The sequence below is a fragment of the Coenobita brevimanus genome, chromosome 107, assembly GCF_032717465.1.
Source record: "Coenobita brevimanus isolate Jiangsu-jjx chromosome 107, ASM3271746v2, whole genome shotgun sequence".
Lineage (NCBI taxonomy): Eukaryota > Metazoa > Arthropoda > Malacostraca > Decapoda > Coenobitidae > Coenobita > Coenobita brevimanus.
The window spans coordinates 24,501,172-24,622,449 of NC_137060.1; the positions used below are offsets into that span (position 1 = coordinate 24,501,172).

The following is a 121,278-nucleotide window of genomic DNA, read 5'->3' on the forward strand; positions in this document are numbered from 1 at the left end:
TCTGCTATACTTATAATGCTGTTGCTGCTGCTACCACTACTACTACTACTACTACTGCTGCTGCTACTGCTACTACTACTACAACTGCTACTACTACTTCTACAACTACTACTACTACTGCTGCTGCTACTACTGCTACTACTACTACTACTACTACTGCAGCTACCACCAACACCGCCACCACTTCTATTACTACTACTATACTACTATTACCACTACTACTACCGCTACTACTATCAACATACCTTCAGTGCTCTTTCTAAAAATATCAGATTTTGTGTTTCATAATGTCGAAAGTTCTATATGAAGAACACACATCATAGTTTCTTGAGGACCACTTACTGTACCACAAAAATTTTAAAGGTTCTAAATTCGTAATACAGTCACATTCATGGTAACACTCCACAGAAACCGTAATATTGGTCTTATTCACACGCTCCCACACGCTAATCAATGAACAATGAATGAACAATGAACATTTTTTCTTTTTCTTTTCACGCGCGACATCTATCATCATTAGCTTCACTTCTTCACCGTCATCAGTTTTCTCAGAGTTGCAGTTGAGTTACCGGAACCGTATATATAGAGAGAGGGGATAACCGGTAGCTAAATTACAAGATACACGAATACCAAAAAAGCACTGATAGTAGGATTAAAGTCCAGTAGCATATTTTTTTTGTAACGTATCAGCAATTTTTCTGTGGCCAAATGTTTTTGAGTAAAAGGGAGGTGGGACACTATTAAATAAAACTTTGGCTAAAAAACGCACCCACCCAAACATGCATCCCGTCACAAATCAGTCTTTCCCGTAACACATGGGCACTGTAGCGAACCGTAGCGTCCCTGTGATGTACACCCGGGACGGAAGAGTGTACTATTGTAACATGGGGAGAGTACAGAGCACGGGAGGAGAGGAAGACGGTCCAACTTCCACCCCCACAGTCGAACACAACACAACACAGCCCGCCATGGCACGCCCCCGACCTGGTTCGCACGCATAATTATCGGCTTTGCTCTTCTTCCTTCACCTACTGTGTTTATTCTAATTCGTCGCGTTTTCTTAATGCAATAGTTGATAGGCAGGAGGAAACAAAAAAAATCCATATTGTCTTGCAAATGGCTCTTAATCCCTTCCACTGCTGAGGTAGAGGGGGGACGGAAGGGAACGGCGCTCCCTTAGTAAAGAAGGAAAAAAAAAAAAAAAACGTAAATTTTGTCATTATTCTGTGATAGCTCATGATTCCTGCTCGAACTCTCCCTCCCCCCCCTCTCTCTCTCTCTCTCTCTCTCTCTCTCTCTCTCTCTCCATCGATCTGTCTATCTATCTATCTATCTGCCTTAATCCTGGAAGAGGTGGCCACAAACGAATCGTCTCCATGTCACCCTGTACCATCAGACTGCCCCCTCTCCAACTCACACACTCCCCTTACTCACATACTTCTCCACCCAAACCCTTCATCTCATCCGTCTCCCCTTCCCCTTCCCTCTACCTCACAGGCTCACACTCATAAACTCTCAGTCTTCCTCTCCCTCTTCCACCTCACTCACACACTCTCCTAGTCAGTCTCTCATTGTCAATTACGTCTATTGATGTATACCGGCACAGATTTTCGTCCTTTTGCAGATTATTTCACGTATCTCAGTGGCAGAAAAAGACAATGCTAAGGCTGTACATCCTTTCCATAGCACTTCTTCGTGACTAGCATCGTATTGTAGCGTTAATCTGTTGTTGCCACTCAGCACTCAAGATGGAGAGTTGGCAATTTTAGGCCAAGTTGGAGCAGAAAGAATATAGCACACATCCACTTCACAGCACTTCTTCGTGACTAGCACCAAATTCTACTTCATCCTAGGGTAAGTTAGGGACTGCAGCTTATTAATCTTAGCCTGGTGATTATTATTATTATTATTATTATTATTATTATTATTATTATTATCATTATTATTTATTTATTTATTTTTTGTCGTTTAAAAAATCGGAGTTGGAGGTCTGTCTATCTATCTGTTTATCTATTCGTCTTTTCTGTCCATTCATTTATCCAGTTATTAATTTACCTATCCATCCTATCTATTGCTGTGTATGTATCTATTATCTATCTCTTTATCTATCTAAATACCTGTTCATCCTATTTACTGCTATATGCCTACGTACCTGCCTGTCTATCCATCCATCCATCCATTCATCTATTCATCCACCTACCCATCCATCCGTCCATCCATCCGTCCATCCATCCATCCATCCATCTATTCATTCATCCATCCACCTACCCATCCATCCATCCATCCATCTATTCATCCATCCATCCATCCATCCATCCATCCATCCATCTATTCATCCATCCATCCATCCATCTATTCATCCACCTACCCATCCATCCATTCATCTATTCATCCACCTACCCATCCATCCATCCATCTATTCATCCACCTACCCATCCATCCATTCATCCATCCATCCACCTACCCATCCATCCATCCATCCATCCATCCATCCATCTATTCATCCACCTACCCATCCACCCATCCATCCATCCATCTATCTATCCATCCATCAACAGAGCAAGCCTTCCATCTATTGTCTAACGCTGCATCCAGTGAGAGGTGACCAAGACCAGAATTAACCCATTTTATCCCTACTCCGTAAAAACCACCGTCCCCTTCCCACCCCAAACCACCCTCCCCCATAGACAGAGCTAGCTAGGGGACTGATAAGGGGCTGTGTTAGCTTAGATTAGGTCAGATAAGGTTAGATTTGACGGGTGAGGGAGTATTAGGTTGGGTTAGGCTAGGTTAGTCCACTGGGATGAGTTAGTAGTGGTGGTTGAAATAGTAGTAGTAATGTAGTGGTGGTGGTGGGTAGTAGTAGTAGTAGTTGTAGTAGTAGTAGTAGTAATGTTTGACCTGGGTTACATTGTCCTAATACAAGTTATATTGAACAAGTAGCAGAGTTGGCTATAATTCATTAAATATTACGTGAACATCAAATACTAAGTTGAACTGACGATATTACAAACACAATACATATCCTTCACTCCCAGTTGCTGCCAGATATTATTACAACTTTTCTTGCTCTTCCGTCTTTTCCCCATTACAAAAAATTTCATCCTTCCTATCCCTCCTTCCCTTTCTTCCTTCTTATCCCCGTTTCCTCTTTCCGTCTCTTCCTTCTCCTCCCCCTCCTCCTCATCCCCACTTCCTCCTTCACTCTACTTTCCTCCTCCTCATCTTCCTTCTTATTCTCATTGCTTCCTTCCCTGTCGTCCATCCCTCCTTCCCTTCCTTCTTCAATACTCACCCCAGCAGGAGACATCAAAGGTGCGGCTGGTAGTGATCCATTCCGCTCCGTTTTTTCGTCACTTCCTCCGTCTCGGCTAGCCCACACGTCCCTCCCCTACAAATATCACCTTTTTCCACTGATAATCTCGCTTCCACCCTGGCTCTGGGCATTACATTACATTACATAAACATTAAACGTGAAATGTCAAAGTTTCATCTGTTTTCGTCTAAACTGCTAGAAGCGCACTGGAAACGAACTGCCCTTGAGGTGAGCTGTACGGCAAAACTGGTTACCGAATTAAATACATATGGTAAAGCAGCTCTGAGTGGCTACAACTGGCACTAAATGACGATTCTTGGAGCGCTACGTAGCCTGTGATTGTTTAGTTTACACAAGACGCCATGTTGAAGGAGGGGATAAGGAATGCGCTGTTGGCGATTTGAAAATTTGGCGTTTGTCTATACAGCGATCAATCATATTTATTTACCAACCAAAGATAAAGGAGCAGTTTTAGTTGAAACATGAGAAAAGCTGAGCGTGGGTGATTGCGTGATTCTGCAGCTGCCGCGAAAGGAATGTCAGGAATTTTGCGAACTTAAGATCCTATTGGAGTGGAGGTCACCAGCAGTCAGGAGAGCACAACGTAGATCCACAACAATAACTGCAAGATAAATATGCCATAAAATACAAAGTTCACGGGGCATGGAGCAGCGAGTAATTATTTTAAAACGTAAATAAAATGACAAGTTATCTTTGAAAAATGTCATGCAACAAGAACAAAATGCAATAGAAAAAAGCACCAATCCAGCAACATTTTAAATAATGTTCTAGACGATTTTATTCAGTTGAAGGAGATAAATAAAGTTGTGAAGGGATTAATGAAGACGACTTCTAACCCCAAAGTTACCCAAATCGTCTGCAGGCAGCAAAAATAAACTTAAAAAAAAAGGAAGAAAAAAAAAAATCAGAGGGCGAACATTGTCCTTTCCTTCCCTTTCCAGATCTTCGAAATTCTTATTCACCCAGAGATGACCTAAGCTGCTCCACCTGCATAAAGCTGAATGGAAATACCTGAGACACAGCCATCACCACCAAAGATCGAAATAACGAGGAAGAAAGAAGGAAAAAGAAAAACAAAAAGAGGGTTCAGCTCACGTCATGTGCATCTCACTGCAAGCGTCATCCATTCACTTCGATTCTTTCATTTCTTAGCCTCCTCACCCTGAGTTTTTCATAGCCTCCCCGCTATCAGGATTCCGGGGGCTTGAATGATGAGTGGAGTAAGTGAGAGACTGATTAGTTTATGCTAGAAAAACTAAAAACCAGCAGCACTTCTGACAAACTAGGTTCATGGACTGGTGATTAGATTATGAATGACAGGCAGCGTGTTGTGATTAATGGCGAATAGTGAATGGCTTCAAGTAACTGGACTTCCTCAAGGGTCAGTTCTATACGATCAGGGCTTTTCATTATTTATATCAATGATCTAGAAAGTGGACTCGCTTCTAAGGTAGCAAAATTTGCAGATGACACGAAGATTGTTGGCAAGGTGATTTTTTCTTTTTCTTTTTTTCTTTTTGCTCTTTTCGTGCCTTTTTTGCTAGATGATGTGGTGGGTGTGGGAAAGCCTTCCTTTTTTGTATCCTTTTCTCTTAAGATCTAAGGACAATAATTTTTCCGAAAGATAACCTTGTCATGGGCCACTACACCTCCTGTTATTTTTATTTATTATGCAACCATCATCCACTCACTTGATGTAGTGCTGCCTACTCCCTTAGCTTTCTTTTTCTGTGCCTGCCCTCCTGTCTTCCTATTTCTTCTATCTTTCATGTCACTTCTTAATCCTTTTCTTTCCATTGCTGGTGGCTTTACATTGAGTGACAAGCCAAATGGTTTCCTGTAAGCCAAGAAACCATTTACAACGCTGGGTGGTAACCATATAACCAAACCATACGTGCTCCCTACGTGTCAACAAGTGGGTTGGTGGAGGGTTGGTGCCCCTCCCTGTAAAACAACTAACTCAATGTCAAATGGCCACCCTTTAAGGGAATATGGTGTCTGGCAATAGATAGATAGATAGATAGATAGGCTGATCCAGTAAAGAAGAGGTTGAGGGAGAAAGGATTATATATAAAAAAAAAAGTATGTGGCCAAGTTAAAATGGATAGTTGTACAAGGGGTTTAAACATCAGACAGTTCTGAAACAATCATGACCAAAAATAAGTGAATATATTATAACTAAGAGTTGATGGCGTTACCTGTGTATGGGAATGCCAGTGACTGACCTTTAAGCCAAAGATAATGGTGAACTAATGGCATGGCACGCAGCAGCACTGGCCAAGTCTCCACAACTGAGGGGCAAAGGTGGGGCCAACTCGTATTCTGGGGGGGGGGGAGGTTACTCAGCCTACTATGTAAGTGTGTAACAGATTAAATGAGGGAGAACGGTCGATGAGGGAGCAGTCTGTCTTCCCCCTCCCCCTCTCCTGTACCTATGCAACCGATGGGACAGTATCGTATGAATTAGCAGAACTAAGCAACGCTTGTACGATGACAATTTGTGGGTTAGGACAGCTGCTGCACCCACGACTTAAGTCTGACCCAGAGTACAATATCTTAGTAACGCCCTGCCTTCGAAAGAATTTCTGTAATTAATGACCCAGACACATGCCTAGCCTAACCTAGATGAGAATGTGGCATTTTCAGAGGTTAACCAAGTAGGGAATCCCAATATTTAGGCATGAGCTTTACGAATAAGAGTTGGTAGGAGAAGCATCGCACGCTTAACACCTTCTCAGCAAAATCCAGGTACAACTAGGGATCCTTGGGTAAAACAAACCTTACATCGAAGGTCTGTGATTTTTAGGATTGGAGTGTGAACATGGCGGATGTTTTACTTCAGGGATTATGTGCATAAAAAAAGCGCTCTAATATTTAATTTAGGCACTATTTGTAGCTCCTCGAATTAATTTTTCATAAAGTAATTGACAAACTAATTTGAACTGACATAAATACAAAGCATATGAAATAAAAATAAAAATGATTGGTATAAAACATTATGCCAACCAAACCACTGGCATTGTAATTGTAGTCAATTGTTCTCATAGGCTGATGCCATGCCTTTGTGATCTCTTATTGTTTGCTTTACTTAGACATTTAAGAAAAAATTTAGCATATGACGAAAGTTATGGCACAAGATGTGCTACACACTGGCCAAAATGTATTGACAGTTGGCTAGCCTGATAAGAGCAGGGTGGCATTATTTCGACGATTCATATCTTTATACTTTTCGCCACTTTTTCTTTATACAACTTTAATAATAAATTCGTGGATAAACTATTGCAGAGTATCATAGGTTAAAATAGTTTAATTTTGTTTTATCTCGTTTTTTTCCAATTTGAAAAATGTTAACAATATTAGCCAATTACTCTGGCGAAACAGTATTATGACGAATAATTCAAGGTTGATGGCGGCCATGTGGTGGTGAAGCGACGCGGGAGTCGTTTATTTTAAAATCCTACCCCTCTCATTGTTGTTGTGGCGATATTTGTGATTCACTGCCGACAGAAGGGATCAAAATGAACTACGATATGATATTACCAGCCATGGCGGGGGCGTCGGGGCTGTTTGCTGGCTGTGCGGTGCTCTACAGTAAAATAAGGTGAGGAAGTGGATTCATGTTGTGGCTTTATAGTGGTTTCACAGATGAATGTTGATGTTAATGGTGATAAGTAAACCGACAGTTCAGTGTGTTGGGATGCAGGTTTGATTTATAATACATCTGTCTAACGGTTATTGTTACCCAGCTCCGGTCCGTCAGATCAGGCAGACCCGTCGATCGCATGTAAGCAGCTCCCATGAGGTTATGCCATAGGTTAGGTGAGTTGCACCGTTGATGTGTGTGTGTGTGTGTGTGTGTTGGTGTGGCAAGTGCTGTGCAGTGCTCTGTCATGTGGTATGTTGTGTGGGGCCATTCTACATGTTGGGTGTCATTTGTGATGACATTCAACCCAAATCTCAGCTGATAACGATAGGATAGGAGGGCAGGATGATGTGTTGCTGGAAGCCAGGCTGGATGAACTAGATTATCTCTGTATGAATACACCTCAGATAGGGATATATGGTATGGCAGTATGTTTGAGGTGCTGTATTGCCCAACATGTGAAATGAGTATTGTTTTTAAGTTAGGTTTTTCTTCATGGCTAGAGTTGGAATGTCTGGGGGTGGGATAGTATTGTAGGAGGTTTGATGATGTTTGTATGGTGGTTGTTTTCTGTGCTTATGTGTTTTGTGTGATTGTTATGAAGTGACAGGGATGTTGTGTATATTGGCATAGGATGCTGCTTAGAACTGTTTGCCTCTTATGTCAAGGGAAAGGAAGAACTTTGGTTTACAACATTGAAAATAACCAAATAGCAGGGTGGTGTGGAGCCTTCTGTGGTGCCCCTGTTCGCCATGAGAGAACGTCAGTTAACTGTATGGGATGACCCTGCACGAGTGATTGCTTGCCTGTGGTTGATGTGTCTGCATGGCCAAACAGACCAGGATTATTTTGCTATTACTACTATTACCACAATTACTACTGCCACTACTACTATAATGGATAAATCCTTCCGTCCCAACCAGGCCTCGTTTCCCCGTGCGAGTGAACTGTTGGTTTTGCAACAAGGACACAAAGGTGGAGTTCCGTTACCTGGACAGTTGGATGTGCCCTTCTTGCCAGCAGTACAATGGATTCACTGAGGTAATTTTTGTTGTGTGTGTTTTCCTTTTTTGGTTAAATTCTGGGAGAACTCCAGTGCATATAATTTACAGCAATACTTATCAATAAACTATACCCAGATGAGCTTAGCAGTCAGTACCGTATAATAAGTTTTGGAAGATGTTAATGATAAAATCTGATTAGTTTTACATGCAACCAGCGACAAATGTATGCCTGTCATGGTGGGCTTTCAGATTGAGTTGGTGGAGGGTCATACGGTTACGGATTGTTTTGTCCTGCCGGCCCAACCTAACAAACCTAATCTGACATAACTTAATCTAACCCATCCAGAATGATGTGGAGACAAATGGGTTTGGAGACAATGTCTCTGTTGACCTCTGCAGGATGACACCATCAGTTTAAATAACTTTACTGCTCTTAGTATCATATAAGTTATTTCCATGGATTTCATTGTAAATAAATTCCATAATTGTTAAACTAAATCCTTGTCATAAAATTATTAACTTTAGATGATGAGTGCTCCCCTAGACTTTGTCTCCTCTCTCTTGCTTGTGAGGGATGCTTTTGTGAGGTGGCAGTGATTTGGTCAGGCAACTTCGCTGTGTGGTTACACAATTGTCCCTCAACTCCTTCTGTGTCCCCCAAAAAGTGGATAGCATTCTGCAGGAAATGAGCAGCCTCAGCCTTCAGTCCACTGGGTCCTTTCCAGATGATCGGGATGTCTGTGAAATTGATTTTTTTTTTTTCTTTCTTTCCTTTTTTTAATGGAAAATATCCAGGACCATGAGCTCCACACCAGTAATGATGCTGTTCATAAAGCATTGTGGTAAAATATCTTTAAATTTATTACCGTATTGTAGAACTAAGATGAGTGAATTATTGTGGCCTATTTCACTGGGCACTGTTGATAATTTTGTTGCTTTAAAGTTTTACCTGTTTTTGTAGTCCACCCACCTTGTTTTGGTTAGGGTGATAATGATGAGGGTAGTGGTAATACTGATGGTGTTATTGCTGGTCATGTTGATGGTGCTGGTGATAATGACTGTCATTTGTAACATTTCCCTAGGATGATGGTGGTGGTGATTTTCATCATCATTTGTAACATTCCCACAGGATGGTGACTACAACCGTGACCTGCCAGCACAATATTGCGAGAGTCTCAACACACCTCCCCTCAACCAAAAGAACAGGCACCGAGGTAGCGAGCCCAGCCTGGCCATCGGCAATGGCTTGTGTCAGACCTGCAACCTGAACCAGACTCTCAAAGTGCGGGCTCTGGGGGACTACACACCCATACACCCAGAAAACTACGACAAGGAAATTGAGGAATATAGGTGATTATTTGGCTGCAGATTCAGTTTATGTCAGTTATTGTTGTTTTGGGCCAAGGCTCATTCCAGCATGACTTGGGTGGACTGCTGCCTGAAACTGCCCTTCTTTTGTAGACTACCATCCTAAATTGGTGGTCAGGAGTTAGTTAAGGGATGTTTGTATGTTAATTGACCCTGGAAACCATGTGCAGTAATTCCTTACTTTTCAAAGGAAGTACAAGTTGGTTACCAAAAATACCGTGAATACTTTCCATGAATTAGGAATATACCCCATATTGGGTATGAGTTTCATTCACAGAGAAGAGTATTCTTGTTGTATCCTGTCAGATTTATTCATATTAGTACAGTCCAGGACTTTTCAAACTGGAGGGATTTTATTTATTCCTACATATCTTTAATAAACTCCATCATTATGAGGGGCATTTCCACAGTTGAGTAAATCATTAGGCAGCAGCAAGAATATGTACAAAGGACATTACTTGGGTTCAGTGGTTTAAAAAAATAAAAATGCGTCATTTCTCCCAAGAAGAGACTGGTAGTAATACAAGTAGCCCTAGGTCCATATGTAATGTGAACACAGTAGACTGCAGGCTGAAGTTGCCCTCTTGCAGTCCACTATCCTCCTGTTGGGAATAAGGAATGAGTTGAGGGATGTATATATAATCTTTGTATTTGTCCACCAGGAAGCGACTGGAGAAGACATATGGGTTGTGTAGGCAGTGTGAGGCCACCCTACACCAGACTCTGGGCAAGCAAGACTCATGGCTGAAGCCAAAGCTTATCTCATGGCGACTGCAGCAGACATCAGAGAACAAAACGAAAATCTCAGCAGTATGTGTATGGAGTAATTTTTACTTATTATATTTTATTCATTCATTCATTCATTCATCATCCAATCCTACATTGTCCCATGAGGAGTGTAGGAACCCGGGGCTAGGCAAGTTGGTCCTGACATTTAAGATGAAAGTGGCCAGCCTCACTTATCCCTGAATGGCATTACATGAACAGTAAACCCTAACCACCCCTTGGTCATAAACCTTCACCAGCTCAATCCTATTGGAGTGCCGTAATTACTCACTAAACCACCAGGCGCCAAAATCTGGTTATATGGTTACCACCCAGCGTAGGAAATGGTTTCCTGGTGTACTGGAAACCATTTGGCTTGTCACTCAGTGTAGAGTCACCTGCAGGCAGAAGGAAGATGATAGAATGAAGGACAGAAAGACAGACAAGGGAGTGTAAAGTAACCCGTAGGCAGAAGGATGAGGAAAGAATGAAGGAAAGGCAGAAGAGGATGGAGGAGAGGAAAGGGCAGACACCCAAGAGCAGCATTACATCAAGTGAGTGGATGGTGAATGCCCCCACCTACCACATGAATGCACTCCATTAATTTAGTACATAAGTTTGATGGTGCATTTTTGTGGATCCTTCCATACTATAAAATCATTGTTGACCCTTTTTCAGGTATTAGTAGCTGTTGTAAATTTAATTTGGCTTATGAGCAACATTCATTCATTCATTCATTGCCAGACTCCATGTATCCCAAACAGGGTGGCCAAGGGCTTAGAGTTAATTGTTTTACAGAGAGGGGCACTAATCCTCCACCAACCCCACTTGACACGTAGAAATTTAATTGGTAGCCAAATCAGTTCAGTACATGGGTGTTTTGTAAGTTAACAGAATAATGTGACAGCATCAAGAGAAACTAAATGGAATGTCATGTGAAATGAATGGGTTATAAAGAGGAAGGGTAAAATAAAAGAATATGGTTTGTGATGTGCATCTGTGACTCAAAAAAAAGTACAGTAATATGGCTTGTGATGTATTTCAGGGCGTGAGAGGCAGCAGTCACCACCGTGCCCCACTCTTCCTTCACTTGCTACACATATGTGGTCTTGCCTTAGCCCTAGCCCTGTTCCTGGCCAACCTGCACCACCTCCAGCACCATTCTGGCGTGCGTGTACTGTCCCTGGACCTGGGCCTTGGCCTGGAGCGTTACTTGGTCACACTACACAAGTTCTCAGCCATCATGGTGGTCACTGGTCTTTCCATGCTGCTCATGGCCATATTTGGCTCTGGTAAAGAGTTGCTGCTGGTGAGTGTCTGGTCTTGTGGTTTTTGTTGGTCCACCACCGCACCCTGTATAGCTTAGTATTCATTAACCCCTAAAACGCGGGTGTTTACAGTCGATCCCCCCCGAGTGGCGGGGTTGTATCGCGGTCTGAGTACCTGTAGGAAAATATTCGCCAAAAATCAGAGATTAACCCTAGAACATTATACTTGGTATGGCAGATAGTACTTACATTCAGCTTTCTCCAGAGACAGGTGTTGAGCCTTCGTGGACTACCCAAGGACTTGTGGAGACTTGCAAATTTGGGTAACCAAATTTTCACTTTCACACCTCCAGCAACCCAGTTTCCCCTCTACCACAGCCTCATTCTGTCACAGTAAACTTTATACTACAACGTAAAGGTAGTTAGGAATCCGTATTTGTACAATAAGCACTGAAAATAAGGCTAAAATCAACGGAGTGTATGGCCGACATGCACTGTGGCGGTGGTCTTCCCGTCACTCAACAAACATTTCCATTTTCACAGCTAAAAACATGTATACTACATTATTTTCAATCATATTACTTCCCAAAAGATCACCACGGCGTGCTTTTTATTCTGCCTTACGTCCGCCACTTTATTCTCGTTCCTGTCGGCCGCTTGCACTGACTGGGAAGAGCTAGAACTCGCCATAATCTTACTTTGAAAGCCTGCAGTAAACTGACGCTAAACAGAGGCAAACCGTGAGACAAAAAGCTAGTGTTACAACTGGGGAAACAAGCGTTTCCTAGTAGCATAAACTGCTTGTGAGAGGAGATCACAGATTTACAGTTCTGAGCGCTCAGAGCGCTGCCATGTATCACAGCCAGGCTGGCCGGGCCGTGGTGGGGGGGGTACGGGGGAAAAACGCGATATTTGGCAACAACTGAGGTCAGTAGTACAAAGGTAAAGTATGCTAGTTGTAGCTAGAGGGTGGGGGTACTGATAGACAATACCAGCTGGAGCCTGCTTGCCCGCGGTTATTCAAAATTTACTAAAATCGCAAACGCGACGACCCGCCGTCCTGCCCTTATGGCCGAGCGTCGCAAACGCGACGATCCGCGTTTTAGGGGTTAATACAACAGTTGTGGTGCCAGTATAACTACGCTGTTCTGATGCCCAACTATAGTGTACAGTCATCACTCAGCTCCTCTTTTGTGCGAAAGGAGAAGGATGGACTGCAGAATTAGGGCAGCTTCACCTTTCAGTCTGTTGGATTTATGTCGTATGGTAATGGTAGGGGGTGTTGTGTATGGTGAGGTGTGGAATGTAACTATGTTCCCTTCTTGGGGCCTCAGAAGCCGGTGATCACTGTTGTGATCTCTGGTGTATCTGGACCTGACCATGATGAAATGCCCATTTGTACAATAGCTGCCCATTTTTTAGTTCATTTTGCTGTTAAAAAAAAAAAAAAAATGGCAAACAAGGTTTTCATTAGAAAGCTGCAGTGTTTTGTACAAGTAACCAGGTAATAAACAGGTTATGTATTGGTGCCTGATGCTTGGCAGTTAGGGCATCCCTGTTGGAGTGACAGTCTGGCATAGATTGAATATCCATGAAGTGACTGGAAGTGTTTTTTTTTTTTTTTTTAAATACTCCGGGCATAGGCTTCACAGCCCGCTACCAAGGCCCAGTAGTCCTTCTCCTTGCCATTCACCTCTACATGTCACTACTTCAGTGCTAACGCCCACCGTCCATATTGAATATGTGCTAGGGCTGTCTCATACAGGACTGGTGTAATGGTATTAACGGGTATTTTTTGACATGTTGGTGGGTCTTATGGTAGATCAGTAAAGTCTGATTTAGTGAAGTTCAAATCCTTAAACTGTTCCCTGCCCCAGCGGGGATGTGTACCTGGGTCCGGTGGGACTGCACCTCTCTACCGATTGAGCCACCGCCTCCCCCATTAAGTCGGGTAAGCTGGTCATCTCCCCAAGTTGTAGGCCCACACACCTCAAAGAGGTTGTGGGATTGGCTGTTACCATTTTTATGCATAGTAGTTAGTGCTTAAACATTACTAATGGCATTGCAGGTGTCTGATGCAGTCACCAGCTTTGTATGGGTGGGGCTCCTGGCTCTGTGTTCCTCCAAGCAACTCATACCTCCCAGTGACTACAACTCATTACAGGTCAGTGTAGGGTTGAGTGAACTGTGTTGCATGCTGTGTTGTCTGCTTATACATTAATGCAATCATACATACACAAATGTTGCCATTCCACCATCTTTTGCAAGTCTTAATGTACCAGTGTTGATGCCTATTAATTAATTTTTTTTCTCCCCTTCACTTGTATCAGTTAAGAAGAGCATTTATTTTTATTTATTGGCTCCAGTCGGATTGAGCCTGTGTAGGTTTATATCCAAGGGATGGTTAGGGTTGATTGCGCACATAAACCCACTCAGGGATGAGTGAGTCTGGTCACCCTTATCTTAAATGTCAGGACCAACTTGCCCAACCCTAGGCTCCTACGCTTCTTATGGGGCAGCATAGGATTGGATGATGGATAGATGTTTATTTGTTTTACTCATAAAGAAGTTGTCATAGGCTTTTTCACCTTGTGGATTGAGGAAAGAGGGTTGATGATGATGACACCCTTGTAACCCCACAGGTGTTGATATCGGGAGTGACATTGGTGTTCATGTTGTGGGTGTCACTGGTCCCTCGCCGACTCCCCAGGACTGCCATGCCTCAGAGATCAGACCTCAATAAGTATGTGGTTGGTTGAATAATGACTTTTGTTGCACTTTTTTTTTTTGGTGTTGCTGGAGAAATTACATCCTCAAACTGAAACTTGTGCCACAGTTAATTCACGCTTGATCCTTTCAGTATGGTTGACAGGGTCATAATTTCTGGAGGGGCAAGGGGGGCTATAGCCCCCCAATGTTTTCTGTATATTAATTTGTCATAACTTCAGCTAAGATTGACGGCTTATAAGGCTGAACTTGAAAATAAAAAAGAAGAAAAACTTGGAAGAGTTTTGTTGAAAATTCAAACGATTCTACATGTGTTTGATCGAATATTTCTAAATTTGATCCAGACTGATAAAACTAAATCATAATACTACAGTACTGTGTTTAGATTTTGATGATTTTATCATTTCCAAAAGAATAAAGGCAGAGTGGTATATTTCAACCTGAATCCTACCAGAGGCGCATACGAATAATCTTGGTATGGGTGCAGCATAGACAAGATAAGTGTAAAATGGCCAAATTATTAAACTGTCACTGTTTGAATTGAAAGTTCAGATTGGCAGAGTGTGAAGCCTTATATTCAAACACCCAAATCCATCACAAAACATACATGCGTCATTAAACATCAACTTTTTGGTAGAGTCAAACTGAAAAATATCGGATGGTCTGTAAACTTAAACACTTTGATTTAATTTTAAGTTTGTAGTACTGTACAGAGATATATACATTTGGTTTTGCCCCCCCAAAATTCTGTTGAAAATTACGGGCCTGGTTGATGATGACAGTGATGCATTAAGGTAATTTATAGAGGCTTAAAAAAAAAAAAAAAAAAACTTCAGTCTCCAAAAGTATTTCGAGTGTTGGTACATTTGGGTATTTTGAGTATTTGTTCAGTCAAGGGACCTCCTATAGTTTGGAGGCTTCATAAACTATCTCGAACAGTTCTTTTCCCACTGTTTATACACCTAGGAATTTTACTAAGGCTTACACCAAACATTTAACTGTAGCTCAGCTGAGAGCATCCGTAGCAGTCAGTGGGTTAGAGTCTGGAATGTTTACAAATTAAATTCATTAAGTGAATCAACTTTAAATGAGACATGCTTTGGTTTTATGACTGAAGATGTGCAAGAAAAATAATAATAATTTCAAAATAATTGTATTGTGAAGAGTGAGCAGTTTTAAGTGTCAGAGTTGTTGCTTCAGCTACTTGATAATCAACATTAAATGAAAACTTTAAAAACAGATTGGCTTTATTATGATTAACAGGCTAGGAATAAAATCATGTTTCTGTGTGGGTGTAATTTATCCATGTGAGTATTTACAGTACTGTATTAGGAAAGAGATGCTTTATTTGTTTGCTCATAGTATAATTAAAATTGGCAAGTCCACAGCATGCATAATCATTCCACTTCAGAAAATGTGTTTACTGCATGAATATTCCTGCTTTCTACCTTCCTCTCTAAATGTAGCCTATATTTCCCACTTTTTTTTATTTTTTTATTTTATTTTTTTTTTACGTGTTCGACTCTGGGCAAAGGCTTCAGGGCCTATTTCTTGGGGGCAGTGACCTATCCCAAGGCCCAGTAGTCCTCCTGCACCTCCACATGTCACCACTTTGGCGCTAACACCCACCATCCATACTGAATACATGCTAGGGATATCTCATACAGGATTGGTGTATTGGTATTAGTAGGGGTATTTTTACGACATGTCGGTGAGTCATCTGGTAGATCAGGAGAGTCTGCTTTTTTTTTTTTAGGAAATTAAAATCCTTAAACTGTTCCTTGTCCCAGCCGGAATTCGATCCTGGGTCCATTAGGACTGCAGGCTGCCTCTCTGCCGATTCCGCCACCGCCTTCCTCAAAATGTAATGAACATAAGCTATTAAATGGGCAGTGCTTAACACAGTTTGCAAAAACTTTACCAAAGTAGTTTATCCAAAACAGTACATATCTGAACTCAGTTATCTGGAGAAAGCTTATACTATTTTACTTTCATTGTTCATACTTAACAGTAGACAGATAATTTGCATAAAGTGCAGTTAGTATTTCTTTTCAGTGTTTCATGTGGTTTTCGTGTGTAGGTATTCTTCTTATGGTCAGGACAACTCTTAATTTTCTTTTTCTGCTAACACCAGGTGATTTTATTTAGCTGAGTTTCTCAGGAGCCCCAGATTGTGGATACTGGTGCCATTATCCATTTTATAGTCAAGCATTGTGTTCCAGCTTACACCAGAATATTCAGACGAGAGGGAATCACAGGAGCCATACTTAATTGGTATGTAGCTCTTATTTTGAGATGGACTGTAATCACAAATAAACTCATCTGGCATTAGCAATATTATCAGTTAAAAAAGAAAAAAATTGAAATTGATAATAGATAATTTCTAATGCTTTTACTAATAGAAGTCTTCCCTAGTCTGGATGATATTGTCTGGTGGTAGTGATAATGTAAAAATATTAATACAGTAATCCCTCTACTATCCAACGTAATAGAGCCAAAGGCATGTCCGGAAAGTGGGCCCCTGGCTCCTGGACTGGTACTTAAAGACCCAAACCCAACCTAACTTTGCAAGCCACCTAAATAACTCCTACCAGACATACATAGCACCTATTTAAGACCCTGTTCACACCAATAATGGACATAAAGCATGAAATAAATGAAAAGGAACCAAAGAATGAGGAATTAGAAGTGACCGTACCTCAGCCAGGGTACTTACAGCACGTCTGTGGCCGCCTTAAGGTTTTGGCAGTAGTGAAAATGCTCTTGAAGCACGTACAGTAATCCAGTGTTGTGCTGCACTTAATTCTTTGCGCTGTGAGTTATAATTGTTTGACACTGCAGGTTGTTCTTAACTGCACCATGCCAGTTTCAACCGCCAATTTGCACTTCACAGTTAATCCTTTGCACTCTAAATTCTAATTTCTCAACACTGCACAACATTGTAAATTCCCGTGTGGTCTAGTGGCGAGGTATTGCAGTTTATTCACTGTTTATTCACAAAAAACAAGCATGTGTGGCTTCCATTGTGATAAGCATCTACTTGCGATTGAAGTTAGGCAGTAACTGTTGGAGTGTTGTTGACGGAGAAACAGAGTTGCCAGATCGCAACGGCCACATTACCAAACTCCTCAATTTTCATACCAAATTTAACTTTTCATTACCAAATTCGTAAAGATAGCATTTATTCTTCAGTAAGCATGGGGGAGAGATAGTAGTAGAATGGATGTGGAAGATGTGCAGATTGGCCTGGGAGGAAGGTAGAGTCCCGGAGGATTGGAAGTCAGGTATAATTATTCCCTTGTACAAAGGAAAAGGGGAAAAAGAAGTGTGTGGTAATCATATGGGCATTTGTCGTCTTAGTATAATAGGAAAAGTGTATGGTAGGATACTTATAGACGGAGTTAGAGAAAGAACAGAGAAATTAGTTGGAGAAGAACAGGGAGGCTTTAGGAAGGGTAGAGGTTGTCTAGATCAGATATTCATTCTTAGATCATTAGTGGAAAAGTTTCTAGAGAAGGGAAAGAAGTTCTATGCGGCTTTCATGGATTTGGAGAAAGCATCCGATCAGCGAAGTTAAGCAACGCTGGGTCTGGTTAGTACTTGGATGGGTGACCGCCTGGGAACACCAGATGCTGTTGGCATCCCTACGTGTCAAGTGGGGTTGGTGGAGGATTAGTGCCCCTCCCTGTAAAACAGTTAACTCTAAGCCCTCGACCACCCCGTTTGGGATACACGGCGTCTGGCAATGGATGGATGGATGGATATGACAGGGTGGATAGACAAGGATTGTGGAAAGTGTTAAGAATATATGGAGTAGATGGGAAGTTGTTGAATGCTGTGAAGAGTACGTACGATGGTGCGAAGGCTGCAGTGCGTGTGGATGGTGAACTAAGTGAATTTTTCTCTTTGAAAGTTGGTTTGAAACAGGGATGTGTCATGTCTCCATGGTTGTTCAATCTGTACATGGATGAGGTAATAAAAGAGGTACAAGGTAGGGTAGTGGATGTTGGAGTGGCCCTGGTGAGAGAGGATAGTGTTTGGAAACTCCCTGTACTGTTGTTTGCAGATGATACTGTGTTGTTGAGTGAAGACGAAGGGGAGCTGCAGGGCTTGGTGGATGAGTTTGAGAGTGTGTGTAGGAAACGGAATCTAAAGGTGAATGTAGGGAAGAATAAAGTGATGGTCTTTGAGAGAGGTGAAGTTAGTGAATGTACAGCGAGGTTGGATGGTGAGGAATTGGAAAATGTGAGTACGTTTAAGTACTTGGGTAGTGTGATGAGTAAGGATGGAGGTTTGGAGGGTGAAGTGCTTGAAAGGGTACAGCAGGGAAGAAAGGTTGCTGGTTCTTTGAAAGCAGTGATAAGAAACAGGGAAGTGAGCATGGAAGTGAAAAAGTTACTACATGACAGTATTGTGATACCAACTCTAACATACGGAAGTGAAGCTTGGACATTGTTGGAAGGACACAAGTCAAGAGTGAGAGCAGTGGAAATGAGTTATTTAAGAGGAGCCTGTGGAGTCACATGGAGAGACAGGCTGACGAATGAGGATATAAAGGAGCGTTGTGGTGTGGATGTGGATGTGATAGGAAGCGTTATGAGGAACACACTGAGATGGTTTGGCCATGTGAAGAGGATGGAGGGTGAAAGACTGACGAAGAGAGTGTATGTGAGTGAGGTGGAGGGTGGAAGAGGGAGGGGGAGGCCGAGGATGAGATGGAGGGATGGGGTGGAGAGGTATATGAGAGAGGGGGGTGTGAGTTGGGAGCAGGGGAGTGAAATGGCGGGGGACAGGGCGACTTGGAGGCGATTTGTTTGTGGCCACCCCAAATGGGATTGAGGCGCCTGGCAATAGATAGATAGATAGAATTATATATACAAGTGGAAATACGTGTAATCACTCTCTTTATAATTAACAGCATGTTGATTATTTTCACCCTATGTTTGCTAGCAAATTAAACAGAGAGAGCAGACAATCCACCATCTCCATCCTGTGCATCCTCATACATGTGAAAAATCCGTTTGGTAATGCATTATTCTGATTCATTACCAAACGAATTTTTCATTACCAAACTGGCCCACATTTGGTAATGAAAAATACCAAATGGCAACCCTGATAGGGGAGGGGGGAGGGAGGAAGAAGGAAAGGTTGAATGGGCCATGGTATAAACAGCTGTTCAGCACTGCGTGGCAATTTCAAATTTCGGGTGGGAAAAAATTAGGATTTTGGGGGGATTTTTTTCTTTTTCTGGCCATTTTTGGGTTCCGAAGGTCCAGGCCCACAATGTCCGGTAAGTGGAGTGTCCGGAAAGTGGGCGTCCGGATAGTATGGGGATTACTGTATATCATTACATATTTACATTGAAGGGATTGATAAGAATGTGTGGGTTTTTACGTACATTATTATAGTACCTTACATATTATGCAGCATTGGCCAATTTAGTTTTAAACTTTTTCTTCAATGATTTATGATTGTACCATTACTAAATCATGCTATTTTGCCTATTGAAATAATGTTGTATAACATGAGGCGCCCCAAACCAGAGGGGCGACCATGCATTTTGCTTATTTTCGGTAATTAGTTGTTAAACTTTGACTTGGCTAATTATACAATGGTAAAATCATACTTACATGCATTTTATTGTTTAGCTTGAAAGTGCTAGCCAAGACAATTAAAATGGTGGTAAATATGACATGTTTAAAGTATATTACAGTTTGGTAATTAGATGTCAAAGCAAATAAGCAAAATGCACAATCGCCCCTCTGGCTCAGAGCGCCTCATATGTTCATTAACCCATTCCCAGTGGTATCACAATTTATATCTTATTCTGACTCAAGCATTTGGCTATATTTAAGCCTATTCCAAGTGACCCATGCACGAACGGTTGTCACTGTAGTATATATACCGATATATATATATATACCTGTATTTATATTTATATTTGGCTGATGCCAGATCTTTACTCATCATAAGGAAATTTGTACTTCTGCAAAAAGGTTAATTGCCACAGTGTTTTATACTTGGTAGTCAACAGAATGGCTCTGTCTCAGAGGCATTTGTAAGGTGTGTTTCAATGTAAAAATTTTGGATGGTTCTTGCCTGTGTGGTGGAGCCAGAATTTTGAAGGATTGTATATGAATGGCTACCATTGACAATGGGAGGTACTACAGTATTATGTGAAATGTGGCTTAAGTTTTGTAAGTGATCATCACTCTTGGGCAGGGAATATTCAGCCAGAAGTACAGTCCCTTGGTGATCTTTCTTCAGCATGACTGTACATAAAGTCAGAGCCCAGGCTGAGTCTTGCATTGTTACAGATCTTACTATCATCATCATATCATCTGGACCTCCTTTCCCACCCTAGGGCCGGGTGAGGAGTAGCAGTGTCCAAACAGTCAAAGTTTGCCCAGTTCAATGGGCCATGCTTCCATTCACTTATCATTGAAGCCCACGGAATCCTGGCTGCATCTCATAGGTCAAAAGGTTTCACCACGTACTATAGCGTCATATCAATGTATACGATAGGCAGTCCGAATGCTGTCCAGTTAAGAAGGGGTGCCGAATCAATGGTCATGCGCTTCTTGGCACAATATTCATCCAGCCAGCTTGATCTTTTGTCAGTCCCTTTGCTTTTTCATATTTCTCTAGTACCCAACAGTATCCAGCAACTGTTGGTAGCTGGTTTTGGCACTTGCTTTAGCTTCTGGTCCATAGAAAACATCAACTGATATGTGGTTTCCCCACGAGGAAACATGGCATAATTTTTTTGTTGTGAATGATAGGATAATTTGTAATTGGTAAAGTTTTTCTTTTACTATTTCCAGGAGTATTTTGGGGAGTGAGTCTTCTAACAGTCAACTTGAAGACTCCCAGTGCACCCTAAATGCCAGTTTCAGTGACGAGCTGGGTGAAGTTGCTCACCCCACCTCATCTCCCTCCAGCACTGCCACATCCCCTCCCCTGCCCCATGACCCCCTCGCCACTGATTTAGATGAAACCCTTGGTAGCCTTAAGATCAGCACACCAATTAAGAGCACCAGAAATATGCAGGACTCTACACTATCCCCCCGTATTCTGTTTGCGGATAAACCAGGGTACAAACTGAATGGGTCATTTTGTAACCAGCGGAATGTTCTGAGTCCATCACGGCTCTCCACGAAAAATATTACACAGTCATCTTGGGTGGCTGGAGGGTACTGGGGTCATCCAGTCAGCCCACAGCGGGACTACCCACGGAATGGAATACCAGTGTTTGGGTCAGCACAGTCCCACCAGTCCTCACATTACCCACTGTCCAGGTCTTCAAGTCAGAGCTCAGGGTTTGTGTCTCTTGGCAGTGGTCCTCCCTCACATAGGACACACCCTCACAGCCTGCCAAATTCACGCATTGGATCTCACTGTGGGGATTATGAGCGAGGTTCGGTTCTCTCCGAGCCAGCCTGCAAATCGTGGAATTATGCTCCTTCCCTCTACCCCTCTGACTCTGCCTCCCAGTGTAGCTACTCCAGATATCGAGGACAGGCAAATGGGGATGCCCAGTCTCTGCACAGTGCAGGGTCACTTTATTCAGAACACTCGCTCAAGAGGTCCCCCAATCCTAGTAGAATATATCATTTTCCTACTGCCAATGGAGATGTTCTAGATAGTTCTGGTAATAGCATAATTAGTACAATAACTAGTGGTAGGGAAGCTGCTAGCAGTTGTAGAAGTCCGTGGTTCCCATTCTTTTTAGGAATGAGCATTGCAGCAAATGGTTTCCTAGTTGCAATGCTCTTCATGCACACTGATATCCAAAGCTTTGTTAGTAAGTTCAAGGTATAGTGAAGCTGCTTGTGGGTTTGATCGTGCTTTTTTCATATCTCAGAGCATTTCATTGCTTTACTCATCCTAAGTACAGATAGTAAATCAATAAATTTTACAGTAAAATGATACTTTCCTTTACAGCAAGTTACAAGCCTCCAATGAGTACAAACCATATACAAATTACCATGACACCAGATTCATAGGCACAATGTTCATTCAGTATAAAACATTCACTTAACCTCTCAGGGCACTTGGTTATTGTCATAGCTTCCACATCAGAAATATTCAGAGGTTTTGGGAAGATCTAGTCAGCAGAGTTGTCTGAGGTCAAGTTTGGTGAAGAAGAAGCTTCATTTCAGTGATAAGGTTACTTCCAAGCCAGTCACAGCATATGGTTGTGGATACTTGGCATCTCATCAGAATCTCTGAACATTTCTGACAGACATTCCACTGGTTGTTTTGTGATTCATGTCTGTGATAGTTTATCATACTGTGTAAATAGCTTTCTGGCAGGTTAGCTTTGGGGGCCGGTTTAACTACAGGATTTAGGAAAGAATTATCGTCATTCCTGAGACCAAGACTGGTTATACATATCCATTCTAGTGGATTGGATGCCTTGTGTGGGTATGGTAGCACAGTGTACAGTAATGAGGTATGAGGAGAGGTGAGGCAAAGAGAAGTAATAGAGAATGAAGTAATGCAGAGGTAGAGGAGGGGAATAGATCCCAGGCAGGAGTAAAGGAGTTTAAAATGAGAAGGATAATAAGATCTCTGGTACAGAATACAAAAATAGTGTACTATTTATGACTGGAAGTGTAATTTAATTATTTGGCCATGTATTTGGGTGTGTTGTAGGGGTATCATGAAAATATACAGTCATCATCTATCATTTTAATACAAGCATGTTGTTGTAAAAAAATAAAAAATAAATAGATAAAAATAAACATGTCCTTTGCGATTACTAACGATATTTCCTGACTGCATTCTGAATTCCTCAGGTTCGGAAGTGACATCAAGTGGTCCAGCCAGACAACCCTTTTAAGGGGTTTTACCTGAGGGGTTGTTGGGGTTAAATGCTTACATAATACTCAAAAATGAAATGACTGGTTACTTACCTTAAATCTCTGGAGTGAATACCCTTACCTCAGCCCCTGCACACCAGATGAGACCAAAAATGATTAGGTGATCGATGACTGAAATGAGCTACTACCTGCCTGGGACCCCTGTATGTTGTGTTTGCAATGTACTGAAGGTATTGGAATACTCATTTATTAGAAAATGTATTAAGTATGAGCTTATGCTTTAGGCCAGTTTAAGGGTTATTTTAGTGTTGCTGTCTATTGCTTTAATATACTGTATGGCATCATATTATAAACCTTTGACTGCTAGAGGTTTCCTTCAGCTGTATAAAGACAAATGGTGGTATTCAGAAACACTGCCATGTAATGATAGCAGTTGAAGCGATACCAGTTACGCCATACTGGGAGGGATGTCATAATTGCTTTTAAGAATGCTTGTTGCCATTTGATAATGTTACTAATGAAAATATCCCAATAAAATGTGAGAAAAAAAGAAGCTGGAAGTCAGAATGTAAGGACAGGTGTTAATTACCCATGGTTGTTAACAGATAAGTGATATCTTTGTAATACACTAAGACTTTGGTATGTCACCTTTTTTTAGATCAGTTTTGCTAAGATCACATCCGTGTATAGAAAAATTAACTGTTGATATAGAAGATAAGTTTCATTGTTGCACTGTGTCCCTGGGTTTTTTAAACACCTCTGCATGGCAGTTTCGACATCTACCTCACCACTGCAGGTCTAAAAGATGTGAGGTCATCACATAGTTATGTTTCCTGTCGGTTTCCCCCATCGTGACCTATTGCAATATGTAGTGATGGGGTTAATACTGCCCATTTTATTGCTCAAGTGCAGTACAGTACAGCATATGTATTTCAGTCCTTTACAGTCACTTCAAAGGATATTTTTCATCATCATCATCATCATCATCATCATCATTTTAATTTCACATTTTATGAGATTCCTTTATGTGAATATTCTGTACAGTTTAAGGATATGGTGTGTCATTAATTATTTTGTACACTTTAAGGGTATTGTGTTTTGTTGACATTTTGGTAATATTGTGGAATGAATTTCATTTTTGTGAAATGTGTGACTGACTGAACAGTAAGGCATTTCAGCTGAACATAGGAGTGGCCAGTGTTCATGCTTGTGTTCAAATGTTAGATCTGTTTGTAGCATTGCAGTTCTGTACAATTTGTTTAGGATTGTGGCTACACTATTCAGATGTGTAATTAGCATACATCAATGAAAGACTGCTGCCAAAAATATCAACATTTTTTGACTAATGTAAATATAATTTTTTTATATGATATCATTGAATACTGACTAGAATGTCCTCACAATGATTGTTTTAAATAAACTTGAGTTTGAGTATAACCAGAACTCTCAGTTGTATCAGCTTATACCCTGTTCACTTTAATTAGTTGTAAAATTGACATCTGTCAATCATGAATATTGATCTGAAACAGTATAATAACTCTACTATGATAGTGGTAAGTGGTGTTGACCATCAACCATTCACCTGATGTATTGCTGCATGCTTCTTCCTTTACTGTTATCATCTTTTGGGCTTGGTTGACAGCTACTGACGTTCTTGTTACCAGGCTCCACGTTGGACACACCCCTATGTTCTTACTTATATTAAGACTCTCCTTCAACTCATATTACCTTTGGTACGGGTCTACAGAACTGACAAAACTATCGCTCACTTCTTTTTGTACTTTCCCCACTCCTACTCACAGCGAATTACTTTGTACCAAGCCTGTACTGGCTGCAGGGAAAACTTTTACCTTCCATACTGCATTGTGCAGGGCTAGGGCGACCCTCCCAGAAGGTTAACTGCCGTACATCTACTAGGTCTCATTCTGAGGAGCTGTGGATGTCTTTGGTCCACTGCTGTGACCTAAGCAACTGTTCATTGGCAGACTCAGTGAAGATGGTTGTGTCATTGTCCTCACCCTTCATCAACACAAGAACAAAATATTCTTTCAACAAAAACAAGTATAAATTACATTTTCTTCATGTACCTAAGCTTTGTTTTTGTGAGGAACAGATTTGGGAAAACCCGCACTCACCTGTCTTCATACTTGCAGCAGTGACTAACAAGAAACATTTGAATTAGTCATAGTTACAATGGAATTAAACATTTCTTAGAGAATCTCCTTCCTGAAGCTGAGGGGTTTATTAAGGCTTTATTTACCCATATCCTTCAGTCTAGTGGTTGTTTTAATATTTCTGGCCACTGCAGTATATACATTTGGAATGGTGAGTGCAATATTTGTGGTAGATGATCGGTAGAGGGTTGAGACTAGACTCTCCTAATTTTGGTGAGGTAGAAGACTGATAACACGAGTAGTTAACATAAAGAAGACTGATAACACGAGTAGTTAACATAAAGAAGACTAATAACACGAGTAGTAAACATCAAGCACAATTTCATTCTAATGGTCTGTCAGTATTTAACTGCCAAGCAACAGAACAGTGTTGGGAGATAAGGCTCTCCCGGCCTCATCATCCAAGATGACTCGTAATCTTATCGATTTTGATTACATATTTCTGTCAGTTCTTTTTGAAAGCCCAAAGGCAATGTCGGGCTACTAGTTTAGACATTCTTACTGTCGAGGTAGAGTATTTCCATTTTTTTTTTTTTTTTTTTTTTTACTGAAAAACTAATGATGCATCTGTAAAGTGAAATAATTTTTGTATTCATGAGATACATGTATATTATATGCTTTAATAGTTATTGACGCAAATGTCGATTATGTTTGGTTATACGTAAAAATTAATAAATGACAAGGTCCACCGCCTTCTTTAACAATAAATATTCCAAATTCAAATTCAATTCACTATCCACTACTCAACCCGACATTAACGACAGTCAAAACCAGTGGTCAAAACTTGCCGATGAAAGAACCTTCTGCTTCCTATCAGAAATTTCGGTATGGAGCTGCATGTATGGGATGGAGAGGCTAAATATGGACTTCCATCGATGGATCTCAAAAGTTTGCAAATGATGGTGAGTTTGTATTGATCATGTAGTCTTTATTTATTTGCATAACAGCAATTTAAACAGCCACCGGTATAGTCGTTTCTTTGGGTCTAGCCTCCAGCTCGCGGACTTTATTTGTTTTTTCCTTTTTCTAGGCGATTTCAGTGAACGTAGGAAGGACCTCGTGTAATAAAAAGGTTAATGAGGTAGCAGTTCCTTCAGTTTGATGTTTCTCTTACACTGAGTGAAATCGTCAGTGGTTGAAATATTGCGATTAGAACAGGCTACGAGACAACCCCAGGCTGAAGGATTTAGAGCCTTGGAAACCGAAGTCAGAAGTTGAATGTATTTTTCCTTTGAAGTTGTACAATCTTGTGGCATTTTTTGTTAATTTGACCTTTGACTTCAAATTACTTTAGTGTTTGTGGGTTTTCTTATCAAAGAGAAATGATGATATTGTTTATAATTGAAGGTTACTTCAGAGGAACTTTTTATGAATCATGAGTGAAGATACTGTATTATTTTCAGCCATGTATGGAATTTTGTATTTTCCAATTGCTCTTTAGTTATAGTTTTATGTATGTGCATATTAAAAGTGCCATAATTGGTATTTTTCCTCCATTCAGCCCTTACTTGATTGGGTTATTTTAGGGGGTGGGCAGTAGTTGGAGCTTGTCTGTATATCTATTCTTGTATGACACTTCTGCTTGAAATTGATACTAATGGAGATAAAGCATTCGCAAGTAAGACATGGATTCAGTATTTGTGTGTTGTGTCACACTCCATGCTTCCTGTATGTTAACTCCCTGTTTCTTCCGTTGATGGTGACGCAACTGTGCAGCATCTTCAGTACAGTAGTAACAATCTGTTAGACTGGCCATGGGCATGTCTTGTACTGTAGCCAATCAACTGCAGAGTTATTCAAAGGAAAATTCCCATCTGATTTTCTGAGTTAGTCTGCCATGGCTGCACCTTGTGGCAGGTGCTTTCCAATTTCAGCCATAATTTTGAAGAACGTTTTTAAAATAATGATGCCGGCATTACTCATACTGATATCTAAGGTATGGTTTGAATTGGTTCTGGTTAGGGCTGAATTCCATCCATCCATTGCCAGACGCCATGTATCCCAAACGGGGTGGTCAAGGGCTTAGAGTTAATTGTTTTACAGGGAGGGGCACTAACCCCACTTGACACGTAGGGATGCCAAGAGCATCTGGTGTTCCCAGGCGGTCACCCATCCAAGTACTAACCAGACCACCCCAAAGTTAGGTACAGTATAGTGCAATTGGGGTAGGGTAATACCAAAAATGGTCAGTCATTAGTCATTTTTTAATTTCTTCTTGTAAAAAACCCAGTTAGGCTCGAGTTGCTTGCCTTAAGGTTAGGTAAAATGGGATCAGGGTTGCTTGATGCCTGAAAGGGCTGGTTTTTATACACTTGCTTTTTTATACTAATACCACTGTAAAGACAGCAGAAAAACGTTAGGTTAGAAATCTTCAGTTTTTTTTTTTTTTTTTTTTTTTTTTTTTTAATGTGATTCATTAGATATCTACCTGCATACCCATTGGAAATGACCACTCTTCCATATTGCTAGGTATTAAGGAGAGTGGCAGTCTCAAAAACTGGTCATTTCTGATGGAAATGAAGGTTACAGTTGTACAGGGCACTTAAAAAAGAAAGGGAAAACTGTATATTTATTACCATACCAGACTGAATGTGGGCTGAAATGAGAAAATAACCACATGACAATGGCTTGGACCAGAAAGACCACCCCAGGCTGAGGGGGTTAAAAGCCATTGAATAATAAGTTTCTGAGAATACTTTACATGATGACAAATTTGTTTTTTCTCTTGGTACTGTATGGCACTAAAATCACTAAGGTTATGATTGTTTATACCGGCAGTGGCATCCTGTAGAGAATAACAGTTCAGTTCGGCTCCAAAACATATTTGTCCTCAAGCCATTCGGGATAGGTTAAAATAGTACCGTATATGTTAGATTATGTTGGTTAGTTTGTTAGATTAGATTCCATTCCATTGCAGTAGTTCAGGGTAGGTTAAATTACCGGTACTTTAGGTCTGGATAGTAGGGAGAAACGCCTTGAAACCGATTAACTTTGGCGCTGAATCAACCAGAAAGCTCTACAGAGAAGACTGCCATTTTGCACCTGCATCTGATGAAGTTGTGTAGTTGATAAGTTCAGAGTTAATCGTATCCTTTACTTTTAAAAGCTCTAACTGTGACAGTTGGGTTATACACTTTTGACAAAAAAAAATTGTAAATTTTATGTATAGACCTGACGTACATTTTCATCACAATTTTAAATGAGAATGAACTGTATACTGGTTGGGTCTTTCAGGCATATGTTAAATTCTCGGGTGCTCCAGTGACCGTCATCAAATCCAGTAACCCATTCCGGTCCCCAACGGGTCGGCTGCCAGTGTTCAAGTGTTCAGAGGGAGTGTTCTCAGAGTTCTCAGAGGTCACTGCATTCCTTCGCAAACAGGTGACCGCCCCTACTGTTAAGTGTTCAGCGATAACTGCCTGCCATGCCTTAATCCCTTGAATCAGACGACACATTATTTTGGTGTATTCTTGTGATGTTCAGATAATTTGTTTTGGCTTAGGAAAGACTTTTTATATTGAAGGGGTTAATGAAGGCTGTAGTTAATCTTACTGGACTGAAAGGGTTAACTTTTGGATGTGTGCAGGCAAAATAAATACTGCTGGTTCATTATAGAGAGGTATGGTATAAATAAGTAAGTAAATCCACTTCAAAATAAATGTATACTGACTCATTGAGCATCTTTAAGTGAAGACACATTAATAGCAGAGCACCTTAATAGGAAGCTACAATGCAGGGAAACCAGCTGATATGTACTTACTGTGATTTATATAGTTTCTGCTGGTACAATAGTATGTTGAATTCAGCTATAAATAAATGCTGAAAAGGTTCATTGTTTTCAGAATTTCAGCTGCGATTATGAGTTATCACCCAAGCAGTGTTCGGAGGTGGTAGCATATGAACAGCTTATGTTGGAAAAGCTCTACCCAGCACTCATGTATCTGTGGTCAGTACTCCATTTACTTTATTCAGCTATTTTGCCTTACTTACCTACTACATCTGTCTGTCTGGTTAGTGTTCCTTATTTTGATTCAGTGATAAAGCCTGCAGCAAAAAATGTTACCCCCTAATTCCAGTGACATATACAGTATTTAATTCTTGCTATTTCCAGGCTGTTTTATTTACCTTTGTGTAACATTTATTATGAATATTGTTTTCTATTTCTGCACATATTTACTGTATACTGTATTAGTTTATTAAGGTGTATACATGACTCAGTGTTCATTGTCACATTTACACCTAAGTACATAAATATGTGAAGAACTTCAAAACAATATCCTTTGTACAAGTTATGTTAGGATAGGTTTTTCAGACTGCAGGGATTAGATGTAACCATCATTGATTCTTGCATAACCAATAATGGCACCTAAACTGAAAGGAAATCATGTATAAATAGCAAGAATACATTGAAAAAATACATCCTAACCCAAGTATATGGTTTAGAATGTACAGTATATATTTCACATTTTATCCTTTGTATCCTTGACAGTTTGTTTAAGATTAATTTTTTTTTTTTTTTCCACTGAGTGTAGACTTTTGGTGTTTCCTGAGGCCCAACATACCATACTCCCCCAAACGTTGTGCAGTGCATGGATTGATAAATCCTGTACTACAGTAGCTACAGTATATCCAACCTGTCCTTTTTTATAAATCTTTTCGAAGCTGAATAAGATCATCAGTATACCAAGAATAAAACAAAAAGTACATCATCGTACTGAAGTAGTGTAATGTTAGCTTAGCCAAGGGTTCATATTTCTGAAAGGGAACAGTATGGGACTGGCTTTTACCACAGTATCTATGTTTGATGACTGGATGACTTTTCTTGTGTGTGAATCATTTCAACTGGAACTGTTGTTCTGCATTATTCTGTTATGTTCATACTGTTGGATCTTACTCTCTTCATTTAGTTGATGAGAAGTATGGTTACAACAAGGCTGATTATTCCAGCACAGGCGTCTTACAACAATAACAGTCATATATACTCCACTAGGTATGTTGTGTTGCAGGTGGGTTGAACCAAAGAGTTACTATGATGTGATCCACAAATGGTTCTTCAGCCACATGCCATTCCCACACAAGCTGTGGTACCCTCGCCGCTACCACCAAGGCCACTGCGACCTCATCACCAGCATGTTTGATGACCCAGATGACACACAGATGGTTGAAACAGAGGTCAGCATGAGAGGGGGAGGGGGGCAATCATTGTAATATAGTTGTTGATGAGGTGTGTGAAAGAGAGCTGGGTATTGCATACTTCATTATCAACCTGTTTGGCAACCCTGATGACAAAGATGGTCAAAACTGAGGTCAGAGTTGGGGGGTTGGTGGTTATGGTTGTTGATTTAGTGTAGCCCAGTAATGTAGCTGGTATGTGAGTGAGTGTGTGTGAATGTAGGAGAATGGGACTTATTACCAACATGTTTAATGACCGACATGATGTACTGATGCTTGAGACAGAGGTCAGCAGTTGGTAGGGGAGAGGGAATTGGTGGTGGTGGTGGTCATGGTTGTAGTGTAGTATGATGTGGTGAAAATAGTGAAAATCTATGTTGTTCGGGATGCATCTCTACCTAAGGGTGCGTCCACACGTGTACTCAAACAAGTGTTGGCAACATGTAAGCAACACAGTAACGAACACGCTGAAAACACGTTGGGAACAGCAACGTCCAGATTGTATTGGCAGCATCATGATGAAGTCTCAGCTGCCTTGTATGGACATACTGTACTTATCCCATCACCTCTGCTGCCAGTGTTCAAAGCTACACTGAAACATATTTGCATACATCTGTCCAAATACTGCTGCAGACATGTTCCTGAACTTGTTGCCAGTTGTGTTGCCAACACGTTTGAGTATACATGTGGATGCACCCTAAACCAATTTTACCTTACTTGACACAACCATAATGTGTGTATGTACAGTATTTTCATCTTATCAATAGAAAAGGAGAGAAAAGTACTGTACCGTATGATTATAATGTTATTTTATGGCTATCAGTTATTTATGCTTTATCCTAATTTTCTGTCATTTCTATATTCCTTTATTTCTTCATATCCTTTTTTGGTAATATGAGTGTGTTGCTAAAATATATATATATATACTGTATACATACAGTACGGTAATACCTCGATGTACGATACCCCTAGATGCGATACCCCAGCTTAACCATGGGGGTAGAATTTGCACATTACCCCACCTAACGATGGCCAAACCCCGGTTTAACGATGGGTTTTGATTTTTCTTACCGATTTTGATGATATTTTAGACTAAAATTGAGTGTTTAGGTTGATATTAAACTGTTTTTAGACTTCGATTAATGAGTTTTAGCCATAGGTAGGGTGAACATTGTCATTTTGGGGTACAGTTTACTAAGCTTTATTTTTTTCCAGACTTATACATGACAATATTCAAATGTTATTTTTTGGTTTTAGTGAGTTATTTACAGGTGTTAGGCTTAGGTTAGCATCCTTGACAGCTGTTATGCAATTTAGATTACCTTTAAACCTGTTTTTGGGCTTATCTAGGTGGGTTTTGGTCATGGTTTGGAGGGAAATCCAAGGCTGGTAAACGGTCCACATTGAAATACATGTTAAAAGTACCCCAATATACGATACCCCGCCTGATGATGGGGTTTTACCTAACCAATTAGATTGTTAAACTGGGGTATGCCTACATATATATATATATATATATATATATATATACACACAGTATATATGTATGGTATACAGTATATTAATGGGAAATAGGTATGTGATGATGATGATGCTTACTGATTTTACTGTATTGTGACTCGTTGGGTCTGGTTAGTACTTGGATGGGTGACCGCCTGGGAACACCAGATGCTGTTGGCATCCCTACGTCAAGTGGGGTTGGTGGAGGATTAGTGCCCCTCCCTGTAAAACAATTAACTCTAAGCCCTTGGCCACCCCATTTGGGATACATGGCGTCTGGCAATGGATGGATGGATGGATGGTGACTCAGTTCATTTTGTGGTCAACAGTTACACAAGCAGGCCCAGGAGTGTCTGACGATGCTGTCAAACCGGCTGGGTGACCGTGAATACTTCTTTGGGCGCTCCCCCTCCACGCTGGATGCTGTGTTATTCTCATACCTCGCACTGCTGCTCAAGGTCAGGACACAGGATGTTGAGCTGGTCAGGGGCAGTGTTATCAGGTTAGATTAGGGTAAAATAAGATTGACCTGGTTTGGAATTGCTGTGGATGGGGTTTGTTTAAATCAGTTTGTGGTCTGGCTAGAGTAGTATGGGGTAGGATAAGATGGGATTGATTGGATTAAGTTAGGATGAGATGGGATTTATTGGGTTAGGTTAAGTCAAGTATGTTTGGTTAGGTTAGGTAAGGTAAAAGTAGGGTATGGTAAGAGTGGAATGGAGAGATCAGGATAGGCAGGGTAGTTTGGCTGTGGCATAAATGTTAAAAAGTCGAGAGAGTAGTCAGATATGTTGATAAGTATATAAGACTACAGGTATTCTAGGTGAGAGCTCATCATCTGCTTGGTAGGTAAGAGAGCTCACCATTCACTCACTTGATATAGTGCTACCTTCAGGTGACTCAGCAGTGAGTGATATGTCATTTAGTTCCCTGTAACTCAGGAAACCATTTAATGAATTGTATGGTAACCTAATAATTAAAAGAAGGATACCTAGTGGTCTGATGGAATAATGTGGTGTAACCAGATATGGCCTGTATGGGGTTTAATTGCAAGGGATGGATAAGGCTTATTGCTCAAATATTGCTAAATCACAGGGGCAAGCAACTGCAAGTGAAGGTTCATGGGGAGTTGTGTTGTTTCAGGTTGACCTAAAAGTGCCAGTGCTACAGAACCACATCAAGGCGTGTCCAAACCTCTCCCGCTTTGTGTCCAAGGCCATCCAGCGCTACTTCCCCTCAGGTTGGTCTAGGCTCGATTCAGTAAGGTCATGCCAGCTTAAACAGGCAGCCCTTGTTGTATGTCAGGGATGTGTTTCTAAATACACTATCACAACTTTATGTGTACATGTGGTGCTATAAACTGAGGAATGAGGTCAGCCATGTTGGTATGAGTGAAATGTTTTTGTAACATGAGGATTTAACAGCAAAAAAAAGGACCTAAAAGAAGTGGCATACTAAGGACATACCGGTACTGGGAGTTCATCCATCATAATTTGGCTGTATATCCCTATACAGACTATTTTGTATAAGTCATTGGTAAAATTAGACAGTACAGTGGTGCTGCTTAACATCCTCTTCATTGCACTTGCTTGATTATAGCATCGTATGTTTGTGTATACTGTATACTCCGATTACAATTCTGTGTACAAGAGGCAGAGATGGTAAGCTAGGTTTAAGTGGATAGAGTATAGTGAGAGAGAACTTTTAATGTACAGTGTATAGCGAGAGAAAACATTTTATAAAAGAGAGACTTCATTATGAGTCACATATTATTCTTTTTGATATTAACACCATCATTTCTTTGACATCTTTATTTTATTGTCTGACCTTCAGATGATTTTATTTAGTGAGGTTTAGTGGGTAATTAAGGCGCTTTGACTGGATTGAGCCTGTGTAGGCTTATAGCCAAGGGGTGGTTGGGGTTTTTGCTCATGTAATGCCACTTGGATGTGTGAGGCTGGTCACTCTCATCTTAAATGTCAGGACCAACTTGCCTAGCCCCAGGCCCTACACTCCTCATGGGGCAACACAGGATTAGGTGATGATGATGATGATGATGATGAGAGAGAATTTTTTGCACTGGAGGAGTTTATAGTCTTATTAATGCCATTAGTATAAGAGGCCCGTTATAAGTAGAGTAAGAGCATCTGGAGATTGCAGAGATTTAGAAAAAAAAAAATGCCATCATATGAATGTGGTTAATTTCACTGTGAATTGCAGAAAATTGTGAATTAGTTCCACTGGTACTGTTGGCCAAAAATATCCACTCACCAGCCATGCTTTTTCACGCCATTAACTTTGGAATATAGTGCTGTGAATTAGACACTATGATACTGGTGAGTGTGATCTATTTTATCGTAGAGTTTATAATGGCCCCAGCATGCCTGCATTCGTCGGCCATGGTCACCTAATGATGCCTCTCCATGCAGCTCGATCTCTTGCAGTCTCCTTCTTTGACCAGATGAGTGCGTCATTGTTGGTTCCTGCAGATTCATAGGCAAATTGTTGAAGTCTGTGGAGAGAATAACAGGAGAAGCGATAGAACTCTTGTTGTTGACTGTACCTTCAAAGCTGATTTGCCAGTTCTCCAAAATATATAATACCATGTTATGAAAGAATTTGTGATCATTTGAAACACATCCCTGACTTCAATATTAGGACTCCTTAACTGCCTCTGACCTGTATGTTATTAGGTAGAGTTTGGTCATATCTCTCTATAACTATTATGTATGTTGTAGTATTTGTGCATGTGTGAAAGTGGGTGTGTGTGCTTAGCCTTCATATTTTTATTAGCAAGGGAGTACACCTGGAAGTTAGGTTTCAAGAAGTAAACCAGATTTGGCCCATAAGGGTTTAGTTTGATGAGAATCATGAAGTCAGAGAATCTGAATACAGAAGAACAATGCTCTTTTAGGAACCTTGTATATGTAGTCAGTCATTGTTATAAGTCAGTGATGGATTCCAGAATATGATAGCTCGCTCCATACAGTCACTGCACCTTTGCTTTATGTTCATTTGCTTATACAATCACAACATTTTATGACCATTTTTTTGACTTTATGATTTTTCATTTTTGGAGGTGGGGCTTATACTATCACTACGATGCCTGACTTTTTTCATTACTGTATATGATTTTTTTTTCACCTTACAATCACTGTGATGGTAAATTCATATACAATCAATTGTTGTACGATTGGCTTTCAGCAATGTATCCCTAGTTGTAAAATGAGTGTGTGCTGTACTGTGAATTGGAAGAAATGGATACGAATTCAACTTTATTGACGTTTTTGGACGTTTTGTGTGTGTGTGTGTGTGTGTGTGTGTGTGTGTGTGTGTGTAATTATCTTGGAACACAAATGCAAAAGAGGTTATGGAAAAAGCCTTTATATAATGGAGACTTATTGCACTGTATTTGTGTATGTGTGAGTGGATGCATCAGTGTGGATCTGTTACACACCTCATCTATGCTGTACTTCTCACATCTCATTCTCACCCGCAATCTTTTCTTCTCTTCCACCTGTCCTCACTTATTCCCAAACGCTTCATATAAATTTCAGTCTTGACGTACGTCCGTGGTTGTAATGAAGAAATATTCATCAGTGGTTACTGAGGGAGATTATTTTCTATTACTAAGCATTCTGTTTATAGTTATTCTATTTTTATCCATTCTTTCTCCAAAGTCTGGATCCTGCCTAACTAATTTTTAGCCGGGAAATAGTATTAGGATGATGATGAGTATAATAAGCTTATGTTTTAAATAACTTCAAAGTTAATATTTTGGTGCAGGTTTGTGTAGATTGGTAAATGTTTTTGAGTATTGAGTATACAAGTGGCTTTGTTTTGGCATAGATATGGGATCTCTGACATCAGAGAAGAGCAATTAGATAGCTGCGGTAACTGTGGACCCCTCCGCTGGCTGCTGGCTCAGCTGAGTTGCACGCTGTGTCTCTCACCATCCTGCTGCCTCAGCTGAAAATCAGTCAACATAAAGAAAAATATTTAATGCAAGGTTCAGTTAGATAAAGTTTTGTTAAAGTTACGGTCAAACTGGGCAAGGGAAATGGAAGAGTTAAGACTGTAATGGTATAATGTAAGAGTTTGTGTAGGTAAATCGGACTAGTGAATTATAAACTTGTTGGGTTATTTTAGTCAGATAAGATGAGTTTAAGTCATTGTACACACACTGCTGTATCAACTGGCAGCAGTTGTAAATCACCTTCTTGGAAGAAAAAAAATAAGGGACTGATGCTTTTGAGACTCACCTTCTGCAGGACATGCCAGGTGACAGGGCGCCATCTGTCCAGTATTTAAATTACAGTATGTATGTGTTCTCCAGTGACAGATAATGACATTATCTGTTCAGTGTTTGTCATTTGTACAGAGGTGATAACATCATAGTGATAAGTAATTCCTTCAGTCCGTTGAGTTTTATAATTCTTTGACTTACTCTCTTACTGATAATTTTTATGACTGTCACAGACCGCCCTGGTTGAGACATTTGATGCTCTTTGCACTCTTTAGTGGCTCTGCATCCACACACATTTAGGTAGGTGACAGACACACCCATAGTCACACCATCACCTCAACAGTGTTTTTTATAACAGCACTTCATTTTAATTGTAGCATGCCTTGTAGAAGTTGACCTCTCGTACAGATTGTGTCTTTACTGTTTGATACCATTGTACTTGCTGTATGAATTGTAGAATAAATGAATTCTTTTATTTTCTGACTCTTCCTTTCCATAATCTGATCTTGTGGCATTCATGCTGCTTGTATTGTGGGTGTCCTGTGTTTGTCCAGCTGTTAGGGTTGCACGGACGTCAGATTATCCAAACTTTTCTGTCCCTACTCAGTAATAACCTTTCCCACCTCTCTGTCTTCTTCCTTCTCACTATTTTAAAGGCTGCTTATGTAAAACTTAAACCACAAAGGAGATTGCAAGTTTTCAGTTTTTTTCAATAATTTCTGAAGCGTACGAGAAATATGATGACGTCATCCCCTGTATGATTAAAATTTTAATCTGACTCTTGTAACTCTCCATCATGTGATCCCATTTGTGCACTTCCAGTGAGTGTACTACATTGAATACTCAAAGTCCTCATTTAAAGTTGTTTTGCACAACCTGTACCACACAAGGGGGAAAAAAAAAAAAAAAGATACCCCTCTACACTGGCCGACTTTGGATTTTTTTTTTTTTCTTCTGGCTAAATGGGCTTAATACATCAGTATAATATCCCTGGCACTAATAAAAGTAATCACCAAAGCCAGAAAGTTGGCTGAATCGAGTCGGGTTGGTGCCACTCTTATGTCTGAAATCTTCGAGATTACTGAGAGAGCAGAGCAGCTGTGAGCCTGTGAAGACTGTCACTCGCCTCCCGCACTCCTAAATTAGTGTTGTAAGCATAGCGGAGAAATGTCTGAGTTAGTGAGATACGTTATTACCTTCCATTTTACTTTGGATGCTTGCAATAACTTCTCAGTGCTGCAGGATGTAGATCTACACCACTGGCATTTCTGGAGGGGACGTAGATCTTCATCATTAGCGCAGTATGGATTGAAGTGAAGGAGCGTTGTGGTGTGGTTGTGGATGTGATAGAAAGTGTTAGGAGAAATACACTGAGGTGGTTTGGCCATGTGGAGAGGACAGAGAGCAAAAGATTGACAAGGGGAGTGTAAGTGAGTGAGTGAAGGGAGGGGAAGAGGAGAGGGAGGCCGAGGATGAGATGGAGGAATGGAGTGGAGAGAGGGGGTGTGAGCTGGGGGGAGGGCAGTGAAATGGCATTGGACAGGGCAACATGGAGACAATTTTTTTGTGGCCATCCCTTACGGGATTGATGCGTCTGGCAATAGATAGATAAATAGTGAGGTGAAGGTTTTATTTGTATAACAGCGTTTTGTGCAACTGATCCCATAGATAGCTTAAGCTATACCATGATCAGCCTGGGTGTGCAGGAAGGAAGCACAACATTATTTAGGATTGATTTGATTTGATGGTATGATGATGGGGTTCTGTTCAAGTCAGAATCTGTGGGGGAGTAAAATTTTAAGTTGTAGGTAGTAATGAGAAGCATACCTGTAAAGAAAAATTACCTCTCCTAAAAAGAAAAAACAAAACAAAACAAAACAAAGAAAGTTTGCATGGTTTGGCCTATGAGGCAGAGCCATGATTTTGGGATCTTGAATGAGTGTCTGGCCCATTTCACTGAGGATTCTGTTGATAGGTCTCCATTTATCGTGCTGTCTCTTTCCTTGCTGTCTGAACCTGGCTCACCCCATTCTCAGATGGGACAAAGATGTCAGGATAGTGGTGGTGGTGGTGGTGGTGGTGGTGGTGATGATGATGATGATGATGATGATGATGATGATGATGATGATGATGATGATGATGATGAACTTTCCTCCATTTGACCTCCACACTCATGCTGTCACCAACATACCACTTTTTCAGCCTCTGCCTCACTGTCCATCTTACCATTACTGTAAGCTTGAGAGAAAACAGCGTGAATTGGCTGTGTGTGTACAGCTGTGAGGTATACAGTGGTGTTGATATCCAAGTGAAGAACAGTGTATGCATTAATCATTGTTTACTTTAGCATGTTTAATTGTCTGTAATGATTATGCTACTTTAACTCCCTTACTACCTGGCTGTCTTTGTTTTTATTGTTCCTACTACCAGGCAGTTTTATGAATCGTAGGAGAGCCTTGATAGTGAAGAAAGTAACCTCCCTCAGTCTGGTGATGTATGTCCGAAATTTAGGGTTGAATGCTTAAACCTTAAATTGCAAAGTTTTTGGTGATTTAGGGAATACCTATGGTTATTAGGTATGGGTAGCCTGCACCCCACAGTACGGAGCTTAGTCAGCAGCCATATAGGAAGGCTAGATATATTCCATCGTCATCACGTACTTCAGAAATTATCATCTGAAGTTTGGGTTTGCATTCCACTTTGCAATTTGAGGTTTAAGCATATGACGCTTACTTTTCCTGTCCAAGATGATGATGGTTTAATTTAGCTTAGGAGAGTCTTTCCTATCTAGAGGAGGTAGATATAGCCTACATTAACAATTTCAGTTTGAGAGTTATTTTCCAAGATGAGTAAAGTTGTCTGGTGATAGCAGGAATAAAATAAGAAAGAGAAAAAAGCACTATTAGATTGAGTGGATGAATTTGCGAGTGGTATACCTACTTATGCATGGTTCTGTCTAACTTCCCTGTTTTTACTTTCCTTGTTAAGATTACCGTGCTGAGGATCAAGCCAAGAGAAGTAAGTACAGTATTTAATATTAACCACTTAAATTTCATTGGTGTCCTTGTTTGTTGATTATTGTTACCTCCAGATTATTTAATTTAGGTGAGGCCGTTGTTGATAAGGTCTTCAGTCATCATTCCCCCCCTCCTCCTCTTTTTTTTCCCCTTGCATTCTGTACCCTAGTTTACCACTCTGTGGTAGAAAATGAGGTGGACTGGTGGTGGTGAGACTGCTTTAAATGGAGGGGTTAGATTAATTAATTTGTCTACAGATGAATTTTCTAGTTAAGGAGAGACTAATTATGCTGGAGGGGTTAGTTTATTTCTGCTACCTCCACATGATTTATATTCATTTCAAGGGACACTGTTTAAATAACAAGGGTTCAGGTGGCTTTCCTTAATGCCTTCATGACTTTATTTATCTCTCTGAGCTGAATAAAATTGTGTGGAGGTAGCAGGAATAAAAATAAAGATTTTCCTGGGCTATATAGGTAGTAGTAGTAGTTGTATGAGAGACTGACTAGAAGAGGTATGTGAGTGAGGCATTGGGGGAGACCAAGGATAAGACTGAGGTATGGAGTGGAGAGATATATGAGAGATGGGGACGTGAGTTGAAAGGAAAGCAGCTAGTGGCTGAGGACAGAGTGGCATGGAGTTGATTCGTTTGTGGTCACCTCTTATAATACACAGACAGACAGATTGGTAAATATAGATCGATAGATAGTAACTGCAAACCCAGACTCAAATGAACATGAACTTGGTGGACTGCATGGTGAAGATACATTCCTGCTGCAGTGCATTATCTTCATTTTGGGGGATAGGTAGGGAGATGTGGGACATTTGTATAACTGGCCAGCAGAGCAGCTTGGTTGTATCAGTAGCACCACATGAAGGCATCCCTCTCCAGCACCATGTAAAGAGGCACATAATGAAATAACCCCTTCTATAAAGTGATGGGTTTTGTGTCTTCTTCATACCTCAGATTTATTGAATTTTTTATTTATTGTTTTCTTTCTTCTTTCTCCATTAAAAAAAAAAAAAAAAAAAAAAAAATCTGATAGTGAAGAGATTATAAACGGACTTTAGTAAGCCCAATTGGTGTGAAAAATCTCCCACGTACGGAACTACAACTTTGTGGTGTTAGTAGGAGTCTAAGTGAAAAATGCCGTCATAGTGAATGTAAGTCCCCCCCCCTCCCAGTCATCAGGTGAAAAAAGGATGAGGATGAGGATGCAGTAGAGTTGATATAAGTAGTACAGTAGTTTGTATTACATTCATTTTGTTGGCTTATATTCTTCATTCTATAACCTCTTGGTATGGGAGAAAGAATATTCCTCCTATATTCCGTGCATGTTGTTAGGGATGGGTAAAAAAGCATGTGGATTTGTTTAGGTAACTCCCTTTTGTGTTTTTCTCTTTTCTTACTTTCTTGGTTTTTGGACTCCACCTTACCTTGTCTTTGGATGGGAAAAAGGATTGGGATGGTGGTGGTGGTGGTGGTACTAGTGGTGGTGATGGTGATGGTGATAATGATGGTTAGGGTGAAGATGAAGATGATGGTGTTGAGTAGGGGGAAGAAAATGATGATGATTGTGGTATTGATGATGATGGTGATAATGATGATGATGGTAATAATGGTAATGGTGATGATGATATGTTATCCACCAGAGGGTCAGCGTGGTGGTGAGAGCCGTGAGTCACCTGGTAAGGATGACGTGCCCAACAAGGGGCGTAACCTGCTGCTGTCTGCACTGGTGGCCATGTCTGCCATGTTTGGTTATGCTATTGCTGCTGGCCTTGTACAGGTGGGTCCAGGAGGCGGTTTTATTGTTATTAAAGTAATGTTTATTATCATTGTTACCAGTAATATTATTGTTATTGTTATTATTTATATTATTAGTATTATGATCATTATTATTATTATTGGGCCATCCGAGGTTCTTTGAAACGACTGAGTGTTGCAGCTGCACGAGGCTTACATGAGGGAGTGTCAGTGCTAACTTTAACATATAGTTGTGAGAGTATCGTGCGGCATGAAAATGAAAAGTCAAGAGTAAGAGCAGTGGAGATGGGACTGCTGAGGAATGTATGTGGAGTACAGAGGTTGGATAGGGTATGAAATACAGTAATGTGATTCGTGAATGGTGTGGAGTGAGGAAGTCGGTGGACTCCAGAATTGAAGAGAGTGTCCTGAGATGGTATGGTCATGTGGAAAGAATAGATAACAATAGAGTGGTGAAAAAGGTATACCAGAGCGAATTTCAAGGAGGAGGAGGTGAGGTAGGCCAAGGAGAAGGTGGAGTTGGAAGTTGGTGAGGCTAAGGAACTGACAAGAGATTGAGCTGGCTGGATGAATGTTGTGAGGAGAAGTGCATGATCAGGGATTTTGGCACCCCTTGTGAGCATGGCAGCGTCTGGATTGACTCAATCGTATACGTTTGTGTGAAGCTGCAGAATGTGGTGAATGTTTTTGGTGTATCCGATAGAGCCAGGATTCCGGGGCTTGAATGATGAGTGAATGGAAGTGTGGCCAGTTTGGATTGGGCAAGTTTGTGCTGTCTGGACATTGCTACTCCTCACCCTGCCCTTGGGTGGGAAAGGAGGTCCGGCTGATGATGATGATGATAATGATGATTATTATTATTTTTATTATTATTACTTCACTCTCATCTTAAATGTCAGGACCAACTTGCCTAACCCCGGGCTCCTCCATTCCTCATGGGGGCAACATAGGATTGGATGATGGATTTTTTTTTTTTTTTTTATTTTGTGTGTGTGTGTGTGTGTGGAAGAAGGAACCAAAGGCTAGGAGCCCGTAAAACAGTTCCTTCCAAGATAAAAAGCAAAAACAGTACAAAAGGGTGGATTATTATTATTATTATTATTATTAATATCCATCCATCCATCCATCCATCCATCACCCAGTCCTATGTTGCTCCATGAGGAGCATAGGAGCCGAGGGCTAGGCAAGTTGGTCCTGATATTTAGGATGAGGGTAACCAGCCTCACTTATCCCTGAATGGCATTACGTGAGCAATAAACCTCAACCACCTCATATTATTATTATTATTATTATTATTATTATTAGTAGTAGTAGTAGTAGTAGTAGTAGTAGTGTTACAGCCAACCCCTGTTATTTGTGGGTTCACTATTCATGGGTTCACTTATTTGCCGATTGTTCTGGGAAATTATTTCAAGATATTTCCTGCTTTTCCTACAGCATCAGCTGTTCCTAGTGGTTCATAAGTGATTTTTTTTCATGTTTTCTGTGAGAAATACTGTCCTATACAGTTAAACTGTGCAGTTACCCTGTATAGGTACAGTATGTGCTGTTCAGCACTTGGCAAACTCTCGTCATCATCATCACATGGTGAGTACAGTGCTGTACACTGTATCCAGAAGTGTTTGTGTATCATCCTGTATTGCCTTTTTAGGAATTATTACCTAATGTTGGTGGTAGGTGGGGGGTGTTCACCATCCACTTGATGTTGTGCAGCTTTGGGTGTCTGCCCTTTCCTCTCTTCCTTCCTTTCTCTTCTGTCATTCATTCCTTCATTCTGTCCTCTTCCTTCTGCCTGTGGGTGACTTTACACTCCCTCATCTGTCTTTCTTTCCTTCATTCTTTCCTCTTCCTTCTGCTTATGGGTGACTCTACACTGAGTGACAAGCCAAGTGGTTTCTGTACACCAGGAAACCATTTACTATTCTGGGTGGTAACCACATAACCAAATTATGGCGCTTGGTGGTTTAGTGAGTAATTAAGGCACTCCAATCGGATGGAGCATGTGTAGGTTTATATCCAAGGAGTGGTTGGGGTTTATTGCTCATGTAATGCCACTCAGGGATGTGTGAGGCTGGTCACTCTCATCTTAAATGTCAGGGCCAACTTGCCTAGCCCCGGCCTCCTCCACTCCTCATGGGGCAACATAGGATTGTATGATGGATGGATGGATGGACTCACTAAAAATTTCAAGTACTGTATATTCTTTATGCAGTCTGTTTCAGTATTGATAAGACATAAATAACTTACAGAATATTAAAATGTAGTGCATAGAATAAACACTGAGGTAGAGTTGCTGGAAAACCCTAGTTGATAAGAATCTGGCCTTACACTCACTCCCAGGTGGACATGGGTGAGGCGCCAGGAGAGGAAGAATACGAGTACGAATATGACAACTACAACGAGGGGGAGTCCAGCGGGGAGTAAGAAGAGTTCTCTGGTGGTGGAGCGGGGAAACACGACAGCACCGCCATGACAAAGAATACTGCACACTCTCACCCACCCACCCAGGCAGTCAGTCAGTCAGTCAGTTAGCTGGTTAGTGTTGTTTAGTATGTGTAGACCTGGCGAGGGTAACTTAACCCCTTCACTCCCCCCCCCCCCAAGGAAGTTGTCTGGCATTATCAAGAGTAGGATGAAAAAGACTTGATTATATTGTAGAGGCTTAACCCTTATTATAGTGCATTTACTCTAATCTGACAAAACCCCCCAACCCCTATAAGCTCAGCTAAAGGCCAAGTGTAGACTGGAAGATTGATTTGGATGCTGACTGAGGAGACTTATTTCTACCTCATGATTAAGTCCCATGAAAATTCATACAACCACAACTTAGTATTCAAGGTACAGAAATGGTCCAGTTCTATTAGACAAAAACCAGCCAACTACAGTACAATCCCAGGTAACCGGGTGGCTTGGGGAATTTACCTTCCCGGTTACAGATTTTTCCCATATTTCTGATTTTCAAGTCAAATCTATACAAAGGCTATCACAGCAGTAAATACAGTTCAGGTACTCACCAGTCACATTAAGGGTTACACTAAGAGATTCCGCCTGAAAAACTGCCTTGTAAACACACACCATGGTCATAACGGACGTGCGTGCAATGTCGAGCAATTTGCAATACTGCAAATTGCACCAGTCCATTGTTTACCGAATTACTGTATTCATTATATGTACTGTACTCATAAAAATTGAAAAATAAAATAAAGAAATAAAAGCTTGAACATTTATTAGTGAACTGATGATGTGTTAAGACTGCACTGTAGAATTATCATGACACCTGTGCTCCCATGTGAGTTTATTTACGTTTCCGACTGTTCTTCTTCTTCCCCACTTGACCTCCATCACTCCACCCCTCACCCGCCACTCAGCTGTTTTGCAGAAAATAAAATAAATGATGTATGTATGAAATGCAGGCATATTATTTATTTATTTTTCTTCCAACAAAGTAAACTTTCAATCTTATTAACATTTATATTCAGCCATTAGTGTTTTATAATGTTTGCCTTTTTCAAGTCTGTTGCATATGTCCAGCTTCTGTTTCAAGGTAAGCACGATACGCTTACGTTTAGTTTGCACTTTAGGCATTTTGGAGTGTACAAATTACCGTCTATCAGAGGAACACAATAGCAAGAGAGCTTGTTTACTGTCTGGTGGCAAAAAGCAGACTGTTGATTTTTGGAGGGTGTGGAGGATGATTGAATTCAAGTAGGGGAAAGAGGGGGAGAGGAGGGGTGGTTAAGAGGATTTGCTAGGGATTTACATTAGCCGGAAATGCTTTCACCTCGCTTTGTCTGACTTCACCCAGCCTCGCGTGACACGATCAAATGGCGGTTTGGCGGTCCATTCAAATTGGCGCACAGTTATAACTTACTGACATTTTTACCAGCCCTTGAATTTTCCCGTTGTTCTGAGTATTCCGTTTGTCTGGATACCGGATAGCTGGGATTGTACTGTATTGGGTCTCTCCTGAACTGAATAAAATCATCTGGTGATACCACAAAAAGATGTGAATTATATCTCTTCACTTCTGTAGTTGAGGTTTTCCCTAAGTCTGAACTGAATAAAATCATAAGGTATTAGCAAGTGTAATTAGGAAACAAAAAAAATTGTCATACTTGAAGGGGTTAAGTTTGATGTAGCATTGACAGTAGCTTGGAGTGAGTATACAGTACAGTACTTGTAGAAATTAGCGTACTGCTGTTGAAGAATGTCATGTTCACTTCTCGATGGACCTTCCATAATGTGAGGGCATAATCAAAGGTGGGCAAGTGGTACTTTGAAAGTACTGTACCAGTGGTAGTGATAGTGGTACTGGCTGAAAAAAAGACCGGTGGTAGCAGTAATGGTACCATTTTAAAAAATCCCCGCCAGTAGCAGTGAGGTACTTGCTAGTGGTACTTTTTAATTTCATTTCCTGTTCCATCATGTCGGTGGGGTTACAGGTTACTGGTTCTTCCTGCTTAGATATCTTCTTCTGCAGGAACCAGTCCATATTATTTTGATGATATTTATAGAAAAATCACAAGAACTTATGAAAATCAGATGCCTCCGATGACATACTGTATTTTCTCTCTCTTTCTCTCTCTTTTTTTTTCTTGCTTCCAGTGACATGTTTTCAATTTTCTCTTGCTTCCAATGACATATTTTCTATTTTTTCTTGTTTCTGATGACATTTTCTATTTCTTCTTGCATCCGATGATATGTGTTTTTAGTTTTTCCGTGCTGCTACCGAATTATTATATTCAGATAGAGATAACAGCTTAGTAATAAAGGAGACAGTGAAGGCAGTATCTAATCCTCTCAGTTCGACAACCGTTTTCTAAGCTTAAGCCATCAGGAAATAATAAGAATAAAACAGAAAATACATCATAAGGCTGCATGGGTTATTTCAGACTAAAACCGGATGATAGTGTTCAGTTGGGAGAAATCCTGGTAGGCATAAAAGATTAAAGACGTTTTACTGAAAGGTTAAAACATGATATTACTGGGGAGAAGGGGAAAGAAAACAGCAATGTGTTTTTAGAGTGGGTTTGTTGTTTTTGTATCTGTTGTTGATGAATAGATTCTGTTACTGTTATGGAGAAATGCAAGTTTTTTTTTGACTAACTAGCTAATGTGTTTTTAATGTGGACATGTTTGAGAGAGAAGGTACTATCATGAACACTTCTGATGAAATTGTGAATTTTTATTAAATGTTTAGTAGAATTGTTACTGTATTAAATGATGTGATACTCTTTGTTATTGTGTAATTGTAAAGAATGAGGCATACTTTTTATCCACTGCAGTGTAATATGCTAGGTTGGTAAGTATTTGCTGTGTCATATTGCAGCACTTAAAGAGCAGCCATCAGGCGAAGAGACCTACCCATCCTTGAATTATTTGTGGTGTCTTAAATGTAATGTAACATATCATAGCATTAACCCCTTTAATATGAGAGCTGAGCAGTGTAATATTGTCTGGAGATGGTATGAATAATATGTTATAAGAGATCGTCATGCTGAAACAGTTAACCGCATCATCGTGAGAATGAATGCTCGGCAGCGAAAGTCCCGTCACCTCTCCCACTTCTTTGTCCATGAGCTTTGAATGTCTGATGATTCTGCAGCACTGATATGCTTTATGTGGCCATAGATCAGTTTCATCAGTGTCACCTGCCTCAGATTCCAGAGGCTGTGGTCTGTAGACAGAAAAGCAGGAGACATAACAGGACTTTAGATGGTGATAATAAATGTGGCTGTTACCAGATGATATTGTCCAGCCCAGGAGATGCACATGAGTGTAGAGGTTAACTTCTTAAGTCTGATTTTATTCTTGCTGTTTCCAGGTTATTCTAAACCTCACCAGAGGCTTTTTGAATGAAGGGGTTGGATGTAGTAGTAATGTGGATCAGGGTACAGTAAGATTGTCATTAGTTGTGTTGATGAAGTTGTTTGTAGATACTGTACTGTAGATGGAGACAGACTTTAGCACAGCTCAGATGGAATGGAGTGATGGAATATAGTGCCAGTAGCCAGTTTGTGCTTAAACTCATAATTTCATTGACATAGCAGGCTCTAGCATCACGTTCTCGGAAACCTTTGAATATCAACAATTTGCAGGAACATCATCATCGCAGCCCTTATTCTCACCTAAGCCATATGGTAAGATAGGATACAAAAACAGAGAAAAAGAAGCAAGGAAGTAGGAAATCAATAAAGCAGCATTCCCCCACCCCCCCCTTTAAAAATCTCTGCATATGTCCATGTGTCACCCACATAGTCATTTGTATGTAATTCGAATGAGCTTTTGAAATCCAGGCTTTACCCTACTCGCATAAATACCCTAATCAAGCATATTAGTATAGTACCATATACCATATGCAGAAATAAACTGATGAGGAAGAGGTGCTAGGGAGCTATAGTGTTGGACAATTAGAGTTTGAGCTAAGTGCCAGCAAAATGCTGCCTTGGCTGATACCTGTGCTTTTGGCTCATGATTTAGGGATGATGAGGACAGCCAGAAGTGGAAATATGTACGTAAGTAGCAGCATTGTGCTGGGAAAACATTAATCAAAACAGAGCTTTAAATGAGGAGAATCTGTGTCATGTGGAATTATGGAATCAACAGATCCTGTCATTATGGTCACCAGTAGTAACCTTGTGTGTAAGGAAGGGCATTAGAGCTTAGTTTAGGAGGTTCAGATTTTCTTGGAAGTGCCAGAGATCCAAGGTTTGAACTAAAATACTGAATGAAATAAGCATAAAGATACACTGAAGGAGTCACTTAGAATTACTGTACAGTACATTCCTTTCAGTTGTACAGATCTCTCTGAAGGTGATTAACCCCCTCATTTCCATGATGTATTCTCTTGGTTATTCTTGCTTCCTCAGGACAGATCTCTAGTAATGAAGCAGATAATGAGGGCTCTATTGAACACCTCAAAAAAATTTCCTCGGAGCTGAAGGCAGTTGTCCAGTGGTATCAAGAATATAATGAAGAATGCATCATTGGGTTGAAGGGTTAAAAGCATTCAGTAGTACATACATACATACATCATCTAAACCTGTGTTACCCCATGAGGAGCACAGGAGCCTGGGCTAGGCAAATTGGTCCTGACATTTAAGATGAAAGTGACCAACCTAGTAGTAACCAGAATAGAGATGAGTAGAAGTCATTGTATGGATAGTGTTGAATAGGAGTACATGAGCTGTGGCACTGTTTTCATTGTGTTGTACATTAGCTCCTTGAATATGGGTGATGTCGTTTTTTGGTTTATTCTTGCTATCTCTCTAATGATATTAATCAGCTAGAATAGATTTTTCAAGCTGGAGGGGTTGTGTACAGCCTTATTACGCCTCTTCTATACATAAGGCTTGTCCCAGGTTGAGTAAATCGTCTGATAGCTGCAAGGGTAAAGTAAAAAGGAATCCACTCAGATTCAGAGAGGTAGTAGTAGTTGTTCTCTGGGCAGTCTGGCTGAAAAGCCCTGAGTCCTTAAGGAAAGCCACGACCGAGACCGAGCTTTCTCACAGAGCTTTCAAGGAGTTTATGTTGTGTTGTTGGTGCAGGTGATTGTGTGCAGTGCAGTCTTCCTTAGTGTGCTTGATAGTATGGGGTGCTGTGTTGCATCCTGGATGGGCGTCAGTGATGGAGTTTCTGCCTGCCCTTGAATTCCTCCCCTGGCTGGAGGGAGGTCACAGTCAGTGATTCATAGGTAACAAAAACCTGTTGTTCGACTTTATTAAATACATTAAGGACAGTTCATGATGACACTGTTGCTGTACTTTTTCAGTCTGGAGGGACTGGACACTACCAACAGCAGGTATTTATTTAGTGTGAAACTCTGACTACAACTTGCTTCCAAAAGGAGGTAGGGTTTGACGGTGCAGACACTATTGGTCATTTGCTTAAACATTAAACTGGAAAGTGGAAAGCTGGCTTCCTGTTATTTATTTATTTATTTTTATTCTCTTTGAAACATGTAAGATAGAGCATGAGTAGCCTTCACATATCCATGCTGTACTCTGTAATGTGGGATGCAGGCAGATCATAACTGGTAACCACAGGTGCTTCCAAAATGACAATAGAAAATTAGGAGGTTGCATTCCACTTTGCAGTTTGGTAATAGACATTAGTGACATGTTGCAGTACTAACCTGACAGTGCCATCATGTTAAACGAAGAATTTGTGATGTCGGAAATATATTACCCTAAATATGGGTAATATTTAGTCAGTTATAGTTTATTACTTGTATTTTTTTATTTGGAGATGATAGTTACTTGCACAAGGAAAATTGCATCTATCTATCTATCGCCAAACGCCATAATCCCGTAAGGAGTGGCCATTTGACTTTGAGTTATTTGTTTTACAGGGAGGGGCACTAACCCTCCACCAACCCACTTGTTGACACGTAGGGAGCCCGTATGGTTTGGTTAAATGGTTACCACCCAGCATTGTAAATGGTTTCTTGGCTTACAGGAAACCATTTGGCTTGTCACTCAATGTAAAGCCACCTATAAAGGAAAGAAAAGCAATAAGTGACAGGAAAGATGGGAGAAACAGGAAGAGAAGAGAGGAGGGCAGGCACAGAAAAAGAATGATAAAGGCTAAGGAAGAAGTAGGCAGCACTGTCAGGTGAGTGGATGTTGGTCGCCATCACCCACCACTAATTGCATACCTGATTATAATATTTATTGTCTGTTGATTTACATTGTGGTTTGGATATGCACATTTAATGCCATTACTGAAATATTTATCAGCATGAAATAAGTTCTCTGACAACTTGACAGCTAAGTATTGTAGATCTGTGTTGTATTTATTATTAAACTGGATACTTGGGGTACTCACCATCCACTCACTCGATGTAGTTTTGCTGTCTGGTGACTGCCCTTTCCCCTCTTCCTTCCTTCTTCTTCTGTCTTTCCTTCATTCCGTCCTCTTCCTTCTCCCTATGGGTGACTGTACGCTGAGTGGCAAGCCAAATGGTTTACTGTACACCAGGTTTACTGTACACTGGGTGGTAACCATATAACCAAATTATGGCGCCTGGTGGTTTAGTGGGTAATTAAGGTGCTCCAATATGTTGGAGCCAGTGCAGGTTGATATCCAAGGGGTGGTTGCGGTTTATTGCTCATGTAATGCTGCTCAGGGCTGAGTGGGGCTAGTCACTCTCATCTTAAATGTCCGGACCAACTTGCCTAGCCAGATTTGGGATATGAAATGAGGCAGAAAGAAAACATAAGTCAGGGGAGAGAAGATTGAGGCAAAAGGTTAGAAGATATACAGACTGGAGTAGGAGTGAAGTTAAGCCAGGCAAAGATTTATGTTTTCTGCCACTACTAGGATGAGAATTTAGAGGTTTGGCATCAGGTAGTGTGTGAGTTTGTACCATCATTAACAAAAGTTTGCCAACACTCCCTTGCCAGCTTTGTGTCCTGCCTTCCAAATTTTGCATATGTCTGTGAACATTAGAGTGTATCCTTCTTTCTCATATTCTTCAGCGTGTGCATCACATGGCTGTCGTTTACAAAATCTTTACGTAACACCTTCCAGTGCCACAACCAGCAAGAAAGTGGTGGCAAACTTGATCATGATAGTACCTCATGGCATCTTGATCTCATGTCTGTTGGTTCACAAATGCAGATAGGTACATTGTAGACTGGACTGGACTGTGTAAGTTGAGGATTATGCATTTAGTCACAATGAATGCAATTTTAGTGAAGTTAAAAGTTAGAGAGTGTATTCTGTGATCGTAGTCATGTTATGTTTATAAGGACCACAGCGAAATACTCACTGCACCTCTTGGAGACTTGGACCATTTCCCTGTACAGTATGAGTCTTGCAGAGGTACAGTGGGTAGCAGGAAGAATGCAGCTGAATACTGACTCATCATGTGACTCACCAGCTGTTCGAGACAGCGGTGTGAGTTAGCCGATCATTCCATTGTTGTTATGTATGAGTCACCCGCGTACCCTTCTCTTAGTATTTTGCTCAGATACTTTAAGGAATGGGATGTGTAAATAATGTATTTATTGGAATAAATGGGTAAGACAACTGAGAAGCATTTGAATCCACTTATGTTAAGCAAGATAAAGCAGCGTGTGTCACATGTTGTATGCAGTTGTGAGTGAGGACAGTTAGGAAGAACAGTCAAGGTAACTGCAGCTTTTATACTGCGATTATTGTTTTATTCAGCTGAGGGAAGCATAATTCTCTCAGAGGGTTTAATTAACATAAATACAGTAAAACCTTGATAATTCAACCCTTCAGAAGGCGGAATTTCCGGGAGGTCAAACTCGACAGAGATGTGACTTAGTGTTTATTCAAAGGGTTACATTTGTTTATATTCCAAGTGATACATTTTAGTCTGGTATATTCCATGTTTCATCTTAGTTTCATTGCTTGTAAAATGAAGAAAATAAGCAAGAACTCTATGTAACTGACTGTTGCACCCTTCACCTAGCCCTCCATGTATGCAACCTCCATCCTAGCCTAGCTTATGACATTCACCAAATTGTTTTTATTGCTTTATAAATGCATCTTTAGTTTAGTGTTAATAAACAAGTAATCACATATAATTTGCAACTATTGTAGGGAATAATATATATATATATACAGTATATATATATATATTTTCCGGTTAGTCAGAAAATTTGGTAAATTGAACTACCCAACAGCCCCATATAGTTTGACTTATGAAGGGTTTACTGTAGTATCATATACTGTACTGTGTTACAGACAGGTTCAGTACTTCCTGAACCAAAGTACTCAAGATTCTGCTTCATGCTTTTCAGAGAAGCTGTAATCTGACTAATATTTTTTCCAGAGGTTGTTGGTTTTGAGGTTTTTCACTTTATTGCACACCTAGGTACTGTCCTGTATTATAATTTTGGATATGTCTAACAACAATTGCTGTTGTGGACTGTAGCTATCTTTCTGACTGTACTGTACATACCTGTTTCCATTTGCTGCCAGTCTGTGGACATTCTGATGTGGTTAACATTAACATAATAATAGCAGTACTGTACTGTGTGGTACTTGTAAAGCTGCAAAACCTGGACAGGAAAATGACATGTATTTTATATCGTCCTTTAATGCACAAAGTTTACAAGCTAATAGGTAATGGTATATAATATTACATGATATATATATAAAAAAAACAAAAAAAAATCATGCAACTGAATTCCAGTTCCTATAAACAACTGTAAAAAAATATGGGCATACCTGTATCCTGTATAAGTGAATAATCATTTATGTTCAGATTCTTTCAATGTTTGGTGTGTGTAACTGTATATATATATATATATATATATATATATAAAATAGTATACACTACAGAATCATTCATGATTTCACAGTTATGTGAATTGTTCAGATGCAAAAAGTTGCACCTGCACCAGTACCCACAAGGAAATTGTTTTTATTTTAATAATACAATAGGTTCAGCCCAGTTCAAGTCTGGATGGAACTGTTGTATCTTCAAAATAAGCACAGTTTCAGTGTGTGGGTATGATCTCATTTCATATACACAATGCTCATTGCAGGAGACCCATTGTTTGCTAGAAATCCTTCAGAAACCATGGTTGATTCAAGGAAGGCAGGTGTTTATGGAGCAAACTTGTGCATATCTGGACTAACCAAAACTTATGCTTCCCACTAAATCAGGGACAGGTTCCAATGCATCAGAAATTTATCCACACAGTGGGTACTGTAATTTGTTGGGACTGACAGACCATGGACAGTTTTTATAATATAGTGTGAAATTTACAAGGAAGAATGTTGAAGAAAAAAAATTAATGAGGACTTTATACTACACATACAGCATGAGAGATCAGCTGAACTTGACGAGAACTGTGCGCGCAATACTGTACTGTATTTGTATTTGTCATGCTTAGTCAAACCACAGTCAAATTATTGATGGTAATGGATCACATAATCAACCCCTTTACTGCTAAGGACACATTTAGATATCTGAAAACACCGTATCATTTTGTTCAGCTATGAGAATGTTCCAGCAGTCAGAGGAGTAAAATTCTATTAAACCATTTCATATCTCTGAAATACATTTAAGATGGCATGTTGAGGCTAAACCTGTGAATATTGTTGAGCTTTGAGGTGTCCTTACAGTGAAAGGGATAATTGGCATTCAGAATATTGTATAAACCCTTTCAGTAGGATGATATACTTTTTTAGTTTATTTCTGCTACATCTAAACCATTTCATTCAGCTTAGCAAAGGTCTCACATATTGAATGGGCTTATGAGGGACATCTGTAACCCCTCCAGCAAGTCTCTCCCTGTGCAGGAATAAACCAATAAGATACATCGCTAGATTCAAGGTGTCAGTGGCAGCAGTTGGTTGTTATGTACAATTTTTATAATGCAGCTGGTACAATTGGCCCAGATAATTTATGGACATTTCCAGGTATGGGTAGCACTGATTTAAAGCTGTTGCATTATTAAGATGTTCATGTATTAATGCCTTTTAGTACAGTACAGTCCTTGCATTTCATTACAGCATTATTTTGAAATCAGATATTAGTGTTTTCTGTGCTTTTAACATCTCATTCATGAACCAAAACAGGTCTGACTTAAATTTGTTTGGTTGAAAGTAGCATTTTGCTTGCACAGACCTTAGATTTGACCTTTTCAGTTCAATGACATACACTTTGATGGGCAGGGGAGGGCTTTCATATTTCTGTCCTTGTCTATTCTGGTAAACTCACACTCTTGTAGGAGCTGCTTAGCATGAGCCAGCTGGCCTACTCTTATTTGTTATGTTCTTATATTCTTACAACCAGACAATTCATGTAATTCAGAGATTAAAACTGTTAGGTTAATTGGGTTAAGTAAGGACTAACTATATGTACAGGGCAAGGCAGCTGACATAACAATGGTTAAAAACCTGCCTGCCTGATGCACAACACAGCTACATTTATCACCCAAACAGTACCATGTATTTGGAAGGAAGATCAGTTACACTGTCATATAAAGTAAGTTCTCATTAAAGTGTGTGTGTGTGTGTGTGTGTGTGTGTGTGTGTGTGTGTGTGTGTGTGTGTGTGTATCTATTTATCTATCTACCTATCTATAGATACACACACACACACACACACACACACACAGTATAAGGGTTTTGTTCCAAGACTACTTTTTTCATACACCTGGTACTGTAAACCTAGGAAACTACAGAGAGCAATGCAGCTTTAAGAGGCAATTTTTGTTATTTATTGTGGACATGACTGCAGAACAGGACATTAAAAAAGTCAGCAAATAATGGTGACATAGAGCACCAGAAAATATCCAAAAATAACTTAAGCCAATTGCACCAGCTGATAAACATGCAGTGTGGCTGACTGAACTAAGTCAGCAGTGTAGTGTTCGTAACATACTGTTGAGAGATTCTTTCAACATGCAGATTCCTTTCTCATTTTCTTACTAATGACAGGCTGTTTTGTTTTGCTTAGAAACCCCCTTCATAGTGAGAGAGTTAATGAAGGCTGTGTCTATCATCCTCAGAGTAAAGGCACAAAGCTAAATGAAAATGATTTGAAAGATTCCACTGATGAAAACTAAAAGATACTGGAGTGATGAGGTTAATGCCTTCATGACATTGACATCCCTTTTGTTATATTTTTACTGCCACTAGACTCTGCTTACTTTAACTTGGTCCAGATTTTTGTCCTTTTGCAGCTTATTTCACATAGCCTTGTGGTGGAAAAAGGACAGTAGGACGGGTCTATGTCCTTTACATAGCACTTCTTCATGACTGGTACCACACTGTATTGTCAGCCCACTCGAACTCTTCCACCGCAACCTATGTCCAACCGCTTTTGAGTACTGCATACCCCCACGGGCTGGCCTAGACCTTATATGCGACACACCTCTCACTCAGCAGTGTGTGTGACTTCAGAAAATGTTCCATTCAACTTTCGCGCCTGCGCTTACTTATAACTGTATTGTTATGAAATTGCTCCATGTTATAAATGAATAAATGATCTTTCTAATGAATGAAAAAAAAAAAAAAAAAAAAATTACCATATTTTATTGTTCATTCATTTATTCAACACTTTCTCGCAGGTATATAAACTTTTCTTCAGTGCTTGTTGAGAGAAAGTTGTAGAGCATTTATTTGTCATGATTTTTGTAAAAAAAAAATGACACTTCTAGCTCTATTAGAGAGATTTTTATGGCATACGGAACCGCACCTTCACTGCACACTTCTGTCAGCCAGCAGCACCTGGCTCAACACCCTTGTGCGTGGTTGTGGGGTGACAGCTGATTGACACTTCACGTGGCCTGGACCCGTGCTGTGTCCACACTCCAGGTTAGGATGCAACTGAAAATCGTGGTGAAAAAATACCGTAACCTTTATGGTTGGACACAACCTGCGTTGAAAAAGTGAGACTGGTTGGATTTCACTTGGATGCAAGCTACGTAGAAAAAATGCGAGAGGTTGGATTTTTTACCGAGCCCTCGTGGATGAAAGGGTTAATCTGTTACAACTCAGCATTCAAGATGAGATGGCAAATTTAGACTGAGTTATAGTAAAAAGAGTATAGATAATTCAGCTTAGGAGAAACTTTCCAAACTGGAGAAGTTAGACAGAGCCTTCATGAACCCCTTTACTACAAGAGGTCTTCCCTAAACTGAATATATTAACTGTCTTGTAATAGCAAGAGTAATCTACATACTTGATGTGAAGAGGCTACAGTACTGTCCTTATTGCTACTAATGGCAAGAGAGGTTATCACAGTGTACCCTCCATGAACTCACACTTCATTTATCTTCAGTCACTATTGTCCTTTTACTTTAACTTGGCCCAGATCTTTGTCCCTGTGCAGCTAATATCTTGCAGTGCAGTGACAGATTAAGACAATACTGTGACTGCATCCTTTCCATGTCACTTCTTTGTAACCAGCATAATAGTCTAGGGTTAATTTCATGACAAAACTCAGTATTCACAGTGGAGAGACTTCAGTTTTAGGCCAAGTTAGAGTAAAAAGGGTATAGCAGATAAAACACTGACAGAATTTAACCCTTTCAGTATGATGTCTTCTTTTTATTATTATACTGTAATTATTATTCTTGCTACCTCCAGACTATTTTTCCTCAGCTTGGAAGAGGTTTTCAGCTAGCAATGATGTACAAATTGTATTGTAGCCTTTCTTAAATCCCTTCACTACTTGGGTCCTCATATATGCCGAATGAAGCTGTCTGGTAGTAGCAAAGATAAAATATACGGTACAAGTAAATGACATCCTTGGCTTGAAGGAGCTAAGTTTTGTCTCATAAAATTCTCAGTACAGTATTTGTAGATATACAGTACTGTTAAAAGCAGTGTATCAATATCTAAGTTTACTATTAACTTGTTATATCTTAATGAAGTTTATTAGTGATTGGAGACACTAACTTAAAATCCTCCTTTATATTAAAAAACAATCATAAACCATATAAACTTACTTACAAGTTTAGTAATACTTTAAGTTATCTCTGGTGTTTTATTAGAGTAATTTATTTTTGCCAAGTTTGGAAGCATATAATCTTTATCAGTATAAATTTATGGTAAAGTAACTTAAAAACAGAGTAAAACGTACATTATGAACAATGTGCAATGGTCATTTGGTTAATAATTCAGTCTATGAAAGTTACATGACATATATACTACCAGTTAGCTATACAAATCTGCATCAGTTGTCCACAGCCGCCACTGTCAACACTACGTTAAAGACAGCACTTACCAGTATCATGTATAAAAATGTTAATACATACAAAATCTTTATTAAGAGACTAGGTAACACCTTTATATATACATACCAGAATATATTTTTACAGCTCAGGGTTGTCTCCTAAACATACTACTATCAACATGAGGCAGGGATGTATACATGGGAATGAACACTTTGGACCTATTTTCTTATCCATAGGTACAGAGTTCTTGGTTTAGAGTATACATGGAACAAATTCTAAATGTAAACTGGTGGGTGATGATATCTTTGATGGTTTGCAAAAGCACTGAGACAAAGTATTACAGTATATAACACTTTACCTACGACAAGTTTCTTTTAAGGCATGATAAACTTTATGGCTGACTTTAAGTGAGGATAATGATTTACCTTCAGTAAAATTTTGACGTTGTGGTGTGGATGTCGATGTGATAGGAAGCGGTAGGAGAAACCCATTGAGGTGGTTTGGCCATGTGGAGAGGATGGAGAGTGAGAGACTGATGAGGAAAGAGTATGTGAGTGAGGTGAAAGGGGTTGGGAGAGGGAGAGGAAGGCCAAGGATGAGATGGAGGGATGGAGTGGAGAGGTATATGAGAGAGGGGTGTGTGAGCTGGGAGCAGGGCAATGAAATGGCAGGGGGCAAGGCGACATGGAGGCAATTTGTTTTTTGTCCACCCTGTATGGGATTAAGGCATCTGGCAATAGATAGAGAGAGAAAATTTTGACAATAGTTAGATATAAAAATTTGTTACTTTTTTACATGCATTACTCAGTAAAAGATCATGAACTACACAGAAGGGCTCAGCCAGATGTACAGTATAGTACTGTAGTTTAAATTGTGATATGTTTTCATAGTGTTGGGTAAATGTGGGAATCATTAAACAGCCAATACCCACCATAACAGTGCTCATACTTCCAGTGTAACTTTAATTAAGTCCTGGGATGAGATTCTTAAATAATGTATATTTATGATTGATTTTCTGTTATAACAGAGATGTGTTCCCCACGAAAGACACAAGAGTGCATTCCTTCTCCCAAAACAAATTTTAGTTGCGACAGGAAAATTCTCGTAGTCTTCACATTTGTTTTATCGGGAAGGACAAGAAGTGAGATGTGCACAATTTCCTGTGTCTGTAGTTCTTGCAAAAACAAATCTTGAGGTACAGCATGAAATTGATAAAAAATATAGTCAAGAATCCCATCCCTGTATACCTGTGTCACAGGTATGGTGTGCATCGTTTAACCTACAATAATCCCGGGCCATCATGGGTGCCTGAAGACTGTGTACTTGTATGTTCTGCAATATAACCACAGCAAATAAGATATGTTTGGAATGGTAATACAGTAACAGCTGAATTTTGTCATGCACAGGATCTCCCGACAGCTTTTGTGGAAAATGACAGTGACGTTAAATATGATATTGGTGGTTTGGTAGTGGATGCCATTACAGTTGTTTGAGTTCTAAGTGTAGTGTGCAGTGTCTTGATTTAGAAGACCAACAGAAGGAAAATAGAGATACGGATGGTAAAAGTAATGATGGTTATTCAAGAGTTTCAGTGCACAAGAGCAAGCTAATACTGTTCTGTTATATACATGTACTAAAACTGAACAGGTGTACTGGGAGTGGTATGATATGGTGGCTGTGCACCTGTAAGAAATATCTAAAGCAAAGTGATAGGCAAGTATAAAAGGCATATCAACTAGGGTATGCAAATACAGAAAGTTACTTACAAGGTTAGAGCAAGAAGTATGGAAAAATGCACGCCAGAAGCAGAAAGTAATGCAAGTATAGAAGAAACAGCATTGGAAGTACAGTATTGAAGAAACAGCCAGCAGTGGAAATATTTATGGAAGAGATGGATTGCAACAGAAATACAAAGGGAAACAGCCATCAACAGAAGTATAAGTTAAGACATCAGTGGAAATGTATTATGAACTGTGACCAAGAGACGGCATGACAACAGAAGTGATAATGATGAATTATGGAACCTCAGTGATAAGAATGAAAGGAACTCCAGTGTACTCAGCTGATAAGGGTAAGATCAGGGGAAGACATGGACTGATATGTATTAGTGCCATATTGAGTTCCCAAGTATATTAGTGGCATATAAAAGTTGCTGAACTGAGTGCTGGGTGTCAAATGTGTGTGTGTGTGTGTGTGTGTGTACACCCAGTAACTTCAGTAACTTCACCAGTACTATTATAATGGCAGCACTTTAACCCTTTACCTGCTCTCCACTTCATTTTATTCAGTTTAGGAGAGACCCCCCCCCCCCCATGAAATGAAAGGCTTATGATCAGTTTTTACCCATTACTGGTCTTTCCTAAGCTGAATCAAATCTGCTGGGGGTGGAGCAAATAAATATAAATCACCTTAGTCAATGGAATATGCAGCACACTAATGAGATGAAGTTTTTGCCTGTTTCAAAGCTAATATACAACTTAAGACTAAGGGTTGATAAGGGACTTTGGTAAGAAAATAAATACAGCTTTAATAACTACCAGTACACCAAACTTCACAGGCAGCTCTTTTCTTGTAGGCAGCTCTTTTCTTGTAGGCAGCTCTTTTCTCATTACAAGTCAGGAGTATTGGGGGGAAAAAAAAAATCATATTGTACCTTTTTCCATAAAACTGTTGCTGTAAATTTTGGGAACTGGCAAATTAGGCTTGTGGTCACCAGTTGTTAATGTCATATGAAATTTTTGTTTACTAATTTCAAACTGAAAAACAAAAACAAATACAGTATATATAACGGACTTATAACAAGGGGTTACTGTACTATAATAGCTTTATATCAAATTACAGGAGTTAAAAACTGATAACCTTACATGATGATCAGTTGATCAGGCCTGTACAATCATCTTTCAAGTAAACTGAATGAATTGTAATACGGTACATGATCATAACCATCGTGACTTTTGTGATACGAGAGCACTTTGGATACTGTGCACAGCTGATGAGATGCCATAACATGCACATCATAGTACAGAGCTGGACCTCAACTTAATTTTTTTAAACTAGGGCACCAAACGGTGTTTCATGACTCATCATTGTAATTATAAACCTGCCTCACATCACAGTATTATCACAATGCTGCTCTAGCTAAGAATTATTATTTCTAATATACAATATACATGTATTTATTAATATATCAGCCATATACAGAAAGCTCTGAACTGTTTCCATTGTACGCTTCACAACATCTGTGTACATTCTATAAAAATATTAGCATAATTGTTACTGATATCCAAAGATGTAAAATATCTGTAGTGAACATTTTTTGGTTCAAGCATCACTAACTTCTAACTAGTCCTCTTCCTCAAGTATCTGAAAAGACAAATCAGAAGTTAGGACTCAAGCAATAGTTAGTGTTAAGGAATTAATGTCATGGTCAGTGCTTAATATAAATTTTTATCATTGATACATGAGTGATGTGTGGTGCTGTGAGCTGTAGTTTACTCCGTGTTTTACCAGACTCATTACAGACCAAATCTGCCTGTACAATGATGTAATTTAGACAAAAGAAGGAAAGCTTTTAGCCATGTGTTGAATTGGACTACAGCACCTTCACCAACCCAACAGTTCTGACACCAGACTACCAAGTGTCTTCAGAATCTTGTCTCTAATATCAATAACTGTACACATGCAATTATTAGCCAATCCTGATAAAAATATGCTGTTTATTATTCAGCCCAGTAAGGGCATATTCATTTGTACTTTATAACGTCAATTTTTACTTTATCCCCCCAACACATACAAAACAGAAATTAATAAAAATGTATTTGTTTTCCTACAGTATAGTAAATTTTGATCCACTGTATCCCCAAATATCTGAAAACTGTAGGAAAGTGCTCTTAGTAATGTAAATTTATGGTAGATATGCCTTACATTGGTCTGGTAAACAAGGATCTTTTATATCACTTAACTAATAAACGTAAATACAAGCACACACACACACACACACACACACACACACACACACACACACACACTTAAACACTTGAAATTAGTTTAATGGGAATCAATTGCACTAGCTTTCTAGCAAAATAGTGATCAGTTTAAATCTTGTGAAAAGTACGTAGCAATTATTTTTAAACGAGACTGGTGATAATTTTAGCAATCCCTATGGCACTTGAGTATGTACTGTACAATGATACCTTCAGCCTGAGTATGAGTATACCATCTGTATTTTATTCTTGCTACCTCCAGAGACTCAAGCGAGATGGGTTAGATATGATGATGATGTTATTTATGCTGGTGGGGTGGAGATAGAATTCCAAGGACTTGAATGGTGAGTGAATAAATGTGTGGCCCATATAACGGGCAAGACTTGGGGTTAGTTTCTCCAGTCAAGTTTTTCCTTGCTTTCTGAACCATACGTCGCCCTATCCTTATGGGAAAAGAGGTCTGGGTGGTGGGGGTGGTGGTGATGATGACAACGATGATGATGATGATGTTTTATGTCGTGCATCTGATGGGTTGTGCTGTTATTAATGTTTTCTAAATGGGGACCTCTTCTAAGCTGAATAAAATAATGTGGAAGCAGCAAGGGTAAAAGGACTTTTCTGGACTGAAAAAGCTAATAATTTGACACGAGTTTCCCATTTAACCAGAAACTTGTTTTGATGTACACTGAATTCCAAATTCCAAAGATATGGAATAGAGACTGATACGAAGGGGGTTAGGATGATAAGGAAATTGGGAAAAGACATGATGACAGAATATGTAGGGCAATAAAAGAATTATAGGAAACTGAAACATAAATGCAAAATACTATACAGTGATATCAGGCAAGAATGTCTTCAAATTAATATTTGCTGCAGTAAAATGCTACTCACTTCTTATGCAAATTTGACCCATTTAGCTCATGGATATCTTTATCAGTTTACTCATGATATGTCTGGTGATTTTATTCAGCTTAGGATAGTTTTTGAACTGGAGAGGTTAGATACAACCATGAGAAACCCCTTCAGCACGAGACTTTTCCCTCACTGGATAAAAGTCTAGTTGATGCAAGAGCAAACTAAAAAGGACATAACTGTGATGTATATTAAGCTTAGCAAAATCACAGTTCAAAAACTGAAAGCTCTAGTTACTCACTAAAGATGCTACTAAAAAAAATATAAGTGTATTAATACTGTATTACTATTTCTGTATTATAATGGATGCATTAATCCTACACTTACCTCCAAATTAAATACTAACAGGCAAACACTGATTGAAACAGATGCCCAAACCATACAACATTTATTTTCGTTAATACATATATGTCTTTTCTTAATGAAACAAATTTTAATCTAAGTAAAAACTTTCATAAAAGGTGTTAATAATTCATGCACCAAATCACTGAAGCCTTTATGCGGTAAAAATAATATCACAAACAATGGGCCAGGATTCACCAAAGAAAATACTGTACAATCAGGTCCCTACTGTATTTGATCTAGTTTTGCATGAAAGACAGTGATAGGAGAAAGTGGATTCTCCCTCTTATTCTTCCTAGTTAAATAACATAAATAATACTTAGTTCAGAGGGAGAAAGAATTGGTCATAAGTCTGTCCATGAACGTGGATTGTGGAGAGTATGGCAACTAAGAATGTGGTGTTGTCATAGGCAATAACAGTACAATGCCAATAAAATGTTCAGCTGTAGAGTTCAACCCCTTTAGCTCAGGGATATCTTTCCATCCATTCATCCACCCACCCATCATCCAATCCTGTAGTGATCCTGCAGCCCAGAAAGCCCAATGTTCAGTCATTTGTCGTTGAGTGGCATTATGTGAACATATAAGCCATGTAGTGAACAAATCAGAGATGGCAAGTAAGCCTACAATATTAAAAATAAAACGGCCAAAGTAATGAATGAACTAACAATTCATCATAAAAAATAAAAGCAAACTATGATAATTCTACCTCCACAGCTGTGTGTGAAAATTACTTAAAACTGGCACAACTTTATTAACACTTGGTATGATGCCCCCATTATTTAGTTCTTGCTAACAAAAACTTTTTACTTAGTAAACAAATAGTCCTTGTAGTGATGGAGTTAATTCTTTCCTTCAAATAATACTTTCCTAATAAGACTGCCAGATGATTATGTTCGGTTTCGAGTAGACTAACTGATGAGGTTAGATACTCAAAATTATTCCCTTCACTACTAGAATAAAACTGTTTGGAGGTGGGGGGGGGAAAAAAAAAAAAAAAAAAAAAAAAAAAAAAAAAATGTTGTCCTACTGATTTAGTTATCTTGACTAATAATTACAGTACTGTATCTTGAATTATTTGACTTCTGCAATACATTTGCCAAACCTTAGGAAGATACTTATTCCCCTTACATTGTACAGTCATTGGTCAGGTCAGGACAAAGTGCATATAAGCCAATAAAAGCAACAAATACTGTATATAGAAAAAAAGCCTTGTCACAGCTTAATGTCTTGAATCTCAGGATGAACTGTATATTTTTATCATATGCCTGCTACCACCAATTATACTATACTTGGAGCAGACCTCTAGCAATGATGGTGTTGAGGACATACCTAACTTCCTCAATTCTTAAACTATCCTAAACAGACGAAAATCCCCAGCAATTAGTAAGGCTAGAATAGATTACTGTACATCCCTGGGTTGATGGGGTTAAGAATACAGTAAATGCAAATATTAATGGCACAAAAGCTTGGAATGTACAACCACAATCCCTGGACAAAAATAAATTCCCTACTACCCCCTTTGAGGTGGAGGGCCCTGAGGATAATTATCTAGAGTTAACTCCCTGAAACCAAGGATGTCATTTTCATTGTACTTTTGCTATCTCCAGATTTTTTTTATTTATCTAACATAAAGTCTGAACTGTAGGGTTTGGATATAGCTTTCACAACCAACTTCATCACTAAAATTGTTTCATGTTAACCTGGTCCAGAATTTTGCCTTTTTTGTGACTTATTTCATGCTGCTAAGTATAGGAACAAGACAATACTGTGGTTCTATAATCTTCCCACAGCACTTCCTCATGATTGACATCACACTTAAGTGTTATATCTACTGTTACAACTCTGAATTCAAGATGGAGAGATGGTAATTAGCAAAGTTAGGTTAAAACAACTACAGGGTGTTATCTTATTGTGAACATAAAGTGTCTGGAGGTAGCGAGAATGGACACAAAATTATCAGAACGAAGGGGTTGAAGGCAATTATATCCACTGTACACCATTAGTCTCCAATGTACAGCTGGGGGTAAAAGATGGCATAACATTTCATCTCTCTGCTTTCCTAACTAATCATCCTAAACTAAGAGAGGTTTGGTATGCTCCTGTCCACAGACGATTCAAGAATGAATGTAAAAGAAATGCCCTAAACGTAAAGCAGAAGAGGTGAAGGGCTTGGTATCTGTCAATAGATAAATTTTCTCTGATATGATATGTCGGGGAGGAAAAAGACAAATACAGTATACCCTAAGTGTGAAGAAGAGGTGAAATATTACGAATACTTTTGTCCCCAACATTACAATGCTTAATAGTATCCATAATCACAAATCATCAGGAATAAAACCACCCAGCCATGCAACACTAAAATGAAGGCAAGAATCATTGGCACATAGTCCGAATGTACAGTCATTCCTTGTTCAAAGCTCTTTCATTATTAGGATGATTTAAACACCATTCTTCATATAGGCCTAAAGTTGCTTGGCATTAATTATTAAATTGTTCTGATTATATATATATAGTTTTGCTTATAATCTCTCAATCATGTAATATAAGCATGTCCTACGGAGTAGCATTTTGTCAGCACATCACGAGACTTTAACCGAGGACTGTACAAGACCCGCATCATCGACTACAAGTCATGAAGCTGCACACCCACATCACACCATACACATCAACAAAAGCTCAACGTGACACAGTGCCGTAGTCCCGCCTGCCTCCACCTCTCCTTACCCTGGGCTGTTCCACCACCTGCCGTGATGCTCGCCACTTGTCGTCGTCCTCGGTATCAGCCCCTCGCAGAGCCTGAGACATCGCTTCTTTCAACTGCTCACAAAGGGTCTTGTATTCAGGTTCATCACTGGCGCCAAAGTCGAAATCTGCAACTTCTACAGAGTATCTGTGTGCAGAAGAAAGGGGTTATACCATACATACCTTTTTGAAAGGCAGTGTCCCATGCATGCACAGATAAACCTTGTTCATTTATTGGCTTCTTTTAACAAGCTCTCTAACCCATGGGTCCTTTCTCACGGCCTCATTCCATATTTTTCTTGGTCTAACCAGAGGGCATGCCCCTTATTTTGTTCAAATCAGTAAACAGTATTACAATTTACTTTACCCAATTACTTTCATAAATTCTTTCCTGGGGTCGAAAGCACTTTAGCCTAGTAGTACACATTACCAAGCTAACACTCTCAAAGCCTAAGTGCCCATAATTCTGCACATTATTTTGTATCTCACTGTGGCATTAAACATCCACTGCACTTGCTGCATTTCAGTACAATACTGTCAAATTCCAATCTACGAACACCTTCATCCTTTCCTGCCCATATTTCTTTGTATGACATTTACCAAAATGACGGACACAAGTTAGCATTAAGGTATATATTTGTGTTAGGATCTTCTTACTACGGATATGAAGGGCAACTGCAAAAACAGGTGTTTCTCTAAGGATATACCTGTTACTATTCTATGTGACAACAACTAGAAAATTATGACAAAAATTTTGTGCATCCATACCTGTTCCTGCTCTGTATGAAGTATGAAATGCCGAAGACAATGATGATGATGACCACAAGACTGCACGACACTGGGATGATGATGTATGACAGCTGTGGCTTCCGGTCAACTATGGGTCAGAAGTAAGAAATGCCAAAGACAATGATGATGATGACCACAAGACTGAACAACACTGAGATGGTGAGGTGTGACAGCTGTGGCTTCCAGTCAACTATGGGTCATGGAGATGAGGTCAGAATTTGTTTTATAACATTTATGTGTGTGGGAAGCAAAAATTTGGTATTATGGGAAGATATGACCAACAAGGGGAAGCCTGAGTCAACCATACATTCTCTCATATAGACTACTGTTATTGTGAGTACTGTATATATACTCATGGATGCCTTATATATAAGGCAGCATTTGGATGATGGAAATGAAACATAAGAGTAAATCCCTGATGAGTTCTGGTCTGAACTCAATTTTCCTCTGATTTTATTAAATTTCAGTTCAACAATGTTTATTTAACTACTTCTGGATCCCTATAAAATACGCTACTGATACATATCTGATTTAAGTTTGATATTATTCCAGATTTTGTTAAACCCAAACTACGATACTGTTAAATGACCATGAAAGTCATTCCACTGTGACTCTGACAGTCATTTGTACTCACCATTGTAGATATTGATGGCGATGGGTTTGATGACACTGGATATGTCATTACTGATGATGAGAAGGTAGGTGTAGGTGCCAGTCTCTCGGAAGTAACGGTTAGCCACAAAGTTACAGTCATTTGTCATCGTTATATCACCGTTGCATGTCTCGTTACCTGTCATCAGGAGTGTGAGAGGGTTGTCAGTAGAGGTGCACATTTTATACTACTAATCAAAACACCCAATACAGTACCTTACTTTATATAAAACAAAAACATTCATATAAACAACTCCCATCTCCCCTCTCATATACTGTACACATTTTTGGTTATTTTGTTTCCATCGAATTTCGAATTTCTCTCTCTACTCACCAGTAATATTATAGACGCCCTTGTGAATCTTGTGACAGTACCCCCATGGCCCTGAGCCGGTGCAGACGATAGTAAGGTTAAGGATCTCTCCGTGCTTCAGCCAAGTGTTGCCTGTTATGTTCACCTGACGGATTGGCTCTGAGGGGTAGCAAGTGGCATTAGAGAAGGGCAGGGGAGGGCACAAAAGCTTGGGATTAATGCATATCATGTGTATGAGGGTAATTTCACCAGACAATTAATTTCTGTCAAGTCTTAATCTATCCCTTCAATACAATTGGCAATAATCAATGAGGATAGGGTATGAAAGGTTAGATGATGTGAGGTAGGACAAGGTAGGGTATGGTTGACAAGGGTAGGATACTGCAGAAAAAGGCAGGTAGATAAGATAAAGTAACCTGGGTTAGGTTGGGATGAAGTTAGTTCCATAAAACAAACAACATTTGATTTCTTTGGGTTACTGTGGGGAATGGCAGTAGCAAGAATAAAACAAATCTAAATGCTACGGGCAGTCAACAGTTCCTAACTTACCTTTAGCTGTGAAATCCGATGGGAAGTACCCAAACTTCCGGTGCGTGATGCCGAATGAAGTATCCGCTTGTGGCCAATACCCATCACACTTCCACAGGCGTGGATTGGGGTTTGGTGGTTCTGGTGTGGTGGTGGAGATTGTGGTGGTGGTGGGAGTTGTGGTGGTGGTAGATGTGGTTGTGGTCTTGTTGCTGGGGGGTGGGGCAGGGGTGGTCGTTGTGGAAGTGGTGGTTGTGGTGGAAGTAGTGGTGGTGGTAGTGGTAGTGGTGGTGATGACATGATCAGCGATGTCCAGGTATACGTTAACCCTGATGGAGTAATCGCCCGGCTCTGTGACATTGATGATCAGGGAGGGGGAGTTGCACAGAGCTGTAATCTGAAATGAAGAGGAAAAATTACTGTAAATAAATAATAATCATGGCCAGTATAATCCCAACCCTTATTCCCTCCAAAACTAAGGGATGAGGTAGGATCCGGGAACAATGATATAGAATGCACAATAACAAGGGAATTATCAAACTGTACAACTAGTGAAATAGACTGCATAAGTGAGCCTGTAATAAAGATAAACGAGCAGGTAAGGAAAATGAGGGGAAATGTTGGAATGAAGAAGACTCCTTGCAGGCCAAGTCTGTCTAATGTGAAAGAATGAGAGAAAACAAAACAGAAGCAACACCCTTCAAGCCATGATTATATAATGTGCCTGAGAATAAAGGACGGGATGTCAAGAAATGAGGAAAATGAAAAAGGAGACAATACTCCTTCAAGCCACGACTCTAGGAAGTGTATCTGTAACAAGATGAAAATGGAATGTGAAGGAATGGGGAAAACAACAGAAAGCAAGATACTCACACTCTTGGAGCGACTGTTGATGACCCAGAAGAAACTGGCAACCTCGGTGCGTTTCTTAAGCCAGTCATTTGGGTCATGAATTAAGGCAGTGAGGTTTGTCTCTGTGGTGGCGATGTAGTCTTGGTTCACGGTTACATTGGGTTGGAACACTTCAACTCCACCATTTAGCAGCTCTGAGGGGTCACAAACAAGACATATATAATGGTGCTCCTATCGTGGGGTTTGGGGGGAATAATAGTGCTGTAGCTGTAGTCATCGTTGTAGTAGTAAAAGTAGTAGTAGTAGTAGCAGTAGTAATAGTATTAGGAGCAGTAGAGTGCAAACTCATAACGATTATCTAATTTAAGAAAACTTCCACCTTGCATAGCCTATGTATCTTTTTGTGTCATTTGCAGGTGTTGATGTCACCTATCATTTGATAATCGTTTATGGAACACCTGTAATTCTTTGGTGTAATCTGCCTGTGGTCAGCAATGAAACAGAATGGTCGGAATCATCATATGCTTCAGAATTTGAAATCAAAACAGGTTCACATGCTTGTAAAATTATCATCAGAACTGGGGTTACATGTCTTCAAAAATCTACACCAATAAGCAAATAATTGCTTGAGAATGCTCCTTCCTTCTGTCCCAGGCACCTATAACACTGCATTATCATCATCACTGTTACTATCAGCTACTTCACCACCACCACCACCCAGTACCGGTACTGTCTATGCAATCAGTTTCTAAATAAAAGGTTCCATTTACAAAGATAAGATGATAAGGGATGGCAACAAACAATTGGACTTGCCAGTACATTGCAAATTCTGCACCTGACCTCACCACAGCAAAATTGTGAGTATTCTGATGTCACTTTGATTCCTCTAAAAACTGTTTGTATCTAGTATAGATTCTATATTGTTTTTCCTTAAAACAGTGTATTACCTACATATTGATTCCCTAGCACGATTCCTCATTACTCAGAAATTTTTAAACTGCATCCTTATTAAGAATTATCCATTAATGGTCCTCTAATGGTACTCTTGATATTTTTCTTTCCATAATGAATTGTAAATATTTTACATGATTTTCACTCTCTCCCTTGACCCCACCCCCCACATACCTGTAAGGTTGTACTGTGTCTCTGCACGATCCACCTCTATCCATATGGGGGTGAACTCCACTTTCTTCTTAACTACAATGGACATGGTGCGCAGTCCCGTGTAATCCATGTAGGTTAACTCATCGTACGTGATGTTCCATTCAATGCGCGGCCCATCAAAATATATCTGTTAAGAGAGAATTCTTTGTGTATTCTGATTCCCTCCAGGTAATTTATTCAACTAAGGAGGAACCTCTGTTAGTACACAGGTTAAAAATGCTGTGTACCCTCTCCAGTTTTATTGGTTTACTGAGGTAACTTTTTTCAATTTATGAGAGACTCATTAATTTGTTTACTTATTTACTTGTTTATTTTTTAACTTGAAGGATTAGATACAGCCTTTAATAAGCCCTTTATCCCAATGTCATCTTTTGCACTGTATTCTTGTACACAAAGTATCTTATTTACTTTAGGAAGGCTCTCAAGCACTGAGGGATTAATGAGGGCTGTATCTACCTTGTCAGTCCTAAAATTAATATACCATTAAGTGTCTCGAGATAACAGAATTATAACAGAAAAGACATTATCAGTTTGAAAGAGTTAACCATTTCACTACAGAAGGTCTTCACTAAGATGAAAATCAAGTGACAGTAAAAATAAAATAAAAATATACAATTATGGAGAGGAAGCAGCATTTTACCTACACATATTAAGACTGTTTTTCCTGTACAGTACTGAATGAAAAACTGCCCTTATATATATTGCATGATATGACTGTAATAAGAGTTAAAACTGCCCTTATATAATGCATGATATGACTGTAATAAGAGTTAAACTCCACTCACACTGCCTGATCTGTACTACACTCACAATGCCTATTGTAAACTGGATCACTATATGCTCACTCACAACAATTCATTTCATCTCGACCAGAAACAGAACTTCACCCTTACAGTGCTCAATTTAATCGTCAGCTTTACCATGGAAGGCAGCTGCTATAATACACATATAAATCCATATCAATCTCTCTCTCTCTCTCTCTCTCTTTATTTTTTTTTTTTTTTTTTAGTTGTCCCAATTAAAATTGTGGGCTACTAAAGAACAAACAAACAATGTGGGCTACTAGAGAAAAACCAATCAAACAATCTACTTATTCACAATGTCTGATTTTAAGCTTACAATACTTAAAGCTAACACCTTTCACTCACATTTGCAGATTTGAACAAGTCGTCTGACCACTCCCATACCAGCGTGGTGCTGGCCTCGTACGCATCAAGCTGCGCCACAAACCAGATGGGGGTTCCCAGCACCACCGGCCCTGTGCTGTTCAGGCCCATACCATGTACTCCTGGGGGTAAGGCCACATACTCTTACTGTCAGTCTGATCATACTTGACAGATGTTGGCATTCCCTTTTACAGCTCTTTTTACCTTAACTTGGCCCAGATTTTTATCCCTTTGCTGCCAATTCCACTTTGCTCTGTGGCAGAAAAAGGCAGTGCTGTGGCTCTGCATCATCTCCATAGTACTTCATGATGAGCATCATATTCTAGTGTTGATCTAATGTTAGGACTCAGGATTCAAGATAGATTGGTAGCAATTTTAGACCAAATTAGTGTAAAAGGAGTATAGTCAATTATCAGTTAATGGCAGATAACACAGTACAGTAATAAGAACATTCTGTACTTGATGTATGGAAAAAGTTATGGTAGTTTAGAACACATTATAGATTTATGAGAAGTGGCTCAACACTACAGTCTTTTTACCCCAACATGGCCCAGAGTTTTGTCCTTTTTTGGCTGATTCCACACAGCTCGATAACAGAATAAGACAATACTGTACTACAGCTCTACATCTTCATAACACTTCATCATGACTAGCACCATATTCTAGTGCTGATCCATTGTTACAACTGAGCATTGAAGATGGATGCCAGTTTAAGGCCAAGTTATCGTAAAATGGGTAGAGTTGTACAGCAGCTGCTCATGATTCACACCTGCATGTTGAGTGACGTATGCTGTTGCCACTCATGGTGAAAGTGTGATCTTTGGACTGAGGTAATCTCAATTATGCTGATAACATGAGAGACTGACTAGGAGTGTATGTAAATGAGGGGGGAAGGGGAGACCAGGGATGAGCCTGAGGGATGGCTGAAGAGAGATGAGGGTGTGAGCTGGAGAGGGGACATGGTGGCAAATTTGGTGGGAGGGGGAAAGCCTTCTTTGTTATCCTTGTTTTATTCTAGTAAATTTGTCACACACTTGTAGCAGCTGCCTAGTATGGGCCAACTCACCTACTTGTTTTCATGTTCTTGTGTATTAAAAAAAAAAAAAAAAAAAAATCACTGCAGAATATGCAATAAACAGCAGGTATAAATGAGCAAAACAGTGGCATGTGAAGTTGTGTATGCCTGAAGTTCAATACGTAAAGTCTGCTATTCATCACAGTTTTAATACTATGAGTACAGCAGTTAAAAATTTGAGTAAAATAATAACTAAACTCCCCAAACTCTTATATATCGGCAGTAAATGATGCTTAAAGTGTATTGTATATAGTCGAACATTAGAAACTTAAGCCAGCCAATGTCATGAGGTAAATATTTACAGCTAAGAGGCTATAAACACAAACTTTCTTCGGTATCATCTTTCATTTTTGGTAGTTTTACAGTACTTTAGAACAATCATATTTTTATTTATGAAGCCTTTGCAGTTAGATCCAGTCAGGACAGAATTATATACACCATATCAAACACTTAACATCACTGCCAGGTACGTTTGGAGCTCTGATTAAAGGGGGGGGGGGCAAAGAAAAAAGTTGCACTGGTAAGGTTCACAGTAAATAGAGGCTTGCATCTGTAAGGTTAAAGCATTCGGCATTAAATTTCACAGAAGGAATTTTGATTCAAGGTTTTGAGCCATACACGTGCAAATATTTCCAAAATTATCCCCACCCCGTGCCTTGCTTTTCCATAGTCATTAAATTTGTGAAACTTTTATTCAGCAAGCACAGATAAAGTGAATAACTAACACGCTGATATCTAGGTCTAAACTATTTAGGAAAAACAAACTCAAATTCAGTAACAAGTCTCCCAAGAGCTCACCTCCACATCCCACCAGCGCCAAAATTATAAATATCCACTCTCCGGGCTTCATTGTGGCCTCAGTATTGTCTGCTGTACATCGTACATGGAAGGACTCGAGGTAATGGAGGAATATTCACCATTGAACTTCGCGACTTCCTCCCGTCTTGTGACACTCAGGGGCCATGTTGGGTTATTTTATTTTTAGTCAGTTTTTCTGGTCAGTGAAATAATTGAATTTTCAAGCGGTGTTTAAATGTATTTCGTTATCTTTTTACCACAGATTTTACAAATGTGAAGTATTTGATGGATACAGTGTGTTATTAATATGTGAAATTCAAAAAATATTTAATTTTCGTCTTGTCTTGACAGGCGACATTTCCATTTATTAATATAATTTTGCATTTTCTTAATTTTCTCGAAAACCAGTACATTATGGTTTTAAAGGGTAAGGGTTAGTATTTTTCCAGTTGTTTCTATGGCAACGCCACGCTATGATAACTGGTTGCATTATATGATTAGGTTTCTTAAGAAGTTTACTAGGTTCATTCAGTGTGTAATTATGATATCGAGACATTCACAGTAATGTAAGTCAAAATGTGTGATAAAAACTGATACGAAAGAAATTTACAAAGGGCTATATTACAGAAAATGGAAAAATTGGGTACAACTAACATAATTATGGTTTTCCGACAGGAAAGTCAACGAGTGATGGTTATTGTAAAGTGACTCAGTCAGTGTGGTAGATGGGGGCACCCATCGTCCACTCACTCATTGTAGGCTGCCCTGTGATCTCTACACTGAGTGACCAGCCAGATGGTTTCCTGTAACCTAAGGAAACCATTTACTACTGTGGGTGGTAACCATATAACCAAATTATGGCGCTTGGTGCTTTAGTGGGTAATGAAGGCGCTGCAGTCGAATTGAGCTTGGGCAGGCTCACGTAATTCCACTTAGGGATGAGTGAGGCTGGTCAATCTCGTCTTAACTTTTTTTTTTTTTTTTTTTTTTTGTGACCGACTCTGGGCATAGGCTTCACAGCCTGATTTCAAGGCCCAGTAGTCCTCCTACGTACCGCACACCTCTACATGTCACCACTTCGGCGCTAACACCCATCGTCCATACTGAATACATGCTAGGGCTGTCTCATATAGGACTGATGTATTGGTATTAGCGGGGGTATTTTTACGACCAGCCTGCTAGCCCTGGGCTCCTACGCTCCTCATGGGGCAACTCAAGATTAGATGGTGAATGAAGAATGTCTCAGTAATACTAGTGCAACGTGCAAGGCTTTTATTGACTTAAAAGGGACATTTGAGGCAGATAGGGTGTAACTATAACAGCAATATTTCGGAAAGTTTTCAGGTCAGTAGGCTGTCAAGAGTTTAGTGATGAGAAAAAGGCTGGGGAAGCATTAGAAAGGAAGTAGGACTAATTCTTTTACGGAGAAGTTATTTTAAGCAAGGGTATGAAAAAGAATTCCTATGTCGCAGACGAAACCGGAATTAATGAGTTGGCAAATAGGAGTGGCAGAGGTACTATTTTAACATTCCAGTTAAGTTTACTTGCAGTGGCAAGATCAAAGATGTTAATGCAAATGGTGTACAAAAGAGTAATACCAGTCTCTCAAACGCAGTTATCGGTTCTAACACTCCACTAACCTCAGCCCAAGTGGAATTCTCCCGCCTCACATCACTCCATTTCACCACTCACAGGTTAGACTAGGTTTTCATGATTTTCCCGTAGTGAATGTGATGTAAATGAGCGATTCTTGAAGTCCACCTAATATCGATACCGGTGTGTGACCAGAGAGCTATTAAAACTATTATATTGATGTGACTGCCAGTATGTGTGCCTTACTGATAGGTATTTATAAATAGTGCCATCCATTAATATATATATATATATATATATATATATATATATCGTCCGACGAGGAAAAATGCAAATGTTTAAGAGTGAGACTGATAGCCAAAGATGCCATATAGTAATACTGCAGTGGCAGAAGCAACGTGAATAACGTTGTCTATTTTTAAAGTTGGATCGACCGCCATCACCTGAAGTGAATAAATCACTTTCCCAGTAATTATTAACAAATCTCAAGGTTTTTTCCTCGACATTCAATCATCAGTTGATTTGTTTTATTTTAAGTTCGTGTCTGACGTGAAGATGATAAATAATTCCTCCATATAGCACGCCATGCCAAGTAAATAATCAATAAATAGAAGCGCTGGTGAGCATTGTTAGGAACGCAGGCGCAAGAGGGTGGTTAGGGGGTGGGGAACCAGCCGTGCTTGGACTGGGTAGCGGGGAAGAAAGCTGTGTGTCTATTGGCGTGAAGTCCAGGGAGTGTATTCTCGTCAGCTTAGGAGGCTTTTAGCACCTCTTCAATTACCAGTTTGTTTCTGCGAATGTCACATCATTTATGCTCTTCTCTGCTACTACGTATGCAGTATGTGTCGATATAAAATGAAGATATAAATAACAACATGTAATAGAGCTGTAATAAATCACGATATGTTGCGACGAAAGAGATGCTGAAAAGCTTCCAAAGCTTACGAGAATACGACCCTTGGAGCAACAGTATCGTGGGTTATGATTGGTTGTGAGGGCGTGGATTTTAGGTCTGTGGCCCATGATTGGTGTAGCGACCGCGCATCAAGGGACTGCCAACTTAACGTTGTCTTGCTAGATCTGTAGCTAATCGCTTTCTTTTAGCAATGATTTTTCAGCGTCAGTCTACAAGAAGTCTGGCAATATCTTAGCTATTTCCACAGTCCTTTCCGTGTACTACGAAATTTAGCATTTTTCTTGTGGCTTTCTCGAGATTTTTATATATGGGGACATTCTAGCGGTTTTTGAGAGCAAGCTTAGCGAGATCTGTGACTCTGAACTTGGCAATTCTGTTGCGCACCCGCCGCTGCTCCCTCACTCCGCCGTTTCCCAGCCAGAGGATCTCCGCGCTTCTCTTACCCTTTCTTGTTTTCGGCCGATTTTCCTTTAATGGCGGACCAAGAGATGGAGCAGCAGGATTTCACAGAAGACTACAGTGGTGGAGACTTCCAGGAAAATGGTGGCGGCGTAACAGAAGGGCAGGAACAGAGTGGGGAAGGACACACCGGCTCCGTGCAGGACAGCGGGGCAGCAGACGCGCCAGGCCGGGACGATGATAGGTAATGGAGGCGCCATTATATTATTTGCCTTTTTTTATTTATTTTTTTTGAGAGTTTAGTCACATGTAACCCAGTGTTAAGCAGAGAGAGGGCAAATTCCCGTGAGGACTGCATAACGGTAGTGGGATTAATGGTACTTGTACGGTAACGATTGGTGATGCTTCTCTAATGTATCCGCGACCTCGTCAGGATGCCACTGTTGCTGGTAGACGAGAGCGTTGTGCTGTAGTAATAGCTTGTAAGGTTCTTGGGGTTTGTAATACATTGATGTTACGAGCATTTAATTCAGGAGCGTGTTATGTCCAGTCTAGGGATGCCTGGATTTTTGTCCATTGTACTTGGGAAAATGCAAGTTTACATTTGCTGTATGGTCAGTTGTACTTATTATTCATGAATTCTTTACCAAACGGGCACGGCCTTTCCATATTTTCTGTTGAATTGAGCCCTTCACAGATTGCCTATTTTTCTTGGATCACCACAGCCACTAGGGATTTTTATTAGCATACATCTGAAAGCTGTAAATAAGGATTTAGAATGCATAAATATTCCACCAATGCCTACCAGTAGCTGGCCATATTGTATGTTCCTAATGTCCACTTTTTTTCATTTGAAATCTGGCTGTGAAATGCAAGTTAGGTCAGGTTGGATTAAGTTTGGTTAAATAACTGTTTCTCATAGCATTGACACGAGATTCACTGATGCATCCAGAGTGATGGTAAACAACGTGGCCAGTCGGAGAGATCGTCGATAAATACTGTCACGGCTGACCTGGCCGTGTCCTTTAATACCCAAAAATACTTACTGATATGTTTTGTTCTTTTCCAGTAACTTTTTGCAGTCACAATTCAACAGTAAACTATTGGTGTTGCACATTTACCAAAATTACATACATTGAGATCATGATTGTTATTACATAGGTGGAGTTGCTGTGTCCTTTTGGTAAAGAATTACTGATTTTTCTTCTACCCATTGCCCTGAAACCTTTGATGAAGGTGTCGTGTTTTTCATCCAATTTTCCTGTGACTGGCTGTGTAGCAATACCATCACAGTCATGTGTAACTACCTTTTTTGGAACTTTACCATACTTTGTTGAAGCAGTTGTACATACAGTATTACCCTAAGGTAAAGGATTTTAGGGGGGCCATGGTGGGCTAGTTAAATAGTAAATCACTGTTGGTGCCTGCAGATGTAAGTTTGAGAATTCTCTGCTGCTTTCAGTACAGTAATCGATTGTTACATGCAAAATATTTAAGTAGAATTAGTATTGTGAAAATGACTTTTTTTTTTTTTTTTTTTTTTTTTTTTTCCAGTAGATATATTTAGATATATAGGTATAGTTGTATGATGTATGTATTCCTCTACTCTGCCTTCCCAGTTCACAGGTGGCCTCCCTGCCACACCTCTACCTTTGATAGTGCTCTCACATATCCTCTTTGTAATCTCATTTCTGTTCATTTTCTTATTCATTTGTTTATTAATCATCATTGGCCACTTGCACCAAAAAATACATCATTCATATAAAATGTATGACTAAATTCATTTGATATACTTTCTCCAAATGATCTTAATTAAAAGCAGTGCTGAAAAAAAAAAAAAATGTTGAAGTTAAGTTAAACTGCTTTCACCAAACTTGATTCCATTGCAGATAACAGCTCTGACCAGAAATTTGAAATTTTAATGCAGGATAATCGGCTACAAATTGATCAGTATGTTTTTGCTACTTTTTTTCTTTATAATTATCAGTGTTTTTGGATGATTATGCATTCATCTATGTTATCCCATATTTTTGGTGCATTTGATACCTTTTTGTCTATTTTTTTGCATCAACATTTACTGTTTACTGTCAGAATTTGAGTGAAAATGATATGGCAATGATTAAATCTGATTACTCAAAGGGTAATGGTACATTTAGCATTTTTTGCCCAATATTTCACATTATTTTCTTAGTGTAATCTTGATTTTACATAAACATTGCATAAGGTGATGATGGGGCCCAGAGAATTTCATAGATACCTTGATGCCAGAGGTATTCTGCCTCAAATGCGCTTGTGGTAACATCTGCATTAACAGGTTGAAGGTTTCTTTAAACTTCTTCTACGGTACCTTTTTAGAAACAAAAACTAATGAACAGATGAATGCCGTATTGTTTGCAAAAAAATCATATAATGAAGGCCAGTGACTTCATACTGCATAAAGTTTAATTCACATGGGTGTTGTTAAAAAATAAATGCTAGTTTAGTGAAAGTTGTTTGACACTGGTGATTTTTTTTTTTTTTTTCTACATTTAGTGTAGTGAATTGTCACATTGCAAGTGGCCACATAATTTTAAACTTTACTGTTCATCTGTATTTATCTGTTTGGCCTTTTTCATATATAGCTTTGTGATGACTGCCAGAGTTGGTAAGAAGTGGAAGTTTATACAATGATGAATACATTAACTGTGGATGTATGTCAATCCTTGCTGATGGCATCAAGAAACCTGTGCGTGTGCTGTGTTTCAAAGTGCTGGGAAATGATTCTCTGAGGCCTTGTCAGCTGAAGCATCATCTGAGGACAGTCCATCTTCAGTATGTGGAGAAAACCCGTTTCTTCAAGCACCATGAACAGAGACTGGATGGGATTGGTGCTTTCCAGCAACAGAACTTAAGTGTAGTAGCGGCATCATATGAGGTTTCCCTTAAAATAGCAAGGAAGAAAAAGGCCCATGCGATTGGTGAAGCTTTAAGCCTTGTGCTGATGGTCAAGTGGGTTTGTGGAGAGTCAAGTGCATGTAAGACTCAGCAGATTCTCTTGTCAGGTGAAGATTCAGCAGATTCCCTTGTCAGGTGACAGTGAAACAAGTAGTAGTGAAATGTCAGCTGATATGGAACAAATGTCTCCAACTGGTATGTTTGCAGCACAGTTTGATGAGTCAACAGATGAGAATTCTTGTGCACAGCTACATGCGTTTGTTAGGTACCAGTGTGTATTTATGCATGACATCAAAGATGAATATCTGTTCTGTACACAGCCTGAAACTACCACCAAAGCTTTAGTTGCAGTGGAAAAGTTGACTTCTTTTTTCACAGCTAGTGGAATAGCCAGGGGAAAATGATTGTGGAGCCTGTACTGATGGGTCTTTGATGATGTTAGGATCAAAGTCAGGGTTACAGAAGCTTGTTAAAGAAGTAGCCCCTAATGCGAAAGTGATTCACTGTATGATCCATCGTTTTGCACGGGCATCAAAAACCCTCCCTGGTGCCATTTATGAGATCCTGGAGGCTGGTAAAATCTGTCAACTTTTTAAAAACAGGAGATTTGAACTCTCACCTTTTCCAGAAACTCTGTGAAGACTTGGATTCAGAACATGAATCCCTCCTCTTTTACTCCAAAGTGCGATGGCTATCCAAGGGCTATGTTGTGAACAGAGTATTTGAGCTTCACAGAGAACTGAAACTTCTGGAAATGAAAGGGAAGGATGAACTATTAAGTCTCTTCAACCAGGTTTTGTGGGAGTCATGTCTTGCATACCTGGCGGACATTTTTGAGTAGCTAAACAAGCTGAATCTCAAGCTACAAGGCAAGGAAAGAAATGTATTTCACTTCTTGGACTGTATATATATGCACTTTTTGCTAAACTTCAGAACTGGCAAAGATAAGTGAGTGCAGAAAATGTTGCCTTGTTTGAGAATCTTTCAGTTGTTCTTGATGAGATTGAAGAGGATCACCTACTTGACCTGTTGCTCAAAAGTGTAATAATTCAGCCCTTGAAATCCTTGGAAAGTGAGCTCAAAAGATACTTCCCAGACTTCAAGGAGGAAGGGAAATTGATGAGGAATCCTTTCTCTGACAGTCTTGATTTTGCTACAATTCCTGATGATGCTCAGGACAGATTCTTGACCTCAAGAATAATTATGCTGCCAGGGACTGTATGGGGGGGAAGAAAAAAAAAAAAAAAAAATGTTCTGGTGCTCCATGTATCAGTCATATCAAAAAGTTAGTGAAATTGCACTTAGGATCCTGTTGCCATTTTCCTCAGCATATTTATGTGAACCTGGTTTCTCCACCCATCTACACTTAAAAATTGAAAGTCAAAACCGGTTTAATGTGGACCTAATGTGCGTTATCAGAGTCTCAACCACAAATCAATTGATCGAATTGGTTGACTGACTGAAAGCAGTGTCATCCATCCTATGATATGTAACAAAATATGCATTCTGATAGTTGTAAGCTGGGTGGTAACCATATAACCAACCCATACGCGTCCCCTACTTGTCAACAAGTGGGTTGGTGGAGGGTTGTCCCTCCCTGTAAAACTACAGTAACTCAGTGTCGAATGGCCACCTCTTATGAGATCATGGTGTTTGGCTGTAGGTAGATTAGAATATAAATGGAGAGCACCAATTTTTTTTTTTTTTTTTTCCCCCCCGCCATTATTTGTGGGGCTTAAAGAACGCTAAAGGGGGGCCACGAGGATGTTAATATCCCCACAATTGGGGGAATGAAGTGAAAAAATGTGAGAAACACTACCTTAACCCATTCAGGACGTTGGTTAACTCAGGTTTTGGTCTCAGCCAGTTTTATCAAGGATAGGTTTGACTTCCCATCCTGTAAAGGGTTAACAGGGATAGTGGTATTTAAATATTGCATTGGGGCTGGCAGAATGTTGTGGCTTTTTATTTTTTTATTTTTGTAACAAATCAGCATACATACCAAGAACACTGCTCAGGTTAATATTGTTTTGAATGGGATTGTAGAGCACCAGCCTCCGTACCTCACAAACTACATGGTAATCAGGTTGTTATTGTTGCACTTATCTTGGGAATTCATAGTCCTACATACTTACATATTGCAGTAGTGTTGTATATTCAGATTTGAGATTTGTTGATTCTTTTGTATACCGGTGACAGCGTAGAATTACGTTCAGTATGACCCCCTGAAGCAATGATGCCATGATTCACACATGAATACAATAGTTCATCCATTTTGAATGGAAGTTATTGGTTTGTTAATGATATTTTATAGAATATTTCTGGAGAACTGAGCAAGTGAGTCCTTATTGATTGTTCCTTTGTAATTGTAGCTTAGGTTTTAGGAGAAATAGGCAGTGAGTGTTGAGACTTTGGTCACTTGTTTGGCTCTGCTGCTAATATCATCTGGCTGTCCATGCTCATTTAATCATTTATGTCCCATGAGGACTGTAGGGGCCCATGGAAAGGTCACTAGCTGTGTTAAAGATTGAACTGACCAGTTACATGCTGTTCTTGAACGTAGAAGTGGCTGGTCACTTTAACTTTGAATGTCAGGACTGATTTGCCTAGTCTTGGGCCTCTGTGCTCCTAGTTAGGCAATAATAGAATAAATGATGGAAGGATTCATCAGCAAATAAAATAGAAGTTTCACATGTAGTTTACTGTATTTTCATAACCAAAGGCAGCAAGTTTGAAAAAATGTCCATTTGACTGAAAGTCGAACAGAAGCAAGCCATTTCCAATATCCAGTCTTGTATAGTCACCTGTTCTTAAATGTTGAGTACAGCAGCCATGTCATGCTGAAGGCCATATCCATATGGCTATCGTTGACATGTACAGTAGATGCTAGTTTTAACTAATTCAGCCAACCCCTATTCAGTTTTCTCAAATTTTCTGCTAAGTTGAGTTCAACATAAAGGAAATTATTCTGGTATTTTGAGGAATTTTCCACTCAATCCACGAAGCCAGTGGTTCAGCTGAGTTCCTGACTGTGCGCACCCAAACCTAACAGACTGTGTTAACACTCAATGCTACACACAGCAGTCAGAACCCATAATTAATACTCACACTTAAATGCATGTTTACAGTGATACATATACTTCATAGTAATAAAATATGCTCATATAAAGAATAAGGTGTGGATAATATTGTATCAATTTCAGTATTGTAGTATGGTAAATAGGGATAGTAAAATACAGTAAGGCTTGCCCCCTGACTGAGGGGTTCTGTACTTGTTGCAGAAATATGCCTGACAGGTAGCCATGCTGGCCCCCCCCAAACCTGTGTTAGGCCTGGGGGTGGTTTAGTCACTGTCAGAGTCACCCTCCATCAGCACTCAAAAGTGGTACAGGGGTGACAGATGGGCTGGGGAGCATCAGGGATGGATCATCATCATCTCAGTTATTTCCAATTTCTGTTCAGGAGAAAGTCTCCCCCTCTCTTTTCATGAACTGTAGGCATTGTTCATAAAGGCTTTGGTTCACTGAAAAAATGCACAAATAAAGCTGCAGTACAAAGGCAAAGCCGTGCATCCGCGGAGCAGTTGTTTCCAGTTGGGGAATTGCGTGAAGACTGCATGGGCCAAGTGATGTTGCCGAGTCCCCACTGCTACCCAGGCAGCTTGGTGGGGACTTTAGGCAACACTGCACACTGCTGATCAGGGGAGGTGTTTCCGGTATGGGCTCAATGACGTGCTGGATTTATGGGACTTTTTTCTGCAATTCAGTGGTTTTGGGGACAGAATTTCCCCAACAGAATTACAGTATACTCTTTAACAGAAGTTTTCCTTCAAATTGGTAAAAAAAAAAATAAATAAAATAAATCAGTATTGGAAAAATGTGGAAGTGTGCATGGAAAAGTTTGGAAGGAATGAGAGAGTGTTTTTGATCGGTGATATGAATGGTAAAGTTGGTAATGTGAAGGTGGATGGAATAGTTGGTGAGTGGGGTGTGCCTGCTGAGATAGATGAGAATGGGAGTGCGTTAGTGGACATCTGTGCTGGGAGGGGGTTGGTAATAGCCAATACCCTCTTCAGGCATAAAATGATCCACAGGTATACATGGCGAGTGATGAGAAGGGTGGGTGGTGAACTGAATGAAAGGAAGGCAATGATTGATTATGTGTGTGTGGATGAAAGGATGCGAAGATGTATATTGGATGCAAGAGTTTATAGAGGTTGGGGGAGTGGCCTTTCTGACCACTACTTGGTGGTGGCCAGAATTAGGATGCAAGTAAGATGGAGGAATAGAAGAAGGGAAAGACAAGAGGAAGGAGTAGTTGCAAGGAGAGTGGAAAGGTTACAAGAGGATGAGAAAAAGGCAGAGTATAAGAGAGAAGTGGAGGAACGATTGGGCAAATATGAATTGGAGCAGATGGGAGACGTGGAAGGTGTGTGTAAGATATTTACAGAAGAAATATGTGCAGCATGTGATGTGGTGTGTGGAAGGAAGAGAAGACGGAGGGGGGTGCAAGGAACAGCGTGGTGGACTGAAGAGGTGAAACAGGCTGTGGCACAAAAGAAGAAAGCATACGATGAATGGATGAGAAATAGGGGCGTGGAAGAAGTTGAGAGGCAGAAGAGAGAGTTATATGTGGAAAGGAAGAGAGGTGAAAAGATTAGTAAGAGAGAGTAAGAAGAGAGTGGATGAGGAATTTGGAAGGAATTTGAGTGTAAAGTGGAGGGACTGTAAGAAAATGTTCTGGAGAGAAGTGAAAAGAGTAAGACAGGGTGGAAGTGAAGTTAGCAGGGGAGTGAAAGATAAACATGGTAGATTACTTGTGGAGAAGGGAGAAAAAGTGAGCAGATGGAGAGAACACTTTAAGGAATTGTTGAACGTAGAGGATGGAAGTAATGCGAGTATAAGTGGCTGGGGAATGGCTGGGAGAAGGAGGGAGGTGAGAAGACAGGTAGAAATCAGTAGGATAGAGGTTGTGGAAGCAATGAAGAAAGTTAAATCGGGAAAGCCCCAGGAATTGATGGAGTGTGTGGTGAGATGCTGAAGCATGGGGGAGAGATAGTAGTAGAATGGATGTGGAAGATGTGCAGATTGGCCTGGGAGGAAGGTAGAGTCCCGGAGGATTGGAAGTCAGGTATAATTATTCCCTTGTACAAAGGAAAAGGGGAAAAAGAAGTGTGTGGTAATCATAGGGGCATTTGTCTTCTTAGTATAATAGGAAAAGTGTATGGTAGGATACTTATAGACAGAGTTAGAGAAAGAACAGAGAAATTAGTTGGAGAAGAACAGGGAGGCTTTAGGAAGGGAAGAGGTTGTGTAGATCAGATATTCATTCTTAGATCTTTAGTGGAAAAGTTTCTAGAGAAGGGAAAGAAGTTGTATGCGGCTTTCATGGATTTGGAGAAAGCATATGACAGGGTGGATAGACAAGGATTGTGGAAAGTGTTAAGAATATATGGAGTAGATGGGAAGTTGTTGAATGCTGTGAAGAGTATGTATGATGGTGCTAAGGCTGCAGTGCGTGTGGATGGTGAACTAAGTGAATTTTTCTCTTTGAAAGTTGGTTTGAAACAGGGATGTGTCATGTCTCCATGGTTGTTCAATCTGTACATGGATGGGGTAATAAAAGAGGTACGAGGTAGGGTAGTGGATGTTGGAGTGGCCCTGGTGAGAGAGGATAGTGTTTGGAAACTCCCTGTACTGTTGTTTGCAGATGATACTGTGTTGTTGAGTGAAGATGAAGGGGAGCTGCAAGGCTTGGTGGATGAGTTTGAGAGAGTGTGTAAGAAACGGAACCTAAAGGTGAATGTAGGGAAGAGTAAAGTGATGGTCTTTGAGAGAGGTGAAGTCAGTGAATGTATAGGCGAGGTTGGATGGTGAGGAATTGGAAAATGTGAGTACGTTTAAGTATTTGGGTAGTGTGATGAGTAAGGATGGAGGTTTGGAGGGTGAAGTGCTTGAAAGGGTACAGCAGGGAAGAAAGGTTGCTGGTTCCTTGAAAGCAGTGATAAGAAACAGGGAAGTGAGCATGGAAGTAAAAGTTACTACATGACAGTATTGTGATACCAACTCTAACGTACGGAAGTGAAGCTTGGACGTTGTTGGAAGGACACAAGTCAAGAGTGAGAGCAGTGGAAATGAGTTATTTAAGAGGAGCTTGTGGAGTCACGTGGAGAGACAGGCTGACGAATGAGGATATAAAGGAGCGTTGTGGTGTTGATGTGAATGTGATAGGAAGCGTTGTGAGGAACACACTGAGGTGGTTTGGCCATGTGGAGAGGATGGAGGGTGAAAGACTGACGAAGAGAGTGTATGTGAGTGAGGTGGAGGGTGGAAGAGGGAGGGGGAGACCGAGGATGAGATGGAGGGATGGGGTGGAGAGGTATATGAGAGAGGGGGGTGTGAGTTGGGAGCAGGGTAGTGAAATGGCGGGGGACAGGGCGACTTGGAGGCGATTTGTTTGTGGCCACCCCAAACGGGATTGAGGCGTCTGGCAATAGATAGATAGATAGATAGTATTGGAAAAAAATTATTCCGTTATCTCGGGGCTTCCACTAAATTGATGCTTGTTAAATCAAGCTTCTACTGTGGTTAAAAAAAGAAAAAAAGGTTGGTGTTGAAGGTTGTAAAGCAACTAGTATGCATCAGGTGAAGTATAGTACAGTAAGACCTCACTATAACGGACTAATTGGGGCCCAAGCCAGTCCGAAAAATGCAAATTTCCGATAAAAACAACATCCAGACTTCCCCCTGCTAACCCGGACTTTTTCCAATATATCAGACATTAGTCCGGATTGCATGATCGGTTTTTAAACTGTTCTGACTTCCTTTGTGGTACTGTACTGTGTTATAACTTCACTGCATTAATTAAATGGTATAATATATATAATAAAACTGTACTGTACACATAAATATGTCTTATAGTTACCTTATTGTGGTGAACATACTTGAAGTGGTCGGGCCGTGCGGACTGCTTCTGGCTTTATCGGACTTTTTCCGATATAAAGGAATTTAGTCTGGGAGCTCCTTGAGTCCAATAAAAGCAAATTCTGGTTTATTGAAGTCCGTTATATCGAGGTTTTACTGTATTGCAGTGTATAGGGTTACATAGGAGTAGCACTGCAGTGCATTTCCAGTACAGTACACAGATAGAGCCAGGTGATGCTGCTGGTACAGTACACCCTTGATATAATAAGCTAATTAGTACCAGACCCTTGACGTTAAAGTTATAGCTGAACACCGTGCTGTTTGATAATTTCCTAGGCGATGTGGCTTCTACTGAACAAAGATTGTTAAATAGAGAGGGTTCTTCTGCCGTACAATCGTACACAACAACACAGCTAGGTCTGAATGGCTCTTTTTCTCAATAAATGTACGTAACATGTGTTTATTCTTAGCTTGCACTGCAAATAAAGACTGCAAGTAGGTCTTGGATGAATATACGTTTGTTCATCACGTCATGTTGGTCAGTGTTTCCCTCGTGTCCAGTCTTCTTCCAAACGTAATTTATTTAATGAACATAACGTTTGGCCAGTTCAAGGTGGTCGTTGAAACTGAAATTTGTTAAAAGAGAGTTTGGTATATAGAGGTTGTACTGTATCATATTTGACAGGTGTTCTGTATAGCCTTGTGATCTTATGTTGAGGGAAACCCTGAGACTGTATTGCAGGTAAACCCAGATTTACAATACCCCTAGATGCGATACCCTGCAGTAGTGATGGAGGTTCAAATACCACCATACCCCCGGTTTTGCGGTAGGTTTTTATTTATTTATTTTTTTTTGCCGATTTTGATGAAATTCTAGACCAAAATTTTGCTTATGTTGATTTATAAACTGTTTTTAGACTTAGATTAATGTCCCTGGGGGTAGGGGGGTTTGTCAAGAATACTCCCCCAGTATCCCTGCTTGTCGTAAAAGGCGACTAAAAGGGTTGGCGGAGGGTTAGTGCCCCTCCCCGGAAAACAACTAACTAAAAAAACAAACAATAAGCCTCGGACAAGGACTGACCAAACGTTGACGACCAAGGACCGGACAAAGGACATTGCAATTGGAACGTGGAATGTAAGGGGAGCAAATGATGAGGTGAAAGAGAGAGAGATTGTCCAGGTGCTTGAGGATGCGAAAGTGGATGTATGTGGAATAACTGAAACAAAATGGAGAGGAGAAAGTGTGAGAGAATGGGAGTATGGATGGGGTATATGTGCAGGAGTAGGTGAGAATGAGAGGGCAAAGGAAGGAGTATGTATAGTTGTGAGTAAAAGATGGAAGAGGAGCATAAGACAGTATGGATCAGTTGGATCAAGGATTGTGTGGGTAAAGTTGAAAGTTGGAATACAAATGTGGGCGAGTGTGTGTGTGTGTGTATGTGCCAACGCAAGATTGTGCTAGAAGGGTGAGAGAAGTGTTCTGGACAAATGTAGAAGTGTGCATGGAAAAGTTTGGGAAGAATGATAGAGTGTTTTTGATTGGTGATATGAATGGTAAAGTTGGGAATGTGAAGGTGGATGGAATAGTTGGTGAGTGGGGTGTGCCTGCTGAGATAGATGAGAATGGGAGTGCATTAGTGGACATTTGTGCTGGGAGGGGGTTGGTGATAGCCAATACCCTCTTCAGGCATAAAATGATCCACAGGTATACATGGCGAGTGATGAGAAGGGTGGGTGGTGAATTGAGTGAAAGGAAGGCAATGATTGATTATGTGTGTGTGGATGAAAGGATGCGAAGATGTATATTGGATGCAAGAGTTTATACAGGTTGGGGGAGTGGACTTTCTGACCACTACTTGGTGGTGGCCAGAGTTAAAGTTCAAGTAAGATGGAGGAATAGAAGAAGGGAAGGACGAGAGGAAGGAGTAGTTGCAAGGAGAGTGGAAAGGTTACAAGAGGATGAGAAAAAGGCAGAGTATAAGAGAGAAGTGGAGGAACGATTGGGCAAATATGAGTTGGAGCAGATGGGGGACGTGGAAGGTGTGTGTAGAATATTTACAGAAGAAATATGTGCAGCATGTGATGTGGTGTGTGGAAGGAAGAGAAGACGGAGGGGGGTGCAAGGAACAGCGTGGTGGACTGAAGAGGTGAAACGGGCTGTGACACAAAAGAAGAAAGCATACAATGAATGGATGAGAAATAGGGGCGTGGAAGAAGTTGAGAGGCGGAAGAGAGAGTTATATGTAGAAAGAAAGAAAGAGAGGTGAAAAGATTAGTAAGAGAGAGTAAGAAGAGAGTGGATGAGGAATTTGGAAGGAATTTGAGTGTAAAGTGGAGGGATTGTAAGAAAATGTTCTGGAAAGAGGTGAAAAGAGTAAGACAGGGTGGAAGTGAAGTTAGCAGGGGAGTGAAAGATAAAAATGGTAGATTACTAGTGGAGAAGGGAGAAAAAGTGAGCAGATGGAGAGAACACTTTAAGGAATTGTTGAACGTGGAGGATGGAAGTAATGCGAGTATAAGTGGCTGGGGAATGGCTGGAAGAAGGAGGGAGGTGAGAAGACAGGAAGAAATCAGTAGGATAGAAGTTGTGGAAGCAATGAAGAAAGTTAACTCAGGGAAAGCCCCAGGAATTGATGGAGTGTGTGGTGAAATGCTGAAGCATGGGGGAGAGATAGTAGTAGAATGGATGTGGAAGATGTGCAGATTGGCCTGGGAGGAAGGTAGAGTCCCGGAGGATTGGAAGTCAGGTATAATTATTCCCTTGTACAAAGGAAAAGGGGAAAAAGAAGTGTATGGTAATCATAGGGGCATTTGTCTTCTTAGTATAATAGGAAAAGTATATGGTAGGATACTTATTGACAGAGTTAGAGAAAGAACAGAGAAATTAGTTGGAGAAGAACAGGGAGGCTTTAGGAAGGGAAGAGGTTGTGTAGATCAGATATTCATTCTCAGATCTTTAGTGGAAAAGTTTCTAGAGAAGGGAAAGAAGTTGTATGCGGCTTTCATGGATTTGGAGAAAGCATATGACAGGGTGGATAGACTAGGATTGTGGAAAGTGTTAAGAATATATGGAATAGATGGGAAGTTGTTGAATGCTGTGAAGAGTATGTACGATGGTGCAAAGGCTGCAGTGCGTGTGGATGGTGAACTAAGTGAATTTTTCTCTTTGAAAGTTGGGTTGAAACAGGGATGTGTCATGTCTCCATGGCTGTTCAATCTGTACATGGATGGGGTAATAAAAGAGGTACAAGGTAGGGTAGTGGATGTTGGAGTGGCCCTGGTGAGAGAGGATAGTGTTTGGAAACTCCCTGTACTGTTGTTTGCAGATGATACCATGTTGTTGAGTGAAGACGAAGGGGAGCTGCAAGGCTTGGTGGATGAGTTTGAGAGAGTGTGTAAGAAACGGAATCTAAAGGTGAATGTAGGGAAGAGTAAAGTGATGGTCTTTGAGAGAGGTGAAGTCAGTGAATGTACAGCGAGGTTGGATGGTGAGGAATTGGAAAATGTGAGTATGTTTAAGTACTTGGGTAGTGTGATGAGTAAGGATGGAGGTTTGGAGGGTGAAGTGCTTGAAAGGGTACAGCAGGGAAGAAAGGTTGCTGGTTCTTTGAAAGCAGTAATAAGAAACAGGGAAGTGAGCATGGAAGTGAAAAAGTTACTACATGACAGTATTGTAATACCAACTCTAACGTACGGAAGTGAAGCTTGGACGTTGTTGGAAGGACACAAGTCAAGAGTGAGAGCCGTGGAAATGAGTTATTTAAGAGGAGCCTGTATAGTCACATGGAGAGACAGGCTGACGAATGAGGATATAAAGGAGCGTTGTGGTGTTGATGTGGATGTGATAGGAAGCGTTATGAGGAACACACTGAGGTGGTTTGGCCATGTGGAGAGGATGGAGGGTGAAAGACTGACGAAGAGAGTGTATGTGAGTGAGGTGGAGGGGGAAAGAGGGAGGGGGAGGCCGAGGATGAGATGGAGAGGTATATGAGAGAGGGGGGTGTGAGTTGGGAGCAGGGGAGTGAAATGGCGGGGGACAGGGTGACTTGGAGGCGATTTGTTTGTGGCCACCCCAAACGGGATTGAGGAGTCTGGCAATAGATAGATAGATTAATGTTTTAGTCATAGGTGGAATGAACACTGTCATTTGGGGTACAGATTCTTGCCCATAAAACAAGGTACAAGACAGTGTGGACAACTAGGCGACTCAACAAAGAATATTTCGTGTTTGACCATTAATCTGTCATCCGACCTCTCGTGGAATACCTAGTAATAATTTTAGATAAGTATTAATAATTTTGAAAACCTTAGAGAATATATTTCATGCATTGATGAAAACTGTGACGTTGATAAATCATGTGTTGATATTCGAGCTGTTCAAGGAAAAACTCTTTGAAAATGCCAAAGAATTTCTAAATAAGTGGTGGAAAATAAGAGAGACTTAGCATCTTTTACAGTTGTTCGGTCATTCAGATTGGCTTTAAACTTTTTTTTTTTTTTTTTTTTACTCATTTGGGTGGGTTTAGGGCTTGGTTGGGGGGGAAACCCAAGGCTCAAAAATGTATCCCTATGCTTTCCATGTTAAGTCAACCCGGAGATACGATACCCTGCCAAGGTTTTTTTTTTTTTTAAACCAATTGCATCATTAAACCGGGGTATCCCTGTACAGAGCAGCTGTGAGAGACTTGTTAACTGGATTATAAAAAAGGACAATAGTATCATGATGCAGCCTAGACTGCAGAATTCCAGAATCTCACTCTCTCCTAGAGTGTACAGGCTGTGAGACTGGTGGATATTGTGAAGTCAGTTAAGTTAATTCTTTTAGGTCTATTTTGTTCTACGCAGAATTGCAGCAATACTGTCAGTAAAAGTTGCCTCAAAACATTCATAGTATTTTACAAATGCAAGTCCATGATTCTTTAGTCACTGTACTTAATACAGTAGACTTCCATATTCTTGAGGGTACCATGCATAGATACAAGATTTAATACTTAAAGGAAAATAGGATTGTGGCATGTCCAGTGTGATCATTTGTTTACAGGTCAACACTGCAGACCTGTGTACAGTACAGAGTACTAATTACAGCCCCATTATTGAGATGCATGAAGGTATTAGTGCATCAGTCACAGCTGTGTGCGTGGTTTCTGAACCTTGTCTTCGTTTTCCATTGTAGATGTACAGTGATGTATTGTACTAGTTGTTAAGTCTGTATGAAAGTACGTCATGTCATAGTGATTGACACCCATAGCAGTACAGAACCAGCAGAATTTTAGGATAATTTGAATATTGCTTCTTGGATCCAATTTATGATTATTTATGGAATTGTTTACACATGATTTGAGTGCTGAAATCAAGGAACAGTTTAGTCTTAAAGTATTACCACATTCCCACTAAACTGAATAAAAATGAACCAAAAATAGGGGGGGGAAATCAGGTAATGAAAGGCTTGTCAGAATATTTAGTGAAATGGACAATACATCCATTAATTAGCCATCCAGCCTTTTCAATTTTGCAGTCTCAACCCAAAGGGTTGTTTAAAAATTAGTTGTGCTTAAAGTGATGGGCTCAGATTCACAGATATAGGGGACCTACTGTTATAGTTTTATATTGGAATGTTTAAGGTGGTATTATATAAACTTTCGCTTCCCATGGAGGAGTTTTGTAAAGTGCTTGGCCAGTCTCCATGGTTGTTTTGCATCCCACATAATGCATTGGGGACTTAGCTGCTGTGACAGTGTGAGAAGAGGACAGTTTACATGTTATGCTGAAATTATATTGTTAGCAACCAATAGATTGATTTCATTTGGGGCCTACTTGTAATGTGCTTTCATACTTCAGGGCTCTTGCTAACTTCTGATGGTTGTGAGCCATTTGGCTCCTAAGGTTTCAGATTTACAAGCAAAATAAATTTTTAGTAGCCAAACTGACTGTGAGCTGAAATATTTTATGAGCAATAAGTATAATTAATTATTTACACATTGTGATCATCAGAATCATATAATGGGGTTTGTTGCTTGTGTATTGTTGATTATTAATTGTGGCCACAGGGTATATAACGTGTAACTAGAACTTGAAGAAATAATTAAATAACAAAACTTCTTCTATTGCACAATGAAAATAAAAACTTCATTTTATCTAGAATAAAATAATGAACTACTGGCTAATACTACGCTCGGCAACATTCGTCAGTCTGTTTTTAAACATTTGCAGTGGCGACAAGGCAAGACTTAATTGATCACAATGTACTTTTTTTGTTCGTTTAAGTGAGATTTGTTTTATAGTTTACTGGGTTTTGAAGTGGATGTATTTTCTCTCGCCAAAAGGCGACTTGCATGTAAAATTTGCTCGTCGATGGGAAAAAATACTCACATTTGCGAGCTGTGGCTTGCCAAACAAGAGCCCTGTACTTAAGCTGAAAATTTGTACAATATTGTACTCACTGGTGAGCTTAATTGCAAATTAATGAATTGTCACCAGTCTTGATGGACCCAAATAGTATAACATCATTAGCAGTTTCACTGTTTTGCTTTTATAATGTTAGAGAATTAGGAAAGTAAAAAAAATGGAATTTATAATGTAAGATACAGTAGTAACTGCACTGCAGTTCTTGGTTGTGTGTAGTAGCAGATTGGACTAGTTGTTGTACTGGGGAAGTGAATTAGTGTACTAGAGAGGAAATTTGTATGGATGAAAGTATGGTGGTGAAGCAACATTTATAGTTATCTTTTTGTATTTTTGGTAGTAATGATGCTAAGGCATGTTACACATATCCTTGGCTGTTCAGGGTGTGCAAAATGGTATTTGGGTGTTACTTTTAATTTGTCACATTTTTTGTCAATTTTTGGTAGCCAGTGTTTGCATGGTGAAAGTGGTCTTGTTTATTCATATGTCTAAAACCTATTATGAAACTACATTTGTTACAGGGAATCCATGTGTCCTGAGCTGGATGTAATAACTGGTTGATCAGTACTCATTTCCTCTTGGAATGTGTAAATGTACAGTGCTGTAATATAAGTTGTAACAATGTAACAGATGGCAAAATGTCTTAGAATGCAGCAGTACCTACGTTGGTTTTGTCCACACGGTTTATTTATCTACTGAACCAAGATTCTGCTCACACTGTACTTCACCCCTTGGCTGAAGTTGAAGTTGAAGGCAGGCTTTCGCACTGGATGACAATATGTCTCTAGTGGTTGGAAGCTTTTCTTGACTGTAGAAGTAAGTCAACATTAGTCCCTTATGCAGTTTCACACTGCCATCCTAAGACTGGACACCAGGTGTTATTTGATGGGAACTCTTACCTATCCTTTGAACGATTATTAGACTGACATAAAAGTGCATACTTAGTAGGTTGTATCATGTTCATAACAGGTTTATTGGTTGGTAAAGCGTATCCTTGGTTGATGATTTGAGAGCCTTAACGTCCGAAGTAAAGCAGTCAGTCAACCAGTGTGCTTCTTGAGTTTTGTCTTTGGTTGGTCTATTCTGTTTAGGGTTAGTGTAGCTGTTGTAAATGCAGGTACCTTAGTGTTAGTTATGGGGTTTGGCATTGTTAGTTGACATAGTTGTCATAACTGATTTAACGAGTCGGATGTACTTGTTCATTGGAACAAGCGTTGTGTGCATATTTTTGATGGGTTATGAAACTGAATTATAGTTTGAAACACATTGAGTCACACATATCATCAAATGTCAGACTTTAGGTTGTAAAGAATATCAGAATGTCAGGCTTTGGATTTTTTGTTTTTTTTTTTTTTTTTTTTTTTTTTTTTAATACACATACTGAATTCACCATTCAATGAAAAGCAGTTTCTTAAGAAATGATACTGATCTGACCTGCATTACAACCTGCACATCATTGTCTTTTAATTGACATCATGATGTTCAAAATAAGCTTTTAATGGAACTTGATATCATACATGGAACCCTCCATTATTCAGCAACTCAGATTGTTTGGTAACTGTACTCTGCCCATCTCACCCAGACCACATTTAACTGAAAAACTATCGCCAGATGCCTTAATCCTGTATGGGTTTGCCACAAACAGGTTGCCTTCATGTTGCCCTGTCCTTACCATTTAGCTCTCCTCCCTCCAACTCTCACCTTCCTCTCATGTATTCCTTCACTTCATCCCTCTAGAGTCATGCGCTGCTTAACATCCAATTGCACAACGTCCATTCATTTTAACGTCCGGGGACCCATAAGAATATAATAGAAATTTTAAAAATCCGTCCGAAGAATGGGACGTAGTGAGTGTATGCAGGTGCAAAGCAGTGTTGGTGCGTGACGGCCAGCCAGCATCCCAAAATAAAGCGAGTACACTGCCGGCCATTCCATTTGCAGTACATGTATAACTTATACAGATACACTGTAATACTGTTCATCTGTCTTAACACTTTCACAGTCCAACACCCCTGCAGCAGCAGTACCTTCCAGTCCCCCCCTCTCCCCCCTCCACTTTCCCTCCCTCCTCTGCTGTGCACTTGAGTTTTTTTCTTTTCGGATCATTTTTTTCACCCCGAAATAGAGTATTTGGGTTAGCAGATTTGTTTTTATACTGTTAGAAAGCTGAGACTTTGTAGAATTAGGTGAAAGAAAAGCGGTATTGCATAAAGTAAAATTGTTATGACAGTTTAAGTTGAAAGACACACAATGTTTATACTGTACCACTTTTTTCCTAACCGTTTTTTTGGTCACATTTTCGAATTTTCCAATTAATTAAAATAGTACCACTAAACTGGAAATTTAGTCAGGCTAATATCAGACCAAATTTCAGGACACTGAACGCAATTCCTGGTTTATGGTGAATATTTCTTTGTTTGAATGCGGATCTGTGTCCAAAGGCCACAAAAGTGTTAATGTTTTTCCCTTTCCTTTTTTTTTTTTTTTTTTCCCTAATTTAAAAGCAATAAAAAATATACCAAAAAGCATTAAAAAGTTTCCTAACAAGTAGTTAGTGTGTGTGTGTGTTTGTTGTGTGAGGACATTGACTTTTAGTCATGATGCATGATCAGCCCCAGCCACCCAGATAGTGGCACATCTTCACATATGCCCAGAAGTACGAGATAGTAAGGAGTTACAGCAGGAGAAGAGGCAGGCGGAAGTTATGCCCAGATGTATGAGATAGTAAAGGACTTAGAACAGGGAAAGAGGCAGGTAAATGACAAAAAAGCATGGCATGAATGAAAACACCATTAGAACGATTTGGAAGTACCGACAGAAGATAAAGAAGATCGTGTGTGGGAACCTTGGTGATGCGAATCTGGCAACAGTGAAAGTTCGCAATAGTGTCCTGAAGCTGACTGAGAAGCTCATAGGGTGTTATGTGAAGCATGAAAGAACAAAGAGCCATATGTTCAGTCAATCCAAAATGTGTTGGGAAGTGTGAAATCGAACGAAGAATGTGAAACTGAAAGCCAACTTACAAGGACACATGGATGATAGTTTTTTTTTTTATCTAAAATTGCAAAACCCATTAATTTTCATCTAAGCATATGGCGTAACATCCCTACCAAAGGCTGCATAATATGAGGGAACGCGGAACTTTATGACAACAACATTGGGGGTTGGGGTCGGAGGAGAGTACTAGGGAGCTATAAAACAACAACACAAGGGTACCCAGACCAACTTTTGTTTTTGTTAATGCAGTTTCTTATACCATTGATGAACTTAATTACAATACAGTAGTTATACAGTAACTTATTCAGTGTTTTACCTGTTAGTGGGTATAAGTAGGAGGTAATTGAGGCCTCTAATAACATAGTGTACTGAACGCCACATGTTGAAAACGGAGAAAAACGCAGTTAAAGTTGTGTAACTTTCAAAATGCCATAACTTTGGAACTAGTGATTTTTTTTTTTTTTTTTTTTTTTTTTTTTTTAGCTTGAAGTTTGTACTTTCATGTCATGCTAATCTTGGTAGAAGAGAAATTAGTAGCATTCTGAAAGGTACAACAATAGCTGCATTTTTCTCTAGTGTGGTTATTGAGAGACAAAACGTACTCTCGGTAAGCATTTTTAATAATCAAACCAACCAAAGATATTAATGGGAAATGTTTACAAAAGCAAAAGCCCAGTGTTCCTGAGCATTTTACTAGTGTTTTGTGCCCACTTCTCTGGCCTCCTCGTTCCTTTTCTGTTATGAGGAGGACCAGCAGCTTTTTGCTCACTACTAGAGTCACTCATGTTCTCGAGACAGTGAGAAAAAACACTAAGACAGCTCTGAAAATAGCCAGTTAATCCAGGCAGTGTTCTAGGCCGGATGATTAACAAAAAACTGCGTCCTGTCGTGACAGATTTCCAGATCACAGTTGCCAATGTCTTGCTGAGCTCTCTGCCTTTCCCATTTTCTGTACATTATGGCTAACTTACCCTTAAAATCATGCAATTTTTTGCTAAAATATTCCATTATGTTAGAATAATGGTACAATAATTAATAATGGCATAAAAAAAATGCATGACTGTGAGCGTTAAGAAATGGTAGTATCTGGTAACTCCAGACAACATGTTGCTGGGAGGCACTTGGTACATTCTTTGACCAGCATGAAGGCTTGTCGATGCACTGAGGTGAAGCGGGCAGTGAAACCATGTTACAGAAGGGGAATTTGGACCCTAATGCAAAGTTGCTTTCTGTACCTCGTGGTTGCTTTCCAGATCAGAGAGGGTTTGGGCTACATCATGGTATACTTAACTCGGTTCTTGCAGTGGCGCATGGTACACTATGTTATTAGGGGCCTCAATTAGTATGGGTTAGGATGGTAAGAGGGGGTAAAAGTGAGAGATGTGGAAAGTTGCCTGAAAACATTGTACCATTATACTGTACATGTAAACATATTGCTTTAGTGATGCGGGTGTGAGTAGCACGGTCCTTGTCCAGTCCTTGTTGTCCGTGTTACTCGAGGATTGAGTGTATACAGTGCACAAGTTAAGGTGGTCACATAACATCCAGGTCATTGAATGTCCTATTTTTCAGAATGTATCATGGATGCTATGTGGCACATGACTATATCATCCTGTATTCCTCTCCATCTCACTCCCATACACTCATCTAATCACTCTCTCCTCCATCTTCTCCACATGACCATGGCCAAACCATCTGGTGTGGATATGATAGCAAGCGCTGGGAGAAATACATTGAGGTGGTTTGGCCATGTGGAGAGGATGGAGAGTGAGTGACTTACGAGGAGAGGGTATGTGAGGGAGGGGGAGGCCGAGGATGAGACGGAAGGTTGGAGTGGAGAGGTATAGGCCTATGAGGGAGGTGGGTGTGGGCTGGGGGGGGGGAGATGGCCGCAAAATGGCAGGGGACAGGGTGACATGAGGTGATTTGTTTGTGGCCACCCCTTACTGGATTGAGGCATATGGCAAAAGGTAGATAGATTATAAGAAATCTGTATATCATCACTATCAATTTACCTAGGCTGCTTCCCCCAGAAATGATAATTATAATGAATAGGGCCACACAGTGTGTAGCTTCAACTACATTGGCTGAAATCTCTCTCTCTCTCTCTCTCTCAGCCTTGTGAAAGAGCTAAGGTTATGTGGGTTGCTTCTTCATAAACACAGGTGTTTTGGAATCACACACTTGACATTTACTTGCCTGGTAATTGGAATGAACGAGGTTTAGCTTATTAGGTTTGTAATGACAACCTGAACTTTTATATTACAGACAGAACATTCAAGATGGATAAAAACAACCTACACAGCAATGATGAACTACAGTATATACCAGTTGATTTCTCCCATCAGTAGAGGCTTAATTATTGTACAGTTTTGTAGATGTTCATTGTGTAAACTACTTGATTGAAGACAGTATTGACAATACAGCTTAATATTAGATAAATTGTCAATGATTTGCTTTAAAGTCATGGTAGTTCATTAAATAATGTACTCCTTCCCCGATGCTTGTTAGCTTTGTGTAAAACATTCCAACGTAATGTGCATTAATGATTTAGTAAAGTACACTTGGCTTTTGGTGTGCACAAGGGTACAGTTTGTAGAATCCACTGCACTCCCCTAATTCATATACAGTACAGTTGCTTCACTATTGAATTACAAACTTGTTTGAGAAAAGAGTATTTTTTCAGTGACATTTACAAAGTATGGGACTATATTTTAAACCTGTACAGTACTTAAATGGCAGGGGTGTTGATGATCCAGCTTACCCAAAGCAATGGTATTTCAGTTTTTACCATTGTTCATAATGTTACCAGTGATTGATATTTGGTCACAGATATTGGTGGTTATTGGTGTCTGAATGTTTGGAGTTGTGAACCAACTCTATTCCATTTAAGTTAATAGGATGGCAGCTGTTTACTGAATAGGGATTGATAACATGCAGGGAAATGGTTGGGATGATCAGGCTCCTGGAATTTAACCACAAAGACTTTGCCTCTTAGACAAATTTGAAACTTCCTACCAGTATTTGATGCCCCGTAGAAGCAGTAGTGCGGTTTGCAGAGGAAGTTTTCACATGTGTCTTGGTTCTCTGAGTTCTGTAGGATATTCTTTTATGTGTAGTCTCGGACTTTATGACGTACTGCATCCCTGATGTTATCCCCTACACTTTTACTTGATATAAATTTGTGGTTTATTGTTAATGTCAGTTACATGCTGGAAAAGTGTTGACATGTGAAAGATAATTGCGTGCTTCCCATTGCCTAATCTGTTGATCACATACCTGTATAAATATTGTGGTCTACTTATTTGTACTGTAAAGGGTAAGTAGTTTGTTACTAACATGTAATTTTTCATGTTATTAAAAAAAAAAAATTGTCAAAGCTGGCATAAAAAGATAATTAACAGCCTCAGTTGCCTTGTGTATCTTGAGTACTGATGTTTTTTATAGAATGGGCTCTAGGTAAGTGAGATTAGTATTTACTTGTGCTGCCCAAATTATCATTTGCATTAAGCATACACACAGATGGATACTGTAAATAGATTCTGGAACCTGCGTACACCAGGGGCCAAGTATACTACGCATTAACGTTCTTTGAAAGTTATGTAAATGAAGGTTAGGAATGCCCAGTTGATAGAGGTGTCAGGCAGCCAGAAATTGTTAGGATTCAGTTATTTGAAGGATTTACCTGGATGATTGTGTTTTTGTATGAAATCCAGATTACTGTACAATACTTGCAAGTTTATAATGCAAACTAAGGAAGTGATCTGGGAATGACTGCACCTAAGTTGAACCCGAGAGTGGGTTAATGAGCTTTGCAAGAGGAGTACGGTACCCGAGAAATGAAAATACTGCAAGGTAATGTAAGAGTACGTAACTAATGACTCCTTAGTATAGTAGCACTGTATAGTAAAACACATAATATGGTTTGCCTTTGGAAAGTATAGTAGTTAGCTTAGGGAATAAAACTGTGTGGGAATTGGGGAATATATTTTATTTGCAACTTGATTTTCTTGCCTGTTCTAGTTTTGTTTTGAGTTTGGATTGTACCATAGCAAGCCCGGGAAGTCAAGGGTGGACTGCCTTGTTTCTGGCTGTTGAATTTCTTTTCTATGCATCTCTGAATGTCTTGAAACTGCCCAAGTTTACCGGGAAGTTGAAAGAATAACGTAAACACAGACTTCAAATTGGGCCAAGCATATTTGCAAGCATCTGTGTGTGTGTCTATGGCCCCCACAGTGGTAACGTAATGCAAAAAGAGGTAAATTAACGACCAGAGGTAACGTAATGAAGAAGGTAAACACACTTCATAGGGATGGTTCTGAACTCGCCCCCTTCCCCCCAAGACTAACCGAGCCTCCTTTATCCCCCTAGGTGGCTGATCCTACGGGAAGAATGTTGCCCACTAGTAGTTCGGCGCATCGACACCAGGGTATTTATCTAATTTACCTTATGGTCCAAACTTCACACAACACACGTGGTCTTACTTTAATAGAATGGTCAGCTTTACCAAAAAAAACAAACAAACAAAACAAAAAAAGAAGATCACCTGAGTGGTTCTACTTGCTGTTGTGTGGTACAGTAGCAGCCCAAAATGTTAACCTAATTTTTTAAAACAACTTTTCCCCCCTAACTTTTTTGTTGTTCTCTGTTGCCCAGATGGTTTGATTGCCTTTTCAGAGAATATTTAATGTATATAGAGAAGACTGGGCAGTAGACTTATTGCTCATTTCTCGTGATGGAGTTGGTTCATGGTTTTGCATTGCTGCCACCTGTTAAGGTAAAGTACATCTTCACGATTAAAGCATCCTCCCGCCCCCTGTATCTCCCAGACCCTCACTAATAAACTTCTCTGTTTCAGGAAACTATTTGTTGGTGGTCTCAGCTGGGAAACAACAGAAAGTAAGTTGTTATTATTTTTATTACACTTTTTATTATTCATCTGGACCTCCTTTTCCACCCTAGAGAAAGGTGGGAAGTAGCAACATCTAGACAGTCAAAGTTTGCCCAGTTCTTTGGGCTACGCTTCCATTCGCTTATCATTCAAGCCTGCGAAATCCAGGCTCCATCAGATAGACCAAAAAACAATTTCAAACATTCTGTAGCTTCACATATACCAATTTGATAGAACCAGACCAAATGGTGTCACGTTAAAAGGGGTACCAAATCCCTGGTCATGCACTTCTCCGCACAGAATTCATCCAGCCATCTCAGTCTCTTGTCAGTCCCCCAGCCTTACCAACTTTCATACATCTCTTTCTCACACTTATCCACCATATCCCTCCACTTTCTTCTTGGGCTACCTCGCCTCCCGCAACCTCAGATTTGCTCAGATATACCTTTTTGACCACTCTGTTATCCATTCTCCGCAAGACCAAACCATCTCAGTAAACTCTCTTCGATTCTGATGTCCACAGACTTCCTCACTCTGCATCTTTCACGAATCACAGTATTCCATATCCTGTCCACTTTTTGTACTTCACATACATTCCCCAGCAGTCCCACCTGCACTGCTGTTACTCTTGACTTTTCATTTTCATGCCACATCATAGTCTCACATCTGTGTGTTAAAGTTGGCACTAACACTCCTTCATGTAAGTCTCGTGCAGCTGCAACACTCAAGCCTGTTTCTTAACAAGATCATAGCACCAACTACAGGTGTACTTCCTTCCTTGTGTCACTATATATTTTACTTCTTTTGGACATTTTCCTCCCTTTTTTATCACTGTACCCAGGTATTTGAACTCTCACAAATTCCAGTCTCTCTCCATTCACAGTAACATCACACTAGGAGTAACCTTCTCTCTAAGTAAGCATCACTTGGCTCTTTTCTACATTTAGTTACAAGGCACGATGCTGACAGACATCTACAAAACTCTGGACAAGTCTAGCTCTTGTCTGGTATTTGCAGGTAGCACTGCATCATCAGGATATAACAAATTTGAGATATTCCATCCTTCACCATGTATTACCAATACCATCCCTCTGTCCATTACTCATGTTTTTACTTCTCTCATTAGCCCATCTGTATATACATTGAATAACCATGGGAACATTACGTAACCTCGTCGCATGCCCACATTGATCGTGAACTATTCACTTAGATGCCTGTTTACTCTTACACATGCCTCACTACCATCATAAAAACTCATGATGGCACGTAGCAGCTCTCCATCTACACTGTACATGCGCAAAACCTTCCACTGTCCTTCTCTGTCTAGTTTATCATACGCTTTTTCTAGATCCATAAGTGCCATAAACTCCTTACAGTCTCTCTCACAAGCCTTCTCCACTGTCTGTCTCTGCAGATATTTGATCCACACATCCTCTGCCATTCCTAAAGCCACCCTGTTCATCACTCACCAGGACTTCTGATATCTCACTTGCTTTCTTTATAATAATTCATCCATATGCCTTCCCTACAACACTCAGTACACTTATGCCACAATAATTCTTTCACACATTCCGCTCACCTTTATTTTTTGTACAGGGGCACAGTCGCAGCCTTTTTCCACTCTGCTGGCTCAGTTTCATTCATCCATGCCTTCTTTCATACCTCCAACAAGCACTTCATTCCGCTCTCTCCACTACACTTAATCAACCCCAGCTCCTCTTCCATTTTTCAGCCGCTTCACAGCGTTCTTCACCTCTGCAAGTGTCGCTTTTCCGGGCACGCATTCCTTCTCTGCACAACCCCAAAACCAATCATGTTAACAGTCACTTTGCTCTCTCCATTCCCATTCATCAGACTTTGAAAATATTCTTTCCATATTGTCCTTGCTTTATCCCCATGGGTTAATCTACCTGCATCCTTCACACTCACATTTCTTTCCGCTGTCACTTCTACATTTCTGCACCTGTTTCCAGAGTAACTTCCTATTTTCATAGTAATTTGCATCCATTGTTCTTCCTAGATCATCATTTACCTTCTTATTTTTCCTCTTCACTAGTTTGTGCTTCTTGCTCTCTCTATACAGTAAAACCTCGATATAAAGGACTCTAATAGACCGGAATTCGCTTTTATCGGAACTGAAGAGCTACTGGACTAAATTTTAATATATTGGAAAAAGTCTGATAAAGCCAGAAGCAGTCTGGACTGCCTGACTACTTCAGCTATGTTCACCACAAGGTAAATAAAAGACATGTTTATCGGGATACAGGACAGTATTATTATGTATTGTATATTATGCCATTTGATTATGGTAGTTAATGTATAATACAGTACAGTACTGTAATGGTAGTGAAAACATTTTAAAAACCATTGGTGAGGTCTGTACAAATGTCTGATACATTGGAAAAAATCGGTGTTAGGAGGGGGAAGTCCGAATGTCGCTTTTATTGGAATTTTGCTTTTTTCAGAATGGTTTAGGGCCCAGTTAGTCTGTTATACTGAGGTTCTACTTTATTTTTTTATTATTATTATTATTATTATTATAATGGGAAAGGAGGTCTGGATGATGATGATGGTTATTATTATTATTATTATTATTATTAGTTGGAGACGAACTGTGAGGTTTTAGGAAGGGAAGAGGGTGTGTAGGCAAGATAATCATTCTTAGGTCTTTAGTGGAAAAGTTTTTAGAGAAAGGAAAGTTGTATGTGGCCTTCATGGATTTAGAGAAAGCCTATGACAGGGTGGATAGGCAAAGAATGTGGAAAGTATTAAAGTATATATGGAGTAAATGGGAAGCTGTTGATTGCCCTGAAGCGTTTGTATGAGGGGGCTAGGGCTGCAGTGCCTGTGGATAGTGAACTGAGTGCATTTTTCTGTTTGAATGTTGAATTGAAACAGGAATGTGTCATGTCTCCATAGTAGTTCAATCTGTATATGGATGGGGTTATAAAAGAGGTACAAAGTAGGACACTGGATGGTGGAGGAACCCTAATGAGAGAGGGCAGTATTTGGAAACTTCCTGTACTGATGTTTGCAGATGATACTTTATTGTTAAGTGAAGACAAAGGGGGACTGCAAGGCTTGGTGAATGAGTTTGGGAGTGTATGTAAGAAATGGACTCCAAAGGTGAATGTAGGGAAAAGTAAAGTTATGGTCTTTGAGAAATGAAGCCACTGAATGTACAGCGAGGCTGGATGATGAGGAAATGGAAAATGTGACTAATTTTAAATACTTGGGTACTTGGGTAGTGTGATGAATAAGGATGGAAGTTTAGAGGGTGAAGTGCTTGAATGGGTACAACAGGGAAGAAAGGTTGCTGGTTCATTGAAAACAGTGATAAATAACAAGGAAGTGAGTATGTAAGTAAAAAAGTCTCTGCATGACATTATTGTGATACCATCCATAACATACGGAAGTGAAGCTTGGACATTGTTGAAAGGACACAAGTTGAGAGTGAAAGCAGTGGAAATGAGTTATTTGAGAAGAGCATGTGGAGTTACTTGGAGAGATAGACTGGCAAATGAGGAAGTGGAGTGTTATGGTGTGAATGTTGATGCGATAGAAAGCATTAGAAGAAATACTTTGAGGTGGTTTGGCTATATGGAGAGCGAGAGACTAATGAGGAGAGTGTGTGAGTGAGGTGGAGGGAGGGGGAGGCTGAGAGTGAGTTGGAGGGATGGAGTGGAGAGGTATATAAGAGAGGTGAGCGTGAGCTGGGAGCAGAGCAGTGAAGTGACGTTGGACAGGGGGACGTGGAAGTGATTTGTGCGTGGCCACCCCTTACAGCATTGAGGCGTCTGGCAGTAGATAGATAGATACTGTTGGTTATTGTCATCATCATAACCATCGTCAGTGCATGTTGTTGGGAACACCCGGATGTTTTTATTTTTTTGTTTAATGATGCTGAATTATGGCATGTGTGTGAGAATTTCATGATGAAAATATTTTCCAGTTCTGCTACTGAGGATTTTGATGTAATTACGATTCTGAGGGAAAGTTTGATGATTGCTGGTATTTGTTTCTAGTGCTGTACATGTGATTAATTTCTTATTACTTTCTGAACTTCAGAGGAACTGCGTGAGCACTTCAGCAAATATGGTGACATTGAAAGTATCAACGTCAAGACAGACCCCAATACTGGCAGATCCAGAGGTTTTGCGTTTATAGTCTTCAGTGTGGCCGAGGCTGTTGATAAGGTAAGTGATAAGTGTTGTACTAGTAGATGCAGTCCCAGGTTCGTGTGAAATGTGAACCCAGTGGACTGCATTCTGAAGTTGTTCTTTGGCAGTTCGCTATCCTCCATTTGGGGCATAAGGGAGTTGAGGGATGTTTGTATTACAACAGCAGAGCAACCTGGTTTTACCAGTGCTGCTGTCTGAAGGCATCCCTTTCCAGCACCAGTGATTTGTACAAATGTTTGGAATTTTATGACCATTATGAACACCAACCTACTGACATTGTTAATCAGTGTGTGACCACCTTAATCATTGTGGTGTAATGGGAAATAATTGCAAATGTGAGCTGTTGGTACGTTTCTCTCACTTGAAGCATTGTTAACTGGTATTGTATGATTTATTAATATTATTTGTATATTATTTTTTCTGTAGGTTATCGAGGCTGGTGACCACGTCATAAATGGTAAGAAAGTTGACCCCAAGAAGGCCAAGGCGCGTCATGGCAAAATCTTTGTTGGTGGTCTAAAGCCAGAGCTCTCAGATGATGATATTAAGAAATTCTTTGGCTCCTTTGGCAACATAATTGAGGTGGAAATGCCATTCGACAAACAAAAGAACCAGCGCAAGGGCTTTTGTTTCATCACGTTTGACCAGGAGGCAGTCGTCACAGATCTGCTGAAAACACCAAAGCAAAACATAAATGGCCATGAAGTTGATGTGAAAAAGGCAACCCCCAAGCCAGACTCCATGATGAGGGGCGGCATGCGAGGTGGGATGAGGGGACGGGGCGGCATGCGGGGCAGAGGCAGAGGATGGGGACATGGTTGGAACCAAGGAGGATATGGAGGCTACAATCAGGGAGGATATGGAGGCTACGGGGGATACGGTATGTACTCTTACAGCTTACTTCAGTTTTGGCATTTCTCAGTGTATATGGTGAGACCCCCTGATTCTGGATTCCTGAGACTACACAATATTCTTGTCTTGGTTTTTCTAGATTCATATTTGGGGCTTCTGTACATTTGTATCTAACGCTGTCTTATGTCTGACTCGGATTATTACAATGGTACGTCAACTGGAGGAGGATATTAAGAATTACCCCAACCGTGAGATGGTTAAAATGATACAGTATTAACACACAGGCTTACTCAGCCGAGCAGTGCCAGGTATTAGCTGGAATAGAAAAGTACTGAGATCTTTATTTATACTTTGCGTATGGGAAAGCTGAATTTCAGAAGATAGCTGTGGTAATCTGCAGCCAGTTTTGTGGAGGTAAAATAGTTGTTTTTACTTTTTAAGTGTTTTGAGAGTGGGGTAGTTTGGGTGGGAAAAAAATGCATACCCTTTATTTTTGCAGCTGGAATATAGTTTTGGCAATTTTGTAATTCATGGACTTTGGATATTGAAATTAATTATACACCATGGTGGTAGGTCTTAAGTTTTTATTTTGGTTATCATAATTCATGAATGATAAATGCATGCTATACACTTTTGAAAAATTTGAGAGGGTTTTCATTTTTGTGTGATACTTTTTCTTACTCTCTGTGGTAGATTTCCTTTTAATAGATTGCTGATTTATTATTTTTTTTCTGTTTTTGAAAGTTTGCCATTTAACCCAAGCCTAATTCTTGCTTTGTCATTGTTGCTTGATAATATTTGTGGTGAGTTAGTGCCCCCCTAGAATAATGGTAGATATTTACACAGCACATCTAAGATTGGTTAGGAGAGTTAGTTTGAGCAAGTGTGCATGGACCAGAAAATGATTCCTTTTATTAGCGAGCTCAACACACTAAAATTGGGCATACCCTTCTCATGAGGATCCTTTACCACCTATCGCATATCTAATTCTTTAACTGTCTCGTTGCCAAATTTTGAGGTGGCTTTACTTCCAACCCAAGCCTTGAAGCAGTTTTGTATTTCACGATGCCAATATTACCCATCTGTGTATATGTCATCTGTTGACCCATGATTGTCAATATGTTCATAGATGTGGCAGGTGTTGATCCTGACTACCTGTTTTGGTCATTTGATGTATTACAGAATGGGATGGGGATTCCCCACCGCCTTCCTGTTATGGCGATAGCAGCCCCATACCTTCTACGGTAGAGGAGTTGGAGATGTGGACTGGGAATCCTATCTCTTCTGACTGTCCCGGAAAGGCGCCAAAAAAGAGAGTTGCAGCAACTCGTGTGGCATTGTGGAATGTTCGGGGAGTGTGTAATTTGCAAAAGAGAGATGCCCTAGTGGATGTGTTTTACAATGGGCAGTTGGATGTTTTGGGGTTATGTGAAACTCTGCTGAATGGGAGTTTACTTGAAGATTGGAATGGTGTGAAGTGTGTGAGGTCAGGTTCTGGTGTGGATGAAATGCCTAAGGATGGGGTTGCTTTGTTGATGAATGAGGAATGGGGTAAAAGAATGACTGATTATCAGTGTGTCAGTGCCAGGTGCATGTGTGTAAAGTTCAAGTTTCCGAGAGTGAAAGTGGCAATTATAGTAGCACAAGCACCGGTCAATGAAAGTAGTGGTTTTATCAAAGACAGATTTTGGAAGCAGTTGAACAGAGTGATTGAATGTTTGCCAAAATATTTCCGTGTGTTTGTAATGGGGTGTATGAATGCAAAGGTTGGTGTGGTTCCTGTGGAGGATGTGATGGGCCATCAGGGCGTGCCAGGGGAAAATGACAATGGACACAGGCTGATTGAACTGTGTCGTGAAAGAAGTCTGTGTATATGCAATACATTTTTCAAACATAAGTTAGTACACTTGCATACTTGGTATGAAGATGATGGTTGGGGTGAAAGAAGCATATTAGACTATGTGTGTGTTGACAGGAGGACATTCAGGTCTGTGAATGATACAAGAGTAGTGAGAGGGCTGAGTGGATATCTCTCAGATCATATGCTTGTATTATGCAAGGTGAAACTGTTAGAAGATCAGAAAGACAAGAAAGATCAGAAAGACAAGACAAAAGAAGGGAGTGAAGTAGAGCAAGTGAGCTCTGAAGCTGTGGTGAATGCAAATACAGGTACAGAGAGTACAGGTTCAGATGCAACTGCTATTGCTGGAACTAGTGCTGAAGAAGGCAGTGCAGTTACAAATGCTTGTGATGGGACTGATGTTGAGAAGAAGGCACCAAAATCAGCACCATGGCGTGATGAGGAAGTAGTGCAGGCACTGAAAGACAAGAGAAGAAAGTGGAAGATTTGGATGTGTGATTACCAGGATGAAGGAAAACGATGGGACTATTTTGAAAGCAGGCAGTATTTTATTGATCTGGCTAAGAAGAAGAGAGTACTAGCTGAGAAGTGTGGCTTGATGAGGCATGTGATACATGATGATTTTGATCAGTGGCTTGCAAAAGAGATGATGTCAGAGGACTTTGGGCATGTGAATACAGCTGCGAATGGAGGTGGAAGCGGAGGTGAATGGCGCTTGGGTAAGGGTGCCAGTGGTCCGGTGAAGAAGAATCCCAGTGGTAAGAAGCGAACGGCATGGTGGGATATGGAAGTAAAGGCGGCTTTGAAGGAAAAAAGAAACAAGTTTCGGGCATGGAGGGAGGACAGAGAAAATGAAGCGAAGAGAAATGCATATGTTGTGGCCAGAAAGCATGCAAGGAAACTAGTTTATGAAAAGAAAAGGCATGTTGAAGAAGAGCGTGAAAAGAGAATGAAAGCTAAAGGTTTACTGGTGGAAAGTAATGATAAAAGTGGGAAGGAGGAGAAACCTGCAGAACTAAACAGTGAAGATGAAGAACCATCAGAAAAACTAAAGAATGAAGATAAGGAACCACCAGAAACAGACACAAAGAAAGGAGATGACAAAGGTAGGTGTAATAAGAAAATGGGAAATATGGATGCAGTGTTGATATACTTGGGTTCAACAGTTACGCAAAATAAGAATAGAGCCTAAAACAATACCAGCGGCTTACTTGCTGTCTGCAGTAACAAGCAAAAAATCCTAAAATGGGTGGTATCCATAAGGGCTGTTTTGAAAAATTGCTTATATAAAGTACAGTTGATCTGGTAAATAGCGTGTGATGTTGTAGTTTTACAAATTATTTTTGAGTCGTCTTGTGGTACTGGATCTTTTTTAGGTTTATGATTTCACTGGGATGGGGGGATCTGACAGTGGATTTAATTGTCTAGCATTTTGCGAGTATTATCTGTACTCCATTCACCATTATGGTGTGCTCAGGTCTGTACACATGTTTAGTGTTGTTCAGGGATTTAGTTTCAGTAGAAGGCAGATTTTCCTGTGACCATAGTTGTATCAGAATATAAGATGAACTTGGTCTCTCTAATAGTATGGACCATTTCTTTGGTGAAACGGGCAGTGTTAATGGACTATGAAAACATTAGCCTGTCACATTAAAAATGGGTGCCAAATCCCTGGCTATGCGTTTCTCTGCACAAAATTCAGATAGGTATATGTGAAGCATTTTTTTTTTTTTTTTTTCCTGATGGATCCAAGACTCCATGGGCTTGAGTGATGAGTGAATGGAAGCGTGGCCCATTGAATTAGGCGAACTTAGGGTGTCAGGACGTTGCTACTTCTCACCTTGCCGTAGGGTGGGAAAGGAGGTCCAGATGATGATGACGATGATGAAAAAATTAGGATTGTTGTGAGGTATAAGCAAGGTGTAAACTGTGGACTTGTATCTGCTGGTTGTGTAGAAATACCATGTTGATATTTTGTTGTTGTTGAGTCTCCTGGAAAAAGTTATGGTATCCTGAGATGGTTCTGCTGTATGGAGGGTGAGTTGTAGGGTAAAGAGAGAGGGAGATTGAGGATGGAGTGAAGAGGTGTATGTGTTAGAGTGATACATGGTGGAGGGAGGGTTGCATGAAGGAAGGAACAGTGTGAAAGTTATTAATGGCCACCCCCTGTGGGATTATGGCATCTGGTTGTGAACAGAATTTGTGAACAAAGAAAGGAGGGTACAAAGTGTTTATTGATACAGACTGTAATATCTGTATGTCATGTATGCAGAAATTCTGCCCCACCCCACAGACAAGAGGCATTTATAAACTTTCTAAAGAAAAAAATGTACTGGTACTATATATATATATATATATATATATATATATGCATGCAAACTAACCACAGGGGAAATGAAAGGAGCGACATTGAGTACTTTCGTATATTACATCTTCAGACAGAGTGAGACAGAAACGTAAAGGGTAGTGGTCTTTTATGCACACCTGCAGCAGGTAGTGGCACACAGAACAATGGATGACCTGAGTTTTTACCTGCAGCTTAACTTATGGTCACCTGCAGCAGGGAGTGGAACACAACAAAGGATGACCTGAATCTAAAAATGCATGTGACAGGAGAAGGGATTAGGAGGGGAGGAAAGGGGAGTGGGAGGGAGGGGGAAGGGGGAGGGGAGGAGGAAGGTTAGTTTGCATACATATCTTCACGGTGAAGTGAAGTTTCTGCATATATATATATATATATATATATATATATATATTTATATATATATATACACACACACACACACACACACACACACACACAATTTCCTTCTAAGTATTATATGGTATTGTTAATGTACATTCTGTAAAATAGCTTAATCTCTTATCACAAGCTATATTGATCATTTCAGGTATCAGGTTCCATCCTGCTTGATAACATGAGTGTACTGTGTTTCAGTGGTTTAACCACTGTTACTGGAATGTGTTTTATATGTACCCTGTTTTACCTGCCACTGTTATGACTAAGCTTAGCACATTGTGATGGGTTCTCAGAGGGGTAGCAGGGGCTCATGTGGATCATGAAAAGAATCCACACTGGAAATATTTAAATAATGCAAACTTGCCGCATACACTTAAACATTGCCATTCATTTTTACATGTTGGCTTATGATTTATGCCTGTATATTTTATGTTTAACACTCTTATGATAATGTTTATATACAGTTTACAGCATTCAGATATCTTTCACATTGTTGAATGATTTGTTTGGGTTAAAGATTTCGTGGTCATGAACATTTAAACATGTTCTTTCTCACTACATTTGGAAGTGACAGTGATGTGTAATAGGAACATGGGTTTTGTAGCTGATCGTGTTGCAGACCAGTTTTATATTCAATTTGTTTTCCAGGTTGCAGTCAGAAATATTTAAAAGATATCTGGGAAAGTTAGTTTGAGTATTAGTCAGTTCAACATGTTATTCGTTTGTCCAGCAAGAATCATGTACTTAAGAGAATCCACTTGTAGTGAAGGAGTTGCAGAAATCTCCATTAACCTGTTTACCATGAATTTTCAACTTTGATAGGAAGTCACCGGTAGAAGAATTACACTGCATTGCACTACTATCCATGGTGGATAGTGGATAAATGTGTATTAGTAGAATAGTCATCTGTCCCATGAGGAGTTTAGGAGCAGGGACTAGGCAAGTTGGTCCTGATATTTAAGATGAGAGTGACCAGCCTCACTTACTCTGAATGGCATTTACATGAGCAAGAAACCCCAACCACCCTTTCGATATAAACCTCCACAGGCTGAATCCGATTTGAGCACTTAAATTACCCACTAAGCCAACAGGTGCCATAATTTTGTTATATGGTTACCACCCGGTGTAGTAAATGGTTTCCTGGTGTACAGGAGACCATTTGGCTTGTCACTCTGTGCAGAGCCAACTGTAGACAGAAGGAAGAGAGAGAGTGAAGGCAAGAAAGACAGAAGAGGAGGGAAGGAAGAGAGGAAGAGGCAGTCACAGTGAACAGAAAGTTATCTTGAACCATGTACTAACATTTTTGGTCTTTGGTGGATTCATGATGCCAGGCCCCATCTCCTTTTAACTATTTAAAACTGATTTTTGAGAACAGCCTACTTGTGCTGAAGTGGTTAAATGAAGGCTATTGTAACCCCTCGTGTTTGAAGTCTCTCAAGCTGAATAAATTTGTCTGAGGGTAGCAGGAATAAAAGTTTGTCTTTGGACTAATAATGGTAGTAATGAGGATAACAGTAGTAGTAATAGTAGCAGGAGCAGTAATATTAGCAGTAGTTTTATTGGCAGTGGTGGTGTTGGTACTTCAGTAATAGTAGTTGAAGTTGCAACCGTAGGCACATCTGAATGTGAACTCGATGGACTGCGAGCTCTAGTATCCCTCTTGCAGTCTACCTTCCTCCTTTTGGGGAATATGGAGAGTTTATCACCAGACAGCTCTACCACCTTACAGTGTCTGGCTGAAGGGTTAACTACTGTATTATTATATCCCCAAATTCCCCCCTAGTTCTCTTAACCCCTGTGGCCTGCTGGTGTAATAACTTTTATTAATGCCATATCATCATCATCCTATCCTGTTTTGCCCCATCAAGAGCGTAGATGCCCGGTGCTAGGCCAGTTGGTCCTGATATTTATGATGATATTGACCAGCCTTACTCATCCCTGAGTGGCATTACGTGAACAGTAATCCCCAACCACCCTTTGGATACATACCTACACAAACTCATTCTGGGTGGAGCACCTTAATTACCCACTAATCCACCAGGCTTCCTAGTTTGGGTAAATGGTTACCACCCAGTGTAATAAATGGTTTCCTGGTGTACAGGAAACCGTTTGGCTTGTCACTCAGTGTATAGTCGCCTGCAGTCAGAAGGAAGAGGGAGGAAAGAAAGACAGAAGATATTCAATTTAGGGAGACATTTTGAACTGGAGGTATTAGGTGCTGCCTTCATTGGCCCCCCTGTATACTTTAGGTCCTTCCTGACTTTGAATATGTAGTAAAATAGTGGTAACCAGATGTACAGTTAACCCCTACGCTGCAGTGGGCTCTTGAGTTATGTCGTACCTTGGTGCATCCACTTTGGACAAAAATTGGTCATTTTCAAATCACGTTTGTTTATACTGTAGTTAGAGACAAAAAATTAAAAAAAAAAAGCACATGCATCAGAAGTTGACACCTTTCTATTTACCTGTGAGCATGTTTGTGAAGAGGTAGAGCTTTTTATGACGTCGTGGGAACAGGTTGAAGAGCGGTCGTATTTGGTCATTTTGGGGGGTCACTCGAGTCCGTGCCTGCCTCACCACTCGCCCCATGTGCTCACCACTGGCCTGGTGATGCTGGGTGACTCAGAAAACCACTGTGTGGCAACTCTGTGCTTGGGAGGGCTGATATGTACTGCACTCCCGCCGAAATCAAAGGCACAAAATTTGAAATCAAAGGGCGCCTTCTAAGAGGTCTATAGCAGGCTATCGATAGGTCCACCTCAGAGCCTCTGAGCAGCCAGGGGGTTAAATGAAATTGTCAGGTAGGAGTAAGAATGAACTAAAAAGGTCATCAACTGGATATAAGGGGTAGTAGTTGTAATTGTAACCCCTGGTTCTTCTGGACATGAAACCCAGGGAACTGTAGGCCAGTGAGGAGGAAACTGAGTAACATTTGTATAACTGGTCAGTAGATCCCAGTTACATCAGTGCCACCAAATTAATGTATCCTTAGTTAATGAAAAGTACATCATAATGCTAACAGGGAGCCTGCATGTTGTGGTGATGTGGACCCCAGGTGGAGCAACTGTGGAGTCCACCTGGGAACTAAACCTTTTTATTTCTTTGCTACTCACTCTGGGAAGTTCCCTGGTGAGGCGCTGTATATCACTAGAGGGTACCAGATCCCTACATGGTGTATGTACTGCACTGTATCAGTAGGATGACCCACAATGTTGCTTACTTGTGATTGAAATGTTTGCCTGAGCAGACAGAATTGGGTTAAACATACTCATTGAAGGGGTAACCATCATATCCCCACCCTCTCCCCTCCCTTTATAATTTGGGGTGTGTACTGTGATATCTACATGTATGGCTTAATTTTCTTGTTACAGGGGGCTATGACTATGGTGGTTATGGAGGGTATGGTGGCTATGGTGACTATGGTTATGGCGGCTATGGGGGGTACAATGATTACGGTTATGGCTCTGGCAACTATGGTAAGTATCAGGCTTGACATTCTTTTGTGGTGGCATGGATGTCCAACAGTTATTTTTTTCACTGTATATTATTTGCATTTTGCATGTTTGGAGCTTGAGATATAAATTTGTGTTTACTCTTAGCTGTTTACCTGTATAGACTTAGATTTATCTTGTCTGTTATACTGTATGTATTAAAAACTTTTAGAATGAATATTTTGTTATTGAGCCATTTATATGTATCTCACATCACTATAGACTCAATGTTGGCATTAGAAGTGTAATAAATTTGATCCCCTGCATGTTTCAGTATATCACCCACTTATTAGTTCACTTTAGCTTAGTCTTTGGGCTCATACGTATCTATAAAAAGTAAAGACCTTTGGTTTGAATTCCATCAGAGGAAAAATGAAGTCCTAACATGCTGGGGTCAAGACTGTACTTAGGGGAACTGAACATCTCGCCACCTTTGACATGTAGCCACTGCCTTGTAAATTCCCACCTATGAAAAACTGGCGAAAGTAGCTGCATAAGAGAAAAGCCATGAGTTTTGTCATTTCATAAGCTGTTCCTTGTCAGTCAATTTACCATTATTATTTTGGATGCGTAGGTATGTTGTGAACAGTGATTTATGTTTTTATGGTGGGCTTTTAAATAAACATGTGCTTTGAAGCAAGATGTGAGTACTGTACTGTGAGCATTTTGTTTCTGCCTGTTAACATCTCACTCATAGCTTCAACAGTGAAGACTGATTTAGTGAAAGATTTAAATGTTTGTTTAACCTAAATGCCACCTAACCATGAATTTGCAGTTGAGAGTAGCATGAGGTAATGCTTAACAGACAGAAATATGCCCAAACATAGGTTCAGCCCCCTTTTCATTTGTTATTATTATTATTAAAAAGTAAGCCTATCATAGAAATCTAGTTACCATGACAAGTTAAATAACTGTCAGTTGTCAAGACAGGATTGTTTTTGTCAGTTAGTTACGTACATAATTTTTCATTGAATTCTAAGTTGGGTTGACACAACAGTTAATTGTTCATGATTGAATTAATTGATTCAAACCATTCCATGTAAAAGTCGTGTATACTCCCTTTGCAACCTTTGTTTGGGTATTAAAGTTGGATTATATATCAAGAAGCAGTGTTTCTATTGAACGAGTTAATGTTGTGTGATGGCAGTGATGTGAATTGGCAAGTTTGGAGTGGCTTAATGTCTCAAGTGGCGAATTGTCCAGAACCCGTACTTAGCCCTGTTCACCGAGACTCATTATTTATGGCATTGTTGGCTATTACCAGGCGGGCAAGGGTACGGCGGGGGCAAGAGCCAACATGGGCGGCAGCAGGCGCGGCACCAACCGTACTGAGTGGCGGGACCAGGGCCATGACTACAACGCCGGCAGCTGGAACAATGGTGATGCATACTAGCATCTCCACCCAGCCGCTTCCTACCCTTTCTTCCTCCCCTCCATTCATCCACACTGCTGAATCAGCTGTTCCGACGCATCTGTGGGTCGACTTCTTGGTAAAATTCTCAGATCTGGACAAGGCAGCTGATTGTATGGTCAGCTGCGTCAGCAAAATCCATTTGGTTTCTTGAGCAAGATCAGTCATCAGTCATGGCTGCAAAATCTACCGTCCGGGTGCTTCAGACAGTCACCTCAAAGTGTGTGACTGGACTCCAGCTGTTTGTGATGCTCCCCAGTGAGCCTGATTCTTGCTTTATGACTGCAAGACTCACTACAGAAACCACTTGCATGTCGACTTCAAATGCGTCACTACCAAAATCCCTTGTTTGGTTCCCAAGTTTCATGGAGGGTGAGGAAAGGTAATACCTTACCCTTCAGTGACATTGGGCTACTTAAGTTCCATGGCAGTGTTTTAAACTTTGTGGTAACAAGGCCAGTTGCCATATGTTGGACAGTGTAATTAAGGTTCGTTAGAGAAGACCAGGAGAAACTTCGTTTATACAGTACTCACATCTTGACAAGTTGGTTATTACTCAGAGAACATTAGTCAGTGGGAGATATTTTTCTGAAGAGTTGTAAAGTTTATTAGTGAATCAATTTTCCCAGCAGATAAGGCACATAGCAGTATTATAGACACAAATATAGAAAGTATAAATTGGAAATATGTTGAATGGTGTCAATTAATGTGCCTACTGTGGTGAAGTACAGTTAAGTGTTGTGGACTCTCTAAGCTAGTGGCTGTCCAGGTTTCTCTGTGAAGGGTTAGTTTTTATTGAAGCGAGCAGACAATTGTTTTAGTTATTCTTCGAGAGTTTTGGTTGTTTTTTTTTTAGTCAAACATGGCCAGATGTTGACCAAAATTTTCAGGGACTGCTGAAATTTGTATTATTTTTTTGTACTTGAGAACAATACACATAGAAGGTATATTGTTGTAGTTTCATTGTTCCATGAATGGTTTTCAAATTTAGCTAATCCCTACATGGTAGTTCTAAGGTTGTATGTACACAACTCCAAACTGTTATGTTTGAAGCTATCTGTTGTAAGAGTAGTGAAGTATACTTGAAAATGAGGCACTTATAAATGTGACATGCTCAGTTTGCTGACATGAAGGGGGGATTAAGGTAAATATTGTGCTAACTACAAGAGGAGGAAAATGTGAGAAAAGCAAGATGGGACTGAAACAGCTATGAGGTAGAGATCTATATAGATGCTTCTTTTCAGTGACGATACGGTTCCAGAATGTCTCTGCCAGCATTTTTAATGATACCTGTAGTTTCTCTGCTTTCGTATTGGTAGGCATTTAAGGTATCGTCAGAGACTTTACTACTATTAATTCATTTTTAGTATCAAGAGGTACATAGGCCAAGTAAGTGGAAAGTGGCACAGGAAAGAAACGTGACAGGTTATATCAAAGCCTTGATACTGGTACTAAACAGGTAATAGAAGCTGAAAGAGGATTGCATGTCATGTGACCACAGAAATATATGGATGTGAGGCTAGTATGGGTGTGTGTGGACAGGAAAAGAAGAATTAATGATCAAGGATAATGCCCATGCATTGAATGAATTTACCCCTGCGGTGGTGGAGGCTTGTTTCTAGGATGGACACTCCATTGTCTCCAGCCAAATAACTGGGGCACCATAGTAGGCTCCACATCACATCATTTTGACTATGGTTGTAAATTGATTCCTGGGTTACTGCTCACCCTGCCTTTGGGTGGGAAAGGAGGTCCGGATGATGATGTTACATGAAACCATTAGGCTAGTCACTCTGTACAATCGGCTAAGGAAGAAGTAGGCAGCACTACAAGTGAGGGGATGATGGTCACCACCAAGTAAGGCAGTGAAGAAAGGTACATGTGAAGTCAGTTATTGCGGTGGGAGGTGTGGCAGGTCAGGGTGGAGGGAAATGGTATTCATGAGTTAATGCATTGTGTACTACATGTGTAATGTTGAAGATATGTGCAGATAATATGACATGAGGTGAATCCAGGACTACAGGGGTTGGCTCGTCACTGGGCCATTTTTACTGTGGATCCTACTTTGCACTATCCTTCCGTGGTAAAATCAGGATGGTGGTGTGTGTCAACATGCTAACTCCAATTATATTTTCAAATGGGTTATATGACAAGACTAGGTGAACAAGCAACATGTAATTGGATATGAGTTGCAGCTACAGCCTAGCTTTGATATCCCCGTATACCGTTACCACACACCTAAGGTCACGGCCCTCCACTCTTCCCATTTACTATCCTATCCATATCCGTGCTCCATAGGCCTTGACCATTTACTTCCATGCATCAACCACATACATTTAACATTCATAAATCATTGCACATTTTACTTTTCAAACGTAACAAACAATAAAGCATTTGGGATCTACTTTCATTTTGAAGTAAAATAAACCCATATTTACGAAGATCTAACTACCGTGTCAAGGTGATTTACACTTGGAGAACGAACATGACAAACTGACGAAAAAGCATTCGCGAACGTTCATGCACTCCATGATCATTCGTTCATATCCTGGGACTTTCGTAGAAGTAGGCTTCAGTATCTGCACTACAGTCACATATACTAGAATGTCAAGGGCAGAGAAGGCAGTTGTATGTGCTGGAATTAATTCATTTACGGGCTATTGATGAAAAGGATTATGTACTAAAGGCAATTCTATTTGTGCATCCTCCCTAGTTACGTCCGATGGTGTTTGTTCACATTCATTCGCCAACTGTAACCCAGTGCCAGCTAGTTGGTGCCTGCGTAGGGACAGTGAAGGACGGCCTCGCGACTGTGAGGTGATGGGGCTAGACGGAGGACTGGACGGTAAGCCTGGTATCCTGCCAACAAAACCCCCATGCTGGAACCCTGGGCACTAATGGGTTAAATTGGTACAGTTTTTAAAAACTGATAACACTGAAGCTTAACTGCGACCAAAACAAATGAGCCGCGTTACTATGGTGACATTTCATCGTAAACATCGTCGTGGAAGTAGATGCTGAGTAGAAGTGGGCTTTCGTGAATAACGGTAAGTTTGCCTCTAAAACAAATTTGATTCATTGCCACTAACATTCATCAGACTAGTGCAATAATGTGAAGGTCTTAGAGCTGTGTGTATTATAATTTTAAATGTGGTTCATGTAATGGGCGATTTTCGGGAATAATTTTTTCGTTGCACCCACGCCCGTTGGTTATTTAAGAGCTGTATGATTATCTTTTCCAAAGCATGTGCAGCATTCAAGTTGGAGATTGCAGTTTTACGTCTAGCTAAAGTCATCAGAGAATACAGTTCACATTCAGCAAAAAGATCAAGATGTTGCCAACTTGGAAAGTCACCAGCCGCCTGGAGTTTGAAAGCATTTGGTACAGTAACTGCAAAATTTGGGTGCCATAAACGAATACAGTGTGGTGGAACTTAATCCTTATGATAAGTATTTCATTGCATGTGGGAGGGAGAGTGAAGTTCACATGGATTTTGACCAACTTTTGCTGTCAATTTCTTGCTCCCCAGTGAAGCCCTTCACCTATTAAATGCAAAAATTTTACTGGTTACCACAAATGGGTTTCAACTGCTTTGTTCTGTTAACACACACTTTGGTTTATTGCCAAATTATCTTATTATCGTAATACTTTAGTATTATTGTGATAAGAGATGTACTGATGTACCAGTATCGGTGGTATCGGTCCATTTTTAGAGTAGGCCTATTAGTATTGGAATCAGTATCGGCTGATTTTCTGCCGATACTACCGATACTTCAAAGAAATTTAGTGCTTAGCGTATCACTTACTGGAAGTTATTTTGTTAAATAGAATTTGGATGTTTTATAGGGATGAAAAATAAGTTATTGGTAATATTATCCAATTATTTAGTATCCTATTGAGTACACGGTGCGTAGTAGTTTAGTGACAAACATGAAAAAAAGAAAGTTGCATGAGTATGGGCAACAGCCTAATAGATTGGTCTCCAGTACACTGGTATGGGTATCGGTACATCTCTAATTATGATTGTGGTAAAGTTTTAGTTTAGGGACGTCATAGAAGGAGCTTACCAATCACCACAGAGTTTAGGCCTATACAGATTTATAGTTGAGTATTTTGCAGTTGCAACATTGTTGTTTGATAGAAGTTGATTACTTAATAATACAGTACATTACTCTTATATGACCACTCCTAACACACTGTTCTCTTGTCTGCCATAGATACCATAAATGAATGAATCTGTTACATAAACAGATGGACATTGTTGCATCTCCAGTGTTTCAAACACGATTGTTTGAAGAGCCATTCCGAAAACAGCACGACATAATGCATCCTAACCTAATCTAACATATCCAAGCCTAATCTAACATATTCAGACCCAATCTAACATATCCTGTCATATCATAACCTCACCTAACTTAACTGCCTAACTCAACCCAGCCCAACCTAACCCATATTAATTTACCCTAACCCAGCCAACTAACCTATCCTGTTACCTATGAAAGAAAAGCATACAAATGGATGTGGTAACTTGCAGCAGTGCTTTTTTTTGCTTACAATGACAATGAAAATTCACATGTCTATAATGCCATAAAGACCATGGGAACAGCATGGTAAGAATTCAGGTATGGTTATTATAAAAAAATACTCATTGATGAAAATCATTGTTGGAACTATAAAATGCTCAGAAAGACACTAGAAGAAATCCATAAGGAAGTTGGGGAGGTTCTGGTGATGCTCTTAACAAAAATTTTGCCATTACCTGTGTGTTTATTACAAGTGTGGAAGCATTTATGGAAAAGTTTGAGTGTTTTTTATTGCAGATATGAATGAAAAAGTAGGGAATGTGAAGGTGGATGGAGTAGTTGTTGAGTGGGGTGTGACTGCAGAAGTGGATGAGAATGGAAGTGCTGTAGTGGTCATTTGTGCTGGGAGGGGGTTGATGATAGCCAATACCCTCTTCAGACACAAAATGATCCACAGGTATACGTGGCGTGTGATGAGAAGGGTGGGTGGTGAACTGAATGAACGGAAGGCAAATGGTTGATTACGTGTGCGTGGATGATAGAACGAGAAGGTTGTAATGGATGCAAGAGTGTACAGAGGTTGGGGGAGTGGACTTTCTGACCACCACTTGGTGGTGGTGAAAGTCAGGGTTCAAATGAAATGGAGGAAAAAAAGAAGGGTAGGACAGGAGGAAGTAGTCCATACAAGCAGGGTGGAAAGGTTGCAAGAGAATAGAAAAAGACAATATACAAGAGAGAAGTGGAGGAGCGATTGGGTAAATATGATTTGAAGCAGATGGGGCACATGGAAGTTGTGTGCAAGATATTCACAGAAGAAATCTGTGCAGGATGTGAGGTGGTGTGTTGGGTGAAGAGAAGACGAAAGGGGGTGAAAGGAACAGCACGATGGAATGAAAAGGTGAGACAGGCTGTCGCAAAAAAAAAAAGCATAATTTAGTGAATGGATGAGAAACAGGGGCTTGGAGGAAGTTGAAAGGCAGAAGAGAGAGTTTTGTGTAGAGAATAAAAAGAGAGTGGATGAGGAATTTGGAAGGACTTTGAGTGTAAAGTGGAGGGAATGTAAGAAAATGTTCTGGAAAGAGGCAAAGAGAGTTAGGCAGGGCGATAAAGAAGTAAGTCGGTGAGTGAAAGATAATACTAGTATATTGCTAGTGGAGAAGGGAGAAAAACTGAGCAGATAGAGAGAACACTTTAAGGAATTGTTGAACATAGAAAATGAAAGTACTGTACTGTAATACGAGTATAAGTGGCTGGGAAGAGGAGGGAGGTGAGAGGAGAGGAAGGAATGAAAAGGATGGAAGTAGTGGCAGCAATGAAGAAAGTCCAAATGGGGAAAGGCCCAGGAATTGATGGGGTGTGTGGTGAAATGCTGAAGCATGGGGGAGAGATGGTAGTAGAATGGATATGGAAGATGTGCAGATTGGCCTGGGAGGAAGGTAGAGTCCCAGAGGATTGGAAGTCAGTTATAATTATTATCCTGTACAAACGAAAAGGGGAAAAAGAATGTAGTAATCATAGGGGCATTTGTCTTCTTAGTGTAATAGGAAAAACACAGTATATGGTAGGATACTTGTTGACCGAGTTAGGGAAATAACAGAGGAATTAGTTGGAGAAAAATGGGGAGGTTTTAGGGTGGGAAAAGTTTGTGTAGATCAGATATTTATTACTAGGTCTTTAGTGGAAAAGTTTCTAGAGAAGGGAAAAGCATTATATGTGGCCTTCATGGATTTGGAGGAAGCATATGACAGGATGGATAGAAAAGGAATGTGGAAAGTAGTAAGGATGTATGTGGAGTAAATAGGAAGTTGCTGAATGCCGTGAAGAGTATGTATGAGGGTGCTATGGCTTCAGTGCGTGTGGATAGTGAACTGAGTGAATTTTTCTGATTGAATGTTGGCTTGAAACAGGGATGTGTCACGTCCCTGTGGTTGTTCAGTTTGTATATGGATGGGGTTATAAAAGAGATAGCTACAAGGTAGGACAGTGGATGTTGGAGTGACCCTAATGAGAGGGCAATGTTTGGAAACTCCCTCTTACTGTTGTTTGCAGATGATACTGTATTGTTAAGTGAAGATGAAGGGGAACTGCAGGGCTTGGTGAATGAGTTTGGGAGCGTGTGTAAGAAATGGAATCTGAAGGTGAATGTAGGGAAGAGATAAGTTATGGTCTATGAGGGAAATGAAGTCACTGAATGTACCGTGGGGCTGGATGAGGAGGAAATGAAAAATGTGAGTGTGTCTAAGTACATGGGTAGTGTGATGAGTAAGGATGGAAGTTTAGAGGATGAAGTGCTTGGAAGGGTACAACAGGGAAGAAAGGTTGCTAGTTCTTTGAAAGCAGTGTCAAGGAACTGGGAAGTGAGCATGGAAGTAAAAAAGTCGCTGCAAGACAGTATTGTGATACCAGCTCTAACTTATGGAAGTGAAGCTTGGACCTTGTTTGAGGGACACAAGTCAAGAGTGAGAGCAGTGGAAATGAGTAAGGCTATTTGAGAGGAGTAGGCTATGTGGAGCTGCATGGAGAAGCAGACTGACAAATGAGGAAGTGAAGGAGTGCTTTGGTGTGTTTGTGGATGTGATAGAAAGCATTAGGAGAAGTACATTGAGGTGGTTTGCCTATGTGGAGAGGATGGAGAGTGAGAGACTAATGAGGAGAGTGAATGCGAGTGAGGTGGAAGGGGGGAGAGGGAAGGGGAGACTGAGGATGAGTTGGAGGGATGGAGTGGAGAGGTAGGCTATATGAGAGAGGGGTGTGTGAGCTGGGAGCAAGGCAGTGAAGTGGCACTGAACAGGGCAACATGGAGGCAGTTTGTTAGTGGCCACCCCTTACGGGATTAAGGCATCTGGCAATAGATAGATAAATAAAATATTATTATTATTATTATTGATATTTTGTGATAGGTGGGGGTGCTCAACATCCACCCACTCGATGCAGTGCTGCTTTTGGGTGTCTGCCCTTTCATCTCCTCCCTCTTTTCCTTCCTTCCTCTTGTCTTTCTTTACTACATTCCTTCCTCATCCTTCTGCCTACGGATGACTTTACACTCCCTCTTTTTCTTTCCTTCATTCTTTCCTCTTCCTTCTGCCGATGGGTGACTCTGCACTAAGTGGCAAGCCGAATGGTTTCCTGTACATCAGGAAACCATTTACTATGCTGGGTTGTAACCATATAACCAAATTATGGCGCCTGGTGGTTTAGTGGGTAATTGTGGCACTCCAGTCGGATTGAGCCAGTGGAGGTTTATATCCAAGGGGTGGTCGGGGTTTATTGCTCACGTAATGCCACTCAGAGATGAGTGAGGCTTGTCACTCTCATCTTAAATGTCAGGACCAACTTGCCTAGCCCCGGGCTCCTACACTTCTCA

The 121,278-nt window shown here is 40.1% G+C and overlaps 4 protein-coding genes and 1 non-coding gene across 7 annotated transcripts; 4 read left to right on the forward strand and 1 right to left on the reverse strand.

The window, feature by feature from the left end:
- The first annotated feature begins 6,763 nt into the window (after nt 1-6,763).
- Nucleotides 6,764-23,182, forward strand: LOC145416599 (transmembrane protein 201 homolog). The gene is made up of 8 exons (XM_080285530.1): nt 6,764-6,938; nt 7,904-8,021; nt 9,114-9,334; nt 10,015-10,162; nt 11,133-11,426; nt 13,454-13,549; nt 14,028-14,128; nt 20,937-23,182. Exons 1-8 carry the CDS (start codon nt 6,856-6,858, stop codon nt 21,931-21,933), a joined length of 2,058 nt encoding a protein of 685 aa, XP_080141656.1. The 5' UTR covers nt 6,764-6,855; the 3' UTR covers nt 21,934-23,182.
- A 2,729-nt stretch (nt 23,183-25,911) lies between these two features.
- LOC145416630 (metaxin-1) lies at nt 25,912-43,371 on the forward strand. The gene is made up of 9 exons (XM_080285566.1): nt 25,912-26,013; nt 28,346-28,492; nt 28,954-29,057; nt 30,118-30,283; nt 32,113-32,241; nt 32,927-33,023; nt 39,018-39,047; nt 40,700-40,836; nt 43,155-43,371. The coding sequence occupies exons 1-9, from the start codon at nt 25,939-25,941 to the stop codon at nt 43,236-43,238; spliced, it is 969 nt and encodes a 322-aa protein (XP_080141692.1). The 5' UTR covers nt 25,912-25,938; the 3' UTR covers nt 43,239-43,371.
- Nucleotides 43,372-56,298: 12,927 nt separating this feature from the next.
- Nucleotides 56,299-73,559, reverse strand: LOC145416789 (uncharacterized). Of its 2 annotated transcripts, none has more exons than XM_080285709.1 (10): nt 73,440-73,559; nt 69,909-70,048; nt 68,722-68,887; nt 67,618-67,790; nt 66,766-67,141; nt 66,238-66,375; nt 65,887-66,042; nt 65,232-65,340; nt 64,446-64,611; nt 56,299-59,844 (listed from the first exon to the last, which is right to left on the reverse strand). In XM_080285709.1, the coding sequence occupies exons 2-10, from the start codon at nt 70,035-70,037 to the stop codon at nt 59,824-59,826; spliced, it is 1,434 nt and encodes a 477-aa protein (XP_080141835.1). In that variant the 5' UTR covers nt 70,038-70,048; nt 73,440-73,559; the 3' UTR covers nt 56,299-59,823. The 2 variants fall into 2 exon arrangements, with proteins under 2 accessions (XP_080141835.1, XP_080141834.1); XM_080285708.1 differs by lacking the exon at nt 73,440-73,559 and adding an exon at nt 71,800-71,954.
- A 1,148-nt stretch (nt 73,560-74,707) lies between these two features.
- On the forward strand, nt 74,708-114,339 carry LOC145416670 (RNA-binding protein squid-like). Of its 2 annotated transcripts, none has more exons than XM_080285607.1 (6): nt 74,708-74,951; nt 98,822-98,862; nt 102,923-103,050; nt 103,462-103,915; nt 111,860-111,964; nt 113,244-114,339. In XM_080285607.1, the coding sequence occupies exons 1-6, from the start codon at nt 74,782-74,784 to the stop codon at nt 113,309-113,311; spliced, it is 966 nt and encodes a 321-aa protein (XP_080141733.1). In that variant the 5' UTR covers nt 74,708-74,781; the 3' UTR covers nt 113,312-114,339. The 2 variants fall into 2 exon arrangements, with proteins under 2 accessions (XP_080141733.1, XP_080141732.1); XM_080285606.1 differs by having other exon boundaries at nt 111,860-111,962; nt 113,231-114,339.
- Nucleotides 102,783-102,849, forward strand: LOC145416813 (small nucleolar RNA SNORD38). The gene has a single exon (XR_013900338.1). It is a non-coding gene; the product is annotated as a small nucleolar RNA SNORD38 (small nucleolar RNA).
- Nucleotides 114,340-121,278: the final 6,939 nt, after the last annotated feature.

Coding starts and splice junctions, on each gene's coding strand:
- LOC145416670 (XM_080285606.1), top strand. CDS start 74,782: ATGGCGGACCAAGAGATGGAGCAGCAGGATTTCACAGAAGACTACAGT. Junction 103,916..111,859: donor TGGAGGCTACGGGGGATACG/GTATGTACTCTT, acceptor TTCTTGTTACAG/GGGGCTATGACTATGGTGGT. Junction 111,963..113,230: donor GGTTATGGCTCTGGCAACTA/TGGTAAGTATCA, acceptor TTATGGCATTGT/TGGCTATTACCAGGCGGGCA.
- LOC145416599 (XM_080285530.1), top strand. CDS start 6,856: ATGAACTACGATATGATATTACCAGCCATGGCGGGGGCGTCGGGGCTG. Junction 6,939..7,903: donor GTGCTCTACAGTAAAATAAG/GTGAGGAAGTGG, acceptor CGTCCCAACCAG/GCCTCGTTTCCCCGTGCGAG. Junction 10,163..11,132: donor ACAAAACGAAAATCTCAGCA/GTATGTGTATGG, acceptor CTCAAAAAAAAG/TACAGTAATATGGCTTGTGA.
- LOC145416789 (XM_080285708.1), bottom strand. CDS start 71,851: ATGAAGCCCGGAGAGTGGATATTTATAATTTTGGCGCTGGTGGGATGT. Junction 66,376..66,765: donor ATCGGATTTCACAGCTAAAG/GTAAGTTAGGAA, acceptor GCTACCCCTCAG/AGCCAATCCGTCAGGTGAAC. Junction 66,043..66,237: donor GGGCGTCTATAATATTACTG/GTGAGTAGAGAG, acceptor TCCTGATGACAG/GTAACGAGACATGCAACGGT.
- LOC145416630 (XM_080285566.1), top strand. CDS start 25,939: ATGGAGCTGCATGTATGGGATGGAGAGGCTAAATATGGACTTCCATCG. Junction 28,493..28,953: donor CTGCATTCCTTCGCAAACAG/GTGACCGCCCCT, acceptor CATTGTTTTCAG/AATTTCAGCTGCGATTATGA. Junction 32,242..32,926: donor ACCTCGCACTGCTGCTCAAG/GTCAGGACACAG, acceptor GTGTTGTTTCAG/GTTGACCTAAAAGTGCCAGT.